The sequence below is a fragment of the Taurulus bubalis genome (genome assembly GCF_910589615.1).
Source record: "Taurulus bubalis genome assembly, chromosome: 5".
Classification (NCBI taxonomy): Eukaryota; Metazoa; Chordata; class Actinopteri; order Perciformes; family Cottidae; genus Taurulus; species Taurulus bubalis.
The window spans coordinates 21,415,469-21,537,364 of NC_136593.1; the positions used below are offsets into that span (position 1 = coordinate 21,415,469).

Here is a 121,896-nt window from a genome sequence, read left to right on the forward strand (position 1 = left end):
GGGCTCTGGTCATGCTGACTCAATGACTGTGACACACAAATTAGAATGGGCCCAAAATTAATTAGATTTACAACCATATGATGATGCCTTGTCTATGTTGAGTTTACAGCTTGTTCTGCTGCCCTCAAGTGGCCAAAAAAGTATTAGAAATGACACATGCATGGAACAAATTGCAGTGAAGGATATTCTGATGTCTAATGTTAGTCAGTAAAATATAATAAATCTGTATTTCCAATGTGGAAATATAATACATTGACAGTCATTTTCATTTTTTAAACATTTGTCAATGTCTTAATCAAAATTACAAGCCCTTTCAATTTAATACAGTACTTTACTGTCTATGGAATCTTCTTCAGCGCAGGACCTGAAATAAGTATCAACCATTCTTTCTTTAAAAAAAAAATCTAACAGGCATGGCTATGCTAATGAAGATAGTAAAGCTGTTTACTTTTGTTTAAAACAAAAAAAAATTGTCCTTTGCTCCAGACAATCTTTCCTTTGTGTACTTCAGGTCTCTGTCTTTTTGTGCAGGTAGTAACACTTGTTTATCATACGTTGTTTTATATTTTGGGAGGGTTAGAGCAGTGTGACTCAATTTTCCTGACAAATCCAACAATAATGCTAAAAGAGGTTATAATGCATAAGCAATTTTGAGTAGGTTTGCCACAATCATTTGATTGATATCATCGTATATTTATAAATGTGGTTATATCAATATGAAATCACACATTCAAATTGATTAATCTGTTTTAATTACAATTGTATAAAATGTCTTTATTTCCACTTTCACAAACAACATCTGGTGCAGCATTGAGTCAAACAGTGAGACTGGTCAACTCTCCCCTAAAATGCTCTGGCAGAGTGGAGGTCTTCTACAATGACACTTGGGGGACGGTGTGCGACGATGACTTTGATATGAAAGAGGCTCGGGTGATTTGTCAACAGCTGGGCTGTGGCAGGGCTTTGGCAGCACAACAAAATGCAGTTTTTGGACCAGGCAGTGGAATAATCTGGATAGATGACATCGAGTGTTCAGGAAATGAGGCATCACTACTAGACTGTCCACAAAAAGAAATAGGGACGGCCAACTGTGATCATGATGAGGATGCCAGTGTCGCCTGTGAAGGTATTTGTGTACATTTGCACGTTTCATTTTTTCTTCTGAAATAAAACTGTAGAATTGAAAGACACTGTTTAATAATTACATTCAATTTCACAAACAATACAGTGACATAGCTATAATTCAGCGCTGCAAGAATTAATCCTGAAATCAAGATCCAATTCACAATTTTTGTTTCATACATTTTACATCTTTACCTCTTATTACTTTCACAACTTATTTACATCCATTGTGACAATATTGGGTATGAAAGAACCCCACATTTTACAGATCATTTATTTGATTCATCTTCACTCTCTACATGATTTTGATATCTTGATATTGTGTAAATGTTCATCACAGTAATAAAGGAGCTCAAGGACTAAGTGATCAAGTGCAATTACATTGAAGAGATGGAGCTTTGGCTCAACACTGCTGTAATTTCAACCTGTAGTTGTCATGTGGGTTCACTGAGATTTTGCTTTCACTTCAACCAGAATTGACGCCAGTGAGACTGGTCAACTCTCACAGCAACTGCTCTGGCAGAGTGGAGATCTTCCACAATAACGCTTGGGGGACGGTGTGTGACGACGACTGGGATTTGAAAGAGGCTCAGGTGGTTTGTCAACAGCTGGGCTGCGGCAAGGCTGTGTCAGCACAAAGAAATTCAGTTTTTGGAGAGGGGAGTGGACAAATCGTTTTAGGTAATCTTCAGTGTTCAGGAAATGAGTCATTACTAATAGACTGTGGACACGACGGATTAGGATCCACCACCTGTAGCCATTCTAATGAGGCCGGTGTCATCTGTGAAGGTATTTGTCACATCTACACATTTCTTTTTTTTTCTCAAATTTTAACTGGAGAATTGAAATAAAATGGTTATGAATGTATTCAATTTCACTAGCAACACTGTGATATAGCTCCAATAGAGTGATGCAACAATTAGTCCTTAAACCCAGCAGTGAGTTGTCTTGTTTTGCACCTCTTGAAGTGCGGCTGTAGCTCAGGGGGATGAGTGGTCGTCCCGCATCCACAAGGTAGCCGGCTCGATCCCCAGTCCCCATAGCTCACACGTCGAAGTGTCCCTGAGCAAGGCACCCAACCCTCAGCTTCTCCCAAGGTGCCACATAGGGCGCCCACTGCTCCCCAACCAGGGATGGGTCAAATGCAGAGAAGAATTTCCCCAAGGGGATTAATAAAGGATAATTTCTTTCATTGGGATTGTTCTTGGGAAGATGCCTGAAATAAGGTCTGTGGTATTACAATCTTAAGAGATTTTAACATTTTATTAAATGACAAAATACAGAAGTAAATATCCCCATTGTTGATGTTGAAACTTCAACATGTCAACTTTAAAAATCACAAGTGTTGTTCCTTCTTGCAGATGGTTTTGCTGAACAAAACGTGTTAGTATTATAAACCATGTTTGCCACAGACTTTATTTTCTGCAATAATCGAAACCCTAAGGAAAAACACCATTGTTTTTTTCTTAACCCTAGAGCACTAACGTTGGGTGATTTTCACCCGAGCGATTGTCGTTACGTTATTTTCATTGTGTTGCTTTTGTCTGAGTTGCGTGGGTCCTTCTGTAGCTTCATGCTGCTCACTGACGTTAGTGAAGGTGGGCGTGTCTTACTGCTCCGATCACAGTTTTTTCTGCAGGCACCTGTTCGGGTGATTTTCACCCGACTTTAGTGATAGTATGACTATTTTTTCCGGATGGGTTTTAACATTGACTTTTAACATTAGTTAACTTTTCCTTCACATAACAAGACTTACATATCCTAGGAACATGTGGCCCAAATAACAAGTTCATTGCTCCTTTATTTATATTTTGAATCATGTTTTATTGACGATTCCCTAATTTTTCACTGGATTTTTAGCCTTTTTTTAGGGTCCCCCCATGATACCTGTTTATCGTTTTATGATAAGTTATATAGGGTAAAATAAAAGAAGAATACTTCAACTTGCCTTGTATTGTTGTATTTTAATATATTTCGATGAGAAGTATATTTTATCAGGTACATTATATCGGGTGAAATTCACCAGATGTTTGTGATAGTGTGATAGTGAACTATAATTTAGCCTTTATCTTAACTGTGGTGATGGGAAGTCATGTGACCGTGGTGTTGTTTGTTTGTAGTTTAACATTAGCTCTTTACTGCTGGTGAATGCATCTATGATTCAAGAATCATCAATGTGTTTTTCATTTGAGAAGATGATCTTAGCGAACAAAATAGTATGATACTGTAAGTAAGAGTCTATAATAGTGAAGAAGAAGCTCAATAATTAAGTGATCAAGTACAGTTACATTATGTTCTTTGAAGTAGAATATGATATCCGATCATTCATTACAGAAAAAAAGGAGCTCAAGTGATCAAAAACAGATACATTGAAGAAATGGGGCTTTTGCTCAATACTGCTGTAATTTCCACCTGCAGTTGTCATGTAGGTTTACATAGATTTTGCTTTCTCATTAACCAGTAATAGGCCCAGTGAGACTGGTCAACTCTAACAGCAGCTGCTCTGGCAGAGTGGAGATCTTCAGCCACGACCAATGGGGGATGGTGTGTGAAGAAGGCTGGGATTTGAATGACGGTCAGGTGGTTTGTCAGCAGCTGGGCTGTGGCAGGGCTTTGTCAGCACCAGGAAATGCACATTTTGGACAAGGCATTGGAATTATATGGCTAGATGACCTTGAGTGTTCAGGAAATGAGTCATCACTAACACACTGTGGACGCCGTCGCTTAGGGGACAGCAACTGTGATCATTATCAAGATGCTAGTGTCATCTGTGAAGGTAATTGTATTCATCAACACATTTCATTTTATTCTGTTTGAACATAACTCTTGAATATAAACAGTTAAATTGAGTTGATTCAATTCATACCATGTTTTTTTCTTGATTTGTACCGTGTGACCTGATATAAAAGGGTCCCTATATTAGGGGAACCTAGGGCTCAAAGAGTTTTTTAAGTGATCTAGTACAGATAAATTGAAGAAATTGTTTTTTTCTTCAATACTGCTATAATTGAAACCTGGAGTCGCCATGTGGGTTGACAGAGAATTTCTTTTCACTTCCAACAGAAATTACCCCAGTGAGACTGGTCGACTCTCACAGGCGTTGCTCTGGCAGAGTGGAGATCCTCCATGATGGCATTTGGGGGACGGTGGCGGACAACAACTGGGATTTGAATGACGCTAACGTGGTTTGTCAGCAGATGGGCTGTGGCAGGGCTGTGACAATACAAGGAAGTTCAATTTTTGGAAGGGGCAGTGGACAAATCTGGTTAGACAACGTTCAGTGTTCAGGGAACGAGTCATTACTGACGAACTGTTTACACGACGGGTTGGAGTCCCACAACTGTAGTGATTGTCAGGATGCTGCTGTAATCTGTGAAGGTAACTATATACATACACATCAAAACAAATTCTGCTCAAACATAACCTGAGAATTGAGAAACAATTGTTATTAAAATCATTCAATTTTAAAAACAATACAGTTACATAGTTACAATGGAGGCAACAGGATTGAGCCTTAATACCCAGATATGAGTCAGCATTTTTGCACTTTGCGTAACACCACCTTGAAGTGAATGTGTTATGGTAGGACGCCTGAAATTAGATATATTTAATGGATATTTATGTTTTCTACGACAAGCTTTTACATGTCTTAAACAAGGAGGATGCTCACAAGTGTCTAAATGAGACTACTTAACATCACCAGGTTGAACTATAGTCCGTCTTTAGCTTAGTGTTGGTGATGGGAAGTCCTGCGACCATGTTGAATGAATATATACTTTTTTAATCCCCAAGGGGAAATTTTGTGTCGCGTAGCAGCCGTTTACACAGAAAATAAGATAAGATATAAAAACAACAGGTATGAAAGATATATGCAATAATAATACTAATAGAATAAAGATGAAAATAATAATAATAACAATAACAACAACAATAAAATAGCTGGATGAAAGAAAGAATAACAGAGTATTAATTTAGGAATTAAATTAAATTAACTTAAACAGTAGAAGTGCAAGAGTGCAAGTATGTATGTGCATATTAAGGTGTAAATAAGAATAACAACAACAACAACAACAAACAATAGGAGAGTGCAAATAATGCAAATAATGTAGTTGGTTTGTAGCGTAATGTTACTTCATTACTTCTGTTGATTGTATTTACTTTTCAAAAATCCTAAAAGTGGTATCAAGCTCTCAAGAATATCTTGCTGAACAAAACGTGGGAGTATCATGAACTGTGTTTCCCACAGAGTTTATTTTCTGCAATGATCCAAAATCGAATGGAAACATCCCATTAGCTTTTTGTAATGGGAACCAGTCCAATGCTAACTTCTGGGTTGCCTGACACACATATGTTATTCCTGCAGCCATACATAGTTATCTCCAACGTCCTGATCCTGACCAATAACCTGTGTATCCTCTCCCCAAGTCCAGCTCCATCTGTAATTTCTTAGACATAGTTGCATTTCATAGTTTGTATTCCTTATCTCTCTTTTTTAGCATACACCCCCAATTTACATCCACTGTGGGAATATTGTGTATCACAGAAGCCCATACTTTCCTGATCATTTCCTATTTTCCTCTTCATTATACATGTCGTTCTCTGAGATAGAGTATGATCTGTAAGCATTCATTTCCAGTAAAAGATTAGCTCAAAGATTAAGAGATCATGTACAGTTATATTGAAGAAATGTGACATTTCCTCTATATCGTTGTGATTACAACCTGCGTTTGCCATGTTGATTAATTCAGATTATTTTCCTTCAACCAGATGTATCTCAAGTGAGACTGGTCAACTCTACCAGCAGCTGCTCTGGCAGAGTGGAGATCTTCCGCCACGATCATTGGGGGACGGTGTGTGACGACAGCTGGGATGTGAATGAAGCTGAGGTGGTTTGTCAGCAACTGGATTGTGGCAGGGCTGTGTCAGCACCAGATGGTACACATTTTGGACCAGGCAGTGGAGTAATCTGGTTAGATGACTTTGAGTGTTATGGGAATGAGTCATCACTAACACACTGTGGACACGATGGATTAGGGTCGCACAACTGTGGACATTCTGAGGATGCTAGTGTCGTCTGTGAAGGTAACTGTGCATATCTACACATTTCATTTTTATTCTGCTCAAATGTTACTTGAGAATTGAAAATATCTTGATTAATTTCATTCAATTAAAAAAAATTTCATCAACATAGTTGTAACATTCAATAGAGTGCTGCATGCATGAGTCCTAGTAAGATATGAGTCAGCATTTTTGCACTTTGGGTACCATCATCGCAAAGTAAATGGGTTTTTGATCAGATGCGTGAAATAAAGTCTGTGGTGAACACAAGCTGAAGAGATTTTAAAGTATATTCTATGACAGAGTATACGTCAGTAAATACCCCTCTTGTGAATTTTGACGATTTTACGTGTCAAGTGGCTAAATGAGACAACTAACGTTAAATGGACCCTTACTTGTATAGCGCTTCTCTAGTCTTCCGACCACTCAAAGCACTTTAACACTACATGACATCATTCACCCATTCACACACTGATGATAGGAGCTACCATGCAAGGAGCCACATCAGGATTATCAACCATTCACACACCGTAGGCGCAGCTACGGGAGACATTTAGGGTTAAGTGTCTTGCTCAAGGACACATCGACATGGGCTAGCGGAGCCGGGAAACGAACCGCCGATCCTCTGTTTGAAGGACGACCCTGCTTCGTTAGACGTCTTCTGGCTGAACTATAGTCAGCCTTTAGCCAAGTAGTGGCAACTTGAAGTCATGCAACAGTGGTGTAGTTTGTTTATTGCTCATGAATCCTGCCGACTGCATCTTCACTTTGAAACTCATAAAAACTGTGTTAATTTATGAGGATTATCTTGCTGACAAAACGTGCATACTTTCTGTAATAATCCAAAATCCAATTGGTTTTTTGTAGAAGGAACCAGTGTGATGCTAACTTCCATGTTTAAGCTTCAAAATGACTTCATCCCTGCAGCACGCTATCATTATCTCCTTCATCCTGATCCTGACCAATAACCTGTGTACCAACTCCCATCTATCCAGCTCCATCTGTCAGAAAGTACACTTAGTTTTGTTCCATTCCCTTTTTCTCATCATCTTTTATTACTTTCACCCCTACTTTACAGTCATTGCAGTAATTTTGCATATTACAGAGCCCCACATTTTCAAGATAATTTCTTATCTTCCCCTTCACTATACATTATGTTCTATGAAGTAGAATATGATATCTGACTGTTCATTCCAGAAGAAAAGGAGCTCAAGTGATCAAAAACAGATACAATTGAAGAAATGGGGCTTTTGCTCAATATTGCTGTAACTCCAACCTACAGTTAACAGGTGCATTGAGAGAGATTTTGCTTTCTCTTCAAACAGAAAAGACCACAGTGAGACTGGTCAACTCTACCAGCAGCTGCTCTGGCAGAGTGGAGATCTTCCGCCACGGCCATTGGGGGACGGTGTGTGACGACAGCTGGGATTTGAAAGACGCTCAGGTGGTTTGTCAGCAGCTGGGCTGTGGCAGGGCTGTGGCAGCACCAGGAAGTGCATATTTTGGACCAGGCAATGGACTAATCTGGTTAGATGACCTTCAGTGTTCAGGGAATGAGTCATTACTAAAAGTCTGTGGACACCGACAATTAGGGACCCACAACTGTCATCATTCTGATGATGCTGGTGTCGTCTGTGAAGGTAAATGTGTCACTTTCATGTTTCTGTAGAAATGAAAGACACTGTTTAATAATTTAATTTCACAAGCAATACAGTGACATAGCTATAATTCAGCGCTGCAAGAATTAATCCTGAAATCAAGATCCAATTCACAATATTCAAACTTCCGGTTACCTCATCTCAATGTCAATGGGATTCAGGTTAAATGCCTGACGTAAGGTCTGTGGTTAACACAAGCTTATGAGATTTTAACGTTTTGTTCTGCAAGAAAAAGAACATTATTAAACATCCCAGTATGGAATTTTTTTATCTTTTATGTTTCTTATAAAAGAGATGGTTGCTAACAAGTGCACAAATAGAGTATTTAACGTCATCCCACTGAACTATAGTTTAGCTTTTATCTTGACTGTGGTGATTTGAAGTCATGTGACCGTGGTGTTGTTTGTTTGTAGCTTAACATTAGCTCTTTACTGCTGGTGAATGCATTCATGTTTCAAAAAAGATAAAAGTGGTCTTCATTTGTGAAGATTATCTTGCTGAAGAAAACGGACCACAGAGTTTATTTCTGGAATAATCCAAAATCCAATGGAAAAATCCCATTGTCTTTTTGTTGAGGGAACCAGTGCGATGCTAACTCACAGCATGGCCTACAATGGTATTTCCGCTGCAAGAATCTAGTTATCTCACTCATCCTCATCCCGACCAATAACCTGTGTATCCACTCCCTCATGTACCCAGCTCCATTTGGAACAGTTTATACTTAGTTTTCTTTCATACATTTTACATCTTTACCTCTTATTACTTTCACAACTAATTTACATCTGTTGAGGCAATATTTGGGTATCAAAGAACCCCACATTTTACAGATCATTTATTTTATTCATCTTCACTCTCTACATGATTTTGATATCTTGATATTGTGTAAATGTTCATCACAGTAATAAAGGAGCTCAAGGATTAAGTGAACAAGTGCAATTACATTGAAGAGATGGAGCTTTTGCTCAACACTGCTGTAATTTCAACCTGTAGTTGTCATGTGGGTTAACTGAGATTTTGCTTTCACTTCAACTAGAAATGACACCATTGAGACTGGTCAACTCTCACAGCAACTGCTCTGGCAGAGTGGAGATCTTCCACAATAACACTTGGGGGACGGTGTGTGACAACGACTGGGATTTGAAAGAGGCTCAGGTGGTTTGTCAACAGCTGGGCTGCGGCAAGGCTGTGTCAGCACAAAGAAATTCAGTTTTTGGAGAGGGGAGTGGACAAATCGTTTTAGGTAACCTTCAGTGTTCAGGAAATGAGTCATTACTATTAAACTGTGGACACGGGGGATTAGGATCCACCAACTGTAGCCATTCTGATGAGGCCGGTGTCGTCTGTGAAGGTATTTGTCACATCTACACATTTCATTTTTGCTTCTCAAATATAACTGGAGAATTGAAAGAAAATGGTTGTGAATGTATGCAATTTCACTAACAACATCGTGATATAGCTCCAATAGAGTGATGCAACAATTAGTCCTTAAACCCAGCAGTGAGTTGTCTTGTTTTGCTCCTCTTGAAGTCAAAGGGATTGTTAAATGGGTTCTTGGGAAGATGCCTGAAATAATGTCTGTGGTATTAATCAAGGTTCAAGGTTCAAGGTTTTTATTTGGCCATTTAAGCATAGACCAACAGTCCAGACTCATTGGAATTTTTTCAACAGTTTTGGAAGAAATACAAATAATAATAATAATAAGAAGAAGAAGAAGAAGAAGAAATAAGAAAACACACTATACAGGAAAGAGACAAAATTTAAAATATGATAACACTATACAAAATATGAAATATGAAAATATGAAAAACACTGTACATGTGCAAATATGAAATATGACAACACTGTACATGTGCAAATATGAAATATGACAACACTGTACATGTGCAAATATGAACACACTGTACATGTGGAATTGTGGTCGTATATACATATATATATATATATATATATATTCATTACAGTGATAAATAACTAAATAGGTTAGTCCTGAGTGCTGTTCCTATTCACAGTTTTGTTTTGCCATCAGTCTGACTGTGGCAGGGAAGAAGCTATTGTAGAAACGTGTTCTGTGGGTGATGATACTGTCCTTTCTGTTGTGTCTCAGGTTGTACCTGCAGTGTTTGTGTCTGAGCAGAGAGTGAGCTGGGAATAAGCTGGGAATTAATAAGGAAGGTAGCGCCGTAGTAGCACTTTAGTAGCACTTAGATGGAACTTAGTAGCACTTAGATGGAACTTAGTAGCACTTAGATGGAACTTACTGATAGATGGAACTTACTGATAGCACTTTGTAATCTAACTTCATTGAAATTGTACTTTCTTGATTCTTGTTGTTCTGAGTTTGTACTCATGGTGAAATTGCACTTATTGTAAGTCGCTTTGGATAAAAGCGTCAGCTAAATTAAATGTAATGTAATACAATCTTAAGAGATTTTAACATTTCATTCAATGACAAAATACAGAAGTAAATATCCCCCTTGTTGGTGTTGAAACTTCAACATGTTATAAAAGTGACAAAATCTAATTCTAAATGTCATCATGTCAACTTTAAAAATCACAAGTGTTGTTCATTCTTGCAGATGTTTTTGCTCAACAAAACGTGTTATTATAAACCATGTTTGCCACAGACTTTATTTTCTGCAATAATCCAATTGTTTTTTTCTTAAGAGATCCAGTGCAATGCTAACTTCTGGGTTGGTTTACAAAAATAAGTAATATCTGCAGCACATTCTACTTATCTCTATCATCCTGATCTGGATCAAAACCCTGTGTATCCACCACCCTGTACCCAAAGAAATGTGCCTATCACAGAAGCCCACACTTTCCAGACCATTTCTCATTTTCCTCCTCACTCTTGAAATAATGTGAGAGTTCATGATATATGATTCAATGAGCTCATGGATTAAATGATCAGGTACATTGAAAAAATGGGGCTTTTGCTCAATACTGCTGTAATTTCATCCTGCAGTTATCATGTAGATTTACAGAGATTTTGCTCTCTCTTCAAACAGAAAAGACCACAGTCAGACTGGTCAGCTCTAGCAGCAACTGCTCTGGCAGAGTGGAGATCTTCCACGACGGCCATTGGGGGACGGTGTGTGACAATGACTGGGATTTGAATGAAGCTGAGGTGGTTTGTCAGCAGCTGGGCTGTGGCAAGGCTGTGTCAGCACCAGGAAGTGCACATTTTGGACCAGGCAGTGGAAAAATCTGGTTAGATGACCTTCAGTGTTCAGGAAATGAGTCATCATTAACACACTGTGGACACCAGGGATTTGGGTCTCACAAATGTAGTCATTCTCAGGATGCTAGTGTCGTCTGTGAAGGTAATTTTGTCCATCGATACATTTCATTTTATTCTGGAATAGACTCTGGAATAGAAACAGTTCAATGAAGTTGATTCAATTTAAAAAACAATGCATTGATAATGTTACACTAGAGTGTTGCAGGAATGATTCCTAAAAGCCAGAAATTAGTCAGAATTTTGTTTTATATTTCCTGTTCCCTAGTCTCAAAGCTTAGCTTTTTTGATTGGTGGTTTGGTTAGATGCCTGGAATAAGGTCTATGATTAACTCAAGATGATTGCATTTACACTTCAAAATCAGAAAGGTGGTGTTCATTCATGAAGATTATCTTGCTGAACAAAACTTATAAGTATAGGAATTGTGTTCACCACAGTTTTTTTCCGCAATAATCTAAAATTGAATGAAAAGAAACACATTAGCTTTTTGTCGAGGTATCCAGTGCAATGCTAACTTCCATGTTGGCAGCAACAATATGTTATTCCCACAGCCCTCTATAAAAGACATCCATTGTCCTGATCCTGTCAGGTTTCGGTATGAAGGAGAGGACCTAAATGCCATTGCAACAGTTTAAAGTAGATTTATTGTCCAAAACAAAACTCAGGTCAGGCTTAAAAAAACTCAACACAGAGAGGTTGACAGACTTACTCACACAGGACCGGCCCGAGGACACGCGGTAAGGGAACTACCTCCTAATGTCACTCGGTTAACATTGAAATTGCCTACAAATGTCAAAACTTCACCACGGTGGCATTGCAGTGACATTTGGAATACCCTCGCGTTGACAGTGGGGTGATTTCAATGACAGTCGGGACAAAAACTGAGATGACATTAAAAATCCCCCAGATGGCGATCTTGCCTCATTTTTCATTTTCTGCTTCAAAAAGGTTGTTTGTCTTCCATTTTTTATGTGAACATAATGACAAAAGGGCCATTATTTGATTCCAAAGTCACATTTTCATGAAAAAGGTAGTTTTTAAGGTGACGAAAGGGGCATTATTTGACTACATAGTTACTTCATGAAAAAGGTAGTTTTTTAAGGTGACAAAAGGGCAATTTTTTGACTCCAAAGTTACATTTTCATGAAAAAGGTAGTTTTTAACGTGAACATCTTCAGAGGTCAGTCAGAGTGAGTGTGACGACCAACTGTGGTCCGTCAATTGTCACCCATGTCCTCCCTTTGTCAATAGCTTGTACTGGGTAGACCAGTACTATGTGGACCCCCCAGGACCAAGCCCAGTGCAGGGTCTGTCAATTGTCACCCATGTCCTCCCAATTGTCAATAGCTTGTACTGGGTAGACCAGTGCTATGTGGACACCCCCCCCCCCCCCCCCCCCCCCCCCCCAGGACCAAGCCCAGTGCAGGGTCCGTCAATTGTCACCCATGTCCTCCCAATTGTCAATAGCTTTTCCTGGGTAGACCAGTACTATGTGGACCCTCCAGGACCAGGACGAGTGCAGGGACCTTCAATTGTCACCCATGTCCTCCCAATTGTCAATAGCTTGTACTGGGTAGACCAGTACTAAGTGGACCCCCCCAGGACCAGGACCAGGCCTGGTACCCAGACCTCGAGACCCTTTTCCTGGGTAGACCAGTACAATGTGGACCCCCCCAGGACCAGGCCTTGTACTCAGACCTCAAGAACCTTTTCCTGGGTAGACCAGTACTATATGGACCCCTCAGGACCAGGCCTGGTACCCAGACCTTGAGACCCTTTTCCTGGGTAGACCAGTACTATGTGGACCCCTCAGGACCAGGACCAGGCCTGGTACCAGACCTTGAGACCCTTTTCCTGGGTAGACCAGTACTATGTGGACCCCTCAGGACCAGGACCAGGCCTGGTACCCAGACCTTGAGACCCTTTTCCTGGGTACACCAGTACTATATGGACCCCACAGGATCAGGAATAGTGCATGGTCTGTCAATTGTCACCCATTTCCCAATTGTCAATAGCTTGTACTGGGTAGACCAGTACTATGTGGACCCCTCAGGACCAGGACCAGGCCTGGTACCCAGACCTTGAGACCCTTTTCCTGGGTACACCAGTACTATATGGACCCCACAGGACCAGGAATAGTGCATGGTCCGTCAAGTGTCACCCATTTCCCAATTGTCAATAGCTTGTACTGGGTAGATCAGTACTATGTGAAACCCCTCAGGACCAGGACCAGGCCTGGTACCCAGACCTTGAGACCCTTTTCCTGGGTACACCAGTACTAAGTGGACCCCACAGGACCAGGAATAGTGCATGATCTGTCAATTGTCACCCATTTCCCAATTGTCAATAGCTTGTACTGGGTAGACCAGTACTATGTGGACCCCCATGGACCAGGACCAGGCCTGGTACCCAGACCTCAAGACCCTTTTCCTGGGTAGACCAGTACTAAGTGGACCCCACCAGGACCAGGCCTGGTACCCAGACCCAAAGACAGTTTTCCTTGGTAGACCAGTACTATGTGGACCCTCAGGGACCAGGACCAGGCCTGGTACCCAGACATTGAAACCCTTTTCCTGGGTAGACCAGTACTATGTGGACCCCCATGGACCAGGACCAGGCCTGGTACCCAGACCTCGAGACCCTTTTCCTGGGTAGACCAGTACTATGTGGACCCCCCCCAGGACCAGGACTAGAGCAGGGTCCGTCAATTGTCACCCAGGTCCTCCCTTTGTCAATAGCTTGTACCCAGACCTCGAGACCCTTTTCCTGGGTAGACCAGTACAATGTGGACCCCAGGGACCAGGCCCGGAACCCAGACCTCGAGACCCTTTCCCTGGGTAGACCAGTACAATGTGGACCCCCCAGGACCAAGACCAGGGCTGGTACCCAGACAAGTTGACATTGAGAGCACAAAATGACATTTGAAGGATCCGTTGACATTGAGGACACAATTGACATTTGAAGGACCCGTTGACATTGAGAGCACCAATTGACTCTAAGGACACGTTGACATTGAGGACACCAATTGACATTTGAGAGACCCGTTGACATTGAGAGCACCAATTAACTCTAAGGACACGTTGACATTGAGGACACCAATTGACATTTGAGAGACCTGTTGACATTGAGAGCACCAATTGACTCGAAGGACACGTTGACATTGAGGAGAACAATTGACATTTCGGGTACCTCCGTGCGCACTCTGGTGTCCAAACATGGTACTGCAGAAAATCATGACTTGGTAAAACATTTATTACTCGGCAACCGGAAGTCCAAACTGCTCCATCTTTTGGCTCAGTCTGCATGACAAGTTCGGCCATCGTGCCATGTCCTTTCCGGATTCTTTGGGGCCCTCTTTGTATTTTTCAGGGGCCCCTGAAAACGGCCCCGAACTTGAATGGGAAAAAAGCAAAAAGTCGCCCATTTGTCAATTTATTCCCTAAGGCCGGTAACACACAGTACAATCCGACAAGGGAACAGGAGACAAACAGGGTTCAAATACAAGAGGAAGGTAATGAGGCACAGGTGGACACACAAGACAAGGACTTCACAATAAAACAGGACACAAAACAAACCAACATCATGACAGATCGTGACCAATAACCTGTGTATTCACTCCCCATTTACCCAGTTCAACCAGTTTCATTCGGTGTGGCGATGCGCGGCAAGTTTCATAGAGACTTGCAGCAGCAAGCCAGACTGCATGTACTCCAGCAGGCGATAATTTATTTTCTTCCTCTTCTCTTTATAGTTTTCTCTGAGGTAGAGTATAATATTTGATGGTCTACTACAGTATAACAAAACTAAAGGATTAAGTGATCAAGTACAGATATATTGGAGAAATTAGAATTTTCCTCAATACTGCTGTAATTGCAATCTGGAGTTGCCATGTGGGTTGACAGAGAATTTGTTTTCAGTTCCAACAGAAATTACCCCAGTGAGACTGGTCGACTCTCACAGGCGTTGCTCTGGCAGAGTGGAGATCCTCCATGACGGCATTTGGGGGACGGTGGCGGACAACAACTGGGATTTGAATGATGCTAACGTGGTTTGTCAGCAGATGGGCTGTGGCAGGGCTGTGACAATACAAGGAAGTTCAATTTTTGGAAGGGGCAGTGGACAAATCTGGTTAGACAACGTTCAGTGTTCAGGGAACGAGTCATTACTGATGAACTGTGTACACAACGGGTTGGAGTCCCACAACTGTAGTGATTGTCAGGATGCTGCTGTAATCTGTGAAGGTAACTATATACACATCAAAACAAATTTTGCTCAAACATAACCTGAGAATTGAGAAACAATTGTTATTAAAACCATTCAATTTTAGAAACAATACAGTTACATAGTTACAATGGAGGCAGCAGGATTGAGCCCTAATACCTAGATATGAGTCAGCATTTTTGCACTTTGCGTAACACCGCCTTGAAGTGAATGTGTTATGGTAGGACGCCTGAAATTAGATATATTTAATGAATATTTATGTTTTGTTCTACGACAAGCGTTTACATGTCTTAAACAAGGAGGATGCTCAGAAGTGTCTAAATGAGACTACTGAACATCACCAGGTTGAACTATAGTCCGTCTTTAGGTTAGTGGTGGTGATGGGAAGTCCTGCGACCGTGTTGTATTTGGTTTATAGCGTAATGTTACTTCATTACTTCTGCTGATTGTATTTACTTTTCAAAAATCCTAAAAGTGGTATTAAGTTCTGAAAATTGTCTTGCTGAACAAAACGTGGAAGTATCATGAACTGTGTTTGCCACAGAGTTTATTTTCTGCAATGATCCAAAATTTAATGGAAACATCCCATTAGCTTTTTGTAACGGGAACCAGGCCAATGCTAACTTCTTGGTTGGCCGACACACATGTTATCCTGCAGCCATATATAGTTATCTCCATCGTCCTGATTCCGACCTATAACCTGTGTATCCTCTCCCCAAGTCCAGCTCCATCTGTAACTTCTTAGAGTTAGTTGCATTTCATTTTTTTAATTCATTATCGCTCTTTCCATACACCCCCAATTTACATCCACTGTGGGCATATTGTGTATCACAGAAGCCCATACTTTCCTGATCATTTCCTATTTTCCTCTTCATTAAGTGTGGCTCAGCTGCAAGGGGTCATAGACCCCTGCAGCAAGCGCACTTCATGTTCTCCTGTGGGCCCATTATAGCCTATATTTCTTCTTATTCCGCAAAACTTTGGACCATATCTCCTCCCGCGGCGTTACCCACACATGCGTCAAAATACATCAAAACATGTGGCCTGATCGGGAATCGCCTGGAATTACTTTTTTAAGAGATTCGACCGGACATTTTCCCGAAAAGTGCGAAAAACAGCGAGAAATTGTCCCATTCACTTGACTGGGGTTTCGAACTGAAGAGAGCAAAAAACATTCATCTTTGTGCCCACAGTGACTCGCCATAATTTATCGTAGAGAAATTTTTCAAAGTTTAAAACGTTGACAAAAGTCTGGAGTTTATTTGCCCAATTGGGCATTTTTTTGATAGCTAGCACAGTTTTCATGTAATTATTGTTCAAGTTTAGGAAAATGTGGGAACCATTTCAGAGTTTACAATGGGTGTGTATGGCACAGGTTAGAGTGGTGATGTCATCGCTAGAGCAGGAGGAGCTTTGTACTAACCCCCTTATTTGTATTTGTATTTTGCCATTCACTCCACAATATTTACTTTTGAGGCATAATTTATATATGAAAACATTGAAAATATTGTGCTTGTGGTACACATGCGTCGTGGAATCCATCAAACTAATACTTTTTTGTCAGCAAGCCTGAAAGCGACATGAAGTCCGGCCAACTGCTCCATCAACCTCCACGTTAAATCGGACCACAATTTTCTCTCATGACGGAAACGTGAGCACTTAATAAACTGAAGTGACGCTATCATTTCTAAATCCTTACAAATATTTAAGTAGACGGAAACGTTCTCAGAAGTCTTGTGCTTCTCATGATTACATTATTTTCGCGATGGGATTCACGGTTGTCTGTCAAATACAATAGTTTGAAAGGTTGTTTTCTCATTAAATCCACAGTCCAGTCTCCCTATGTGACAGTGACACAGCTGTTTCAAGTTAGCCAATCAGGACTGCCACCATGGCAACCAGTGACACGTGTGCACAAGCAGGAGGAACTGTCAGTTGGTCAGCTGACATCCTGACTGTGTGTGTGTCTATGTGCGACAAAGAGTGAATTTGTTTGCTAGCATGAAGTTAGCTTTGTGTTAGACAAAGTTAACTGACTGTTTCTATGTGCGCGTGAACGGCCGCGCGGGTGCACGTGAACGGCCGCATGAACGGTCGCACGTGCGCGTGAACGGCTGCGTGAGTACATGTGAACGGCCACGCGCTCGTGTTAATGGAACGTGCACGTTCGCGTGTGTGTGCGCGGGCGTTCTTGTCACTTTGAATCAGGACTAACAGCTCCACTGACGCTCACGTTCACATTATTAAGTCCAGAAAAATATTCAAGCATATCAATGCAATCGGCTGCTTGTTTCCTCTCTACTGAATGTACTATATTAGAGATTTGAGCATGTTTTTTTGGGGGGTTTAACTAATGGTTTGGTAGAAAATCTGCACACACATGACATGAGATATTCAGTCAAAGGCATTGTAACACCTCCTGTCTGTCTACCTGTCTGTCTTTCTGTCTTCCCTTTCCTGTATCTTAACATAAAGCTCAAATGAAGATTACTGTATTAAATAGAAAATAAATACACAATTGTACACAATATTTGTTTATGTAATCACGTGATATGTTGCAGCAAAGTGCTGTCCCATTCATATTTACACCATCAAGCCCTCACAGCTAATGTTGGCATATATATATATATATATATATATATATATATATACATATATATATATATATATATATATATATATATACATATATACATATATATACCTCAATAACCATATATGTACCTCAATAACCTCAATAACACATCTCACTACCGGTAATGTATATATATTGCGACGTCTGGCAGTAGTAGCCACACTTTCAACATTTCTTGTGAAATTTTCTAGTTATACATGTCGTTCTCTGAGATATAGTATGATCTGTAAGCATTCATTTCCAGTAAAAGATTAGCTCAAAAAAGGGATCATTTACAGTTATATTGAAGAAATGGGACATTTCCTCTATATCGTTGTGATTACAACTTGCGTTTGCCATGTCGATTGATTCAGATTCTTTCCCTTTGACCAGACATGGCCCCAGTGAGACTGGTCAACTCAACCAGCAGCTGCTCTGGCAGAGTGGAGATCTTCCGCCACGATCATTGGGGGACGGTGTGTGATGACAGCTGGGATTTGAATGAAGCTCAGGTGGTTTGTCAGCAGCTGGGCTGTGACAGGGCTCTGTCAGCACCAGGAAGTGCACATTTTGGAGAGCACAGTGGAGTAATCTGGTTAGATGACCTTCAGTGTTATGGGAATGAGTCATCACTAACACACTGTGTACACGATGGATTAGGGTCCCACGACTGTCGTCATTCTCAGGATGCTGGTGTCGTTTGTGAAGGTAACTGTGTATATCTACACATTTCATTTGTTATGCTGCTCAAATGTAATTTGACAATTGAAAATAAATTGATTCACTTCATTACATTAATTTAAAAAACATTTCATCAACATAGTCACAATAGAGTGCTGCAGGAATGAGTGCTAATACACAGATACGAGTTAGCATTTTTGCACTTCGGTTACCATCATCACAAAGTAAATTAGTTTTTGATCAGATGCGTGAAATAAAGCCTGTACATGCCCGCGGGCACCTAGTCGCCCGCAGGGACCACGTGAGTCGCCCGTGAGGCATGTTCTAAAAATAGAACAAGTTTTGAGCTTCGTCAAAAAATAATAATACATTTTTAAATCAAAAACGCTTCCATTAAAAATTTTAAAATGACAATATTTAATATAACATTTTAAAAACAAAAGAAAATTCTGTGAGCATTCTCTGACCATTTCTGAAGTCAATGTTCAATATTGTGCGCATGTGCACATCTTCAGTGTTTCCCAGGTGTATATCAGGGGGCGCCCTCTGCCCTGCAATTTAAGGTTCTTCTACCTATAGAACAGGTCTACAGTTCTGTTACTAAACAAATTAAACGGCCGTATGTTATTGATTGTGTCTACACAACAGCATGTCTTTTATGGCTCTATAGTCGCGTCTACTTCTCTGTAGACGCGAAAAGTGAGACACAGCGGAGAGAGAGACAGAGAGAGAGAGAGAGAGAGAGAGAGAGAGCAGCGAAAAATATGTTGCATGCTTTTCACATTGGGATTTTAAGCTATCAGCTATCACTTTTAAAGCCCAACAGTTCATGTATTTGCAGGTCAAGACAAACATTCAACAGGCTGCAGCCTGGAGCTCCATCAATGACGTTTCTGACTTCTCATATCGAGGCTCTGGAAATATTCTTCAAAAAGCCTGAAAAACACACTGCAGTGACAAAGCCTGCTCACTTTGTGGTCGTCATTAAAATAAATGAACACCATGTTTCCTTTAAGTCAGTATTTATCAAACTGGGGCGGTATTTATTACAGGTGGGGCGCAAGAGGAAATGCTGGTTTTAAAAGTTCACCGTATGCCGTTAATAGGTCGCGCTTGCGCATGCGTGACTCGCCAAGTCTTGGCATTTCGGCAAAAGCCGATTTATGAAATCTCCGTTTAGTCGCTTTTTCTGCTGTTGTGTCTCTCATCATTGAGCATGAATTGAGAGCGGCCGTATCAAATCTACAACCTCGTTTTAAAAATATTTGTAGAGGAAAGCAGCTCCCTGCAGCCACTAATACTGATACAACCTGATGGCTCACATATCTGCACTCATTCTGTTTTGTTTTGCAAAAAAATTGCTTATTGTTTTCCACAATAAGCTATTTTGTAGTAGCTAAATATTAGTTATTTTTTGAACGGATATAACTTTATTTTCATTTTTCTAACAAAGTGATAACATTTTTTTTCCTACCATCATTGTCGTGGAAATTATTGTTAATAAATATTGTGAGGAATAATTAACATTGATATGTGATCAGACAGTCACTTTACATACATTATTATTATTAAAAGAGGATCTGTGCAACTTTGTTGTTCAGGAAGTTTGTATCAAACAAGTAGCCCTTCGTATTATTTTGTACCCTTGAAGTAGCTCTCGGTTTCAAAAAGGTTGGTGACCCTTGTTTTAAAGTACATTCTTTGACAGAGTATATGTCAGTAAATACCACTCATGAATTTTGAAGAATTTACGTGTCAAGTGGCGAAATGAGACAACTAATGTTAGACGTCTTCTGGCTGAACTATAGTCAGCCTTTAGCCAAGTAGTGGTGACTTGAAGTCATGAAATCGTGATGTAGTTTGTTTATTGCGCATGAATCCTGCCGACTGCATCTTCACTTTGAAACTCATAAAAACTGTGTTAATTTAAAAAGATTATCTTGCTGACAAAACGTGCATATTTTCTGCAATAATCCAAAATCCAATTGGTTTTTCGTTTTTCTCCCATCTATCCAGCTCCATCTGTCACAAATTACACTTAGTTTTGTTCCATTCCTTTTTTCTCATCAAATTTTATTACTTTCACCCCTACTTTACATTCAGTAATATTGCATATTACAGAGCCCCACATTTTCAAGATAATTTCTTATCTTCCCCTTCACTATACATTATGTTCTATGAAGTAGAATATGATATCTGACCGTTCATTCCAGAAGAAAAGGAGCTCAAGTGATCAAAAGCAGATACAATTGAAGAAATGGGTCATTTGCTCAATATTGCTGTAATTACAACCTACAGTTAACAGGTGCATTGAGAGAGATTTTGCTTTCTCTTCAAACAGAAAAGACCACAGTGAGACTGGTCAACTCTACCAGCAGCTGCTCTGGCAGAGTGGAGATCTTCCGCCACGGCCATTGGGGGACGGTGTGTGACGACAGCTGGGATTTGAAAGACGCTCAGGTGGTTTGTCAGCAGCTGGGCTGTGGCAGGGCTGTGGCAGCACCAGGATATGCATATTTTGGACCAGGCAGTGGACTAATCTGGTTAGATGACCTTGAGTGTTATGGGAATGAGTCATCACTAACACACTGTGGACACCGACGATTAGGGTCCAATGACTGTCAACATTCTGAGGATGCTGGTGTCGTCTGTGAAGGTAAATGCGTCACATACATGTTTCGGTAACACTTTATAATAACTCCACGCTATTAAGCAATTATTAAAGTATGATTAAACACTTCATTTATCATTTATAAAGCATTGTTCCAACATTAACACTCATTAGTATGCAATTCATAAACACAGTTATAAATGTTTAATTCTTGATTAATAAGCTTGACTATTATGCATTTCATGATTGGGTTTTCATACTTTATAAATGATGGGTTCCCCGTGTATAAATTAAGTAATATATATTACAAACCAATTATAATGGACTTATAGATGATTAATGAGTTAATTTAAAAAGTGTTAGTAAATGATAAAACAAATATGTACATGTATTTATTCACGATGATTTATTTATGCACTAATGTGTCAGGTACTATGTTAACATGTGCTTTAGCGTGTTTTAATACTGCAATTCATGATTAATTAAGGTAGTGATTAGTCATTAGTTAAGTATTAGTTAAATAATTTGTGTGACCCCCATCTAAAGTGAGCACTATCTATGCTTTACAACGCATTAATAAATGACATTGAAAGGCCATCAGTGCCTCAAAGCTAACAACATTGCTGTAATTGCAACCTGCAGTTAACACTTGCATTGAGAGAGATTTTGTTTTCTCTTCAAACAGAAATGGCCACAGTGAGACTGGTCAACTCTGACAGCAGCTGCTCTGGCAGAGTGGAGATCTACCACGCCGGCCAATGGGGGACGGTGTGTGACGACATTTGGGATTTGAAAGATGCTCAGGTGGTTTGTCAGCAGCTGGGCTGTGGCAGGGCTGTGTCAGCACCAGGAAATGCACATTTTGGACCAGGCAGTGGAAGAATCTGGTTAGATAACCTTCAGTGTTCAGGAGATGAGTTATCACTTATCCACTGTGCACACCCTAGCTTAGGATCCCACAACTGTCGACATTCTGAGGATGCTGGTGTCGTCTGTGAAGGTAACTTTGTACATCTACACGTTTCCTTTTATTCTGGTCAAATAAAACTGCAGAGAAAAAAAAGGTTATTCATTTCATTCAATTTCACAAACAATAAAGTAAGTTGCAATCGAGTGCTGCGGGAACGACTCCTAGAACCCAGATATCAGCATATTTGCATTTATGGTTCCCTTCTCTCAAAGTTAATAGGATTTTTGAATAGGTTCTTGATTATATGCCTGAAATAAGGTCTGTGGTTAACACAAGATATTAATAACAACAGTAAAATGAAGGTCATTAAATATCTCACTTGTGAATGTTGAAGCTCCTACATGTCTTATAATTGGCGGTTTCTAACAAGTGGCTAAATGAGACTACTGGACGTCATCACACTGAACTCTTGTCTGTCTTTAGTTCAGTGGTGGTGATGTTAAGTCATGCGACCATGCTGTAGTTTGTTCATAGTCAGATTTGTACTTTTGGTTATTTCATTCTTTGCTTCTGAAACTATACATAGTTTTTCATTTGTGAACATTATCTTGTTGAACGAAATGTGTTTGTACGATAAACTGGGTTTGCAACAGAGTACATTTTCCACAATAATCCAAAATCCAATGGAAACATTAGCTTTTTTTAAGTGAACCATTGTGATGCTAATATGTCATTCCACCAGCAATCTATAGTCATCTCTCCATTATCCAGATCCAGATCCTGACCAATAACCTATATATCCACTCCCAGTGTACCCATCTCCATCTGTCACAGCTTGTACTTTGTTTCATTTCATAGTTTTTGTATCTTTATCTCTTATTATGTTCAACCCTAATTTACATCCATTGTATGAAATATTGCGTATGACAGAACCCCATATTTTCAAGATAATTTCTAATCTTTCCCTTCAGTCGACATGCAAGAGCTCTTAATATTATTAAAAGAAGCTCAAGGATTAAATGATCAAGTAAAGTTACATTAGAGAAATGTGGCTTTTGCTCAATAATGCTGTAATTGCAACCTGCAGTTTACACGTCCATTGACAGAGATTTTACTTTCTCTTTAACCAGAAAAGACCACAGTCAATGTCAGACTGGTCAACTCTGACAGCAGCTGCTCTGGCAGAGTGGAGATCTTCCGCCACGGCCATTGGGGGACGGTGTGTGACGACAGCTGGAATTTGAAAGACGCTCAGGTGGTTTGTCAGCAGCTGGGCTGTGGCATGGCTCTGTCAGCACCAGGAAGTGCATATTTTGGAGAGGGCAGTGGAATAATCTGGTTAGATGACCTTCAGTGTACAGGAGATGAGTCATCACTAACACACTGTGGACACCGTCGATTAGGGTCCAGCGACTGTCGTCATTCTGAGGATGCTGGTGTCATCTGTGAAGGTAAATGCATCACACACGTTTCATGTCTTTCAACTCAAATATAACTGTAGATTTGAAATACACTGTTTAATATTTTCATTCAATTTCACAAACAATACAGTGACATAGCTATAATTCAGTGCTGCAATAATTAATTCTGAAATCAAGATCCAATTCACAATTTTAGAACTTCTGGTCACCTCATCTTTAAGTCAATGGGATTCAGGTTAAATGCCTGATGTAAGGTCTGTGGTTAACACAACTTTATGAGATTTTAATGTTTTGTTCTGCAAGAAAAAGAACATTATTAAACATCCCAGTATGGAATTTTGAAGCTTTTACGTTTCTTAAAAAAGAGATGGTTGTTACAAGTGCATAAATGAGCGTATTTAACGTCATCCCACTGAACTATAATTTAGCCTTTATCTTAACTGTGGTGATGGGAAGTCATGTGACCGTGGTGTTGTTTGTTTGTAGTTTAACATTAGCTCTTTACTGCTGGTGAATGCATCTATGATTCAAGAATCATCAATGTGTTTTTCATTTGAGAAGATGATCTTAGCGAACAAAATAGTATGATACTGTAAGTAAGAGTCTATAATAGTGAAGAAGAAGCTCAATAATTAAGTGATCAAGTACAGTTACATTATGTTCTTTGAAGTAGAATATGATATCCGATCATTCATTACAGAAAAAAAGGAGCTCAAGTGATCAAAAACAGATACATTGAAGAAATGGGTCTTTTGCTCAATACTGCTGTAATTGCAACCTGCAGTTGTCATGTGGGTTTACAGAGATTTTGCTTTCTCTTCAAACAGAAAGGACCACAGTCAGACTGGTCAACTCTAGCAACAGCTGCTCTGGCAGAGTGGAGATCTTCCATGACGGCCAATGGGGGACGGTGTGTGACGACATTTGGGATTTGAAAGATGCTCAGGTGGTTTGTCAGCAGCTGGGCTGTGGCAGGGCTGTGTCAGCACCAGGAAGTGCACATTTTGGACCAGGCAGTGGAAGAATGTGGTTAGATAACCTTCAGTGTTCAGGAGACGAGTCATCACTAACACACTGTGAACACCCTGGATTAGGGTCCCACGACTGTGATCATTCTGAGGATGCTGGTGTCGTCTGTGAAGGTAACTTTGTACATCTACATGTTTCATTTTATTCTGCTCAAATAAAACTGCAGAATAAAAAAATGGTTATTCACTTTCACAAATAATAAAGTAATACAATAGAGTGCTGCGGGAATGACTCCTAAAACCCATATATCAGCATATTTGTACCTATGGTTCCCTTCTCTCAAAGTTAATAGGGTTTTAGATTAGGTTATTGATTATATGCCTGAAATAAGGTCTGTGGTTAACACAAGCTTAAAAGATATAAATAACAACATGAAAATAAAGATAATTAAGTAATCAAAAATCCAATGGAAACATTAGCTTTTTTCAATTGATCCATTGTGATGCTAATATGTCATTCCACCAGCAATTTATAGTCATCTCCATCATCCAGATCCTGACCAATAACATATGTATCCACTCCCAGTGTACCCAGCTCCATCTGTCACAGCTTGTACTTTGTTTCATTTCATAGTTTTTGTATCTTTATCTCTTATTATTTTCAACCCTAATTTACATCCATTGTATGACATATTTCATATGAAAGAACCCCACATTTTCCAGATAATTTCTAATCTTTCCCTTTTCTGTGAGGTAGATTATGATGTGCAAGAGCTCTTAATATTAAAAAATAAGCTCAAGTATTAAATGATAAGGTAAAGTTACATTAAGGAGATGGGGCTTTTGCTCAATACTGCTGTAATTGCATTCTGCAGTTAACACGTGCATTGACAGAGATTGTGCTTTCAATACAAACAGAAAATGGAAAGGCCACAGTGAGACTGGTCAACTCTGACAGCAGCTGCTCTGGCAGAGTGGAGATCTACCATGCCGGTCAATGGGGGACGGTGTGTGACGACATTTGGGATTTGAATGAAGCTCAGGTGGTTTGTCAGCAGCTGGGCTGTGGCAGGGCTGTGTCAGCACCAGGAAATGCACATTTTGGACCAGGCAATGGACTAATTTGGTTAGATAACCTTCAGTGTTCAGGAGGTGAATCATCACTAAAAAACTGTGTACACTCTGGATTCGGGTCCCACGACTGTCAGCCTTCTGAGGATGCTGGTGTCGTCTGTGAAGGTAACTGTGTACATCTACACATTTCATTTGTTCATTTTGCACGCTCAAATATAACTGCAGAGTTAAGTTTGTATTCAACACAGTAACAAAGTTACAATAGAGTGCTAAAAGGAATAAGCCAGAAACCCAGAAATTGGTCAAAAGTCAAAATATTTTTCTTTTCTTTGTTGTTTCAGACCTACAACCTCGACTCAACTTGAGACCCTCTCAGCTTGTTTGTTCCCCTAATCAGCTTGAAGTCGCTGTGCAATTGGAAAGCCTGCTGTCCACTGGTTTGAACGCATTCTCTGGCCACCTAGCATCCTCTGACTGTTCCAGCTTCACAGTGCGTGAAAATACTCTGTGGTACCAAGTTGCACGTCAGACTGGTATCTGTGGAACTGTAATGACGGTGAGATTGAACAATTCCTACTTAATTACGCAGTCAATCGGAAAAATACCAGTGGCTCCCATTTGGAAGCTATGTAGAGTGGTTGCACACTTCCAAATATCGATTGTAGGCATTTGTTGGAACCTAAACAAGAAAACCATGAAAATATAAATAAAGGATAGGTGGATCCCTCATTAGAGCATAAACAAGTGGTGTTTTGAGCTAATGCTCTTCTTCAGACTTTGTAATATCAACAGAAACAACTTATTTTTAAATACATATACTCTGGTCACAAGATAGTCATATTGTATAACCTGTATATTAGGAAAGGCACATATACATCTAAAATACAAAAAATATATACAAATTAAAGCTGCGAGCAGCTTTTGTTTTGTGCGCGAGCGTTACCCAGCTTGCAATTGGGCGCTGTCATTTTTATTTAAATCCGATGCTGTTTGGCTGACTTCCTTTGGCCAGTAGGTGGCGCTACGACAATGTGAACATATACTGTGCATCATGTTTCTGTACGTGAAGAGGTACATTTAGTTTGGCCAGTAGGTGGTGCTAGTAGGTTACTATGAATATATTGTGATTTACTAATCAGGCCGGTTTATAGCAGGGCGGAGGATAAATGGCACTCAGCCACCAGTACACCCCATGACTCACTTTCAACCAATGAGAATGGTAGATTTCATCTACCCGTATTATAAATATATGAAATAAATATTTATTTATTCAACTTAATCACTTGATATCACTTTAAAATAGAATTTAAGTCGATTGTATGAAATTTGTAGGAGGAGTAGTATTTGGCGTAAATGCAAATATATGCTAAAATTAGCATAAATGGGCCGAAAATGGCAAATTGGCCGAAGTACTGTAGCGCCCCCTATTGTTCAAATCGGACGCCTGATTTATTGCAAGTTAGGGCATGCGATGTGCACATAAACCCCAAGTTTGGAATCGTTTGACCAAATAGTTTTAATGTTATGAGTGTTTAAAAACAAGACACGCCCCTAAGAGGTTGATTGGTCGATATCTCCTCAACGCAATGAGATATCAAAGAAATTCCAATGCAGTATTGATGATCCAGTGACATTGATGAGAAATACCAAGTTTGGTATGAAACGGACCAAGCGTTTAGGAATAAACTACAATAATGTGTTTTCACAAAATCCAAGATGGCGGAAAATATTCATAGGGGGACTTTATGGGTCTGAGAGGCTTTTTTGTAGAGCAGGTGGAGACGGACATGTGTGAATTTTTTCAAGTAAAAAAAAAATTCTGGGCGAGGGGCGTCGCCGGTCCAACTTGTAGGGGGTGCTAGAGAGTCATTTTTTGGAACTTTTTCCCCCGGCTTTGATAGATGTCTATTTTCACCAGACCTGACAAACATTCCAAATTTGGTGAGTTTTTGAATATGACAAGTCCCCCAAAAAGCAGTCCAATGTTCAAAAATAAGGATCAGAATAATAAAGAAGAATCCCAGCAATTTCAATAGGGTCCTCTCGGACTGACTACGTCAGTCGCTCGGACCCTAATAATAAAGAATAATCCCAGCAATTTCAATAGGGTCCTCTCGGGACTGACTTCGTCAGTCGCTCGGACCCTAATAATCCCAGCAATTTCAATAGGGTCCTACTCGGACTGACTACGTCAGTCGCTCGGACCCTAATAAAATAAAGTTATACAAACAAATATTAAGATAAGAACCTCACAGGTCATAACAATTACATCAGGCCAGTAGCAGTCATACCTTCTATATGTTTAGAATTAAATCGAGGCTCCTCAATATGTAAACTCATCGCAGAAATGGTCCTCACTCAGACCTTTTTGTCAAAGGAACTAGTGCGTTGATAATTTCCTGGTTGGCTTCCAACAATATGTTATCCCTGAAACCTTCTCCTCTCCGTGAAAGATGGTTTCTTTAACCTCTGTGTCACATGCTGGTTTGTATATTAACTGAAGGTGATTAATTATATAGCCGACTGGTGATTCATTCATGTCTTTTCTTGCAGACCAACGCCACCCATGTCATCTACTCCAACTCTTTGTTTTTCTACCATCAAAGTAAAAATTCCTCCGTTCTACCTGTGATTGTTCCTTTCTTCTGTGCCTATCCCTTGGAAACCAAAACAAGCCTGAATGTTGGAATCAAACCACAGCTGTAAGTCCTTTATTTCATTCCTTCACTAAAACAACACACTTAATGGATGTACATGACTGGATAGCCAAATTATATTGCAGGGGTGAAATACATCTCTAACTGTCTGTCTTTCTTTAACAGCCATGAGGGGGTCTTCAATGGGTCAGGTGCCAAAGCCAAAGCCGACATGAATCTTTTCCGTGACTCCAGCTATTCATCCAGCTACCCAGCGGGCCGGGTTACCCTGCCAGTTGGTTCTACCCTGCATGTGCAAGTGTTTGTGCCTGAGAGTAATCCAAGCTTCGTTGTAGTTCTGGAAGATTGCTTCATCACCGACTCCTCAAACTGGGATGACCCCCTGCGGTACTTTGTCATTCTTTCTAGGTATGTGACTCCTAATCTAGATGGACTGGAGTGGAAAAGGTGAACTCTATGGTGATGTGCAATAGTCCTAATGACTCGGTCTGACATTTTTGCTAGGTGTCCTACTGACACGCGTCGTGTGTCAGTGGCTGAGAACGGCAAATCCCTCCGAGCTCGTTTTTCGGTCCTGCTCTTCCCTTTCCAGAGTGGCAACCTGGAGACCTTCTTACACTGCAGACTAAGCATGTGTGACAAAAGGAGCCAAAACTGTGTCCCAGTGAGTTAGACTCTCATTCTCTCACCCAATCAAAATACTCAACGGTAAAGCAATGCTTTAAATCAAAACACTATGTCTAGGTGTCATATCGTTCTACCTCCTCTCACCTCTCAGGTTTGCAGAAGAAGGACATATTTATCTCTTAACGAAGATCAGCTCACGTTTGTCAGCATTGGACCAATAGCCTGTGAGTACAAAATATAACCTAATAAAGTCTCAGAGCTGATGTCTCAGCACAGTGAACTGTTCCAAGTGATAACCATGTTTCCTTTCATCCTGATCTTTAGGGGAGAACTGACACATTAATGGAGTGACCTGGTTAACGCTGCAATATGATATGATGTTATTCTTTCAGATATTTTATGATTTATTAATGAAATTGAAAGATTTTTGTGTAATCTTTAAATTGCTTTGACGGCAATATCAATATTTTCATGAATGCAGATTATGATCAAATACATATGAGTGGGTAAGTAAAAGTATGCCTGTTATAAATTAATCTATTTTTATTCAGTCAGGGGTGTTAAAAAATATGAATACATTTGGGATTTGTGAGAAACATATATTATCATGATATACTCATAGCAAGAGTTTTTACATTTGTGTTTCCTTTTAGCATTGGGTGTAGGTATATATATATATATATATATATATATATATATATATATATATATATATATATATATATATATGTATGGGTGAATTGCATGCTTTGATATGATTCTTTGAATGTAAATGTTGTTCCTAAGTCTGTGTTTTTGTTTGATTGATCAGGCTGTACTTCATTTTATGATTTGTATTGTAATGCTTTTGCCTGGACCCCAGGAAGAATAGTCTCCACTTTGGTGTAGACTAATGGGGATCCTTAAAAAATAAAATAAAAATACAGGGTAAGGTAAACTGGGGAGTTATATGCGTATATAATCCTGTTTGATTAAATGTTCCCATAGCCTCTGGTCCTTTGTAATTAAAAACTCTTTATTTATCAGGTTTCTCTTCATGTTAAAGATTGTTTGAATATTACTGTCGGAGGCTCACAAAAGAGACTCAAAATTAGACTCAAAATGTTGACATTGCATTGTGAAGGTTGCATAAAGGTTTTTATTCAGATTTCACCAAAAAACTGTTTTATCTTATCTATGTTTAGTTTTTCATTATTATATAATTAACATTATTATTGCGAGTGCTTACCTTTATTTAAAGCTGTATTATTAGTGTTTTGACCACTTGGAAGCCGGATAACTGCTCAAGAAGCTAGCAGACACACAGCCTGCCATATTGCGTAACAAAGTTGGCATGGCTAAGGTTGGCAAACATCTGCTTACTTACACATAGAAAACACAGAGACAAATCTTTTTTAAAGTATTTTCTTTTTGCATTTTTGCCTTTATTGGACAGATGAAAGAGTGAGGCAAACTGGAAACATCCATGGCCGTGTTACTACCCCCGACATGTACAGAGGTGCGAGGGCCCGTTCATCACTGCTTGCAGCTTTAATTAGGCCTTTTGTATATATATTTAGGGTCCGAGCGACTGACGTAGTCAGTCCCGAGAGGACCCTATTGAAATACACAGGATTATTTTTCATTATTCTGATCCTTATTTTTCCACTTTGGACTGCTTTTTGGGGGACTTGTCATATTCAAAAACTCACCAAATTTGGAACACTTGTCAGGTCTGGTGAAAATAGAGATCTATTAAAGCCGGGGAAAAAAGTTCCAAAAAATGACTCTCTAGCGCCCCCTACAAGTTGGACTGGCGACGCCCCTCGCCCAGAATGTTTTTTTGACTTGAAAAAATTCACACATGTCCATCTCCACCTGCTCTACAAAAAAGCCTCTCAGACCCATAAAGTCCGCCTATGAATATTTTCCACCATCTTGGATTTTGTGAAAAACACATTATTGTAGTTTATTCCTAAACGCTTGGTCCTTTTCAAACCACACTTGGTAGTTATCATCAATGGCACTGGATCATCAATACTGCATTGGAATTTCTTTGATATCTCATTGCGTTGAGGAGATATCGACCAATCAACCTCTTAGGGGCGTGTCTTGTTTTTAAACACTCATAACATTAAAACTATTTGGTCAAACGACTCCAAACTCGGGGTATATGTGCACATCGCATCCCCTAACTTGCAATAAATCAGGCGTCTGATTTGAACAATAGGGGACGCTACAGTACTTCGGCCAATTTGCCATTTTCGGTCCATTTATGCTAATTTTAGCATATATTTGCATTTACGCCAAATACTACTCCTCCTACAAATTTCATACAATCAACTTAAATTCTATTTTAAAGTGATATCAAGACCCTCAGGAGTATGGCTTGTGCTCTTTGCGCGTTTTCACTTTTGGGAATTGACGTTTACGGGGACGCAAAGACGCACCTACTTTGAGCTAACTGCTATATGAGAGAAAGCTGTTGTAACTCCTCCATCCATGATGCTATTACCCCAATACTCCTCATGCATGATACTGGTCGATGCCTGAGGACATGTACATGACAAATGTTCAGATTGTCATAGCGCCACCTACTGGCAAAAGTAAATCAGCCAATCTGCATCCCATTTACAGGCAATTTAAATGACCTTGTATCCACTTCACATAGAGATGCATGTGTATGTTCACATTGGCAAACTCAAGGCCTGCATACATCATTGCTTCACTAAAGACAAGTGATTAAGTTGAATAAATAAATATTTATTTCATATATTTATAATACGGGTAGATGAAATCTACCATTCTCACTGGTTGAAAGTGAGTCATGGGGTGTACTGGTGGCTGAGTGCCATTTATCCTCCGCCCTGCTATAAACCGGCCTGATTAGTAAATCACAATATATTCATAGTAACCTACTAGCACCACCTACTGGCCAAACTAAATGTACCTCTTCACGTACAGAAACATGATGCACAGTATATGTTCACATTGTCGTAGCGCCACCTACTGGCCAAAGGAAATCAGCCAAACAGCATCGGATTTAAATAAAAATGACAGCGCCCAATTGCAAGCTGGGTAACGCTCGCGCACAAAACAAAACAGGAAGAGACAGACCGGAAGACACGCCACACAAACAGCTGTTCGCCGCCCAACGCTGAGACAGTCTTTCCCAGCATGCCTTTCGTCCGTGTAATTTGGAACCATGACGGATGCCAGTGACGCTGAAAGCTAAGTAGCTCTACTGCGCTGCCAGGAATGAACTGTAACAATGTATTGCTGGTCCCTGCTCTTGTTGAGACCATGCATGGGTTAGGCCGGTTTCCTTCCGAGGTCAGTCGGTAGGACCCGTTCACAGCTGCTCGCAGCTTTAATTTGAATCTGTGTCTTTGTGCATTAATTGTGCAAGCTTGAAGTTTTACCAAATCTCGAACAGTAGAAACACGAGTTTATAAATAATATGTGTAGTTACGGCCATAATAACCAACTCTGTTTACAATCCTTTTTATTTCCTGCCTTAAACATTGGATGTTGATTGTTCTGCCAATTCCAAGTTCTCTTAACAAAAGCACAGACCACCAGCCTGTTTGTCTCGCCACCAGGACTTGTGTTCTCTGAGAGAACATTTATTAATATTACGTGAAGATTTATTAATATTACGTGAATGAAGGCGTAATTTAATAGGAATTAAGTAAGACTGTCAAGCATGTGTCTGTCTGCTGTACCTGCTGCTTTGTCTCAAGATTTATTTTTCTACCCTCCAAGTAACGGTTCCTTCGTTCTACCTGTGATTGTTCCTTTCTGTCACTGCCTGTCTTTCATTTAACAGCCATGTGGGGGGCCTCACTGGGTCAGCTGTTTAAATGTAATCAGCCTTTGGATATCATCCCTGCCACATCATTTTAGGCTGATCAATGAGTCTCTTTTTAAATCTAAATGAGTTCATCATTTCTGTGACAGTTAAACAAACTGTCACAGAAATGATGAACTCATTTAGATATGCAAGAATACGAATTTTAAAAAAGGTTATACTAATCTGCTTAATCTAAATAAAGCAATGTAGAAAACTACTCTTTTTTCATATGATTCATATGACCAGCTGTTTGAAGCGATTATGTTCACATTCAATCCAAAATTGTTTCTTTGTCACTGAATTCCATTAATACAATGTAATCAAAGTGTTTATATAATTATAATACTATTTCAATAAATATCTAAATATTATTCATCCAAACCCCCACCACGGATACATACTAAAGCATCATCAAAACATGAGAGAGACTGCCCCCATGTGGATTGACAGGTGTACTACATGCTTTCAATCTATCTCTGGGTTTAATCCCCATTCTCCATATTGCTCCCTGTAGTTAAGTTTATGTGTGAACAAAGTTGTTGCCATCCACTGTTTCTCACCAAAGCCGCTTCTGTCTATCCCTGAGCCCTTATAACCACACTGAATGTGTTTCCTTCTTAAGAAAACATGTGCAAAGCAAGCAGCTAACATAGCTGTGCATCTTTTGTACAAACGTAAGTGGGAGAGTTTCATGCCCATCCACGCTTTTGGAAGTGCTCCAACTGTCAACCACATAAACATGATCAGTGCATGACTTGTTTAAAAAAAATTAAGTCTGTTGGTAGGATTTTGTTAAGTGCATAGAAAAATAATATTTTCCTCTTTTTTATATTTTAATGATGCAGATGTGTGCAATGGATGTTGCAAGCTTATATTTTATTATCAACAGGTGGCATCTGCGGAATTACTTGTAAAAACGGTCTGAAATAAGCTGCAACATACTTTTGAGCAAGTGCAGTTTGTCTTGTAAGTGATCTGCTTCACAAAGACTGAACGCGAAGTGGCTGCTGTGTGAGTGTGAGCTCAATAATTGGTGGTGGAATTGGCCGCAATGCATAAGGGCCACCAGATAAAATCATGCCTATCAGGAGACAAATAAATCAGAGCTCTACAGACTGCAGTCTTTTGCTAAAAGACAGACAAAATTAATGATTTACATTACTCAAGTTGTCATCCACACAGCCTGAAAAAAAAGAATGACCTATCGTCAGCTGTGATAGAAAAAAAAGAACGTGTCGCTCTGATGAAGAATGTGAGAGAGTGAGAGACGGGCTCAAATTCGGAAAATGTTGGCATACTCTTTCCAGTGACTGCCGTTTTTGCAGAGAGACCTCATGTCCGATCTTCTCTGCTCGGCTATCGAGTAATCTGAGAGGCAGACTCAATAAGACGCAGCTTATGGAGTCCTCTTCCCTACAGAGAGACATTGGTTACCGATTCCCATTAGAAATACCACAATATGTTTCTACTACTGACGATGTCAGCATATGTTATGTTTTGTCTGGTCCTGGGATCTTACCAACATGATGAGCCTTGATGCTCTGCAAGGACACCTGGGCCTCAAGATCAGCCTGGGTGGAGGTTTCCTGCAACACAAAATAAACAGACAATAGCACCATGTTTCTTAGGAGAGACATGAAAGTAACCCTTACTTTGATGTTCCCGGTCAAATAAAAGTGTATTTAGGGGGAAAGTGAGAAGATAAGCATTGTTTAGTCTGGAAGGTGTGGTTCACGTGGGGAGATTGTCACGTGAAGCAGAATAGAGATGGTTCCCATAACAAACACCTGCTTTTTGTGTGTGTGTGTGTGTGTGTGTGTGTGTGTGTGTGTGTGTGTGTGTGTGTGTGTGTGTGTGTGCGTGCGTACGCGCAAGGGGGGGTTGGGGAATGTGATCAGCAATTTTATATGTTTAAATGCCTAGTGTGGAGGATATCATAAGGTCTTGAGGCAATCTCCAATGTAAAACACAATATTTATGATTGATTAAAGTTGTAAATCGGTCAGATTAGACCCGAACACGACAGGAGGGTTAAGCTAGCAATAATGTATCCAACTTTATAACAGCTGTTGCAGTCTGCCCTGCCATGTAGCGTTAGCTCAGAAAACACACGCCATGTTGTGCTGTGTAAAAGTTGTTGCGTTCTGGTTCACTCACAACGTTCTGGTTCACCTTCAGTGGTGCTCGGTAATGTTACCCACGTCACGTGGTGCCACACGCAAGAGAAAAAAAGAGTCAAAAGTTCTCCATGGAGCTAGCCTTAGCTAACAAGCAGCAACATACACACACACACACATACACAACAACGGCGTCACACTTAAAATATTCCAATTAATTTACAAGTTACACTAAACGCATGGCATTTATCAACTATATGAAGCCAAAGGATTTATATCACAACTTAAAGTGCAAATACTAAATTTGACTATATTTTGGTAATATTAGTAACACTAACGTTAGCTTACTAGTGCAGGAAAGTGTCCCTACTTCCCTTTTAAAGTCACGTAGCGTTACACGGTAACTTTATCTGAGAACACTGTGCTGTCTGTAATTAATGTAAATTTGCAAAATGGCTGGCAAAAAGGAAATATGAAGGAATAATAATGAGCTTCGTTACCTTGCTGTTGATGAAGTTGAAGTGAGACTGGTCAGAAAAGTTGTAGCTCTTGCTCCACAATTGTGTCGAGAGAAACAAGTGTCCATCGGCACACAACGTTATAGTTACTGTCATCTTTGTGTAACGCAACAGAGGTATACAATGTCGTTTCCCCCTCTGTCTGCGCGAAAGCTAAACCTAACTGTGTTGAAAATAATGCTAAAACGGATTATGGTGTGTTACTGAAAAAAGAGAAACCGCTCAAAATTACTGTATTGTGATTCACAGCAACAGTTATTCACAGTAAGATTCACCTGGGAATGCATTTTGACCATGATGCATTGCAGATCTACAGAAACATGCTGTATAGGAGTTGTACAGTAAGAATATGGCTAGTATACAGTAATATTACTGTGAAAACTACATAAACTTGTTACAGACTTAAAACTAGAGATTGAGACATAAACTCATGTTTCAATCTTTACTGAGGGAATACATCAAGAGAGAAGTAGAGCCATTTTTTAAAGACTTTGCAGTTGTCTTAGATGTTATGATTGATGTGAATCTGCAGTTTAAATGTAACCCTGTATTAGATGGTATATGCATGGTGCATATCATCTAAGGAGACTTTGCCAGGGGTCCACCACAACTCCTCCTGCCAAGCTTTATTGGAATTCCAGATTTGAAAATATTAAATGGAAGTCCGTTAGGAATTTTTACGAGAAATATTGTGGCACCAACGAACCAAATAAGTCAATAACTTGACTCATCCAGTAAACCATGCAGGTGCTTTCAGGATTTAGAGATGGTATTGAAAGGGAAATTATTGTATTTTATGTATGCACTTATTTTGGTTAGAAATTGAATATACTGATAGGTTTTTTTTTCTTGTATTGATTTAAAGCCTCTTTATTTTAGATGGAAAATACTATCTTCACAAAAATGTAAATTACCTAAAAAAGAAGAAACAACACAGCAATAATTCCCAAATAAATATTTGGCTATAGTGGCTGAAATGCCCAGCCCCCTGCTGGTCATTTCAGCCCCTTCCGCATTGGCTTCAGAAAACCTGATCCAACCAATCTCCACCCTTACGGACTCACAGACTTTGAGGCGCGCTCCCGCGAAGTCCGTGAGGGTTTAGGACTGTCCCACTGTCACATCGCCGAGTGTTTGAGGGCCCTCTGGCAGACATTTTGAGCCCTTTATGAACCCTTTCCGTAAGTCGGCATTACTGTGCCTAAGGGAATTACCCACAATTCATTGCAATGTGACGTTAAACACGCAGCTACAAATGGAAGAATGGAGACATAAAAAAAAATTCAACAAAGTGGAGGGCATGTGGGCGTTTAGCCGGATAAAATACCTTTACACCACAAGGAATGCAAGCAGCAATTATATATATTAGGGCTGGGCAATGTTGAAAAAATGTAACTGATTAATCGCATTATGCGCCAAATTCAATAATGAAGTAAAAACTAGTGTATTGCGCGCTTTTATTTTTTATCAGAACAATATAGCCGGCACTCGGGAGCAACAGCAAGTTAACCACAGTATATAAATAAAAAATGTATGGCAGAGAAGAAAAAAAAGATGTATTTTATTTTTTTAATGCTTCTATATCACTGGTCATTCAATTAAATGTTGTATTTATTTTCAGATGTTATAGACTATTTTATTCTAATGTAAAACAATTTAATATCATGCTGAAGAAGAAACATGTGTCTTTTATGAGGGAACAACATAAACAGTCTGTTCAGTAGTAAGGGTCCCTGTAAGGGACAAGCCACTCCTTCTTTTGTCATGTTCAGTGTGTTGCTTACCTTAAAGATGTATGTTAAAGACCAGCAATTTATTAACTTTATACAAAAGCAATAAGTGCTTTTGATCTTGTTCAGTTCAGTTCTTCTTACTCAGTGAGAAAAGTCCAGTCTGTGTTGGCTTGAACAAGTGCACTGAAGTCTGGTTGAATGAGGTGGAGATGTGAAGGACAGCTAACAGGTATCTCAGCCGCGGCTTTGCACATGCGCGATTAATGTTCAATCTGGATTAATGTTCACCACTGGATTTGGACACTGCAGCGCAAAACTCCTGTGAGCGCTCTGTGAGGACAGAAACTACAGAACAATATGTGCGTCAGTCTGTTGGCAACAAGCCGGTCAGTGAGGCTGCGTAAGCGCGCGCGCGCATAAGTAAATCGCCTTAAAAGTCAAACCAGTGCTGTTGTATTGCATTTATGGCGTGCATCTTATTTATTTATTTTTCTTTTTTGATTGACCGGACTGGGAGAGCCGTAAGATGCCCAGGTCTGAACTGTGCCGTTGGGGAGAGATTTAAAGTGCAGCACCTGTGTGCTGCAGCATTAAGCCCCTCCCAATGCAAAAAAAAAAAAAAAGAGTTAACGCATGATCAAATAATTAACGCAGTTAATAGTTTGCTGCGTTAAAGCCCTATATATATTTATTTATTTTTGTGTACATACACAGTTTGAACAAAAACGAGTAAATAGATCATTTAAAATGACTTCTCATCTCGTGAGAAAAGAGCCTGGAAGATGTTCAAATCAGTAAATGAAAAGTATAAAATAAATACACAATTGTACACACTATTTTGTTATGTAGTCACGTGATATGTTGCAGCACAGTGCTTTCCCATTAGTATTTACACCTTTCAAGCCCTCAGCCTCTCACACTCAACCACTTAGCAGGTGACGTAAGTAAGTCCCTGAGGGTTCAGGGCTTGAGGGTTTAGGGGGACATTGGAATTGGACACAGAACCGAGTGTGCAAGAGAAGCCAGCAACGGGGCGTACACCGAGCCTCGTTGCTTTAGTGCCACTTTAATACGGTCAAAGCTACCGTTGCCCCGGTACGGCAACCCGGCAGGGACATACAGAGGCAAGTTCTACCAAAGTTCATCGCACAGACGCTGTCAGTAATTGAGTAACGACAGGGTGCTTTAACTAGGCTAACATCCGTTCAGCCACTGTGGTTGTTGTTCATTTACGACCCTATGAATGTTTACATAATTGATGACCGCCCGGCACGATATACATTTATTCAATGGGGAAAATGCCATTTAAACGTTTTTACCTCATTTTCTACCAAGCCCAGGCGGACGTGAATCCAACGCTGCCTTCAAGGGCTGTAGAAAATGTCACTATCGAAACGCAATAATTGCCCCTAAAACTGTGCGAGCCTTGCTCGCGCCCAGAAACACGAGCAATGCAATGAGTCCAGTGAACAACAGATTACTTTAGCCCTTAAATAAATAAATGTTGCATATGTGTAGGTATTGAGTCAGCCATTGTGGGGGTGTAACTTTCTGTGGACGGAGCACTTTTGGTTTTATTTCTGGATTCAGGCTCATTGTTCCTGACAAATCATATCGTAGATTCCCTGTTACCCTATATCTGTCGCCCTGGCGGCATCACTGTAGTTGGTTTAGATTAGTAAGTGGTGTGTGCGAATAACAACAACCGAGGCAATTTCAGTTTTTTTTCTTCTTCTTTTTTCTTTGTAAACCAAAATAACAGTCAAGTCGATCTCGGTATTTGGAGTTTACGAGCAGCACTTGAAGGAGGCGTGATGCGGCGCGCGTAATGGATTTCCCCAGCACTGCTGCGCGTCGGGGACCAGGAGCTGCAGCTGCAGCCGCAGTCCGGCCACGTTAAGAAAAATCTGCTCCACCACTTGATGCCGGTGACCTTGGCCAGCAGCGGAGATCACGCCCCTCGCTCCTGTGTATACATATATATTTGTTGCTTTTCTAATACCCATGGCATCGCCGGACGGGCTGGGCGAGGATCGGGTGTTGCAGCGGGGGAGATCTCAGAGTGACCCGAGCAGCATCACCGAGGTCCGCATGGGTGAAGCGCACAGAGCAGGTAAGAAGGAGAGGGAGGGGTGGTCATCTGCTCATTAGTATTGTGGCAGGTGACGGGGAAACGCATCACACGATGCGGCTCTGAATTCGTATGCAACAACCGTAGGATGTGTGTTGTAAACGTGCGTCATTTACCGTCCCCTAATGATACATATTGGCTACTCGCTGAGCTGTCAGGCCGGATGTGTACTAATAATGTCAACGGACCTAAGGGGATTTGTGTCACGCAGCATCATGACATCGCATCCAACTGGTGTCACACCAGTCCACGTTCATTTTACGTCATAAATAAGATGGATACATTTTCAGATTTTTGGTCTTCTGCGAACTGGCTACATAACCCTGATGTCACCCACTGCCAAGTTCATTCCCCTCTATGTCGTTGAGCTGCGAGTGACAGCCCCAATCAAACGCAATTGATGTAAAATGAAAACCTGCGCATCAGTAAATGGCCTCCTCCTATGTTTTATGATCCAGTTTTTTTTTTAGGATTCTGTCTCTTTTTGCAGCAGCAGCAGCATGGAAAGATGGGATGTACCACTGCCATCACGCATTGGGCCGCAGTACGTTTGAGTTGAAGCTGATGAGAGTGCTGGCTGTGTGTTCGGTTGTTTCCATGGCGATTTCAAATGGCAGAAGGCAGCACTTGGCTCTCCAACTGCTCTGTGAGCCGACATGGCCGACATGGTGTTTGTCCGCTCCGCTCACTGATCTTTTCTCATTTCCCCCCTCTCTGATGTACAGCAGCCGGCCAGTCAATGCGAAATGCCACTTTTACTGTGCATCGTGTCTCAAGCCCCCTCGCACCCATCCATTGGGAATCGCTGGGGCCTGGGGCACAGCTACCGAGAAGCACAGGCGGGAGATTTACTGTTTTTAGAAATGTATTGAACGGTGGATCGATACAAATACATATATACATATACATATATATATATATATATATATATATATATATATATATATATATATATATATATGTATATATGTATGTGTGTGTATGTATGTATATATATATATATATATATATATATATATATATATATATATATATATATATATATATATATATATATATACACACCAAAGCGCGATGAATCACTCATCTTAACTTGCAGGAGTCATCATCACTCACTGCCACTGGTTTCAGACAAGTTGATAGTGTAGCTGCTGTACCTACAAAATGAGGGGCTCGGTTACTGAGTCATGGTCTGACGTGTGTGTGGGTGTGTGTGTGCGAGAGAGAGAGAGAGAGACACACACAGGAGTCCTGGCTTCACATTGTAGCAACACTCTCACACAATCACTTCCACTTGTGTGTGATGTTACAGTCTGTTTGACAAGGGGCCGGCTATCTTTAGATGCGAGAGGGCCACAGGATCTTCCAGTTCTCTTGCCGCCGGCGGTTGTTGTTGCCTCGGTTTTTAGCATCCAGCGCTTGTCACGTTGCCGCGGTTGTTATGGTTACGTAACAGCATTGGTGTGTGTGTGTGTGTGTGTGTGTGTGTGTGTGTGTGTGTGCAACATCCTTTGCAAGTTTGCAGCTCCCTCAAAGCGCCGTTGCAGATTTCCCCCAAAGCTGACACAGCAGTGACCCTCCCCCACTCCCCCAAGCAGGTCTTGTAGTTTGTTTATGTCACGTGGCCAACAGCCGGAGCGGGACCAAAAATCATTTGTCGTCTGTGCTGAGGCCCAAGCGCTCGCTCAATGCTTTCGCGTCAGATTCTCATGGCGCTCATTTGCTGTGCCATAAAAAGCACACAGAGCTCCGAGGACGCAGACTCAACCTGGGTACGCGTTTCCCCTGAACTCACCTGGCATGAGACGGCAGACTGACGAGACAACAATGTGCAATGAGTTTCATTGGAAGCGAGTGACAAGCAGCCGCCTTGTTCAGCACACACAGGTTACATCACTTGCTCTGTAGGAGATGATGCAGAACAGCAAGTGCAGCCAACACTGTTTTGCCCAAAAGGTGAAACTTGGGCTGCATTCAAATGTTGGCGTGTTCGCAAAAAAACAGATATTTCATTTCTCTCACCAGAGGGACGGCAGGAGACACTTTAAACAGAACTTGGCAGAGCAACTCCAACTTTGTCCAACTTCCTCATTCTGCTGGCAGTGAGGACCAGTGTGTGCGTTTTTTTTCTTTCTGGGAATGAAGCCCAAACTGGTGTAATCCACATTGATTGATCAGGCAATATGAAATAATAACCGTACAATACATTCCCAAGTAATGGGGTTGGCTTTCGGAGAACTCGCATTTGTAATCAATGTCTTGCATGCAAAGTATCATCTTGAACCACGCTTTGAACTGAAGTAAAAAGCTGCTCTAATCAATATATTTATTTCTGCTTGTAATGCGAAGCTCGGAGTGACGCGCACACACATAGACCCAACTCAGCAGTCCCCCGGAGCTCAGCGGAGGATTTTTCCACACAACTTGAAAGCAAAGCGTCTGCTTTGTTTTCGACCACAACAATCGGCTCTTTTTGGTTAAAAACCTCAGTACGCTATCTGCCAATTAGTCGGCAGACAAAGTTAGCGACTAGATAGTGGACTGTTTGAGCAGTGCAGTAAAATTAGGCTAGGCCAGAAGAGAATACTGACATCGGTAGACGCCATTTTCCGTCCAAAGTTAAGATGTGTTCTTTAATTAATGTATATATATATATATATATATATATATATATATATATATATATATATATATATATATATATATATATATATATATATATATATATATATATATATATATATATATATATATGGTGTTGTCAGTCTGCTGTCCGCCTGCTTCCATGTGAATGCAACAGTAGCCATAGACTCGCAGGCTAATTGATGGCTAATATCCAGGAGTGATTAGACCCCCTTGTAAACCATAAGCTCATTTGGTATAGAAAAACAAAGTTTCCATCGTCCCCCAAACTTGCAGTTTTCAACTTGCACCAATGGGCTGCAACAGTGGTCCGGATGCAGTGAGAAATGATTGGTTCAGTTGCACTCACTTTCAGTTTTACATGCAAACAAAGTGGTGCAGATGGACGAGTACGACGTTATCGTGCTTCAAAGAAACGACGGCCAAGACAACAAAAAGCCACGCTCAAGGGTTGTAATTAACCGTGATTTTCCTTTTCGATTAAATACAAATATTCAAAGTGAAAAGCACGGATGATGGATTCGTTTTTATTGTCCTGATTAAATGCATATATTTTGACGGTTTAAATTGTGGCGTTGACTGTCATCCGGGCGATGCTGTGGGTATCTTTCACATTGCCCCCCCCTTTCCCAAATTGAGCTGGGCCAGTGGTACTAATCTGACATGCTGCTCTAACATGAAAGGCTTTCTCCCTCCACTGTCTTCCAACCACTTCACCCCAGCGCCACTACCACACCTCTCAGCTACTGATAGGCCTCCGTTTAGTCCTTTCATTCAGTCAGAGGAGGCAGAGTGGGGGCCTGATGGGGAGATTAGAATTTCTTTCATTTGAATCGGGGCGCCTCATGTTTTATTAATCAGGAAGCCTGCATACATGAGTCGCGTTTGTCTCATTCCGAGTTCGGAGCCGTGATCAAACAGAGAGAATGGCAAACCCGGCACCTGGCGGCTCACTCCTCCTACTTGCATGCCCAGCTCAGCATGGAGCTGTGCGGGGGAAAAAAAATCCCTTCACAGATAAACATGAGCCCTTTCACAGCAACTGCAGTTTGAGATGAGATGGTCTGAGAGGTGTGCATGGCTGGTAATAATAATAATAATAATGATGTCACTTCCATTGCATATGGTGGGCTCTATATGGAAAAGTCAGTATGTAAATCTGTAATTTTTCGTGTCTTAAAGTTCATCCGCAGCATAGAATGAGCTCAAAGAAAATGTATTCTTGTGTTCTCTACACTCATTTTTTAGTAGTAGATCACAGTGTCTGTGAAAGCACTGTGACAGAATCGGTTTCAGATTTGTAACCTGGGATATCACCTATTTATGCTGAGAAGGGTCAGATTTTCTTTCTGCCTCATATACATATATATATACATACATATATATAAACATATATGTATGTATACATATATATATATACATACATACATACATACATACATACATACATACATACATACATATATGATGTCTATGGACCTCAGTTGGACCAGTTGGACCCTCTTGAAAAGAGCAAGCACAGGAGCGACAGGAGAATTGTTGACGGGCATCCTAATCGCATGGTCGAGCAGGAGAGGTCTAAAAATGCTCCTAATTGGGATCAAGAGCGGTTGAAAGTGAAACAGTCTGTGAAATTGCCATAAGAGGGCTCTGCTTGGCAGATAGATAAATGTTGCATAAATGAGGTAAGCTGTCACACAACAAGTCCAGCACCGCAGTCAACGGACCTCCCGCGCAGAATAGGGACAAAAACGGTCCGTCCAAGGGTGTGCTAACTACAGAGCGAGAATGGACAGACACTGGCTCAGCATTTTGTAGCAAGGTTTAAGATGAGTTGGAATTAGACCTCAGTGAGATGTGCTTTTAATGAATAGTAACTTTTAAATTCAATTGTGGGGGTTGTTAAAATGTAAAAACTCCACATAGAAAACCAAACTTTGTTCAACTTCATGCTACCTCTGTGGGTATTTTTAGAGCTGATGCAACTCCTCAAGAGTTTTTTTTTTCTTTTTTTTAATCTCATGTCATCTCAATTCAAAAGTGGACCATCTAAAAGCAGTGATGAAGGATTTAGCACAGACGGCACGGGGATGATTATTGCGGAGCATTGCAGAAGTGAAAGTGACTAATCGAGGACCGTAGATTAGATAGGACTTTGCAGAGACGGTAATAGGCTGTTCCATCAGTGTGTTTTACCCTTGAGTCTTTGGTGCAGCATTGATTCTTTTTTTATTAGCTGGCCCAGACGCAGTGGTACAGTGGCTAATTCAAAAGCACCTCTCTTGTTTTGTGCCAACTCATCTGTCATGCCATTATGCACTCTGCTGAGATGTCCCCGGGTAGCACTGACTACAGAGCCCCAGGGTGCAGCACAGAGGCAGCACAAAACATGACATCACCCTCCACCAATGTGATGAAAGGACGTATGCAGATGCAGGGCAGTGGCAAGAATGTCTAAAATACTGAGGTCAACGAGCCCAGTTAAGCGCCCTGCTTCTCTGTCGCATTAAAATGCAGTACCCTCACTATCCATGCGTCTTCTTCTCTGCTTCGATCGCCAACAGCTGATTTGCTCTGAGTCATAGACTGTACATAAGAAGTGGACAGAGTCGTTGGGACGCACCTACTGGTCGGCATTTTGGCCATCGCCATCTTGTTTTTATTGCAACCAGTAAAAAGAAGTGACCATATTTGGAATGCGGAGGAGTGAAAAAGTCGCTGAGTCTCTGGTTCTGGTAACAGCAACGACTTGCAGCCCAAAATCATACCGCGCATTATGGTCTATTTGACTATTTGAAAAATAATAATACAAAATAATAATAAATAATAATAATTTACTAAATGAACATCATGCGGTATTAAAGAAGGCTTAAAACTAGAGATTGACACCATAAACTCATGTTTACAATGTTTACTGAGGGAATAAATCAAGTGGGAAGTAATCTTTTCTCATAGACTTCTATACAATCTGACTTATTTTTGCAACCAGAGTCGCGCCCTGCTGGCTGCTGCCTGGTTTGAGTGCACAAACTGTTGGTATAAGATGGTATAAGTTGGCATTCTCTCTCTCTGGCGCTCAACCGCACACTCACTATGCTCACATTATGCTGCTCTTATACCAACAGTATAATAGGTGGATTGCACTTAATAATATTAGCCATGCTTGTTTAAAGTGACAGGCATAAACATGTCTTTCTGCTGTAAAGTTAGGTATTTTAACATGATCGAGGGATTGACTCGCTTTTGGAGCCAGCCTCAAGTGGCCATTCGAAGAGCTGCAGGTTTTGGGGCTCGTTGGCTTCATTTTTATATTAAGTACCGTCACGTTAAGTTCATTTTTTTTTCAACAAAAGTTGCTGCTTGGCAAGTCCCAAAACGTCTGCAAAATGAGTTGCTGTCATCATTTTTTTATGGTTTTGCTTTGGAAGAATTTAGCCATCTGCAAATCAAGAGTAAGTTGTCTGAAATTATTGGGATGTAATTAGTATCATAGGAATAAAATGTGATTTTTGCCCTTTCAGAAAAAAAGATTAATATAGATAGCCTTTGTCTTCCATGTAGAGACTTGATTAAACGACAGCACTAACAGAAATGGGGAACTGTGCTACCCCCCCTCCCCCGCTACACACAAACAAACAAACACCCCCGCCTTCCCCTCCCCCAACAACCAAACAATCTGGGATCTCTAAACAAAAAGCCTGTACAGTAGGACTTTAAAAAAGAGAGTGGCGGTGAAGCCTTGGCCAAACAGATAAATGGCGTGTGGCTTGTGTTTACAGCTCTGCATGTAATCCACGGGCAATTTACTGTATATTATTATATATATATATATATATATATATATATATATATATATATATATTATACATATAATGTACTACTTCACTCTCCAAACAGACCTTTTAGGCCCCATTGTGCTCTGTACGTCCATGACTTGTACTTGAGCAACACCGCCTTTACGGATTTAAATGGGGGTCGCTGTGCGTGCCACATGTTTGTTGTAACTCCTCAGGGTGTAGCTGAGGCAGAGATCTACCCAGCGACTGCATGGACTCGGCATGTTTGGGAGGAGGGGGGGTAGCTACTTGACTTAAGCTGTCAGCCATTTACACATAATGTATCTTTTATGAATGTTTCATGTGCTGACCTAATTCCTTTCAGAGACGAGTAAAAAGCAATATGCTGCACACGAGAACACCAGAGCATCCAGCTGATCTTTTGGACATCCTCATCCCACACAGCAAGGGGTTAGGCAGGGCCAGGCAAATAGAAACAGAGATGTGATATTATCAGTTGGATGCCTCGGAAAAGCAAGAATAAAAGGATCTAAACCACCTCAGCTGAGTTATTTTCAGTCATTTGTTTTTCAATCTCCACTGCATCCCACGTAGATGGGGAATAGAAACAGCCTAGTGAGAGCTTTAGTACAAAAGGAGATATTTTGCTCTCCTAAGCCCAGAGTAGGAACGGAGAGCCTGATCGCTGACAGACTTAAAATGTCTCAGTCAGCAGTGTAAAAGAAAGGAAGAGGAGGAGGGGTTGGGGGCAGCAGCTGCGGAACCCGCTGGAGCCGGTTGCTCGATGTGAAGCCCTAAAAAGTACAAATGGAAGCTGCTAATAAGCATCGAGCTGCTGTTCTGATGTGCCAACCCACGGACTACATGCAATTATTAACATTATAGCAGCTTAAGGTCAGTATGGTCATTAAGGATGTCTCGGATAACCACCGAGAATGTTCTTCCGATCTGCCTTTTTTATAGAGACCACCAATCAAACTATCCAGAGCGGATATCAACTGATGATGATCGTGGGGGAAATCGGTCAGAGCACCTTTTAAGACCTGATCGGGAATGCGGCATTGAACATCCTCAAAAAACACAGAAAATATTAAATAAAAGACATTTACGGCACAAAACATGGAAATATCAGCACCTCTGAATGGACGTTGCTTCAAAAATGCGTCGCCAAAGTGAATTTTCTTCAAAGGTTACCGGTTAATGAGTGTCAGGCTATCGCAAAGCAAAGTGAAACCAGACTGTCCAAAGTGGGTTCTAAGTCCAAAGTGGGTTCTAAGTCAAAAGTGGGTTCTAAGTCCAAAGGGGCTAACTAACCACCCTACCTCGGTCCTACTGAATGTCTGAGTTCCGGAATGTCCGGGTTCTGGAATCCCCGTGTTCTAGAATCTCCGTGTTCCGGGATCCAGAATGCCTGGGTTCCGGAATTTCCGAGTTCCAGAATGTCCAGGTTCTGTGTTCTGTAAAGTTGGCATTAGTTAATGATTTTTTTATTAAGTGATCACAATTTGTGTGCATGCTCATCCACCCTCGGCTGTATTAGTGGAAGGCTTGTAAATATTGAATGAGATTCAGTGAGTATAGCCTACACCACTGTTTACATTCTTTGCTTACTGCTCGCGTGTCCCTGAGGAGAAATCCAGCCCGTTGACTTCCATCCTCTCTGATGTAGTGCAGCCCTTCCTGATGTGCGTATAAGTGACCCTCTAGAAAATCGACCTGCAACCACAACGGCTATGTTTTACACACCATGTGAATAATTAACAGTAAGTCTCCCGCGCCAACAGAGTGAACGCAACTAAATTCAAAATGTTTCAAAAAATTAAAAGCAGTATTCCTGTGTTAGTGGTTATTTGTGCCACATGGGATTGTGGTGAGTCTTATGTTATTACCTGTGGTATTTTTGTGTTATCATTTTCTGATCTGATATTCTTTTTATGTTAACTTGCTGAGATGTTTTCAGCCAATTTAGCAGAGTGGCTTTATGGATACAAATATCGATCCGTCCGTCGGTCCTCTACTTAATAACGGAATAACGTTGAATCACTTAGGAGAGAATTATTACTGGGATGTGTACCGAGTGGAAAGTTTGAGAGTAAAATAAACTTGTAAATAACTTGTATGCTTTCTGCTGGACAAACGTTGTAACATATGCTGCTGCAGCTATATTTGCAATACGCTTATAATGACCACAACAACGTTTCTGTTGGTCATACTTATTTACAAACCCCATATTTACCCTTGCAAAAGCTTCAGTTTCCAGAAGGCTTGAGGTATCGTGAGCAAGTGCCTAAAGAGGACATAAAAGCTACATGGTCAAATTGTTCTTCTTTTCCACATATCAGACATAATTTATTCATTATCTAGAACCCAGTAGATTGTCCCATACTGGAAAGAATCCATTCACATGTGCTCATATAGAACTACGCGAATGGTAACTGGAGGACGTTTATGCTCTATGGGCTGTGTGCTGCATTATTCTCCGAAACGACGGAGGGCGTACAGAGAAAGTGACGCCTAGGCGGTGAATGCAGTCGCAGTGCAAAGCGTGCCGTCAACGAGGACAATGCTCTCCAACTACTTCCACTATGTCTGCTCCCCTGTTTTGATGACCGGGTTGAGTTAAATTGGTTGGCGGGTACGGATCGGGGATCCTTTCAGAGATTCTGCAGATGCCATAGTGATATACTCAATGCTCCATACATGCCAGTTTAGTGGTGCACTGATGTTGCCATTCTTTATACAGTTCAGACAGTTTTGATTGCCAACTGATGATGTATATTTTGTCCAGAGCAATTGTTTTTAACACTAAGATTAAAAATGGAATGTTTGCAGTAGTCACCCAGTCAATTAGATCGTGTGTTCCAGACGTGGGGCTGTGCTGGTAAAAAAAACATACGCCTACCCAGGTGCATCCTGGTCCTGTACCTGCCTACTCCATTAAGTACACCAGGTGCCCCAGGTGTCCACAGCATCACCCAATTAACAAACTAAAACCTACGTAAACGACTATAAATAAACAATACTAACTGTGAAGAAAAATAACTTAGTAAATAGCTCCTACATGTAATGTAATTCAGCGGCTCCAACAACCGTATAAAAAAAGAAGCTTCAGAAATAACTCGCATTTTTTAATTAGATTTAAGCCGTCTTTTGATTCATTGCATTTGCCGTTAATCCTTTGTCTGTATTTGCGAATTGTAACCCTACTGTAGGCTACTGTAACAGTATTGTTTTGGGCAGTAAGGGTGGGGGTTGGGGGCTGATGGGGGTGTGCCAGTCTATTTGCCCTCCTCCTCCCGCCCTCAGAGGGGCGGGGTCCACATGGCACATCCACACGAGCGGCTCGCCTCAGATGCAACGCCGGTGGCTCACACTTGGTTTCCGCTCACTCGGACCGCTCCCGTCGCCCGTTAAACTAGTATTATACACCTTTTTAATTCATTTATTTTATATAAAGTACCGTCACGTTAAGTTCTTTTTTTTTCTCCGAAAGCGTCCGAGCCTCCGGTCGGTCTGAGCCCGGCGGCTGTTTCGCGGGGACACTATGATGTGAATACGGAGAGCTGGAGGATCACCGGGAAGCTGCGAGTCATATGATATGTATGTATGTATGTGTTACTTACTATAATATATAATATTACACTCATTTAGAGTCCATTTGCGGCGAAGCGTCCCACGTATTCACCCGAAACGTAGCAACGGTATGCGTAATGTGCCTGTTGGGAATTGTAGTTTTTGTTATTTTGTGACCGCAACATAGCGGCGCTGCTTTGACGTCCATCTGTGGTATCAGCCTAATATTCCCTCTCAGCGAGTTTGGAGTGAAAAATACTTTTTTTAAAGCGTCGGCATCACTGTGATAACTTGTATCACGGATACATTGTGTGCTTTCCTTAAAACGATATAAAGTGTTTTATTCCCCAAACACCCGGGAGCATCAAAGGTTGTACGAAATGTGAGTGATGAGGACGCTGTGACGTTCTCCACGCGCTCAGGGGAAAGGTGATTTATTTATTTATTTTTTTCCTGCGTTTGCAGCAAAGACACACCAACGTTCGCTCAACCTCCCCCCCAAAAAACCTGAATAAATATTTCAACATAACTTGCAAAAAACAAAAATCCAGTGGCTCCCCCTGACTTACATTATGCATGCTGTGTGTGTGTGTGTGTGTGTGTGTGTGTGTGTCTCTCTCTCTCTCTCTCTCTCTCTCTCTCTCTCTCTCTCTATCAGGCAACAGCCTTTCCCCATCCACCCAGCAACTCCCTATTCCTCATGCTGTGGTGATTCTCTGCATCCTAAGGGAGGGGGGGGCTTTCTCTGCAGCATCCGCCATGGTTACCGTGGCAACGGCAGCCTGACCCTGGGGTTGTGCTGCCGCAGCTACTATAGGCTTGACCTGGATTCAGCATCCGAGTCGGGCAAACGCGACTTGGGGTGGCTGACCTGCTTCTTCTTCCTCATTGTCGATGGTCGAGCGGCGCCAACGGGCTGCTGGTCCTGGATCAGCAATGACTGGCCTTGTGTTCCCCTCATGCATCCGTCTAATGCTGCGTTCACACCAAAAGCTTTTTCGCCTGAGTTTACTTGCTCGACTTTATGTGGTAAATTCGAGTCATTCACCTTTTTGCTTTTTCGAGGCGGAAAGGAGGCGCGGCTTTTCCGTGGCTTATCTCCAAGAAAACAGTTACCATTTCCGCCATCCACCATTGAAATAACCGTCTGTGCATTGACTTTGCACGTAATCTACACGCGTGAATAATTCACAACGCTTTTGGTGTGAATGCAGCATAAATCAGAGGTCTCTTTTGTTGCACTTCTAAACGCAGTGATGATGATGATGATGGTGGTGGTGATGGTGATTAGTGAGAAATAAACTGCAACTTCTGGAGCTCGATGTCACAGATGAAACTTTACTGGTTTCCATGAACAGCAAAGTATGAAATAAATCAGTTGTTAACTTCTCCAGTGTGAGGATTAGCTGCTTTTCTTTGTCTTTAGATCGTTGGTCTGACCCAAAAAAAAAAATCCTCACTTTCGGCTTCAGGAAGTTATTAAGGCTATTGTATTGGTTAAACATAGAATCAGGTAATTTGGGCAAACAGTTGGCAGATTAATTAATATAGAAAATAATCGTGAGTTGCGGCCCCTCCCCCATTTCTTGGGACCATGACTTGCATGATGGCCTGTGTGTAGGCTGGAAGCGCCTACGTTTGCATCCCAGCAGCTGCTCCCTGCATGGCCTCGGGGAACCAGAGAATGTTTCTCTTGATGTTTTTGGACCTTGCTTTTTCATATTCACACTACGAAGGTGTTATGCTTTTCCATGATGGCTTGGCCGCCTTCCACCAAACAAATTCCACGGCCAAATATCGCATCCCGCACCTGTGTGACATCTCGGTTGTGAATCACAGAGTGTGTGTGTGTGTGTGTGTGTGTGTGTGTGTGTGTGTGTGTGTGTGTGTGTGTGTGTGTGTGTGTGTGTGTGTGTGTGTGTGTGATTTGTTTCTGAAGGGATATTAATGAGCAGATGTTGTGGATTTAGACGCAGGAAAATGTTGGCGTTGGTGGAGCCCACGGCTCGGCTGTAGGCTCCTCGAGGTGTCAGCTTGTTGTCGGAGCCAGTCTGTGTGAGAGTGCCTATTTCTGTCCTTTCTTTAAGGAACCTCTCTCTCTCCACCTCTGTGCTTCTCTATCTGTCCATCAGTGTGATCCTTCCTCTACAGCTCAGGCCGCAGACCTGAGAGTGCTTGGAGAACCTCCAAAGTACAAGCTAAGAGGCGCAGCCACCGGTTATCAGTCTTTGTCTGTGAAAAGAAACCCAAAGCCTCTGTGCGAAAAAAAAATAATAGAGCCGACACTAAGCTGATCGACGTTGATCAATCGGTTTTAGCCAAACATTCCCGGATTCCAGCTTAACTGATTTATATTTGAGTTTTGAGACATAATAAGATGTTTGATTATGGCCGCCTTCAGCTCTGGGAAACTACCACGCATCACTATTAATTTTACTGCAATATGCAACCTCTACCTTTTTTAGATGGCGTCAAATCACGCACACTGGCCCTGTTTAACTACAACGTGCATGCGTGCCATGAAGAATAGGCCTTTTTTAAAACACTGGAATAAGTTCTTGCCAGAAAAAAAACACAGTGCAAGAAAGACACTTCCCGCCTGCTCCGCTAAGATCAGGATGCAGCCAGGAATACTGTAACAGTCAGCGAGGGCTGCAGACGTCTGCATTGACCTTTTTAGAAAAGGCAGTTGTGCAGAAGCTGAGTATTCATTCCCTGCGTGTCTCTTTTTTAAAAGCCTCCTATTGTCTGTGCGTGCTTCGGCGGGGCAGGGAAGGTCTGGTTGCCCCGAAACCATGTGAGTCACTCGCGAACAATGCAATTCTCTGTCTTCCTCCCCGTCGCTCGCTGCCCCTCAGAAATTTGTGCGGACTCAATAAGGTGTTTACAGCCAACTACTGCTCTACACATGACGACGATTGTGTTCCTTCCGTCCTCACCGTGATGCGTCGACGTCCCCCCCCACCAGGACGGAGTTGGTTGCCTGACCCATGATTCTAATTAGGGCTGCAATTTACGATTATTTTCATAACCGTTTAATCTGTCGATTATCAGATTAATCAGATAAAAAAACAAAAAAGCAGTATTTTAAAAGGAAAAAACGTGGTTTCAAGTCGTTATCTAACCAGCTCAAACACAGGGAATGAATGGCTAGCCAGCGAGCTAAAGACAACGGTTAGCCTAGCTGCTAAGTTATTGTAGCGAGCAACTCGACCATGCAGTGACATACAAGAGGATACAATGGACTGCACCATAACCTTCTGGACCTTCTGTCCACTGTTTTTTATTTTTTTGCTCCGTTCTGCTCTGCGCTCAACTCTTTTTGTAATACTCAAACATCTCCACGACTAATTGAGTGGCACAATTAGTCTCTTTTAATAATCACATTTTATCGATTCGTTGTTGCAGCCCTAATTCTAATGCGGTTTACTTTACTACTTTGCAGATGTGATGGACCAGCAGAGGGCGCTACACTCGGGTTGCTTGGTCTCGGGGGTCCGAACGCCTCCCGTCCGCCGCAACAGCAAGCTGGCCAGCCTGGGGCGCATCTTCAAGCCCTGGAAATGGCGAAAAAAAAAAAACGAGAAGCTGAAGCCCCCTGCGAGTGAGTTAGCGAGCAGGACGCGCAGTAATGCTCGTGCACGTGTCATGGGTTATTTTTTGCATCAGTTCCATTAAAATGTTTGTGTTGTTTAGCCGCGGAGAAGAAGGCAGCTGCGCGACAGAAGAGAGATGACCTCGTCAGGAGGAACCCCGGGGAGATGGAGACAGGTGCACAATAAGACACACACACACACACACGCACACGCACACACACGCACGCACGCAATGTGACTCCGGGCTGATTACAGTTAATTTGTTCGGCCACATGATGCCCAACTGCGCAGGCTTATTCCTGTCCTCTCCCGCTGTGCACTGTACGCAGAGTCGGCTCTGGCCTGCGGAGGCAACTGCGAGGATCCGGACACACCGACTCAGTCCGATGCCGAGGACAGAGACGACGAGCCCGCGGCGCCTCTGGCCAGCGCCAGCGAGGACCTGGGCAGCGATTTCGAGGCGTCAACAGGTAGAGTACGGGCGCTGTGGTGTGTGAGAGGGGACACGTTCAGAATGTACAAGTATTTATGACGCACAGCACTCCTTGAAGCTTTGTTCAATTAATAGTACCTTTACACAGAACGCACATATTACGCGACAAAAGTGACTTTTTTCTTTCCCTCCGAAACAAGGTTCATTTTCGGAGCTTTTGCTCGGTGAGCAAAGGAATCAACTGTACAGGGCAGACCAGAACCACTCTTTTCATTCTTGCCTTTCACAATAAAAGTCTGAGACGTATAAAATGATTATGCAACTATTTAGAATTTTCTTGTCATTTGTTTGTCACACCCCCGCTGATTTAAAGGCCTTGAAGATTAAAGCTGCATTAGGCAGTTCCACATACTTACAAATAAGTAGAAAAGTGGGACTTAAAGCTGCTCTAATCAATATTTATATACACTATAACAATGGATAACAGACTCTGTTCCCCTCCGCCCTATGACGTATTTGGACATCTTTCATTGTTTTGTTTTTTACGGTGCACAGCGTTATTGTTTTGTTTCATTCTCACAGCTCGCACATCTCAACAGCCAGTTTCCAGGTCAGTTTGTATCTAAAAAAAATAAACCTACTGTACACTAAATGCCCAGCACCGTTAAAGGGCCTGTTTAGTTTGTATCCCAGTCACAATTTGAAAGAAAAAAATGTTTTTAAGTGCTCCATCTCAAGATTTGTTTATTTTTGTTCTGTGCTTGTGCCATCGGAGTTTAATGAGAGGGGGGAAGAAGTTTAACTCATACAAAGTCCAGTCAATTTCCTGTCAGTGATCATATCTAGTTTTATAATTTTTACAACTTTACTGATTTTTTTTTTGTATATTTACGCTGTATGCTATGGTATGGTTTTACCTACGAAAACGCAATCAATGGTACTGCTTTAAAAACAAAACAAAAGGAAAATGATTCAAATAATAATCTTAAATCAAGCAACAAAAGTTGGTTTGTGCAAAAAAAAGACAGATATCGGAGGTGCACTAGTTACTAAGTTACTTTAATCGATACTTCATATTTTAGAAGACATATTGTTCTCGTCAGGGAATCGTCCATGCTTTTATTTCTCAGGCGATCCACTAGTAAACCCTTGGATTTCCCCTTTAAACATACAACGTTTTCAGTTTTTCTTCTTAAGTTTTGATTGTTGTAGATCAGGAAAGGATATTCTCCTTTATTTTGGCACCTGCTCGTGATTTAAGCTGATAAAATGATTGATTCAATTTAACTGGTGGTTTGGATGAAACGCCATGTGTCCTCACTGTCCACTAGGTGGAGACAGAGACCTCCCGAACAAGCCAAACCTTTGCATCACCATTGCTGATGGTCTCGTTTCAGTGCAAGATGTGACTGAGGATTCAAAGTCGCCAGGAGGTCCCGGTCAGAGTGAAGACGGAGAAGACGAGAGCGTCTCGCTGAGCGACCACGGCGACGAGCGGCCGACGGGGAAGGCGGAGGTCGCTGAAGGGAAGCAGGAGGCGGTGGCGGCAGCCGTGGTAGTGCCGGTGGTGGCGGTGGCGGCCCTGCCCGGACGGGCCGGCGCTTCTCCTTCGCCCAAACTGCCGGTCAAACTGCCGGTCAAACTGCCGGTCAATCTACCGGTCAATCTGCCGGTCAAACTGCTCCCCAGACTCGGAAGCCTAGACTGTGAGTTTCCCGCAAGGACTGCGACGCAAAAGCCACGCTGGTTTGGCAGCAGTGCTCTCACGCTGATGGCTTTCCTTCCCAGGTGCTCGGTCGGTGCCAGTTAAGAAGTCCCCAGCCACTTTACCCAGGAACTTCACTCTTCCCAAAGACACCCACGGCTCCCTGTTGAGAGGCAGGATGCTCACACCCACCGGGTCCCCCCACCTCGGGACGCTGCGCTCGCAGCTGCCCCCCAGCTGCATCATTGAGGAACTGCACCGCGCCCTGGCCACCAAACACAGACAGGACAGGTCGGACTCGCTCACACACGCACTGGAAATATTGAGTTGCCTTTTGTTCGTATAGTTTCTATTCCGTAGGTGTGAGATCTACAATATATGATACTTTTTTAATCATAAAAATAAATCAATAAATGATATATTTCCCCTGTGAGAATGTAAATGCCCTGTTTGAAGAAAACTATTACACAACCTGTAGTCTTCACCTCCTGGCCAATCACCGTTGACATAAGTCTGTGCTATGATGAAGTTTTAACTGACTTGTCTCGTGTGATGTTGTGAGCTCAGTTTCCAGACGAAGGAGTCGCGCTCCTCTCTGAAGCGCCGGATGGACGGCCGTCTGTCTCGCACGTCCAGCACGGAGAGGGAGCCCGGCGGGGAGTCGGAGAGCAAGAAGGAGTCCGACGAGAACAAGGAGAACTGGCGCCTGGACGAGTACCTGAACGACCAGGACAGCTGGAACGACTCCGTCATCTCCGGTGGGTCAGCTGGGCAGCAGGCGGTAACGCGCTCTGCCGCCGTCTGCCGCCGTCTGCCGCTTTCGATGTGCGTCGGGTAGCGCTGGAACTAAATGTTGTAAAAAATATCAGTGGAGATTACGCCGTCTCGCTTACCCGGTGTTGCGCCTTGCTACCCGGTGTTGCGTTTCAGTGGGCCTTCAACATCTGCTCCCGTGGCTTAATTCACGAGCCATCCATGTGGGTCAGTGGTGCACAGCCGCCTGCGGTTTAACTTGTCTGTGACCCTTGGAGGGAATGAAAATATGGGCATGGCAGAGAAGTGGAGTTATGATGGAGGCGTCAGAAGTGCATACCACTGAGGAGCGCGATGCAAAAATCTGATGGATGCAGGGACAGGAATGCAAATGTGTGACGAAAAAATTATATTATATATATATATATATATATATATATCACAAAATTAATGAATGTATTATGAATTGACAGGATTTAAGATCAGATACAAAAAGTATACTCCTTATGTATCAGTTACCGTTATGTATAACGGTATTAATTCATAATCGAAGTGATACAGAAATGTGTGTGTATGTATATGTATGTGTATATATATATATATATATATATAATTTATTAATTAGTATGTGTGTAATATTGACAACTTTGTATCACACCGATAACACGATGTGCAAACTCTTCTTGAAACAAGTATGCATGTATTTCATTAAAAGGTGTTAAGTCTTATGAGAAAAAGCACACCATGTGGCGACTGGCATCAGCTCAGCGGGGGTTTAGCCGGAGAACCACTGCGGCGCCACTGACCTTAATCTCGTGCTCCACCGCGACAGGAACCCTCCCGCGCAGGATGCGAAAGGAGCTGCTGACCGTGAAGCTTCGGAACCGGCCCAGCAAGCAGGAGCTGGAGGACCGCAACATCTTCCCCATGCGCAGCGACCAGGAGCGGCAGGAAATCCGGCAGCAGATAGAGACGAAGCTGGCCAAGTGAGTCGCTCTGTGTGGACCCAGATCGGCCATCAGCTCCCACCCCTTCACCCTCCCAACCTCCTCCACCAATGTATGTCCCTTTCATCACTCGGCATCCCTGTTGTCTCCACTTTTCACATTTCACCATCCATTATCTAGCAAACAAACAGTCATTCCTTAAACGCATCACAAAGGATTTCACTGTCGACGCTCGCTGCAGAGCTGAAAGAAGTTTTGGAATATTAATTTACTGAAGTATGTTTTGATGTGCAGAAATGCCTGAGGAGTGTAAACCCAGCTAAACTCAGTTTACTGACCATTTTATTCAGAGTTTAGCAGCAAACACAGATACAAGGTTTAACTTATTTCTTTTCTATACTCGGCGCACAATGGTCCCAAAAACAATTCTCTCACTTTGGTTGGTCCTTACCTCGTCTCATACTTCTTTTTGCAACCAGAGGAGGCGACCCCTGCTGGTTAGTAGAGGGAAAGACACTTTTAAGACTCGTCCGCATCAGCTTCACACTGCAGAAGCAGAGGTTGCCGCCTGGTATTAGCACACCTAATTACAGTATAGTACAGTACAGTAAGGCATCACAATGATGGTAAGTAACATGAGAATAAGAAATGGGGAACAAATCAAAGCATTGTGTCCATTATATCAGCCTCTGTCTCTCACAATCATCGTGCCATCTTTTAGATCATTAATGACCTCTTCAATTGCGATGCATGTTATCTAAAATGCAATCCCGACAACTACAGCCAAGAGTAATACGTAGTAAATTGCAGAAAATGTTACCTTGAATCCGTTGTAATAGACACAACAAAGGTTCCTCTCTGCAGCTTTTTTCTGGGTCAAGTGGTCTTGTTTTTGGAGTGTGGAACAGGATTTTCTGAAAGGCAGAGCGGGAATGCAACAGAACATAGTCGTATTTGTTGTGTTACGTAAAAGGCCATTGGCTGGTATTATGGTGACTTAAATAGGATTAACGGTCAAATCAGGTTTGTTTTTAGGGAATAATACAGTAGCAGGGTGTGCTGGTGGGCCAAAGCAATGCTTGACTCACTTTTGGTCCCAGTACTTTTCTCTATTTAATTTTCCACCGCGGATAGTACCTCCTCGCAACCTCAACCAAAGTGTTATTAAAGAAAGTACCAGGTGACGGGTACTATTGACAACTTTTTAACCCCCAAAAAGAGCAAGCTGAGTTAGTAGAGCCTTTGCATAATCTTGCAGTGGAAATGTGGATGTAGTGACTACAGTAGAACAGCAGCTCTTTTCAATCAATCACTCAATCAATCAATCAATTTATAAAGCACCTTTCATACAGGTTCATGCAGTTCAAAGAGCTTCACAGCTGACTGTCGAGCCAAAAGATGAGACGGTACAAGTGTGGGCCATGAAAAACAACAGAAAAGACGAAAGCGATTCCGCAATTTAAGAGACAATAAGAGTAACTGTAGTAAAACGGCATTAAATAGAAACTAGATTAATACAATATCATTAAATGATAGAACTTAAATAAAACAAAATGAGGGAGAAATACAATAACAATAAAATGCAATAAACATTTTCAACTTAAATATAATTAAATTAGTAAATAAAATTGTATTAATAATACAATTATAAGAAGCCTATATTGTTCTGAACAGGCAAGTTTTTACGTGAACATTCAAAGACTTCCAGCAGCGCTCAGATCCTTTTGACAGATTGTTCCAGCTACTCTGATCAAAACAGCTAAAAGCCGATTGGCTAAATGTTTTAGTCCTGCACTTTGGAACATCGAACAGACTCAAGCCAGAGGACCTCAGAGGTTCATATACCGTAACCACGTGAGACATTTGTGCCAAGACCATGAGTGCTTTAAAAACAAGTAAAAGATTACAAAAATCAATACGGAGGCTGACATCTTGTCATGGAATTGACTATTTGGACCCACGGAGTGTGCTTTTGTAGCTGTCTGCACTTTCTCCTCTGTAGACGATAAACACATTTAGTAGTTTTTCAACCCTTTTGTTGAACTAGGCAGCTGTGATCGTAGCCTGTTAACACTTCACTGTGTGCCGAACGCTGCTGAGTGCTTTGATCTGAGGTTGACTCTCAAAGTAGCTGGTAGGCCTTTTGAATTCAGCTTGTTGGAAAATATTGTGGACTAATTTACAACATGGGAACATACAACTGCATCGGAAATAGTGAGCCACAAATCCAACCCTTTTTGACATATGCATTTATATACAGTGGCTTGCAAAAGTATTCATACCCCTTGAACGTTTCCACATAAATATATTTTATTGGAATTTTATGTGAAAGACCAACACAAAGTGTCCCACAATTGTGAAGTACAAAGAAAAAAATTTCACAAATAAAAAAACTGAAAAGTGCAGTGTGCTAAATTATTCATCCCCCTTTTCTCTGAGTGCAACCAATTGCCTTCAGAAGTTGCCTGATGACTGCTGAATGATTGAATGTTGACCGAATGACTAAATATAGTCCACCTGTGTGTAATCTAATCTCAGTACAAATACAGCTGTTCTGTGACGGCCTCAGAGGTTTGTTAAGAGAATATTGGGGAGCAAACAGGACCATGAAGTCCAAGGAACACACCAGACAGGGCAGAGATAACGTTGTGGAGAAGTTTAAAGCAGGGTTAGGCTATAAAAAGATTTCCCAAGCTTTGAACATGTCACGGAGCACTGTTCAATCCATTATCCGGAAATGGAAAGAGTATGGCACAACTGCAAACCTACCAAGACACGGCCGTCCACCTAAACTTACAGGCCGAACAAGGAGAGCACTGACAAGAGATGCAGCCAAGAGGCCCATGGTGACTCTGGACAAGCTGCAGAGATCCACAGCTCAGGTGGGGGAATCTGTCCACAGGACAACTATTGGGCGTGCACTCCACAAATCTGGCCTTTATGGAAGAGTGGCAAGAAGAAAGCCATTGTTAAAAGAAAACCATAAGAAGTCCCGTTTGCAGTTTGCCAGAAACCATGTGGGGGACACAGCAAACATGTGGAAGAAGGTGCTCTGGTCAGATGAGACCAAAATTTAACTTTTTGGTCTAAATGCAAAACGTTATGTGTGGCGGAAACCTAACACTACACATGACCCTGAACACACCATCCCTACTGTCAACCATGGTGGTGGTAGCATGATGCTCTGGGGGAGCAGGGACAGGGAAGTTGGTCAGAGTTGATGGGACGATGGATGGAGCCAAATACAGGGTAATCTTGGAAGAAAACCTGTTGGAGTCTGCAAAAGACTTGAGACTGGGGAGGAGATTCACCTTCCAGCAGGACAATGACCCTAAACATAAAGCCAGGGCTACAATGGAATGGTTTAAAACAAAACATATTCATGTGTTAGAATGGCCCAGTCAAAGTCCAGACCTAAATCCCATCGAGAATCTGTGGCAAGATCTGAAAACCGCCATTCACAAACGCTCTCCATCTAATCTGACTGACCTTGAGCTGTTTTGCAAAGAAAAATGGGCAAAAATCTCAGTCTCTAGATGTGCAAAGCTGGTAGAGACATACCCCAAAAGACTTGCAGCTGTAATTGCAGCAAAAGGCGGTTCCACAAAGTATTGACTCAGGGGGGCTGAATCATTTTGCACAATGCACTTTTCAGTTTTTTATTTGTGAAAATAATTTTAAAACATGTATAATTTTCTTTGTACTTCACAATTGTGTGACACTTTGTGTTGGTCTTTCACATAAAATTCCAATAAAATATATTTATGTTTGTGGCGTGTAATGTGACAAAATGTGGAAACGTTCAAGGGAATACTTTTGCAAGCCACTGTATCCATAAACTAATTAAGGCTGCTAAATAAGATACAGGTGTGGGTGGAGCTAAAAAATTTTACGTCAAATTACAGCATGTTTTGACACTTCTTGGGATGTATGTTGTACACAGGATTGCTACTATTTTACTGTTGACACCGTTGCAAAAATAAGTCTGATTCTATAGACGTCTGAGAAATAGTTCATAGACGTCGCAAATTCCACATTGACAGCCACGTACTTTGTTATGGGAGGTTCTGTAGTTACCATTCACACCAATTCAACGCTGTCATCACTTCCAATGATTGTAATATTCAAATTATTGATGCAGGTGGTTTAAGCTGCTCTGATTATTTGTCAAATCACTATATGTGATGTCAAGGGGACGAAGACACGGCAAATTAGTGTAATTCGCCAGTTAGCAATCGCTCAGGAGCGTTTTTGTTTTTTTGCGTGAATCGGCCAGTTGGCAACCTCTGGTTCTACCGAGTGAAAGTGTCTTAAAACTTGCATTCTCTCTACTGACCATCAGGGGGCGACTCCAATTGCAAAAAGAAGTCTGATTGTACAGACGTTTATGAGAAAATTAGTCTAGTTCTCTCTTGATTTTTTCCCTCAATAAACATGAGTTTATGGTCTTAATCTCTAGTTTCAAGTCTTCTTCAATACAGCATAATGTTTATTTAGTTAATTATGGTCCATTTTAGGGTAAAATGGACCATAAAGCAGGTTAGGCTTTAGGGCGGGGCTTATTGTCGCTGCCAGAGCCGTATACAGTGTCTTTACGTCACTCCATCAGCATTCCAGATAAGGCAACTTCTGTTCATTGGTTGCGATGGCAAACTCGAAGGCGCACAGACAGACTTAGTGGTGAATGTGGAGCAATTAGCTGTGAAAGCCGACTGTTTCTCTCAGTAGTTGGTAGAGACCAAAACAGAGCAATAAGGAGAGTACATATTGGACTTAGGTTGGCCATATGACCTGACACTAAAAGTCCAAAATGAATGAAATGTTTGCTCTGTGTCTGCTGGCTGTGTAGCCAATGTATGCAAATGTGAATAATAACAGCTTGCTGCACCGCCCAAAGTGGCCACACCTGATGGAGGAACATCAGGTGCCTTCATGTTAGCTTCAGGTTGTTGTCTTCCCTTGAGTTGGAGAGGAAACTATGAAATGCTCAGATAAGAGATGTATAAAAAGGGCGGGTAATAACCTCTCTTGTGTCTTTCTTGTTTTAGTTTTTTTTTTTTTTTTTTTCCAGCACGAGTGTGTTTATGTACTGTTCATTTACGGTGCTGCATGCTTCCATTGACGAGGAATAAGAGACCTTGTAGTGGATACCCATGTGATTTTATTTTTTCCCTGCCAGAGTTTGTGCTGGAGAGGTGTCAGTCGTCGCTGAGAAATCAAAGTAATTTAATTATATCACAAGTGATGGTCAGTTTGTCTTTCTCCAGCCATGGAGCAGCTCCAGAAAGTGACATAACATTGCAGATGGTTTCCTTTCAGCGGCTCGCTCATGCTCGCATGTATTTATTCTACTTTCGAGCTAAATTAAGATTGTGTGTAGAGAGTTGTTTGAGTAGAAGGTACAGTGCAAGTAACTCAAAACTGTACTTAAGCACAGTACTGCAGTACAGGTCAGTGTTTCCCCTACCGTTATATTAGGGGGGCGGGGGCCCCTTGTAATTTTCTCGATAGCGCCAGATCACAAGTCGTCATTTAATGTTCTCTTTCCTAGAGAACAGGTCTACACCTTGTTCTCTTATTAAACAAACTAAGCGGCCGTATTTTATTGATCTTATCCACACGACAGCTTGTCAGCTCTCTGTATCGCGCACGGCAGAGTCCCGCCCCGATGCGCACAGACACCTGTGTGAGGAGCACCGGCGCATCTCTATGAACCCGGAGCAGCTCTCTGAACCCGGAGCAGTTCTCCTGCTCCAGGTGAAACGAGACAAAGTGCTCGTGTCTTCTACCCAACAATGAGCTGCTGGCTTCACATATTACAAAAGTACAAAGTACACGGAGATAAAGCAAAGTCATTAATAAATGGTTACGGTACGCCGTTAACAGGTTACGCTTACGTTTTTTGGCATTTTGCCAGAAGTCTCCCTGAGATCGTCTTTTCTGCTGCTGCGTCTCAAAACAGATCAATCTGATTTACTTAAAAGTGATTGCAATTTTTTTTATTCTGTTATAAAAGCACAGATGGAGTTACAAAAGGATGTTATTTAAAAAAAAAGTTTGAGAACCACCGCTTTAAGTGTTTGTGTCGGTGTCCCCCCCCTCCACCCACCTGGAGCTGTAAACCTAGGGGAAACACTGCAGGTGATGTAGTATCTTTAAGATATGAGCCTCTAAAGTTGATTTATAAACTGTTTAATGATTGCTCCGTTATGCCACAAAAAAGTTCCTTTAATGTATAAGAATGGAATTAATAATTGGCAAATTTACAATGAATTTGACTGCATCATTGAAATGCAAAATGTATGGATGTAAACGGAATATAGTTTTTGAACTACAATCTGATAAGTATGTGCTTGCTTGCAAAAGTAGCCGCCGCTTCATTGATATCAGAAATAATTATTCCATAATTGTGGAATCATTGTGCAGCATGAAGGTCATCGTCGAAGTCAATGAACTCCAGCGAGACCGGAGCCCCCCGTGTGTCCTGGGTGTGGTTTCATCACAGACCCGGTGCTATCACGGGTCAAAGTGGCTAATTAGAGGGATGAAGACTTTGAACTGCGACGGGAAAGGGAGCTTGTTTCCGATTCCTGTCCTACCACACGGAGAGCGGGGGAAACCGGGCGGCGAGTGTTTGATGCAGGGCCTAATTAATTTCCAAGCCGAGCCGTTTGCAACCTAACTGTGAGTGATGAGTAAGGCAGGGTGACATTCAGGCAGGCATAAATAAACCTTCCCGTGAGCTTTATTTTCGGAGCCTGGCATCGCGCCTCCATGTGCTCCGTTTTCCTCCGCCCTCACCCAAAGCCTTTAACAGCTGCTTGTCAATCTGGATAGCTGGAGTCGCTACACGGGCGCCCCGTGTATGTGGCGTCGTCACACAACCAAAAAGACACGCCTCGGCCCATGTGAGCTTCTCCGTGTGCACGTTGGATGAATTCCAGCGTGGGGGTCGCGGAATAACAAAAGGCATTATGCAGCATGAACTTAATTACTGGACCTGTACATACCAGAGGGGAGGCTGCAGGCACTATAGTCTGGGACAAAGCTACATCCCAAACACTACATACTGCTTATGTAAACTGATTACCCTTATATAATGAAAATGGGATGGGATCAATTATGTGTCATAAGAGGGAAGGGGGGGGCTGGTGACAGTGGAACGCGGGTTCGGGACCGTATGCACAACCCCGTGCAGTTTAGAGAGAGGTCAGAGCAGCGCGCCTGTTGTTGTGAGCTTAAAAAAAAGAACGGATGCAATAAAACGGCAGTCAAAAACTAAAAAACGGAACACAAATTGACAACTTTTAATGAGCATTGTTAATCAAAAAGAAATAAGATAGAATAGCAGTAGCCTTGGAATCTCTTCCTCTTTGAAGGAAATTATCTTCCTAGTCCCTTTTTTACCAGCAGTTGTTTTTAGATGTCAAAGCAAAACCACAGCTGTTACCAATAACATTAACGATGCGTCTGTTCTATGTGTCCCAGTCGGCCCTTTACCCAGCAGCCACTGTGACAGGTCACAGCAGCGTAAACACAGGCGGAATCAATACAACTGATTATAATACGGGTAGATCAAATCAAGCATTCTGATTGGTTGAGAGTGAGTCACGGGGTGTACTTTATTCAGCCATAAAGTACTGTACAGCCTGTTTACATTTAGAGCGTTCCATATCAGTGCGCACTTAAAATAACAGGTAGATTTAAATTGCGCGACCGTTAGTTGTCATTTCAAGCTTGACAGTTACCAAACATGTTTCATTTAAACTTTGATATTTTGGGGGAATGACTTTTGATGAGAGTGTCAGCGGTGAATAATGTATTTGTGGTCCCTGTTCCTGCTGTACAGTCAAACATTGATACGGCTCACAATCAGGAGAGCAGAGCAGATAACGCTCTGAGAGCAGACTAGTTAGCGGGAAGCGAGTGCATAAAACCGGAAACTAAGATGAGGAATGAAAAGGGTTTGATCACAAAATCGTGATAATTTCTAGTGAGAGATAATTACGTCGGTAATTTCCCGACACGAGGCAAGTTCTCTAAACATCATGGAGGAGAAAAATGATGGAGAAAAGACTGACAGAAGCAGCGAGAGCACTTCTTTACATCGGTGGCTGCGTGTCATCCTCCACCCTGCTTTCAACCGACCTGGTCAGTAAAACGCAGATTTACTGACCGGGCAGTCCGTTTTATAGGGGCAACCGCCATTCACATACGGGACGCACATACGGGACTTTAGAAATATTACTATTTACAAAGTCGCAGGTAATCGTATTATTAAAGCAATAACGTACTCAAGGCAGTACTGTGTCTACAATAATGTACAGTTCAAGGGTTTGCCGGCCCTCCGCTGCGCGTTGGGCCTAACAGCACCCTTGAACAGTACATTATTGACAATACAGTACTGCCTCTCGTACCTTATTGTTTAATTACAGGCCCGTTCTATTCAGTTTGTCAAAGTCAATCCAGTGAGCCAGCATGCACAATATCAGGGGAACCCTGGACCCAGACTAAATGGGACCGAGCCACAATGAATCTTATTAATCACGCTTGTGTTTAAGCAGCAATAGCACATGTCAAAAAGGGCTCCTGTGAAAAGAGGCCTCGGGCTACATCCACACTAAAGCAATTTTGGGGTTTTAAAAATGATCTCCGTCCAAGGCGACCTTTGGAAACGCACATCACATGACCATTCACATACACTGTGCATGCGCGTGACGGTGTAAATAGGAAGCTGTTGTGGAGAATTGAACTGCGCAACAGCTGCCAGTACAGACAACAAAGCAAGTAACGCTTTAAATCCGTCGTCCATGTTGAAACGAATCACTGGTAAACCAGGCTGTGTTCTTTCCAGAAAAGGGTCATCAGGGAAGGAGACGTCGGGACCGTTAAGACCTCAATCAAGCAGCGAACGTGGTCATCATTTTTCAAACTTCTCCATTTATGCCCGTCCACACCGGGACATAACCACCAGAGTTTTTGAACGTCTTCGTCCGCAGTGGAAACGTAGTAAAAGATATGTGTTGTTTTTTTTTAAATTGGAAACGTAGTAGTAGTGTGGACGTGGCCTAAAAGCAGCATCGACCGAATTAGTCACGCTGAATGAAACAGAACCTGTGGAGGTGGCCGGACCGCCGTGTCCTCTTCTGAAGCAGTGTTTGAGCGCTGCGACGGGCCTCGGGCAAGCGCAGCTGTTTGTGCGACATCAGGGACAGAGAACAGTCGGTCTTTCTCACCTTGACTCCTGTGCAGCCATCGTGCCAGGCAACATGATGCCGAGGCATTTATAGGAATTACCTCTTTTGCAGAGTCGACATCGAAGGGGAAATTAATGATATTATGAGGCAGAAACTCTTGGCTTTTACTTTCTATTTGTTGCTGACGCAGCTGACGACGGCACAGAACAGAAAAGGGGCGTCGGTTGAAACTGGTCTGCATTTGTCTGTTGCAGGCCAGATTTTGGTTGTGACTCAAAAACCTTTATCGAAAGAAAAGTTTGGTCTCACCTTATTCAGCATCTGTAGATTTATTCCATACCTAATATGTTGTATTCAGACGCCATCCGTTGTGTTGAAGTCTATGAGAAAATGACCCTGCTTCTCACTTACCTCAGTGAACATGAGTTCATAATCTCAATCTCTAGTTTCAACTCTTCTTCAATATAAAAATGTCAGCATTCGGTTGTGCTAAGCTCCGCCCTCTCGTGTCACTTCTGGTTCCAAAAAAACAAAACAAGACGGTGCCGGACAAAAATGCCAAACTTGGGGCTTCAAAACTGTAGTCCACAAACAAACCAAAGAGTATTGTCTGGTGACCATGTACTCTTCTCATCCACACATGAAACATTTGCTACATGCACTGAGCTTCCTACTCTCTTTTGTCTTGTCATCTAAAACATTTAGATTTAGGAGTTTGCCTATTTTAAGTACCGTTGTCATGATTTGCAGAAGCTCTTCCACAGAGGCTCACTTATTGAGCACATTTCCGCTTTGCTGCACTGCAGTGACGTTCTTGGGATGATGTAGAGTATCCACACTGTCTTCCTAAATTACATTCAACACAATGAGACAGGGATTTTGACCTTGTGACATAATCCTGTTAATCATCACATCCAAATTCCACATTTACATAACTTTTATTTTCCAGTTTTTTAATAAAGAATAAACAATGTTACAAAATTGTGTGTCAAAGGGCATCAAAAGACCCCAAACTGAACAAAGGTCTGTGTTCATACAGCCTTACATGTGACCATCATTGCTGTGCTCTGTTTGTTTGTGCTCTGATGCAACACGTCCACGGGTCTGCGTGGCATGTTGCATTGATTTGCATTGATTGGCGTTACTTAATCGCGACACTCTGCAGCAGCAGAATGCAGAGCAGCGGGCCGGCTTTGGATAGCAGAAGGGAACCCTCTGTTTCTAAATATAGCTTGCATTGGCAAAATGCTGCTGCAGCAGCAGCCATAATCAATGGGCTGTGTACGTCACAGGCCAGATTGCCTTTTTTCCTCCGCCCCGGTCCCCCGCCGATGGAGAGATTACATTATCTCCCCCGCTCCCCTCTGATTGGACCCTCCCCACTCCCCTGCGGCGCTCTTCTGGAGAGCTGGACACTGCGATGAGCCACATATCTTCATCGCTGTTGCATGCTTTTATGCAGGCACCCTTCAGCTCGAAACCCCTCAGCTGAGGACATTGTTACATAAAAATGACAGTGTGAAGCCCTTTCCTTTATGACACTGCTGAGATTTCTGGGCAGCTGTGAGAGGGTAGCTATCATGCTCCTGATGACTTGGTTGAAATCCCTGAAGCATCATTTCCCTGAATTCTCAGCAGAACAATGCATCTGCTCTTTTTAGAAGGGCAACACCATTTCCTATTACTTTTTATCATGTGATGTGTGCCAGTAAATCAAAGGAGGATGAGCAGATAATTTGAATGTATTGAAAGCTTGGATCAGTAACATTGGAGAGTACGCTAGATTTATAAAACCAAAACAAAGATTGAACCACAAAAAAAAAGCCCAGTGTTGCGAAGTCTTTTCCAAAGAATGTAGCTATTAGCAGCAGTTGCATTGAGTTAGAGCATTTGATTTATTAACATCAACAACTATAACAAAAGTGTTTTCTAAAATACATGACCCACTCCAAGCTGTAATGGCATGGCTGCGTAGATTGTAACATGTTCTCACGACAGATCAGTTAATAATAACACTTAATACAACCACGCTAATAATAATTAGACTAGTATTCTCATAGAGACACAATTACATCCCACCTACACAGCAGAAGTCATCGCTTACCATTGACATATTGCGTGAAGGCGCCTCCTTGTCACGACTGCCAGCGAGCAAACAGCAGCGTGGGATCCTTTTTGTGTGCAACAAGCATTTTGTCCAAATGTCCTTTTGAGGCTACTGTATTTGTATTTCTTCCTTAGCGAACTACAGCGGCTGTTTTTAGTTACATCAACGTGTGAGCGAACAGGAGTTTCAACTGCTGCTCCGAGACTATTCTCGCAGGGCTAGCTGGTGAACCGCTGTCGCTGGTGGGTTAACCTGCTAGGCAGCCGGGTCAGTGCTAGCAAGACTCAATAGCAGACTTTGATGTCTGTAATCGGTGGAGCAGTAAGATTAAGCCAACAATGTCACCTATTCCATGTCTGATAAACGTTTATGAGACGATTAGGTGTCGTCCTCCACTTGAGGTCTTCAAACATGATGACCACTTATAGAACAACAAAATCGGACATGATCTTGTGGTCCAGCTCGAAGGATAAAGATTGCAACTGACACCACAACTCCCAAGTGTGTGAAGCATGACAGAGCGACTAACCACAGCTGCCGTCCAGGGCCGCTATAAATACCTCGCCGCACAGCAGCTGACTGCAAGACCGCAACATTAGCTTTTAAAGCGAAATTCCGCATGCCACGCTAGCGTACAGATTTGGCCAAAACGTAGCATGTCGTGTGCAAAGAAAAGCAAAATACCCAGTGTGCCAAAGAAAAATGCACCCAGATTTGGAAAGTATGCCTCGCACCAGTCTACCTCGCCTACTGTCTCTCACGAGGCAAACCGCTGCAATGGCACAGCCTACGGTCACAAATACAGTGGTCAAGAAGGACACGTTTTATACAACTTCCGTGTGGGAATGGCTTCCCACTGTTTTGTTTGCTGTACATGAAATAGTTTACGGTCTCCCATCATCGATTTCAAAAAGTTCACCGTGACTTGTAAGTATGAATCGTTAAAGGGCCGGTGGACCTTAACCATGCTGGTCTTGAGCAAAGGAGAATGTCAAAGCTCAATAAGTTGTATTTTCTTTAGCAAACGCAGTACGTACTGTACTGTATACTGCATATTGCGTTTCTAGTCTGTCGTAGACGGCAGTGAGTACAGCCTCAGTCTTTAAGTCTGGCTTATTGCCGGTGAATTATCCGTCTGGAGTCACTCCTAACTCTGATTGATTAGATGCTGCGGTAAAGAAGTGTCCTGAGTCAGTTTTTCTCCAAGAGAGAAACCACAAGTGGTCAAAGCTCCAGGAGCCGCATTGATTATTTCATGAATGAATCCCCTCCCCACATGTCGATGAGGATCTTTAATCCCTTCTGAAAACACTTTCAGAACACTTCCTTTTTAAAATGACATTTCTATGAGCAGTACACAACACTGGTCGTTTCCAGGGGAACCAAGGCCGTCAGATGGCGGCTTCTTCCTTGTTGAACTGCAGGGAATATTTTCTGTGTCATAATCCTTTCACCTGGGATGAAATATTAATGCATGCGCTGCACGTGTTTCCCTCCCTCACTGAACTCAGCAAGGCCAGTGATCGCTTTGATAAAATCCAGAAAGGTCCGAGTGCTCAGCTTTCGCAACAGTGAAGAGCAGTCATGTCGGATGCAACAAAGACTGCTTCGACCATAAATTGAATTAATTAAAGCGTGACCGATGCAGAAACCAGGCCAAGTGGTGCCGGCTATTTCAGACTATCAGTTCAAACTGTGCCACCGATGGGCAAGAAAAGTAACTTCTCAAGGAAATCTCTCGCTGCTGCCATTTTATTTTGACAGCTTATATATATACTGTGTGTGTGTGTGTGTGTGTGTGTGTGTGTGTGTGACCCGCAAAAGGTAAGGGTTTCAGTAACCAACGCATAGTTTCTGCTGAAGAGTGCAGAGTCGTCGAGTGCCCTTTAAATTACAGAAGCAACATTCTGCCTCTGATAACAAAATAAAATGCTTAGTTTATTTTTTTATAATTTAAAACGGTTCTTGTTAAAACCCAGAAAATGTTCCTTATATAAGTTATTTTTATTCTTTTACTAATGTACAAAATTATAATTTTCCTCTGACAACAAATTACTTAATCGTGTCCTAACACAACAGTAATCAATGCATGTTGTTAAAACTCAAAATGTTGTAATCTTAATAGATCTCTTTAAAGAGACACTGACACTAATGAGTAGAATATGTCATGATCAATATGAGGATAATATGCAGGAATGTTGATTATTGCAATAGTGATATTTCTTGCGATAAGTAAAAAGATATTAGAATTCGCTGAGTTCTGTTGCTTTCAGTATGCAGCTAAATAACTGTTGAATAAAAAGAAAATAAATTATTTACAACATTAATTTATTGATTATTTATTGGACATCGTTACATTTTAAAGCGTTGTTTTCAACTTATATTCTCTATTTAACGAACAAAAAAATCCCTGGGTGCAATATAAGTCTTTTACATTGTGACATAATTATACATTGTGCAGCCCTAATAAACATCCTATTATAACAAAATGAAATCTAGTCTATATTTGAAGCTAGTCACCTGCTTAATGTCGTTAAGCCAAAAGTAACTCCAAAAATAATGGGGAGACCTAAAAAAAGTAGAGAGAGGCTCACGACGAGCCATGAAGACAATGAACATTATGTGCAACGTTTTGAGTTCCTGGTCTCAAGTCAGGCTGAATGAGCAAAACCCCATAATGACGACACCGGCGCAAAATGGTAGTCTGCAAGTTTAAACTGCTATTTCTATTTCTTACCTTTTCTTATATGTACTTATGTGGTTGTGATTGATAGTTGTGGAACTGGTCCCAACAGCTCCCAGAGAACGTTGAATCGGTCTGTTTGAGTGAGTCAAAAGTGTGTGTGTGTGTGTGTGTGTGTGTGTGTGTGTGTGTGTGTGTGTGTGTGTGTGTGCAAAGAGTGTTTTACACGCCTACGTTTTTCACAGTAGGGGTGCTGTTTTCTTTTCTTTTTTCTCCCGTTCTTTCTCATTTTTAAAACAAAGACAAGAGACTTGTTGAAAACCCTCCGACTCCCCCAAGTCCACCCACTGGGTGTGCCGACAGTCAGCCAGGTGGGTTAAAATAAGGGTGGCAGCGTGTTGTTGTTTTTTTTGTCTCTGCACTTTCACACGAGGAACGTTTCTCCCAGGAATTGCCGCTCCGGTTTTCTATTTATGGTCTTTTTTTATAGTGAGCAACATCACGGGCGGGCATCAATCCAATTACAAGACTGCAGTTGGCAGATATAATAAAGCAGTCGGAGAGACGTAAGCACTGGATGACACAGCCTGCACATACTGTATATGGCATGAAGTGAAATCCTCAAATTACATGTTGTCACCGCTATAGACCATCCCTGTCCCACATGCAGTAATTAACGTTATGCAATGAGTTTTTTTTTTCCCTGCTGAGGGATCAAGCTGCAAGAACCCTCTAATTGAAATGTCAAAAGTCTCAAAGCCTCAGCACCCACTCTATGAAAAGTGGTTGTTTTTACCCTCCTTTCTAACCCCATGCCGAGTTAGGGTTAGATCCTCACGGTTTTAGGAGACGTGACACGTGTGGCGAGATTAGTTTGCTTGTCACCCACTGCTACGTTTCTCAGGCTGTAAATAAACCGGTACAGAAAGGTGTAAATGTTTTCTCCCTCGTCCAGCACGGACTCTGGCCTCCCAGCTGACTGGAAGAAGATTCACTACGCAAACAGAATCAGTCATTGTTTTTTTTAAATAGGTTACATCATCCGTGTTGGTGTACTTTGAGCGCCATCATGGCGTCCACGATTGTTTGCGTGAATTCGGGCGTCCACCTGAGGATACGTTTGAATCTCGTTCGGTGATTCCCTGTGAACATTTATTTTGGTCCACCTGTCTAGTTTACTAACCTCAACTACACTTTGTGACACATTCTCACACCAATGCGGTTCATGGCACTAAGCTTCAGACTATGGCGCTCTAGGTAACCCTCCGGCGTCCGCTTTGCACGTGTCAGTGACGGCGTGTCAATACGCGCTCATTGCATGCAAAAGGTCTTCGCGTAATAAACTTCCGGTTTAGGTTTAGCAACAAAACAACTTAGTTAGGTTAACTTTATCTCTATTAACAGATCTGGAGGCAACGAGAAAAGATTCTTTTCACGGGTCACGAGTCGTGACTAAATGAGCGTTGGCGCCAGACGCCAAAGGAGAACTGACCAAGCTGCGTCGGGAGTGAGAACAATAATTTTACCAATTAGCTTAGCATTTAAGACTGCTAAAATGCTAAGCTAAGACGGTAGAGATTTGTGAAGATAACTTACCTTAACGCCTGAGCATCTCACGCAGCCAGCGACATTATTTTAGAAAAGGAACACATGTGTTTTTCTTTAAAATTGTTACATTGTGGCGACGAGGTGCCTGAGTGCCGCCTCACAGGCAGGCATTAATTTAAAGCTCTGCTCGCGGAGGAGCCACTTGAGGATTCTCCGCGGTGAAAGTTCACGGCGCGTGTGCCGCAACCCCTACAGCGAGGTCATGCTATTTGAAGTCGCCTCCTCCGCGCCGGGCTCCCGGCGGGACGCTCGAGAGCCAGACACGGTCAGCCGCTTGATCTGTGAAAAACCTGCACCCCGAGGGCGACGCCTCGGAGACAGACGACTGAAGAATTGATTCTTGGTTTCATGTCTGAGTCTTTGAATGTGTCCCTCATTCATCTGTCATCAATAGCACAGCCAGCCTTTGAACACAGGTTTTTCTTTTTTTAAAGGGCAGTCGGAAAGGCTCTCGGGGTGATTTACTGTGCCTGAGTTCATAACTTGAAATTTAGCACTGTGGAGCGTTAGCGAGAAATATATATCCAAGCAGCATTTCCCAGCAAAGCCGCGTTCTTTCATGTTCATGTGAGCGAGTGAACAGCGGGAGGCATTTAGGTCAACGCTTAAACGCAACCAAGTCCTCAACCAAGTTACATAAACGTTGAGCTTCTTGTAGGCTACCACTAAAGAGGGTTCCTTTAATTATTCCTGGCAACTACCCCCCGTAACCCTCCTAAACTCCACATCCGAGCGCTGCTCTCATGTCCTCGGGCTCTGCCACCGAGGGGAAGGAGGCGGGATATTAGGGCACACCTCGGTAGGCAGGCTGCCCTCCCGGCCCGTGGCGCCTGACTCATCCCATTCTCCTCCACTTTCCACGAGCTGACATTCCCATCGGCACCTGCTCTTACGGGCAGCTCATTGCTTTGACATGCCGGGGAGCTCTCCGACAAACAAGGAACTTTTCTCTCTGACAAAGCGGAGTGGGCGAGCGCTTGTGTAGCGCAGAATCGCCGCAGGAGGCAGTGACTAAAGGGCCGGTAGGATTGTTTGGCCAAATAGGAACAGGCTGACTCACTCTAGCTTTTAAGGTATTCGGATTTAGTTGTGGGTTGTTGTTTTTTGTTGCACTTTATCCACAGCAACTAAATTGTCTGTTGTAAAACACATCTGATGCCTCTTTTGTGACTGTAAGAGTGTGGCCCATGTGATTCGCTTTTTGAACTGAGGCAATTGCTATTGACCTGAAATGTTTTCCGCTGCAGACCACACATCCGACTGCGGCTCTGCTCCATTTAGCACGCTCGTGTCTGTGGTGCCCCCCCACTCAGCCCACCCAGTGGTCCCAGTTACAGCTGAAGCTACACAGGAATGGAGGCTTATTATAGATTATCTACAGGGCCGTGGACAAAATGTCACGGCTTCTAAAATGTTTTCCATTATTCTGGACATCGTCGTTGAATGCCTGCTGACGCCGAGTCTGATGGGGTGCTCATATTTACCTGGAAGACACGGCCGCCCAGTGCACACTCAAACTACAACCCGACACCTTAGATATGACGCGAATGGAAGCTGAACTGGGAGAATGGGGAGACACCGCGCAGATGTGTCACAGAGCCGAGCTTCCTCCCCTGCAAATGATCTTTGGACACTTAGACCTGGTAGCAGACCCATAACAATGTTACCTGGACCACAACCAAGTGTTAACCTTAACCGCATCTTAACATTGGCATTGGACATAAATAATTATAATAAAAAGTCACTAGACACAATCTGTGGTTTTGGCAAATAGTCCAATATTTTAGTCAAGCAATAGTGTTGACGCATTAAATGGACCAGAATAAAAATAAATAAAAAAAATGCTGTGTTTTGGCCTAAGTGTTTTTGTGGCTTATAAGATTCCCCTTAATTATTCGGTCCACGGAAAAGTCATTCTAAAGCGTAGATGACGAAGTCACATTTATTCTTACTACATTTGGGAAGAGCAATAACTCCAGGTACAATTTTTAGACAATTTAAAGATGATGCTATAGTTTGCCCCGCTGTGAACCCCCACTCAAAAGCTGTCCGTCCACTTCAATAATGTGGAGGATGGAGAGGGGCCGGGGGGGTGGGGGGGTGTCCTGCTCCGAAAAAAAAGACACCGCGTTCCCAGCTAATGTCCCTTTCTCTGTCAGCACTTTCAGCTCCTGAGCTGGTCAGAACAACATCTGATCTCATTTTCTCTGCTGGTGTGAATCACATTTCCACCAACTCCCAACGGTTAGGAGTGTGAACACGTCGCGGTCCGACCCCTTTTCCCCCTCCGGTCGATTAGAAAAGTGGATTCTATTACAGCGATCGTGCCATCTTCTCAAGCGAGTCGTGACTTTATCTTTATTCAACCTCTGATTATTCAGGGAGCGGTTGTTTTGCTTCCATTAACACTTTGCAATCACGGCAGTGCTCCTCAACGCGTTACATCTGGATGGAGGGCAAAGATACTTTTTGTTTTAGACAGCTTGTGATTAAGTCTGGCAAATCGTGTTAGTTGAAAAAAAAAAAAAAACAGTTTCAAGTTGACTGTCAAACTGCACACAGATGGAACGTTTGTCATGCCTCCAATTTCATTCAGACATCATGAGAGAATCTGCGATATCCCCACCCCCAAAAAATGTGTTTCACTCTCATCCATTTTAATTAAATAGTTGTAGAAAAACATACCTTTGACTTAAATTGTGAATTCATTATATCTCTGTTTCGCTACTGAGAGCAGCTAAGCTAGTTAGCTTGAGCAGCTCCGCTGTTTTTCTCCTTCACTGCACAAGCAGCGTTGTTGATTTGTGCAGAATACCGTCATGTGTTACCAGGAGGTCAGTTCATCAAAACTATATATTACTATTTTTTTCATTTTCAGATGGCAACCGTGGAAAGAGCAGTGGTTTTAGTTTCAGCTAGGCTAGCTTACCAGCTAGCTTTACCTCGATATGGCTCTGTTGTTGTAGCATGGAGTCCAGTTACTGCGCTTTGGCGATACGTTTTTAAGCTAGTTGATGATGAAGCTACAAAAAGTCTGACTCAGGTCTATTTTGATACCACAGTTTAGAGATATAAACATTCTAAATCATCACTATCAGTTTTGTCCTTGTAACCCCAGATTTATCTTGGAAGGTCATGTGAGGAGTCCTGAAGTCCAAGTGGTGACCACCAAACAAACCCACCCTATCGAGTGGAACACGTGGGCAGCCCACACAGATACACAGCGCTGGCGTCAGCAGCCTCGTCTCCGTTTGTTTTCGTTTCACTCGTGACCACAATGGCGCGTCACGATTGATAGATAGATAGATAGATAGATGGATAGATAGATATACACTAATTTGTTTGTAGCAGCAAGCAGTTAGTGCTGCAATGACGATTTGGAGCTTTTTAAACGTGAATATATTTTGGTTTTTTTGCTCTTCTCTATGTTATGTCTTCAAATATATGACTGGTTTGGACACAGAAAAGGCGTTTTAAAAAACTGAAATTGAATTTTTTGTCTGACATTAAGGCTACAGACAAAGATAATAACCACCAGACAGGTGATGAAAATGATCAATTTAGGGTGGAGCCATTGAATGTTCAGGTTATCATTCTTCTTATGTTAGTTTTCTCTGAAACCACCTTTAATTAAATCACCTCCAGCACTGCACGTGCATGATACAGATTGATACCTAGGGGGGAAAGTGAGTTTAAATGGGTTTTCCTTCTCCTCAATCCTGCAAATACTTTTTATCATAAAGCTGTCCTACCACAATACTGCACAACTCCCCTTTGCTGCGGTTTGTGTGTGCGTGCTCGTGCGCGCAGGGAATCTCCTTCTCAGTCCCTCCCCTTCACATGAGTACTGTGCATGTGGTAAAAAAAAAAAGAGAAAAGAAAAAAAGAGGAGGAGGAGTAGGCAGGCTGTGCTGCCTGCAGTAGTCGCTCCGCTCAGCGCTCAGCATCATCCACATCGCCGCCGGGACTACAACCGCCTGAACCGAGCCGGTCCTTATTTATTTATTTTTTTAGGGAAAGTTTCTCCCCTTATTTTTTTGTTCTGGCTCTGTCGCGTGACACTAAGTGCGCAGCCTGGGCCCCTTCATTTCCCCCATGTGGAGTCTAAAATGTTACAATAGAACAAGCCGTGTTTTGGACCCAAGGTGGCACGCAGTATTTGCGTTCTGGATGTCGGCGCTCGGCGCACCGGCTCAAGCATCCACAGAGCCAGCAGTAGTGGAGGAGGAGGTGCTGGTGGAGAAGAGATCGCAAAAGACTTTGGTGCCAAGCAAGCAACCCCAAAGGGGGCAAAGATGGTCCAGAACGTAATCCTGGTGTTTTTCCGCAGGAGGCTGAGCCAGAGGCCGGCGGTGGAGGAGCTGGAGAGTCGGAACATCTTGAAGCGTAAGTTGAAGTCGTCATGATTGTGTCTCTCTCTCTCTCTCTCTCTCTCTCTCTCTCTCTCTCTCTCTCTCTCTCTCTCTCTCTCTCTTTCTCTCTCTTGTGGTGTGGCGTTCGTCCACTTTCATGTGGAGAAAAAAAAAGTTGGTCCCGAAGTTGATTTGAGGTCAGGTGGACCTCCCTGGTTTTTAGGCTTTCATGTTAAAAAAAAAATCTATAGTTGAGCTTTAATACCTCTATTAGACTCATTGTGATGTGACTGAAGGGGCATTTCAAAATAAGACGTTCACACCACGTGTTATTACTGTTTTAAAATTATGATTAGTAAATGATGATTATGTAAATAAATAAATATGATTAAGTAAATAAATAATAATTAGCTAACTATTATGTTTGTTTTTTTTACTTATTCAATTGTTGGATGACAGAAGCTTCTCAAATGTGATAGTTGATCTGCTTTGTTCTGTGTGTGGGACGAAACAAGTCAAATTTAATTTTGGCTTTGGAAAACAGTTTTTTTTAGGGGGGGGGGCACTATGAATAAATTAAGAAAATAAACAGCAGATTATTGTAATCAAACGGTAATCTCTTTTAAACTAAAACTGCATATTTGCTAGTATAATTTTTAAATATCGACTATTATCATGAAGACATTTTTGTCCCAGCAAATATATTTGTAAACCATGAATCCCGGCAAAGTGAATGTGATCCAGAGAGACGAGGAAGCTAGATGAACGCTGAAGTCTGAGTCGCGTGCTCATGCATCCTCCCCCCTCGGCTGATTTGAACTCACATTTGGACCTTTGAAATACCTCGAGCCCCTCGGTGAAGCGACGTGTGCGTGTGTGTGTGCGTGTGTGTGTGCGTGTGTGTGTGTGTGTGTGTGTGTGTGTGCAGATCGCAGCAAACTGTGAAACCCGTGCGTACAGACTTGATTGCGAAGCGGTGAGGAATGCAGTCCCGCAGTCTCCCCGGTTGAGACGGGCCACCTGTGCGCTCGGAGCAGCTGTCGTCCTCGTCGCTGACCACCCGTCTCGCCCCCCGCGGGAACGTGTGTTCAAGCGCAACACATTTGCTCGACCCGGTCTCCGAAACCGCACACGAAAATCCTTACAGTCAAAATGCACTTATTAAATGTTCCTGTTGTGCCCAAAGAGTAAAAAAGAGAAGAAAGAGAGAGTCAAAATAAATGAAGTGACATCTAGTGTATCTGATGAAGATGAATCCTACTTAGGGGACTCTAATCCGCCCGCCGTCTCGCTCTCTAACTCACTTTCGGCACTGATCCGCAGTGGAAGTGAGCCCGCGTCCTCTGAGCAGTATTGATCCCGCGCATTAGGCTCCATTAGACTTCATCACCTGTCAGAGGCCTGGTAGTCACTTATCATTTGCAACCATGACTGAGCATCGCCCCAAAACAAAAAAGAACTAAATATTTAGTGGAATTATAGTTCATGTAAATGAATGCTTTTGATCTGCTTTTTAGATTTTTTTTCTTTTCTTTTGTGTCAACAGAAAGAAATGACCAGACGGAGCAAGAGGAGAGGAGGGAAATCAAACAGCGGCTGAACAGAAAGGTAGGCGGCTGCAGTGACCTGACAGTTTGCTTAAATAAAAATAAAAATCCCACATTTGGGCGATTTGAACGCGCCGATTAACCCGGCGAGGGCTGACACGTTCTCCTCCTTCTCCAGCTGAACCAGCGGCCGACGGTGGACGAGCTGCGGGACAGAAAGATCCTCATCCGCTTCAGCGACTACGTGGAAGTGGCCAAAGCTCAGGACTATGACAGGCGGGCGGACAAGCCCTGGACCCGGCTGTCAGCCGCTGACAAGGTAATTAAAACAAGCGGGACAGCAGCGCTGGCCTCTCGGAGGATGGAAGAGGTGCAACGTTTGTGTTCAGCGCCTCTCCAGGGTTTCCGCCGGTCTTGAAAAGTCTTAAAATGTTCAGAGGTTCCTTGTAGAGGCATTAGAAAGTATTAAAGACACAGAAATGTAGTTTTCAGAAATGTTTTTTTAAGGAGGCAACTAGAGTACAGTCGCTAGGAAGTGTCACTGAAGCACCTGAATGACGTTCCACTAATCTGGGTTCAGGTCGAATTCATTTAGTTTAGTTGATTGATAGGAATTATTGTTTCATCCTGCCTAGAAGTACTGCAGAAAAAAAGGTGGTATTATTCTATTAATAAACAATTTTAGGCCATTTCATCACACGTCATGAAATAGGAAGTAAGCTGCACTCTTTGTGCAGAAACCCCGTCCCTCACGATTCATATTTCTAATATAACCCTCCTGGTTACTTTGACGTTTGCAGTACTTGACATCATCATCATCATCATCATTTTCTTTGACACAGTGAAGCTTGCATGATCTGCACCATCTGCAGATGTTTTCTCTGTTTAAAAAACAACACGCCTGAGCGACCGCGTGGAGGAGGGACACACCTGGGCCCACGCTTCGTGTTTACGTTTTGTTTTTGTTTTTTTGTTCCCCGCAGGCGGCGATACGAAAGGAGCTGAACGAGTTCAAGAGCAACGAGATGGAAGTTCACACTTCGAGCAAGCACCTGACGAGGTCAGTTTGAGCCGACATTTCTGCAAAGATCAAGCGATTTGATTTTCGTCGGTCACATAAGTGTCTAATAGAATCAGTCATTTTGGACAATCTCTGCAGGCCGCTTTATCGAGCGGATGATGTTCCGGCAGAGTCAGTGTGACATTGTGCAAAGACCCAAAAGTGCATTATCCGCCAGTGAGCGCACGCCCCGCAGTGCACGGGGCTTACATTTAGCTGAAAAAGCAGGCCCCTGGAGATGAGAGTTTCACCCTTTTGTACCACCTCTCCACGATAATGAATGTTCGTATATATTTTTAGCTTACGTTTTGCTTGTGTCAAGATTCTCTATTAATAAAAAAAGAAAAATCCTGATTTGGAGGAGAAGCCATTGGCTGCTTTTAAACGCACTGACCGCCGGACTATTTATAGGCCTTTTGATTGATGAAATCTCGGTGTGTGAATATTTTAGCCCGCGCTCACACTTTCCCTCTCCCCTTTTCCCCTTTTGCAGGTTCCACCGGCCGTAGCAAGGTTTTCTTCTGTGAAGAGTTGCCGATATATATCTGGTCCTGTCAGCGAAGGCCTTTTTGCACGGAGTCTTCCGGCGCCCCGGCCCACAGTCAGTGGGCGCTCTGGTACTTGTGTCCAGCGAAACCTTGGAGGCTATGTCTCTGGAAAAAGGGGAGTCGACGGGTAGACGCATGCAGCGAGCTCCACTTCTGCTCGGAGGAGCCTCTCCTCCACCAGCCTCACACCTCGTCAGAGGACCAGGGCGGAGGAGTCAAGGTCACGTGTTCGCCATCGACGAGACTTTTATTTTGTAAAAAAGACTCTTTTGAAAGACTTTTTTTCTTTTTCTTCGATGCCACGGGAGGAGGACGTGGGGGGGTGCATGTGACCGAGTCGACCAATCCCCGCTCCAGAATCAGAACCACCCCCCCACCCTGTGTCTGAGTCTCACCAATTCAGTTGATGCGTTTCATATCGACGGTGTAAACAGAAACCTTGTCTGTGTAAAAGACAGTATTCCCTTTGTAAGCACTATTTATTGTCTGCACAATACAGGTTTTCAATTTGTAACAAACTTTGTCTCGCCTTTGGTGTTTTTTTCCTTTAGCACATGTCGACACCACGGCAGAAGTGTGCGCTATTCTGTAATCACAAAAGGTCAGATTTAGGGGCGATAACCGCTGACTAAGCATCCTACGTGGGCTGTAATCCGCTCAGATTTATCCCAGCGTTTTAGTGCCTTAGTAAGCGTATAATGGCATTGTAGTGAGGGTCACCTCCGATCAAGCGGCAATTAGTTTACAAGGGAAAGGCTGGTGACCCGTTTCTTCTCTGAGGAATGAGGACGGGCATCATTTGTGTGGGGCATCGAGCAGGCGGGCGAGGTAAAATCCCCTTAGGAAAACAAGTCCACCTGGCTGACTTTCTCCCAATTGGAAGCCAGATGTTGATCCGTTTGCACGGCTGCATGTTACCGGCAGAGGAACCGGAATGAAAGAAACGAGTCATTAGTTCTGTACTGCGGGTGCATTTGAGGCCGTTGAAAAGCCTCTTTCAGACGGTAGAAACCTCTTAACTGATATTAAATGTGTGTGTGTGGAAGGGGGCGTGTTCAGATTGGCAGTGTAGGTTTTTGCTTCTTTTCGTACGTCAACATGCAACACTAAGTGAGTCACAGCTTCCGTCCCGGCATGGTGGAGGAACAGATGGCGGCTGCAGTTGCCGCTCGCCGTCAACGAAAACCAGCATCTACTGGCCCCAGAACAGCCCCGGTTACCTGTGGGGCTGCGTGGGAGGAACGAGGGAATGCTCTCACGGGAGGGGGGAAGATATCCTGACTTCCGGGTGTCCCTCAGATAAGTGGGGGGCCCAACGGTAAACACATACACACACTGAACATATGTTCTGCTGTTTTTTTGCCAACTGGAAGCGAGATGAGCTTGTGGTTCATAACCAGGCTTTGGAGTATAAATCACGTCACGTATTGGACAGCTTTTTACGTTTATTTAACAACACACAACGTCACTGTCAATGTGTTCCTAATGACTTCAGAGCGTTGTGTTCTGCTTTAATAAATGCTTAAACCCCTTTTTTACTTTTAAATACCAACGTCTTGTGGTTCTGGAGCATCAAATTCTACCCAAGTATCTTATTATAAGATGAAGCTATTTTTCTATTTGATTGTTTTCCAGGTGTTACACACTACCAGGGGGTTGAGGGCCAGGAGAGGGGCGCAACATCTATTATTATTCTTTCTTCAGATCACAATTACATAACTAACAATGTTCTGAGAAGAGATAAGTTAACATTTTGTCATGTCAGTTGTTGCTCACAGTGGGCAGTAGGCATATTCATGTTAAATATAACTATGTTAAATATGTCACTGTGATGATGTTTAACAATATGCTGCTCCTGCAAATGTAATATTCACATGATGAAATCAGTCGTGCACTCGAGACTAACTGCACAAATAGTTATTCTATTCCAAAATGACTCAGGCCATAATGGTGTTTTAAAGATAGTAACTCATAATCATAACAATGATGCATCAGTTTTTTCACATTTCTATCCCGGCCAGACCCTCGGAGAAAAACGTCACAATAGAGCGACACGATGCCTCCTAATAGGGTGGCCTCTTGCATAACAGCAAGCACAAGACGAGCCTGCCCCGAATAAAGGTGTTTGTCTGTTGTTTGATTTTTAAACTGAAAACAAAAACACATTCAAGTTGCATGCAGCTCATATAGCGAGAGGTGTAGAGACAAACGGCGGGGAAATGTCACTTGACCTTACTTACTCAACCACATCCAGAGTTGATGTGAAAAACGTTTGCTGTAGATTTTGAATGCAGGTATTTCACTCGTAGTGGAGTATATTTGATTTCTTTGCACGGCTGCTGTTACTTGAGTATATGAAGTGGAATTTAATGTTAACACATCTTGACGTTCACTGTATTTATAGAACAATTTAAGCAATGGGGCCATCTAGTGTCTCATGACTGCTGGTGCTGCTGCAGAGGAGCATTTAAATCACCAGTGTTCTCTTACATTTTTAACAAATCATGGGAACTTGTGGTAAAATGTATTTTTAAGGAGTTGGACATAAAAATGTAAATCTTCTTTTTTTTTTTTTAAAAATTGAAGAAATTTTTTTTTTAAATACTGTCAGGGCCTGTCTTACTATTATTACAGAGGGAAACAAATCAGTAATTTAATAATAATAATAATAGTACATAAGTTTAGTTGTATTTAAAGAGCTGTCTACCAGTTTAAGTATTTTTTTATCCTTTATTTACATTTCTTTCTTTTTATTGTTTTTATTTGCATTTATTTTACTGCAGGTATTTTAATGACAAGTGATCTGTTTTGTCACTTGCATCATTCATCCTGCCATATATATATATATATATATATATATATGTATATATATATATATATATATATATATATCTCATTGTATATATTATTAATGTATTTATTATTAATCATATACTTATGATCATTTAAGCGTGGCTCATCAAAAGGCATTCCTCCGTCTGCATTAGTCTCCATGCAGCTGCGCAGTGCCAGAGACCTGCATGGAATCCGGCCTCTGGGATCAGTGGAAACTTTTTGGTGAAAGGTCAGCGCTGTCGGGTCACGAGGCAGCATGGCGAGCACGGCTCCCTGTAATCCTCCAAAAACAAAACAAGCTCCAGAAGAATGGGGTCAAGCCCCGCTGGTCACCGCAGAGAGGACACGGTTACAAATAACCAGCCGGCGAGGTTGCCAGCAGCCCATTAGGCGTCTCCACTTGTGCCACATCGGCAGAGAATGGTGCAAATTCTGCGTTGAGACACAACAATGGCGGTCGTGTAACTCACGCTGTCCATCATTAAATTGGGTCACCAGACTCACAGTGAGCCGGTTCAGTCCGAACAGAAGCCCGGCAGGAGTCCCTTTTTATTATGCGACTCCAAAGTCTAATCAGAGAGCTGGAATTATAAACTACAGGTGCTGCTGCAGCAGCTGGTGTGCTTTTCAGCTGCATTGTGGGAAATGTAGTATCCAGTGATTTTGGAGCTGGACCTATAATAGGGGACAAAAAGCCTGCATAGCTCGTCCTCTGCAGTGGATTTTGACCCTCCTTTTTTATGTATGTGCCTCTTGTGAGTCCCCCAACGTTGTGGACCTGCGTTCCTAAATGGATGGCATACCTATTTAAGGATGAACTACAAATCTGTGGGGAAGCCAACTCATCTCGAATGTCACAATGTCCCTTCACGACTCTTGTCACTGCAGGTAAATTATCTACCTGTTCACTTTATTTACCCCCTTAAACTTCATTATTTCCCTTCTCCAGTGTTTCACAAATCTTTGAGCATGGTAGTTGTAGGATTGCTCTAGAGCTGTGTGTGTATTACAGATAGCAGCTTCCACTTTGAGGAGGAGGATGTATTCAGATTCTTTATTTTAGTAAAGGTAGTAAAACCGCACTGTAATACTTAATTGGTAAGTAAAACCCCTGCATTCAAAATGTGATTTAAGTAAAAGTAAGTATTATCAGCTACATTTATTGGAGGTATAAAAACGTCAAGTGTTCCTTACTGTCCAGGTCGGAAAGGAATATTATACATTTAGTTATTTGACTGGTGCATTAACATGTAAGCAGCACTACTTTGTACAATGCTGTTTTTTTTGGAAAAAATACTTCATAATACACTTTACAAACTGAGCATAATTTATTAGCTGTCAGAAATTGAAGTTGAGGGGCCATATCTATGTCTGAAATGTAGATCGGTAAAAAAACACTATAACGTGGAAAGGTATCTCAAAATTGTACAAAGTTGAGTACCTGAGTGAATGTATAAAGTTACATTCCACCCTCTGTTTGTAATGAGTGGAGGGAAACGTAGCAGGCATCAGTAACCACAAAGGTGTGTGTGTGTGTGTGTGTGTGTGTGTGTGTGTGTGTGTGTGTGTGTGTGTGTGTGTGTGTGTGTGTGTGTGTGTGTGTGTGCAGGTGTCACGACTCCCCCGTGTGGACGCTCAGGTGAAGTGCAGCATGCTGTCCTCGCACTCCCTCGGCACAGTCACCTTGTAGCTGTGGCACGCCAGTTTGTAATTGCGTCCGCTGTTGTTGTCCCAGTGGTGGCCTCCTTGCACATGGTAGCGGATGGCAAATTCCAAGATGGCCCCTGGCTGCAGAAGGAAGGGCGGGACGGGCAGACGGAATCTGAAGACATCCGTCTCCGGAGCGCCGGACGCCGCGCGGTGGCCACTCGACGCCCAGGGCGCTGCGGTCTCCGTGTGTGTTCTCCAGTTGGTGAAAGAGTAGTGCACTGCCACTTCTTTCTCGTAGGCTAAGTTGAGTACTCGTATAGTGCCCGTTATCCCCTGCTCTGAACACAGGACCTGCTCCAGACACACACTCTGATTGCGGAGACGCTCCAGGAAGTCCGGCTGGTCCCCGACATTCTCGGGGAAACAAGGTTTGAAGTAAGGCAGAGACAGCTCCAAAGACTTGCCGAAAGCCAGCTCCGAGCTCATCAGGAGCCGGAACATAACGTGTTGGGGTATCAAGGGTTGCTCCTGAACTTTGAAGACCTTCACGTCCTCCAACTCGAGGCCCAGCGAGTCCACGAAGCGCACCTGCAGGCTCCGAAGCTCTTTCGTTCTCTCCGCCGACGAAGGCAGGGACTGAGCTCGTCTCCTCATGATCGTCTTGGTTGGAGGGTCACTGGGCGAGCCGCGCCTTAGGTTGAGCTCCTTCATCGAGGGGGCCCTCGGGCCCGGGGGTCGGATCCGGACCGGGGCTTTGGGAGGATGAGGCTTGGGGTCATAAATGTCCCGAAGGCGAATGGTCGTGGTCCTCGTGGCGCACGCGGCGTCACCGGGGCCACTGAAGAAGCGAGGCGGGGTCCCGCTCTTTTCACCAGAACCGGCCATGTTCATCACATTAGAAACGCCCTGAGACACAAACCAGTATATAATGTATCACTCATCTTTTCATTTTACAAAGCTGGACAACAATCACCGGTTTTCGAGACAAAACAGCAATTACTTCAGTCAAATGTTTAGAAACTAGAGCAATATGTTGCTGCACGCTTAAAGAAAGACCAAACCTTCACAGCAGAGACTCCTCGTGTTCTTCTTGTGGGCATTGACCTCGTTTGCTGCCTGCTGGCGAAGTTGCTTTGAACCCAACTGCTGCCAGATGACAGATGAGAGCTCGCGTCTGCCAGCAAATACCATTAATATTCAACAGGTGCAAAAACCAAAGCAAAAAAAATTAAAATAAAGGATATATATATAATATTGCAAGCCACGGACAGCAGACGATCTAATAAGTGAACTGGATGAGAAAACAAAACCCTCAGTGACCAGGATCTGAAGACCAGACTGTAATCTATGGTTTCAAAGCCCTTTGAGCTCAGCCCTGACATTAACATGAGACCTTAGTTGGGGACGGGAGGTGGGGGGTGAATATTTATAGCAGGTAGTGTGGCTGTGTATCTGTCCTCGGAAGATGCCTTTCATGCTTCTTTTATAGTCCACTGACACTCCAAACCTTCTGTCAGTCTGCAAACTATTTGTGATTTACAAGTGACCTTGCCCCATGCTCGTAAACTCTTTCACATAAAAATAACAGTACATTTAATTATTGGTGAAACAAGTGTCTCCATATGGCGACTACAGAAATGTGGAGCCGCATTGGCAAAATATGTAGTTGTGAATTTAAGCAGGTGGTTTACTTTAAGTTAAACTCTGTCCGTGTTCAATATGAAAAAAAGACATTATGAAATAAATATATCATGTGAATAAACTTAAAAAATACATGAATGAAAAAACAGTTCATGAAAAAAACACTATTTGAACTCCACTGTAAAATAGTCATTCTGATTATCAAATGTTTTACTTATGAACAAAGCTAAAATTACTGTGAATCTACCCAGCTAGAGGGACTTAAAATGAATGTATCACAAGCTGCAGGACGTAAAGTAGAGCTTGATGCATTTGAGAAATTGTAGCTGATGTGGAGCAGAAAGGCAGCTCTGACCTTTTGACCTTTTTCCACCAGCAGCACAGGGGTTAAGCACAAGGGTGTGGCTGGAGCTGAGGACTTAAACAGTCCATCCACCATTAAGCCTCTTCACTCAACACAATCCTACTTTTTATTCTTATTTTGTGGACATATATTGTCTGTAACTCAGCAGGTACAGGTCCCAGCTGGTCGTGGCTTTATCGTTCCCTTTATTCATTCGTGTGGCTCATCAAGCTCTCCAACCAGAAGATGGAATGGAAATAATTGATACAATTGTTGATGCAGCAAGGAGCTATTTAGGGATCATAATACAATATGTGGAATGCTCAACAGACTGAGTGAACTATGACGATGCCTTTATAAAGGAGTGACCTGCATCATATTGGTAATTCATATTCTTCAGTGGAGCGCTAGAAGCTTAAACAAACAAACATAATTAGAAAAGTATTGATCAAAACTAAACACAGCACACCAAGATTACAGCTTTCCCTGATGATTTTGCTTCTATGCTTTGTTTATATCTCTATTATGTTAGCGCAGTATTTACGTTATGCATAAACTCAGTAAACCGTGAACATACTCTCTGCTTGATGTTTGTCTTGACAGGTACATGTGTGGCAACTGATTGAAAGAGCCCAGAGAAGAGGACGTGTATGATATGAGATGATCAGAAATTACTGATCTCATATAAACGTGAGATGATTTTAATTGTCAGACAGCTCTGAAATGTTTCAAAGCTACAAATTTTTCCTGAAACTATTTCACAATACTGTGGAGAATATTGTATAATTTATATTGTAATTTGTCTACTAAAATAAAGTTTGAATCAAACAGATAAATGTGTGTGTTGCTCATTTTTATTGTCAGGATGTTAAATGGACCAGTTTTTTTTTACCCTTCTGCGGCATGAAATCAAGTTTTTCATATCACCTGTTTAAACAAAGTAATAACATAGATGTTTTGTGTAAATCTAGACACTCAACAGAGCAGCAACGCTCACGCAGACCGATGTGGATCACGGAGCAGATATTATGTAGGCTAGGTACATAATGTTAGATTGTTACCGTAACAACCTTTTCTTTGTGATATAAAGAGAGAGAACCTCTCTCCATCTCTCATCTTCTGTTTGTGGATCGCTGCAGTGTTGTCCATTGTTCCAAAACAACCGATAAGCAATAATTGCATGTACAGTATCTCTCATGTATCTAATTATATCTATATCTATATCTAATCATATGTCAACTTTTACAGAGATGCAACAGAAAACGTCCTGACTGGAAACATTACAATGGGATGTGTTATGACACAGGAGGTTAGTGAGGTGATTAAAACCGCCCACAACATCATTTGTACCATCTACTGAGCATCTGTGATATTGGTGACAAGAAGAACCTGCAAAGGGAGTAACAGACAAAACACACCGTAGCCTGCTCCCTCTGCTGCCGTCTGGCAAGAGATACAGAAGTATCAGCTGTAAGACTCCTTAATTATGTAGTGTTTAGTTGTGGTTTGTTTTCTCTTCTATGTCGCAAATTGGGTCTAAAATTTAAGTTGTGTTGTACAATGACAAATACAAGCCGTGAAACCTTTTAACCTTGAATGATTAAAAAATAAAAACATGATTTGATGATCAGTTGACGATATGCAAGACGATGTAAATTCTTAGTCAGAGCCCCCCCCCCCCCCCCCCACGCACACAGTCACCATAAACGGTCTTAATGTTGTTTTTTAAGATTGTTCAGTTACCCAAAAAGTCAGTGAATGCAACTTTGAAATGATCCTTCTTCAATGTAACACCGCCCCATTGTAGCGTAAAATACTTTGTTACTGTCGTTTCTTTGAATATCGGTACTTTACTTTACTATTTATATTTCTGTTGACTTGTTGACTGATACTTTGACTCTGATACATTTCTCCTGAAAGCTTTGTTACTCACTACAAAATAAAATGTATGTTTAGAGAAAAAATGAATCATGAGTCGCAGACACAGAATTCCCAGTGATGCCCAGGATGCTAGCTAGCGAGCGACTACATGAGTCCACTCTACGATGACTGATTTCATGATGGAAGCAGAAATGGAAGCACCTGCTACTCTCGCAACAAATGACAATGGTGACGAAGACAACACCCGTGGCCCATATGGACAGGAGCCGCGAGAGCGCAGCATTACGATTTGAACCGCGTCGGAGTTGGAGATGCACGCAAGTGTGTGTAGCAAGTGGGGCTAGCTAAAGTTGTTATGCTTACAAAATGTCTTTCTCTCACTGTTTCAGAGAAAGGTCCTGGATGGATCACAGCCAACCCAACTCCTGGTCCTTGGTCATGGTGGCCACAGCGCTTAAAAGAATAACCTTCATCATTCTCAAAATTCTGACCCTTTGCTTTTTTATTAACAGCATTTGCTTGTACTTTCACTTTCAATACTTAACCCTCTCGTCGCCCTCGGCGTCAAAATGACCCGCGTACGAGTGTATATGTATGTGTGAATATCCCTGCCGTTGTCTTGGAGTCAAAATGACCCGCGTACGAGTGTATATGTATGTGTGAATATCCCTGCCGTTGTCTTGGAGTCAAAATGACCCGCGTACGAGTGTATATGTACAGTCATATCGGAGAATAACCAAAATGGCAAAGGCTCAGCCAATGATCACCTCCAGGAGGATCAAAGAAGATCTAAGATTGCCTGTGAGTACTGTAGCAATCAGACGACGTCTATTTGAAGCCAAGCTACCAGCAAGAAGCCCCCGCAAAGTCCCATTGTTAAAAAAAAGGACACGTGCTGAAGCGGTTACAATATGCCGAAGAACACATTGACTGGCCTAAAAAGAAATGGCGTAATATTTTGTGGACTGATGAGAGTAAGATTGTTCTTTTTGGGTCTAAGGGACACAGACAGTTTGTCAGACGTCCTGCAAACACTGAATTCAAGCCACAGTACACAGTGAAGACGGTGAAGCATGGTGGTGGAAGCATCATGATATGCGGATGTTTCTCGTACTACGGAGTTGGTCCTATTCATCGCATACCAGGGATCATGGATCAGTTTGAGTACATCAGAATACTGGAAAAAGTCATGTTGCCGTATGCTGAAGAGGAAATGCCCTTGAAATGTGTGTTTCAACAAGACAATGACCCCAAACACACCAGCAAGCATGTCAACACTGCTATTTTTTGAACATTATATTTCTTGACTTTCTTTAAAATATTATCAAATTCAATTACTTTTTCCAATGTTCTTGCTTTGAAATAGAATGTTTCTTTCTGCTGTCCTGATGTCAATGGGGAGCTCATTCCACCATTGAGGAGCCAGGACAGCAAACAGTCGTGACTTTGTTGAGTGTTTAGCTCGCAGTGACGGAGCTACAAGCCGATTGGCAGAAGCCGAGCGGAGCGAACGAGCTGAGGTGTACGGTTTTACCATGTCCTGGATGAAGATTGGACCCGATCTGTTCGTAGCACGGTACGCAAGTACCAATGTTTTGAAGCGGATGCGGGCGACCACCGGTAACCACCGTAGGTCGCGGAGGAGTGGAGTCGTGTGGGTGAATTTCGGGAGGATAAAGACCAGTCGAGCTGCTGCATTCTGGATGAGCTGCAGAAGTCGAATGGCACTAGCAGGTAGACCTGCCAGGAGGGAGTTACAGTAGTCAAGGCACGAGATGATCAGAGCCTGGATAAGAACCTGTGCCGCCTTCTGGGTGAGAAGGGGACGTATTCTCCTGATGTTGTACAGCATGAACCTACAGGAACGTGTTGTAGCGGTGATGTTGGCAGTCAGGGAGAGTTGACTGTCGAGTGTCACACCGAGATTCCTGGCAGTCGGGGCCAACACTGAGTTGTTGAAGGTAATAGTGAGGTTGTGGGCGGGAGAGCCTTTTTTTCTGGAAGGAAAAGTAGTTCCGTTTTGTAAGGGTTCATTTTCAGGTAGTGTGCGGACATCCAGTGAGAGATGTCAGTCAGACAGGCAGAGATTCATGCTGCTACCCATGTTTCCGACTGGGGAAACGAGAGGATCAGTTGGGTGTCATAAGCATAGCTATGGTAGGAGAAGCCATGCGAGCGGATGACAGAGCCGAGAGAGTTGGTGTACAGAGAGAAGAGGAGAGGACCCAGTATGGAGCCCTGAGGGACCCCAGTAATGAGAGGACAAGGTTCAGACACAGATCCTCTCCAAGTTACCCGGTAGGTGGTCGTTGAGGTAGGATGAGAAGAGGGACAGCGCAGTGCCTGTGATACCAATGTCCTGGAGGGAGGAGATAAGGATCTGGTGATTCACTGTGTCAAAGGCAGCAGAAAGGTCTAGAAGGTTAAGGACAGAGGAGAGATAGGCTGCTCCAGCAGTGTGAAGCTGCTCAGAGACAGCAAGGAGGACAGTCTCTGTTGAGTGGCCTGCCTTGAATCCAGACTGGTGAGGGTCAAGAAGGTTGTTCTGGTGGAGAAACGAGGAGACTTGGTTAAAGATAGCTCGCTCCAGAGTTTTGGGAAGAAAGGGAAGGAGAGAGACGGGTCTGTAGTTGTTGACTTCAGACAGGTTGAGAGTGGGTTTCTTCAGGAGAGGGCTGATGTGGAATATTCTGTCTGTCTGTCTGTCTGTCTGTCTATCTTTACGTCTGTCTGTCTGTCCGTCTGTCTATCTTTACGTCCGTCCGTCTGTTTGTCTGTCTTTCTGTCTTTACGTCTGTCTGTCTGTCTGTCTGTCTTTGCGTCCGTCTGTCTGTGTATACAATATAGCGTTTTGTCTCTGTGACTGTGATGCAGTTGTATTACACTGTTGTTATTATTTTAATTCAATGATACAACGTTAATGCTATTTCAATTAATTGTTACAATGTTAATGCTATTTTAAATAAATGTTAATGCTATTTGAATTCAATGTAACAATGTTGATGATATTTTAATTCTGTTTCATTGTTAATGCTATTTTAATTTTGTTTCAATGTTAATTGAAGTGTCCTAATTAGTCAAAGCTTTTACGGGTCACCTCACTAACTGAGTTCACATTCTGCCAGCATGTCGCCCATTCACCCCGTTTCCTCAAAATATGGCAAGAGGTGCTCTGGAAGAAGAATTGTTCGCACTGAGCGATTTGACACAGAAACCCATAAACCTCCAGTCAAGCTCAATCCTCAGCAGCTGTTGCTTCACATTTCAAATTACAGCGAGGAGTCAGAAGGGGGCGCTGCAGCGAGCGGAGACGCCGCTCCGAGTCATGTCTCAAGGACACTTTTCAGCTGAGTCACTGTACTGTGTGTGTGTGTGTGTGTGTGTGTGTGTGTGTGTGTGTGTGTGTGTGTGTGTGTGTGTGTGTGTGTGTGTGTGTGTGTGTGTGTGAGAGGACATGGTATTAAGTATTCTGCACAGGCCTATGTGTGACATCATATCATGAGAACAAATGAGTAAGGCGAGGCCCAACCATTTTTTGGAACGTATTATATTTCTGTCTATTGTTTACACCAATAGCAGATTAGGTGTATTCAGAGGTTATTGACTTCCATTCCTGTGGCTGACCTTGGCAAATAGGAAAGACAAAACCGAGTGAGTGACGTACTGAACTCGGACAGACTAAAGAAGTCCGTCGGCCGACAGTTAGTGGCAGAGAGAGCGTGTCCTCCAATCAGGGGGTGATAAACTGTCCTTCCAGGCAGCAGCAGCAGCAGCCGCACCACGTGTCGGTGACAGGTGCAGCACCTGCTGCTGCTCAGTGCGTCACCCACAGTGAGGACATCACGAGCGGGGAAAGGAGGAGCTATCAAAGAGGCGAACAGTACAACCGCATTCTCCTCTAAACTGATCCCAAGAAGAAGAAACAGGGAGAAAGAGGGGGAAACTGAAGAAAGAAGAGTCCTGATACAGTTTGGTCAGCGTCTCTCCAGCATCATCTCACACACTCGGCCACTGTCCTCCATCTTGTCCTCCGTCTTGTCCTCCATCTTGTCCCCCTCCACCACAGAGCACCGTCACGACTCGTCTATCCGTCTGGAATCAGAGGGAAGCCCCTGGCAACCTTGACGACAGTCGCCTTTTTACGTCCCACTCCGTCCACTACGCAGAGCTCGCCCCCAGACGGTCAAAATGAGGAGAGGGCTCCAGAGTGGTCAAGCTCAGGAGGGGCTTCAGCCCGGCGGCGAGGAGGGAGAGAAAGAGGTGTGGAGGGAGAGGGAGAGGGAGGAGAAGGAGCGGCAGCACAGGAGGGCCGAGAAGAAGCTGCTGGCCTTCTGGATGTCCTTGTCCCACAGGACCTGGACACTCTTCTGGCCCCGTGAGAGACCGGGCTTCCAGCGCTCCGCCTCGGCCGCCCGGCTGCTGAAGAGTGAGGCATGAGGAGGGAAAGTGTGTGTGGCCGTAGTGTGTGTGTGTGTGCGTGTAGGTGTGTGCGTATGTGTGTGTGCAGAGGTAGCTGTGTCAGAAGAGGCCTCACAGACCTGCTGTCAAGTGGACCCGTGTGTGTGTGTATGTGTGTGTGTGTGTGTGTCTTAATATGTGTGTGTGATCCATTCAAGTGGATGAAAGCAGCTCCCTCCACCTAGTCCACCATTTATGTTGCTGCCCTGTCAGAGCTGGAGTCACAGGTGAAGGGCCAAAGAAGGTTGTCGTCGCAAAACTTCTTTATGGAAACCGGTTTTCAGCAAAAAACCATCAGCTGTGACTTTTTGAAGATCACAAAGATGGGTTAACAGGGCATCGGCCATGGTGGTGACCCATCTCGCCCTGGAGCTGCATTTCCAAGGGAAGAAGCTGAGCGGCTTCACGTGCAAACCGACCCACTCGGCCCACGGCTTACCGCCAGTGAGCTTGTGGATCATCACAGCCCAGATCCTGCTGCCGTACCTGGTACCGTACCTGGGCATGGTGGCGGCCAAATAGTCATGGATGTAGTGCAAGTATGTGGGACATTATTTATTTTGTTGAGTCTTTTGTTGTTAAATGCAAGACATCCATCCATTCATCCATTTCCATCCGCTTATCCTCTGGGGTCGGGTCGCGGTGGCAGCAGGTCCAGCAGGCTGACCCAGGCTTCCCACTCACCCGCAACATTTTCCATCTCATTCTGGAGGATCCCGAGGCGTTCCCAGGCAAGCTGGGAGATATAATCCCTCCAGCATGTCCTGGGTCTTCCCTGGAGTCTCCTACCAGTTGGACGTGCCTGGAAAACCTCTAATGGGAGGCGTCCAGGAGGCATCCAAATTAGATGCCAGAACCACCTCAGCTGACTCCTTTTGACACAAAGGAATCAGCAAGACTATTTAATACTAAAAATAAATATAATAGGTCCTGTTTTATGATCCCCCACTCCCCATAGGTGCAGTCTTTCATTTACCCTTCAGGCGGAGGCAGCCGAAGGTCAAATGTGATGCTTATGTGATGTGAAAGAAGTCGGATCATATCCGGCTGAGACAACAGAGCCTACAGCACGCAGCAGTATCAGAAAGCGAGTCGGACAGATCAGATAGATCAGAGCCACCTCATTGCTCTCTCCCCGTTTAACCTCTTTGTGAATACCTCACCCGCTCGACGTGACTGACGCCCGGCTGAATTATGCAGAAGGTCAGCAAGCCGCTAGCATCGGGAGCTGTCAGATCGAGTTCCATATATGAGGGAAATACGGGGTCTTATCAAATCAGTGAGTCCAATAGCTTTCTCTTTGACCTTGTTCCACATTGTTCGTTATATATATATATACATATACGTAATGTGTGTGTTCCCAGACACACACACATTACCCAATGTGTGTGTCTGGGAATGCAAGGTGCATTAAGAGACCGCTGTGTGTTTTTCAGCACTGGGAGGTGTTCAAGGAGATCTCAGAGGTGATTATCTTGGTGCCAGCCTTGGTGGGGCTGAATGGGAATCTTCAGATGACCTCAGCATCCAGAATGTCGACAGCAGTGAGTGGAAACTCACGCACACATGTACAGAACACACACTCACACGCACAAGCACGTAGAATACTATATTGACTATTGAACTGAGTCACTGAGTGAATGTTTACTAAAGTGGTAGCCGCCACAATCCCCTTTTTTCATTTTTTTTGCCAAATTCCACATCACAGTAAATTATGTGAATATATTCTTTCTCAAAGAAATCTGTAAACAAGTGTCATTTAAAATATGTGCTCAGATTTAGTCTGAGATTAGATTTTTTTTATTTAAGTTATAATTATCTTTGCCAGGTGTGCGAGCAAAATTGTGTCTTTTACGTGTGGGTTTTGCTCTTAAAATAACATGCATACATTGTTTGCAGACACTTGCAGACAGTATCTGTTCAGTCCCAACCAACTCCACTTGCAATTTGTGACTCGTCCTTAAAAAATGCAATGTCACCATTCTGTTTCCTACATGCTTCCTAACATGAGGACATTTTAAAGCCAGTTCCACGCGAAACCCGGAGAACCGTAAAGCTTAACGGAGCGAGACATGCAACTTCAGCATCCATCGATAATGATTCATTATCAGCAACCCCCAGGCTGCAGCCTGAGAGATAATTGCTCATTAGCTGTGCACCCTGTCGACCGATCGGGGCATTTTTCAGGGTTACCCTGACGTGCTGCTGACAAGCGGTGGGGAATACATTTGCACATGGACACTTGAACACAGCTCCCACGTGATTGGGAAATGTGATTAAGCCAACCTGTTTCCATCCACAGGCCAACACAGGCCAGATGGATGAGGCTCAGCTGCAGTGGAGGATGGTGTTCTGTAATCTGGCCCTCATTCAGGTGACACACTCTCCATCCTGCTAATAACACTCTCAATCACGGCTTCAAGACAATTCAATTAAATCCAAAGGAGCTTTGCTGGCGTGATAAGATCATCCTCTCACTTCATTAATGCATCTCAGCCTATTAAACGTACCAGATGACGGAGGTGGTGTCCAAATGATAGCTATGATAAGTTAGTGGAGCACAAAGAAAAAACATAATTGGGCTGATTCTTCCATTGCCAGCTAACATTTCTTTTTTTTTTTAGTTAACTACTATGCAGCAAGGTACATATTTCCTGTGTTTTGTTTTTAAGACATTTCACCAATATTCTGAGAGTTGTAAAATAAGTACGCTATTATTTGTCCATATTTTTGGGGTTCTGTAGTTGTAGTTGTTGATATAAAAATGTCAACAATGAAATCAACAGAGAGAGAGAGAGAGACAGAGAGAGAGAGAGCAATGCACCATACTGTGAAAAACACGCCCACCAGAGGGGAAAACACTATGCCAACCAAGAGCTAAAATGCTAACGCTAAATGCCTGAAGCTAGCTATCCGGTAATTAGCTAAAACATTAGCGTTCATCATGTTAAAGGATTAGTTTGTCATTAGCACCATGCTTGCCAATGATGACGGGCTAGGACAAGTTATCTGAGGGCAAGCTAATGTTAGCTATGTGTTAGCCAGTTACTAGACGTTAGGCATATTTACGTTTTCCCATTCCTCCTGCTGATTATTGCCTGTAGCCTCAGGTTTCATGGGTTCAGCAGCTTGTAAAAATGTAGTCCTGGTTTTCTTTACCCTGTTAGTTGTGCATCCCACCACACAGCAGCTTTTAGGCATTTGTGCTGTTGTCTGCTATAGCAAAAAGAAAGTGACAAGTAAGCACCTTGATGCAAGACAAAGCCAATGGAGAGCGATTATTACTTGGGCAGGGCTTAATTGCGCTCTGTCTGTATGATATCCAGGTCAGTTAGAGGACAGTGAGCTTGGTGTGTTGTTTCTTTGTCAGGTCTGGTGATGGTGGCAGTGTTTATTGGATCCAGAAAAGTGGGCATCAACCCAGACAATGTGGCCACTCCGATCGTTGCCAGCCTCGGAGACCTCATCACTCTGTCTCTGCTCGCTGGTGTCAGCCGCCTCTTCTTCTGTTACAGAGGTCAGAGATCACAGTTTACATCAAGAGAGCAACCAAATCAAATCAGAGTATGTGATGCAAAAGGGTCTTTTAAGCAGAGAAAGAGCAAATATGATCCAAATGTTTGCAACTGCATAGCAACAGCAACGTTGTGATTGAGGAGTATTTTCTGCCAGATGAGGGCAGCATAGTCCACTTTTGATTCTTACAAAAGTCTGCCAACAGACTGCAGCAGTACAACACTTTCATCATCTCTGTCATGGAATCTGTTGTCCACTGTCTGCCATCGAAAAATGTAATTTCCGTTCAAACATAACTTTCTATATCATTTGAAGGGTGTAATCAAAGATTTATATATTTATGTATTCTGTGCTACGTTGCTCTCCAGACACGTGGTACCTGCCTCCTGCGTTGTTTTGATTCTTCCTGCTCCTTATCCCAGCGTGGGTCATTATTGCCCGTCGCTCTCCACCTACTGGAGAGGTCCTGAAGTCCATGTCCATCAGCAGGTGACACTACCCCAAGGGAATCCAGCGATTTCAGAACACTTCTTCCTCTGATCACAAGTGTTCTGAAATATTGAAGTATGTGTGCATTTCATTTAAATACATTTATATTATTATTATTATATGTTTTTCTTCTTCCCAGTATTGGTGGACTGATTCTGGATTAGACAGTGAGCAATCCAAACTTCGAAGGTATGGCAGTGTTCACTCAGTCATCAATGGTGAGTGGAAGACGAAATCCCTTGAACACTTAAAGCTATAGCACAAGGAGGTCTTAACTGGTTATCAAATAGCTTCAATATATTACTGATGCCTCTCTATGACCGAAATAAGCAAATGAGACCATCAGCGAGAAGATTGGCTATTTCTATATGACACCTTAATGCCTGTCCCCCGGCCAGATTCCCTGCAAAATAAACAAGTGATTTATGGTTTACATTTGTGTGGGAAAACCTAAGTAATATTTTAGGGTTAGGGTGGCTGAGCTAAGTTTCCTCTTTCTTTCAGTCACTTCCAAAATAAATGCCAGATCAATACTTTTACGCTACAAAAGCGGTGGTGCTCATGAGAAATGCGGTCTTCGTTCCCGTAAAAACACTAATGCTTTTATCCGCAAGGGGTCGACCAAAATCAACACAAAATGAAACCTTCAGCATAATCAGTTATTTTACTTTGGATAATTGAAGTATCTTTTTCTGATTATACTTTTTTATTCTTACTTGGATGCTATTTTGAATGCATCTAAATTGTGCTTAAGTACTTTTAGAGGCCTCAAGTGATGAAATTAACTCAGATTAATTTTGCCTCAAGTAAACATTATTGTGGACACAATCCCCTTAATTGAAGGGGAAACAATTTGTGAAATTTCTTCTGAATGCTTTGTGCAAATAAATGAACCCTGACATGTTTTCCTGAAGGAGTAAGGAGAGCTGGGATTTGAGGTTATGGTTTCAACAGCAGCCTTAATCTTTTGAAGAATGACATTCAAGCTTCATAATTAGCTTCATTATTATCAGTAATGTCAACTAGAAATTGTCGGAGCATGGGGACGCCCAGCAGCTAATCCCATTAGTATTTAAAAGGGCCTCAATTTGAGCTATTAATCAATCATAAGGTATTAAAGTGCTGCTGAAGTTGAGCAGCACTCCCCCTCAAAGGAAGCTCAGAGAGGCGTGTAGGGCCAGATCTTCACTGACAGAAGTTAGGTGCCCACAAAGCAGAATACTAAGTAGAGAGCAATAACAATGGTCTTTACATAAACCACAAGCCTGATCCGAATGCCAACTATGCATTCACTGGGTCCCGTTGCATCTCTGCCAGCCGCAGTGCTACCAAAGACTCCTGCATGCATTGCCCCCCCAGTACAGGAAATGCATTTGCATTCCAATTCAGCACTCTTCCCTCTTGGCCTGTTGACCAGAAACCACCAGTGGAAGAAGAATTCAGATCCTTTGCCTCAGTAAAAGTAGAAGAAACATAGTCTAAAAATAGTATAGCAATACATTTTTACTTTATTTACGCAGGATGTCCTCTTTTAGATACATACTTGTTATACTACTGGGTAGATTGTAGTATGGCATATGTAAGTGCATCATGTGTTTTTCTTTCTGTAAAATGTGAATCAGTGAAGTGACTAGTAGGTCCAGCTGCCAGATGTACTACAGTAAAAAGTTAACTATTTCCTTCTGAAATGTAGTGGTGTAGGTGTATAAAGTAGCCTACAATGGAAATACTAAAGTAAATTACTTTGATTGTACATATACATTCCTGTACTGGGAGAAGCACTCCTGTTTTTTTGTTTAAATGATCTATGTGCTTCAAAGCTCTGCGAGCCAAGCGGTTTTGTTCTGCTCCTAATGAAACCAGCCTGAGGGGCGAGCAGTGTCACAATGAATAGCACAACATCCAGACTGCCTTTTCCAAGCCTTCTGAGAAAAATAAAATACAAGTCTCCTGGGACACTGTGATTATGGATATCTTCTGAATAGATAGCCAGCTAAATTGCTGTTTGGATACTGAACCATTTTTCCAAGAATGTTTACTCTTGTCTTGGACAACCAGGCAACTCCACCCTCCACACTGCCATGTTCAGCTCAATCTTCCCAGTTCTATCAAATGTTTTTTATGGAGTTGATCAGCGCTCCACTTTTCCATGTCTGTCCAGGTGTAGGGGGAAATTGGATGTCCACCTACCTCCACTCCGGGAGAGTTCCTGGAACTCTTCTAATTAAAATGAGTGAGAACTGTCCTAGACCATGTGCTGCCCTTTGCTCCTTAGGTAAGACAAACAAACACAAATACACTAAAGGGGCAGTGTACAGGTGTAGCCCTTCCTGAGAGATTTGCAATAAAGACATGATCTCCAAATCAAGCATGTGAGAGTATTATTAAAGCCACATGAATCAGTATTATTTTGATATTGATGAATCAAACGAGAGCTGCAACAATGTCTGCAGCCCTCCTGGGCTTTTTAGGGAATTTTAGCTAATCGTTTCATGTCCAGCATCAAACTTTAACAAACTAGTTACATAAAAAAACACCTACTATACACTACATGTCCAGTACCAGACAACAGCAGCTAGATAAAGCTAGCAGCTAGCTGGTGAATAATGTAGTGTAACATTTAGCAGCTAACAGTATTTCACCCATGGAGTTGGTTGAGATTAAACCAGAGCTAAATAGCTAAATGTAATGTAATGTAAATAGGGGATGAAGGTTAATCTGGAGGCCAGAGTGGCCATAAAAAAGAATATTTAAAGCCTACTGCTTTCATGGAAAGTACAGACAACTGTCACGAAAACTAGCAGCCATTTTTGACCTGTGCGTTTGACCAGCTCGTTACTTCTCTTTCTATGTTTATCCAGATGTGAACTCCAAATCGGCCAGAGTCCTGATCCTTCTTGTGGTCCTGGGTCACCTCCTCTTCCTGTGCACCATCCACCTCCTGCAGGGAGGCCATACTGCCATGACGCCCACCTTCATCATCTGCTACCTGGCCACAGCTCTGCTTCAATAAAGATGAACCGTTAAAAGTTGTGTTGCTCATTCAGCCAGAAGAAAAAAGTCCATGTTTTACGCAAATCTCCAATCCTCTCATTGGAAGCATACCCATCCTTTGTCTTTGTCCAGGTGGGGATTTTGCTTTACATGGTCAGCCTGATGGTGCGATGGCTGTGGCGAAGGGGACTGGATCCAGACAACTTCTCCATCCCCTACCTCACAGCTCTGGGTGACCTGCTGGGGACTGGTTTCTTGACACCGAGTTTCAGACTGATTCTGGCAGTCGGTTCTACAGGGACTGGAGTTTGGCACCGACGTGTGGTGCTGCCCACCCTGACTGTACTGTTCCCTACATGCAAGTAGCTGAAACAAACTTGCAAATCTCATTGGATATAAGAAGCAAAGTGAGGAATAATGAACACATCTATGGCGTTTTATTTGTCTCTCAACACTGAGCGTCCAAATGGGACAGAAGCACATACATTTTATTCTGTTGACGGATTATTGCACAAAGAATCATTTATTTTGAGGAAACAAAGATTTATTCTGCGCTCAATAAATGCATTTGTCTGTTTATTATCACTGTAAGAGCACAGAATAGCCTCTCTCAGTTTTACTAGTTTGCTGTTTAATTCCCCGCTCTGCATCCTCTCAAACCCCTTGGACACCGGCTGTGTCTCTTCCAACGTCTCTGCTCAAGTTTGCCTCAACCGGACACAGCGTTACTGTGTGTCTCAACAGCAAGTAAAAGCAAAGCTAGCTAGCTCACAGCAAAAGTACAGTTTGGACATAGTGCTGCAGGGACAACGTGTTGTTGTGGGCCAACCCGGAAGTTAGCATCGTCCTGGTTCCCTTCAACAAAAAGCTCTTTCCATTCCCGATACTGACACGTTTTGTTCAGCAAGATAATCTGCACGAATGAACACCACTTTTATGAAAGAAAAGAGCTAACGTTAGGCTATAAACAAGCTACGCAGTTGCATGAATTCAGCTCACCGCCACTAAGCTCAAGGCGGAGCAGTGTTCGGCGTGATGACGTTTCGTTTTTAAGCCACGTTACCACTTGGCTTTTTTAAAGAATGTACAAACTTTAAAATTTACAACTGCAATATTTACTATTCTATCTCGTAAAATGTTAAAATATCTTAAGCTTGCGTTAACCACCGACCATTTGCAAAAATGCTAATTCATTTCCAGGTTTTAGGACTCCTGCAGCACTCTTTAACATTGGCTGGTCGGGGTGAATAAACACAAATGGTCCAGGGGTCAAATTTACTCTCTGAACCAGCAATAATTTCAGGTAAAAAAAGTTGGAGTAGGTAATGTGATTTTTGCTGTTCTGTCTTCAATACGATTGTTAGTATAGGAAGTAGCGGAAAACTGGGTAAATGGGAGGGACATCACAGCTGAATTAAAGCAGTTTAATTGTGTTGGTTACATAGCTTGTATGAACCAAAATCAGTTTGGGAGTCTCTACCTAGCTATCCTGATAGGTAAATACGCTAGCTGACAGATGGCAGATAAGCAGTGGCGAACTAAGCTAGCTGGCTAACTTCTTATTTGTCAGCTACTCAGCCAAGGCATGATTATTTTATTTATTTATTTTATTGCTCTTAAATGTTTTTACTGAGCAGCACAAGTGCATGTAAAAGATGTGAGATGTAAAAGCCTAGCGAGTTTAATAGCTAGCTGATATGCCAATTACTATTAACCAGCTGATAGCATGCCATAGAAATGAGATATAGCACACTGTCCGACAAAGTCATTTATTCTATTTTTGTATTATTTAGGAGGTACAAATTTATTTTGCAGAGGAAATTAGTCAAACAGGTGCACTTTGTTCTCAGATTTGATTTGTCTGGAAATAATTTCTCTGCTCTCTGCTCAAAATATCTTTCTGTGCTCAGGATTTAAACACAAATCTAACAGCGTACTGTAGATGAGGGAATGCAAAAAGAGAAGTGGAAACAATGTGGCTCAAATTAGAAAGAATCAGATGGACTTGTTGTTGCACTCACACAGCTCACTGTGGTCTATAGTTTCAGTCTATACTACTGATCCCAGGGGTTGCACTGGTCTCAATGCTACGCAGCTTGGCTCTGTAGAAACACCTCCCATCTAAAATGCATAAGTGGGAATACCGTAGAACCACTGAACCACTGTACTGTTAACTGTGGACACACCTGCACACCAATTGTCAGCTGTTACATGTTAGATGGCAGATGATTGTATTAGGCAATAATTATATATAACAGAGTGTAAATGTATCTTAAGATTTTGAACTTGTTTTTTTAAACGTAGGTTTGTGCCTTTAGACCGTGATAAGCCTTCAGTGTGCCGTTGCCAAATTTCTGTTGTTATTTTATTGTTTTTTACAGCACAGTGTCACTGAAAATAGCCTGTTGTACTTAACTGTCTCCTTGTTAGCATATGTTACAGGTATTGACAATACAGATATTTCTTTGTGCTATTTTTGTGAACAAATTAATTAGTATGCATCTCTCTGTATAGGGCATTTTCAGATGTTTGATATGCACTTTTAGAAAAATTCTTGTCTTTTCTGATCAGAAAATAGCATCCAAAGATGGTAATAATTCTATTTTCGCAGCAACATCAAGCTTAACCGGAGTTGGCTTTCACATTTGTAAGAACTTCTAGATGACAGCTTTGCAGCTATGATTTGTAAATTAAATAAAAGACTGACATGCAAGTCGTGATTGCTGTATTCTGAAGGATATCTGTATAGTGTATAAGTGTCAGGAATGCTGTCTCCAAACGGATCCCAAAATCCAATATTCAAACCAGTAAATGAACTCTCGCTGAAATGCATTTATTTGTAAATTGTGAGAGAAACTATAGATCTATTTTGGTTTGTCTGACTTTGCGAAGTCAGCAATAACACAATAAATAAAGACAATGTCATTGTTACACAAAAATCTTTTCCTACAGCACAAAAAAAAGTCACAGTTTACAAAAGTTGTCGAAAATAAGGCCCACGATCAGAGGCACGTACGTTTGGACACATTCACTGTCTGAACACAATTTCAATACTGTCATTTAGCTACTGCAGATTACATTTGTCGTGTGAATTACACTTTTAAAAACGGCAGAAGGCAAAATTAAATTAAACCAAAAGTTGAACGTTATTTTACACTTTAAAAGACAGTGACCGACGTCCGCTGGATCCCCATTTATAGTAAAATATAATAGTGTCATGTGGTGATTACACTTCCTCTCCTGTTTGTATCTTCTGCGGAAGTTTTTTCAGTCTGTAAAAATTAATTTACTTTGGAAGATCCATCTTCAACAGTATTTGCAGTGTCCGTAATAAGGCCCACACAGAGAGAACCCACTCAAAAAATGTCCTTTCAAAAGTCCAGGCTCCACATGTTCAAGTCCAGTCCGTGGATGAGCGAATGTCCCAGCCTCATCTAAACTTAAGGTAGGCTGGTATTGAGTAGTTGAAGAGCAGGAAGTCCATGCGATAGAGGTTGTACAGCTTCTTCTGGTAGAAGGGGCTGATGTTGTGGAAGAACTGGGCCGCCATGTCTCCGGTAGTCCTGGTGCTCTTGGACGAGGTGGGGAAGCTGACCTGGTCCTCCACCCCAGCCAGCTGTAGCACGTAGCGGGAGTCCTGCTCCAGCGTCTCGTATTTACCCACCACGTTGTAGTGGATGAGGCAGGGGTGGCACAGCGAGTGCACCCGCTCCCAGTGCTCGTTGAAGGGCTCCTCGCGCTGGGTCGCCGGGTCCACGAGGTAATACACAAACTCCTCGAAGGAGACGTCGCTCCCTCTCTCCAGGGCTTCAGGCTGTGGGTCCTGCCTGTGCCGCTGCACAATCTTCGTGCCGTATCGTTTATGAAAGGCGGTGTTGTAGCTCCGTGTGAATTTGTTGCGGTATGCAGACACCAGCCGCTCGAAGGGCTCACGCACAAAGACGAACTTCAGGTAGGAGCGCAGGCGCTGGTTGATCTGTGAGGTGGAGTACTCCGACAGGGTGCGCAGGTTCCCTGGGATGTGTGCCTCGTTGGCGGGGATCGCCAGTGGGTCTCGGAGGGACCCGGCGACACCCGTCAGAACCATGAGCACCCGCTTCCAGTTGGTGCAGGCCACTTTGGGCACGTAGCAGTACAGCAAGCCGTGCTGGTCGTCCACCATGACGTGCTTCAGGTCCTCGGGGATGAGGACTCTGCGTTTGCGGGTGTAGGAGCGGCAAGCTTCTTCCAACACCTCCCGTCGGCCCTGATGGATCGCCTGCACTGCTGACTCCACCTACAGGGAAAAGGAAAATAAGTATTAAACAGGAAGTTCTAATTATCAGTAAGAAAACCTGAATCATTGGTCTATTTTTAAAAAGAAAAATTCCTCAAACTTGCATAATTCTAAATGCCCTCGGTTTACAAAAATAAGTCTTATTGCATAATATAAGACTATGAGAAGATGACCCTGCTTCTCCTTTATAAAAACACGTGGCATACATTAACCGCAATGCAACTGAACCGCTGACATCAATTGAGGCCATCTATCTGACTTCACACAGCTCCCTCCGGAGACACTAAGGGCTTTTAACAACTTTTATTTTGCATATGCAGTAGTACTCTGCAAGACGTGTAGACAGACTTTGATCAAACTCTGTGGAATTTAAGCATTTGCGACAAGAGAAAAGCTCATGTAATTTAAGTCAGCCTTTAAAAGTAGATCAGATACGCTGCACATTGCCAAGAACCTGAGTAATTATATTTACAGATACTTTTCCTATGGAGGTCTTAGTCGCGGTCCATCCCACTGCCTCGATAAAATCACGGGTCAGCCAGTTCAGCTCAGCCTCCTCATGGCACAAACGCCTTATTTACTTCTTTCATTTACCCAGCCTGGCTCACCACTGCAGCGGTCGGAGCCCCGAGTCTCTCGGTTTGACTCTGTGCCTGACACTATGTGTGGCACTGTGTTTACTGGCAGACTTTATCATCAAGGATACGCCGGGACTGGCCAAAGACCGTAGCGCCAACATTGACCCCTCTCGCAAGCAGCCGGTTGTGTACTCTGTGTTCTCTCTCTATAACCCTCTCTGACTTTAATCCCTTCATGTGAGCAATATGCAGGATTCAGTGCGTTTCTTTCCCCGAGGATATCGAAATAGCATCCAGGATGCACCGCAAGGCAAAAGAGAATGCCAAAGTCTTCTTGGGAATGTTGAGCACATGCACATGCGTCAAATGTAGCGAAAAGCTGAACCATAATTCACTCGGGGGAAGAAAAAAGCAGAGTAAAGAAGAAGAATAAAAAATAAGGTAGAATGTTTTATCCTATGATTTCTAATTAGATTAAAGAGCACTCAAAACATTAAAGTGTTTGGCTGTGAAAAGGTGGCAGTTTTATTGGATTGGTTTGGATTTGGTTCATTGTCCCCGTTCTCACCAACACTGTTTTTAGCTGCAGCAGCTGGCAGCTGTAATAAGTCCACTGTTCACTACCAGCACAGCACCAAACGGCACACACGAGCTAGTGAACATAGTGGAGCATTTAGCAGCTGAAGAGCCAAATACTATATTCTAAGGAGAAAAAGCTAAAAGAACAGCGGATGTTGGACTTAATTCCATCAGGTGGCCAGCAACATGACTCCAAATAATGAATGCTGATGCTGCTTCCTGTTGTTTGCTGACATAACCAATAGGATTATGCGGTGATAACATCAGTCAGGCTTGTTTGTTTACCTACAGCCTGTTCCACTGTCCCAAAGTAGCCCAAAATAAATAAATACAGCTTAAAATTCAGTGAAGCAACTGAGATGCGAGATTGGAATCTGAAGGGAAACATATTGAGTTTTCTTTCTTTTTCTTTAATGAAACACAATATGTTATATTTAGTTTGGGATCTTTTTATTATTCTTTTCATTAATTAAAAACCACTGATGTGACCCGTGGCCCACAGATTTAATCAATAACACAGCATTGGAGCTGAATTCATTTTGTTCACTAAATCATTTGCTGCACATCAGAGACATGCATTGCGCGTTTAAGTAGAAAGTAACAGAGAAAATAAAAAGTAAATGATGGCTGCTGGAGCGGGTTTGTGTTCTGGTGTGGAACACCCTCCTTCTCCTCCCCTCCTCCTCTTCTCCCTCCTCCCAAGGAGATTTAACCAGGAGCAGCTGTTGCCGAGCCCTGCAGCACTGCTGCGCTCCGTGGGCTTACAGATGATGGGATAAAGTGACTAGTTAGAGCCCCACCCAGGGGCGTTTGTCGGGGTGGGGGTGGGGGGAACATCTCTGAAACCTTTCATTTTCAAAAGCCAACAGTCTTTTTGTGCAGACAAGAAAGATAACTCAACACATTTGTTGACGTTAAGGAGTAACAAATGTGCGATTATCATCTGCTGTCCCGTTTTCCCGTTTTCTGCCAACTCATGGCAGATGTGCATGTACAGTATGAACACGATGGCGGATGATCGGACTTGTAAAGGGGTCATGGGACTTGTTTCAAGTCTTGCTCAACAGTAGTGGTGTATGAAATCTCTGCTTTTCTCAGAACTTTCACACCCAGTAAAAATGTCACCCTGTGCTGTACAAGAGGAGCAATTAGACCAATAAAGCCTCCTTTCAACATTCCTGCCTCTCCAGTCAGATTGCTTTTTCTCTACTTTAGTAATCTGCCAACACACCCAATGTACCATCTTTTTTTGGGAAAAACAACCCGATCCACTCCTTACAGATATTGGACGTACTACCGGGACATCCCTCTTGTAGCCGACACAAACTTACACAGCATGCCGTGCGCTACAATACTGAAGTACTGTGTCAAACAATTAAATATTCCCTAATAAATGTCAGCGGCGTAATTCAACAAAGATGGCTTTTTTTTCCTTCCGCCCGATGAATCAGTGCAACTATACTTGACGATTTTATATATCACAAAGATGAAGACATCACACAGATTAGGGACGGTTTGTGTATCCGACGCTTGGTTACCCACACTGGGTTCATAAGGGCTGGTGATTGGATTTAAGATGCTGATGGCTGAGAGTCTTCCACTTACATGTCGCTGTTTACTCCTACTCGGGTTCATGCACGGAGGCTGAGCTCATCCCACACACAGTGACCCGGGCTGACATGTTTAGCTTAATTAAAAGAGAAGACTAGAAAGTCGTTTTGCTGGCATAATAAAACACAAGGCGGACCTGCATTGCCATGCTGTTACCCGACAAGAGAATCTTTGCAGTATACTGCATCTTTTTTATTTATTTAAACGAGTGCTAACGTTAGCTTAACACAAACCATGAACAGTACGCTGACAAATATTGAAAACAACTTACCCCAAAAAGTCTTTTATAAATTGGGGGGGTGGGGGGCACCAGAGTCATTAACATATATCTATGGGAACCGCAATTTTGTGCCAATCCATCGAGTACATGTTGAGATATTTCACTTAGATACGTGTATATATATATATATATATATATATATATATATATATATATATATATATATATATATATATATATATATATGAAACTTTGAATCAAAGTTTATTCATATGGCCCCAGCTTCCTTCAGCAGTAGCATGTTACACCTGCACACAATATCACACATTTTTGCAACACAGTTACTGTTTGTCTCAGGCAGATCTTAAAATGAGATCCGCACTACGCCGTAGTTTTAGAGCACAGAAAACGTAGGAGTTTGGAAACGTTCCCGAGGTTACGTCCAGGTGTGGACGGGCGTAAACGGAGAAGTTTAGAAAACGTCCCCACCGTAAGTTGTTGAATATTTACTGGGGATGTAAATACAGAATTTAAAATGGTGAAATTGCCAATGCAATTAATTGAATCGCAGCAATTGGTTGATTTGCTTGAGGGAACGTAGAGCTATGTGCAAAGTAGAATTTTCTTCTCAATAGGGATGCCGCTGTGAGGAAATATTCCCACCGGTTATGTTTTATGGTGTATTTGACTATAACTCATGCTGTATTGAAGAAGACTCTAAACTAAAGGTTGAGACCATAAACTCATGTTTACAATGTTTACTGAGGGAATATATTTTCTCATAGACTTCTATACAATCTGACTTCTTTTTGCAACCAGAGGAGTCGCCCCCTGCTGGTCAGTAGAGACGCCCGAGTTCACTACTTGATTGGGGTCTTAGCAGTCACGATGTGTCCTTCCCAGATTCTTCAGGGAATGCCCCCCCTATCATGTGACCATGAAGAAAACAAACAGCCAGCTGACCACCTTACACTCATGTGCTACTCTGAGCAACAGTTCGACCTCGTCGTCGGCCCAAGCAAAAAAAATCTTTTTAGAAAAGCTGCTTCCTGTTGACATTGCCATGCGCATTTCCCAGTGTACGTAAACGGTCATGTGATGTGCTTTCTTAAAGGTTGCCGTGTGGACGGAGATCATTTGGAAAGGCTTGCTGGTGGTTACCGCTGTCTGCCAGTTATTGTTTGGGCCTTTCCAGGCTCTGTCCTAACGTACAACGCACACCAGAAATCAGGATAATACATTTTCCATCCATCATTACCTTTGGCAACAGTGCCCGTCTGAATTGATCCATCAGAGCTCGATTTGAGTTTATCCTTCTAAAATATGCATGAGTGAGCCATGAGAAAATGCGTTTGAATACAACTTTACAGAATGGCTTCAGTCCCATGCTTAGTGAGGAGTTGTTCTGCAGACTGTGTGTGGTGAGAGAGGACTGACCTGGTCGCCATCATAGAGCGTCTGAAGAGGGCTCCTCCGCGACTTCTGCCCACTGCTTCTTTCGCCGACCGGCTCCGAGGCTGAGGAACCAGAACACATCGGTCATGAAATCGGACGGAAAGAGCTTCCAAAAAAAAGAATTCTCGCGTTAAGGCAACAATCACAATGAACATAGTGAAATGGCCCATAATAGTACGACAGGGAAATGAATAAAAATACAAATAAGCACTAACCAACTCCATTGACTATCAAACTAAATATTGTTCTTTTGGGATGAAAAGCAAATGAAGGAAAATACTTGAGTCTTGTTACAGTGATGCTTTACCTAAAGTCTATATAGAATATGTAACAGCCACTGTAGGTTTGACACATTAATAATGTGAAGAATTTGATATGATTCTTTCTTCTTCCACATTCAACGCAGGTCATATTTCTAATCAGAGTAAGACAAATCTGAAATTCAACCTCTGTTCTTTGTGAAGGATCACATCCACCTATTGAGTCTATTGGCAGCAGAGATTGCGTGGTGCACCACTTTGATATTAGAAAAGAGTCAATACAAAACAGTAGAAACACAAGAGAGCCATCTGCAGTAACACCGAGAATAAAACATTCATCGTGGGAACAATAACGAGAATATTATTGGTTTGTATTGGATGTAGTGGAGACAGAATGTGACATGACCTCTCCTAAAGGTTGGCATTGACCAACCGTTTTTTAGATTGCTTTCCATGTCCAATTCTCTGGATCGATTTTATATTGAAAAGAGTTAGAAGATCAATATGACTCATTTCTCATCTACATTAAATATGGAGGAGATAGTTAGCTTAGCTCAAAGCCTGAAAACATGGGTGAGCTCGCTGACCAAAGGAAACAAATTGCCTGCCAGCACCTCCAAAGCTCACTAGTTATCACAAACATGTATTTGACGTGTTTGGCTTCCAATAAGCTAAGTTAAGCATGAACCAGCTCACGGCTATGTGTTGCATCGTATATTGAGGGGTCAGACACAGGAGGGGTGGCAATCTTTTGATCTGGCTCTTGACAGGAAAGTGAAAACCCGCTTTCCCCCCAACAATGCAGAAGTAGTCTTCTTACAAATGCCTTGTTCAAAGTCAGCCCCTGCCAGTGGTTTCATAACTTCATTAAAACAATACTTTTCAAAATCATAAAGACACTTGTTCAGGAAATTGCCAAAATCTGTTGCTGCAATTTACGATACACTGCATATGACTAGTTTTTCTGGAGAAAAATAAAGCAGTACACCCCGAGCCGATCCCCAATCAGCACGCCTCTTGAACGGACAACATATTTGGTTCCGTGCCTGAGGCAAAATTCATAGACGGTAAACGCACACAAGTCCCAGAGCACGCCTTGCCAATAAATACACAGTACAATTGAAGAGACATCTGCAAGAAGCAGCCCTGAAGCAATGTTGAAAATATGCTGATTTCACAGATCTTGTGACGGTCATTCTGCAGTGTCATCATTCAGACTAATGTAAAAGTCCCATTAACATCAGAATGTTTTCAACGCTTTCAAGTAGCCTCATTAAATAATCCATATCCACGCTGCACTTTAATGCAGACAGTTCCAAAATTGCTGAGGCAGCAGTGACATTTGTCATCTGTATGCAACTGAATTTACAAGTACGTGGAACTTAATGCTAATCAGTGGCATTCATTCAGGGGCCCATTAACGGCACGAGAGTGATGTCACAATATTGAGCCTACAGCTGTGTGTGTGTGTGTGTGTCTGCCTGCCTCTTTCCACACTGAGGTGGGATCGGCCAGTCATGTGTGCCAAGCAGCTTATGAGCTGTAAACCCACTGACACACTCTCGCCGTAGACAGCCATTGAAACATGTGCAGTATTGAATGTGTAGTTCAAGACCAAATTACAGAGGAATATATGAGTATATGACGGATACAAAGTAGATCTTATGAGTGAAATTCCGCGCTGAGTTAGAGCCAACTGCTTTGTATCCATCACAGTGGACAACTTTGTGTAGCGTTATAGGAAACTCCAACAGCTAAATTAAACCGTGTTTCTTTAGTTCACTGAGTGTGGTGACGTCGTGTCTATATACCAGGCGGCAACTTCCGGTTCTGCAGAGGGAAGCCAATGAGGAAGTTACTTAAAACGTGAAGTATCTCTACTGACCAGCAGGGAGCGACTCCTCTGGTTGCAAAAAGAAGTCAGATTGTATAGAAGTCTATGAGAAAATATATTCCCTCAGTAAACATTGTAAACATGAGTTTATGTCTCAACCTTTAGTTTAGAGTCTTCTTCAATACAGCATGAGTTATAGTCAAATAGACCATAAAACATAACCGGTGGGAATATTTCCTCACAGCGGCATCCCTATTGAGAAGAAAGTTCTACTTTGCACATAGATCTACGTTCCCTGAAGCAAATCAACCAATTGCTGCGATTCAATTAATTGCATTGGCAATTTCACCATTTTAAATTCTGTATTTACATCCCCAGTAAATATTCAACAATTTATGGTGGGGATGTATTTCCTGCTCTACGAAGCACAATACATCCTGCGAAATAGAACTCAGACGGCCTGAAATCTCCTCTCGTTAACAATAGTTTTGCCCAAATAAAAAAACAGTAGCACACTGCTTCATTGGCACGTTCTTTCTGAACACATTACCACTTCCTCGAGGGAAACTACCATTGATTCAGGAAAGCCCTTCCAACAGGACCATCGCTTCTGCCCCTCTCAAATGAAACGCCAGTCAGCAGAGGGAGCGTCTGACATTACTTTGGAACTGACAAATACCTGGCAACAAGCCACAACAAGCTGAGATGGCATTTTGGCCGGGCTGAAAGAGTGCATTGTGTGTCGTCACTCCCCCTGCTCATGTGGCATTACTCTGCAAGAGAGGAAATGTTAAATCCCCAATTTTCTTATTAAGTAGATAATAATGATCCAGATGGATATCGGGTTGAAGCAGGGAACGGGACAGTGTGCATTGTGAAGAAGTTGGAGGGGAAAAAGGTGGGCCTGTATTTTTGGACGCTTGAAGAAGAAATTAAGTGCCTCCACAAGTGAAGGAAAATGCTTTTGTAGGCATCTTCCCAAGCCGCGAGCTCAAATCGTGTGATATTCCAACCAAACACTGTCTCAGCTGTTCGCTCGAATTCCTCCACTGAGGAGATTCACCTACATCACCTACGGCCTATTCAAAGGAAGGAGTAGTCCTGTTGGTTTAACCCCGTCTAGACCCAAAACCCTGCAGCATTCCTCCTGGTTCGCACAGAACCGAGGGCTTCGGAAATGCAAAATATAGAAAGACCGATGTGTGTTCCTCCTGTCCGGGCAATAAACGGAGCTCTGTGTTCAGGTCCCACTGGGGAAAACTCCCCCCCTCCTCCTTGGCCTCTCCTGCCAAAGAGCAGCTTTACTGAGAGACACACTGTACAAGAGGAAAGCCTGATCCTTTAAGGCCGCAAATGTGTGTGTAAGGGGTGTAAAGGCGTGTGGGTGGTGTTGTGTCCGTTTTTTTGACTCATAGATGAACGCAAGCAAGATGTGAGATGCAAGTCTTCCTGATGTTGTTCAGATCCAATGGGAATGTTAGTTGACCTATTTTCGTATTCAGTTGCACGTTCCGGCACACCTGCAAATCAAAAAGTTGCAAAAATCTCTCCGCAAACGAACACAGCTATGATGAAAAAAAGAAAAGCTGACATGTGCAGCTGTGCGATAACCAGAAGCGGTCTCCTCTGGATCCTTTCCCATGTTTAAATAATTAACTGGAAAGTTGAATGCATGCCAAACTCTGCTCCACTCTGTCAAGTGCCCGACGTGTGGCATGAATACCTGTCCGTCTTTGGAGGTTGCCATTTGTGTTCACTGAAAACCAGGGTTTTGCATAATCTGAATAAAAACAGAGGCCTCTTTACCGCTTGACAAAAAAAACAAAAACAAACATCTGGCTTTTGTCTTTAGTGAGAACGCTTACAACTGGCATTCATTGCCCGGCACAAATGACTCCGCAGTAGTCACGGGTATTTATCGGCTCCAGCTCTCATCAGCAGTGATGGGAACATGACACTTGGCTGGTCACACTTATTTATCGGCCCCTATTCTGCTGCAATGCTATGCGACCTGCACTGGGGATTTTAACAAACCCAGAGACCTCAAGTCTTTCCACTGTTCCAATAATCACCAAGTCCGGTTTGAGGGTTTGAAAGAGAGAATGGATAAATAATAGACATTAAAAGACATTCAAATGTTTACTGTTTACTGGCTCTGCTTCCGTTCCCACCCCGGACCAACCGTGACATAACAGGAAGAAGAAAAAAAAAGAAAAAACAGAAAGGCCACTGATGTGGGATTATATCTCTTAAATACTGTATGTTTTTCCTGTGTTTAAAAAACATTCATACACGCACGTATTTTGGTTACTCCAAGGAGGTCACCAAGGAGGTCAACCCATCACTGCTAACTTTGTAGTCACTCACATTTAAATTGCTGTCATTAGCTCGAGTTGCTGCATCACGTATTGGTGGCCTTTAGTGAACGAGTGAAACCACATGGAAGGGTGCATTGCTCTTTTTCAAATCTCATAATGTATCAGCACTGATTTTATCATAAAGTGTGAGATACTGGGGACTTCCAACTCTCCTAAATCAGAATTACCACAAGGAGGCTGATGTTAACTGTGGTTTTTAGAGAGAAGCCACAGCTGCCTTTGTACTAAAGGAATGCCATTAGTTTTGCAGGTATTTGGTCATAAACCAACTACTATGAATGAAGCCCATCATTGACTGGATAATTGAATACTCTGACCTCATGGTGGCAATCAGAAGAGTTAGAGGATCACCAAAGTCATTTGGATTCCTCCTCTGGGGAACTTGACTGGCTGTATCTATATTTCATGGCAATACATCCGATATTTGTCAAGACACACTTCAGTCTGGATCCGAGTGGTGGATCGACTGTCTGCTGTGAACCACGGAGCGGCCCACAAACTTCAGTAGAGTAGAGTTACTTATTGAGCAATGTCAACAGTGAAAGAACGAAAGGATTTTGGCTATGAAAGCAGATGGTGTCCGTTAAAAACAAAAAACATACACAAAAAAACCCTGCAGGGGTACTTGGTGAATTCATCCGTTCCCCACAGCTCTGTGTCATACATATGCAGCTGGCTGCAGGAGAATGGGTTGGATGGGCCATCCTGACACGTTAGATAACCGCCCGCCAGGATGGCTGAGGATCTGACAGCAGTTTGGACACTGGACGGGTTTCAACTGGCGACGACAGCATTCGAAAATTAGGTCACACGGTACCTTTGTGGACATTTCGTCTGTTTTTAATTGGAACAAAGTCCCGTCAACAAGTCTTCATGAGACTTCAGGGATAGGGGACTGATGCCATGCATCAAATTACTTCCTAAGAGGCCCTGGAGCTAATCTGGTTAGTGCACTGCAGGTGCTCCAACGAAGCTGGAGTGCTGATTTTTAAGACTCGTTTAAGGCTTCGAGTCAGGCCCAGACAAGTAAAGGTATGGGGTATGTGGGTACCTCTCCAGTACAGTAGCTCCAAGAACCAAGCGATTCTGCTTGTAATTATACAGCAAAGAACTAGCTGCCAGATAACCATCAACTCACATCTGTGTTTGTGAATGTTACTGGCAACATGTACAGTGGTTCCTGGTTTTTTTTATTCCCCAGGAACCACTGTACATGTTGCCAGTAACATTCACACAGGAGACGATCCTGACAATGCAGTAAAACCACCACATTCCAGACCCACGCTGCCTCCTCGGTCCTTGTGTCTGAGTAAACTTTATAGAGCTGCCCTCGTGGATAAGACCCACACACACACACACACACACACACACACACACACACACACACACAAAACACACACACACACACACACACACACACACACACACACACACACACACACACACACACATCTTGATGAGTCCAGTCTTCAGGGACAAACGATGAGTCAACAATCCTTGTAATTCTCAAAGAGCTACAAAAATATGTAAGGCGCATCCCTCTGTAAAAATCAAGATAATGACTGTATTGACAACAAGGGAAATTATGTGAGACCAACGGGACGATTTTACACTGGAGGGGTAAAAAAAAACACTGGTTAAAGAGGTGTTTTTTTTGCATTGTGGGAGGCACCGCATGTTCTGTAAAAGTTATATTTCCATTCTCGGGGTCCATGACAGTGCAGCATACACGACATGTACAGTAAACCCACTTTGCAACTATGCAATTATCCCAAATTTAGCTTTGCACTGCAAAAGCCTGTGTGCAAAAAGAGTACCAATTAAAAGAAAGAAAAAAAAAAGACTGCAAATCTACAACTGAAAATGGACCCTTTTATATGAGGGTGGACCAGTGTTACATTTTACCTCAGGGTTTAAACAATGAAGAAGGATTTTTGCAACAAGACTGTGAGAAAATACGAGGACTTGCAATTACTTTGCTCATCTGGAACTAATCCTGCTGTGATACAATGCCAACCTTTTGTAAGTCAGTTTCTTTCATTATTTGTATTTATTTTATTTCTATTAATGTATTTATTTCTATTATATATTATGTGTATATATATTTTCTATTCTATGTTTCTATTCTGTAGGAAAGGTATGGGTTTGCTGTACGCAGATGTATGTATCTCTGTATGTTTATATACATATATGTATATGTGCATGTACAGTATGTGTAGGTGTATGTTTAGATATGTACTCGCTACAAGCTAAACTATTATTAAAGCTAATATTGTTATCACGTGCCTTGTTTTTTTCAAGGTCTATTTTGTTAGAAATGTTTTTAAAAAAAGAAGACATGACAAATTGACAGTGTTACTCTGACCTGGCGGCGCATTCCTTGGTTATGTGGCGCTCGCTTGCAGCTTTATATAGTCGTCGAACAAACAATACGACCTTTAGCCCAGAAGAAGCGAGCGAGGGGAGGTGGAGGCATTCTAAATGCAAATATGGACAGAGCGGCTGCATATATCTGAAACTAATTTAAACTGATTTAAAGCTGACGGGCAGCTTTAATGGCTGAAACATGAGACACGTTCGAGCCGCCCAAATCCCAGGGTCAACCTCTTAAACGCTAAATAATCACCTTCAGATGTTTCATCAGTCACTTGTTTGGTGCCGATGTACCTGCTTTTATCTACGCATGCGTGTGCACACGACGGCGAACCCCCGTGTCCTCACAGCACAGCCCCTTGTCTCGTCTTTCCTTGGTAGAAAGAAAGTAAAATCCCAGTCCTGATGAGGGCCCGGACATCCAGGAATAGAACACGACTTGGAGGTCAGTTGACACATTAGCTGTGTCGCAGCATCATCCAATTTTTCTAAAAACGCTGCTCTGCTGGATCATAACCTGTGCCACAGTGATCGTAGTGATTCTTGAATTAACTGTCTGATTTATTGGCCACATGGGGGCGACACAAGCCAAAACGCAACATATGACATTACCTTTTCAGCGGGTTATGGAAAATGGCTGGGTTTCGGGCCAACTGGTAAATGTGATGGATCGTCTACACAGAAGGCGTTTCCATTTCCACGTTCCACGCACTTACGATGGAACAGATACACTTTTTTATGAGAATCAATTCCAGCTGTCTGCCCAGGCCTGCGTAACGGCTCGTACTCGGCACTATATGCATGTAAATGCAACCCGGTAACTGCAGTGGTTGTGTGTTGGACTCGGAGCGCTGCCAAAAGCAGGAGACCTACTCTAAATACTGTGAATGGATCCCGTGTGGACGCAGACGGAGGACTACCTTTATTGATCTGTTCCGCTAAAGTGCCGCCTGCACTACACCGTCTGTGTCTGTGTCCAATACTCAGTCTGCTTTTTAGCTCCGTCTTGGTCTCCAGTCACTCCTGCAGGAAATACAGGGCTCGACAGTAAGGGATGCCAGATTGCCATTGGCTACCATTTTTTTTTTTTAAATTGGCAACCAATTCTTGGCCTTTGGTTGCCATCAGTGGCAACCAAAGACGTTTTCATTATTAAGCTGAATTACTCAAGGGTGACTAAAAATGGAAACCATAATTTCAGTTTCAGTTACAAAAATGCTGGTGCCTGATTGCCAGCCTATCAAACCACTTTTAAAAGTTAGTGTTGAAGCCCAAAAATCCAGCTCTTTAGCTGCTGAATGCTAAATTCACCAGTTAGTTTTGCTATAAACAATGCCATGCCAGCAGTGAGAACTGTAGAGAGTACTGACCAGCAGGGGGCGACTCCTCTGGCTGCAAAAAGAAGTATATGAGAAAATGACCCTACTTCTCTCTTGATTTATTCCCTCAGTAAGTCAATGGCCACAACTTGTGAACTCGGATATTGCAGGAAATGTTCACTTACGAGGTTGTTAATACCACAAGAGGTTCATCGACTCTGTCGGTGAACGTGACACTATTCTAAAGGCTCCACTTGACTCGTCTTAGCCGGAGAAGCACAGGTGCGACTAATGACGTTAACGATGGGCTCTGTTGAAATGTCTATTTAAACGCAATTTAACTGCATCTGTGTGTTTTTCCCGCTATTACATGTAAATATTCCCTTTAAAAAAGGTATTTTCTTATGGACAACAATGAATGGCCAAAATAAAAACAGCCCAGGTACAACAGAGTTTAAATAAAGGAATGTTAAATTGTGAATCAGAGAGACAGTGGTGTGTTTAAGGACCATTAAAAACAGAGGAGGACAATAAAAAAAAGGGAGGCACATCGAATCAGTGAAGCATCAGCACAAAAAACAAAACCTGGAATGCATCGAGCACGATGGACTGAGGAACAGTGCCCGACCATATTTAACGTTGAACGCTTTCCACATCCCCCAAACTTTACTTCTGTGGCGTAACAGCACATTTCAAGCAATGATGGGATGGAATCTGCCTCCACGTGAGGCTGGTCTTTCATAGATTCATAATAGCTCGAAACAGTCCTCACCCCTGCTCGTACATCACACGTAAATATCCAGCACTGACTGATCTCTCTTTAAAAAAAAAGAAAAATCTGCTCAACACAGTATGGGGCTATATGAGCTTTTTTCTTTTTTGGCCCATGATATAGCTTGGCATGTCTGAATGAGGCCATTGTGTGTGGCAGAGAGAGGGACCCTGGAAGAGGTTGGAAACAGATCCCAGCGAGGGCCGACCCGGCTCCCGCTGCCAGCCAGCTGCGACCTCTCCAAGCCTTTCTCCACATAGCACAGGAAACACTTCACTAATCGCTTTGCTGATGAAACGGTTCCCCCACTGAGATCTGTGGATCTCCAGCGCACCCGGGTGAGAGGGTGGGAAGTAGGGAACGCGATTGGAGGGGAGGGAGGACATACTGTACTGGGACTCAACAGAGACTCAGAGACACAGGGATCCCTTGATTGATGGTGTGAATGGCTTCAAATGAAGCAGTTCTCACACTTCCTCCATTCAAGCCCATTGGGGTCTGATTATTGACGAACGGTGCATGGCACAAATACAAATATGATATATATAAAATGGAATGACACTTATTTCTAATGGCCAATGCAATGCAATACATCTTTTTGATCAAATATTTGTATACGTTTAGATTGGCTGGGATATGTCTAATGTCCATTTTTTCATGCATATGTTTCTACATCCTGAAATAGATCTCAGCAATTAGAGTTCAGCTGCGAGTGGATGTGAAAACTTAGACCTCAGGACTTATTGGAGGAGGTGGTGATACAATAACTGTACTGTTTGACATTCTTGACTGTATTTCTGGTGGAGGTCTTTCCTTCTCCATGCCTCCCGCTGTTGGCATGTTGTGTTGTTTCATGTCAGAAGAAGAAAGACAGTTGCTACAGCGTAAGGTCCGTTACATGAATAGAAGAAAGTCCACTGCTCACCTGGCTTCAGGCTGCTGTTAAAGTAGAGGAGGACCATAATGAAACACCCCAGACACAAGGCGAAACCCACCCGGGTGACTTTGGGTTTCCTCATCTTGACTCTGGGGGAACGACCGACGAGCAGAGCCAAATCCTGCCAGGGTTCATGCGAGAAATAAGCAGGTTTTGCGTGAGTGCTCTGGCTCTGGCGGCGGCGTCGTCTACTTTATCACCGATAAGAGCATCGATCCGGCTCGCTGACCATTCCCGCTCCGTATCCCCCTGTACATCCTCGGTTGTCCAGCCTGGAAGTCTCAGCGAAGGGGAGAAAATAAGCGAGCCACGCTGCAGGACTCCGCCGGTCTGCCGTTTTTGTATATATATATATATATATATTTTTTTTTTTCATATATATATATTTTTACAACGTGTGCCGGTGCGGAGAAGCTGGAACAGGCTGCATATGCTGTCAGTGTAGTCTGAGCAGAGGCCGCCGGTCTGTTTGTGTAGGGGGGGGGGGGGGGGGGGGGCTGATTTGTTAACCCCTTCCTCCCCAAACACTACTTACAGCCTTGCTGCAAAGAGTCACGATTCAACAAGAGAGAAATCCGGCTGGACCTTTCAAGGTAAAACTCGTATAGGGTTATACATTATCATCAACCTTGTATAAAAAACGTTTTTATATATATATTTTCGTTTTTATACAAGTATTATATGCTTATAGGTTTTTATATAAAGTGAATATATAATTTTGATGAGCAAAAAAATAAGCTTTAGTTTATATATATAATATATATATATATATATATATATATATATATATATATATATATATATATATATATATATATATATATAATTTTGACAAGGAAGAACACATCTTCACTTCAATCCTCCTTGTGGAGTGCATGTGTAATATATATATATATATATATATATATATATATATATATATGGGTATGCTATGCAGGTATGTATGTGGATGGTTGTGTATAAGCATGTGTTGGTGTAGATGTGCATGTATGTAAAGGTTAGCATTTATACTTGCTATAAGCTAAACTACTGATACTAGTATTACTGTTTTAATTATTTACTATTTATTATGTTTATTTAAATGTCAAGGATTGTTCTGTTGTGTTAAAAATGCAAAATAAAAAGTAAGTTAGTTGGGGGAATGTGTCTACTTTGTCAGTATTTTTATTTTTGCAAGTACACACAAATTCCTGTACATGTTTTGTCTTTTTTTTAGTAGAAACAAAGACAGTGGTAAATATTAAAAGAAAACAGGTAAATCAATGATTATAGTATGACGGGGAAACGGACTTAAAAAAGATGTGTATGCGATGTCCTGCTTTTATTTTGAAAGCTAAATCAAAGGATATCCGTTGCTATTCCGTTCGTCCCTGGTTATCTTTCCACAGATTCAGTGTTGCGAGCAACCACATGTGCTCGTCCAGCATGAGGCAGCCTCTGATGGATGGGGCCGTAGTGAGTCATCTGCTGTGGATTTCTCCTCTCACCTTCCTGACGTCACTTCATTCATCACTTTTAAAGCCAGCTGTTTCAAATTCTAGTCCTGCCCGGTTTAGAGACTGGATCTCCAGCAGACTGATAGCGCAGGGGCCCAGCAGACTGCACTCAAACACAAACAAAAGATAAAAGTCAGGTCACTGTGATCCCAATATAAAGCACCACAACAGAGCTACATGCGGATGGAAATACTGCAGGGATAATTAGAATTTTTAGTATTTTTATATATATTCAGACGTGTTGGGGATTTTTCAAGCCAATGAAGTCATAAATCTGATTACACTCCTACACTACTCCTGGTGTAGTTCAAAGCAACACTCTTTGCCAAGTTATCCGCATCACATTTCTTGCGTCTTGGGCTGAACGTGAAGCCACGGTGACCTGAACGAGTCAAACAAGGATCATACCGGAAATTCTAGTCTGATGGAACTAAATCCCAACCAAAAACCTTCTAATCTCCTGATCCACATTTTAATTTGCATCGTGTCTCAAGCATCAATAAATAAGAAACAAGGAATACTTTTTTTAAAGGAGAAGAGTGAGTCGTAGAAATGTGTTCGACCTCCACAGAGGAGAGCACATGACCGCGGCAAGGCCTCAAAGTTTGACTTTAATCTGACGTGTGATGCGACGGCTCCCCATCCAGGTTTAGCTTATCAGAGCAGAGAGGACTACCTGCAGCGCTGCTTTTGACCTCTGACCTTTCTTTTTTTCTTCCACATTCCTCATGTCCATCTTCCCATGCATCGCAGATCAGATCCCTGAGGGGAGGTGTGAGTCATGAGGTGTCAGCAGCCACGCGACTGATCAAACCCCTCGGCCCGCCGGCCCTGTCAGTGTGGGGTGGAATGATGGGTAACAGGGGTTAAGGCCGTCAGGAGTCAGCACACGCACTCTCTCAGTGGCTGACCAATCGGACAAGCGGTGTCGGGCAGAATCAACGCATCAGGGTCAAAGGTTTGGGCTTGCTGTGGAAAGTTTGAATCTGACCTGAGAGGAACATGATAAAAGAGAAAATGTGAGTCATGTGGTCTGGAAAAGGACAAGACAATTACAAAGCTTTAGAAAGCAGGGTGGCTATTGTTTAATTCTGGGATCCATTAAACCTTGAAACAAATAATGATGTGAAGCATTATTGACTAGATTAATAATTAAAATGTTTGTAAGACAGCCATCATGTCATATATTCCATTCCATCATCTAAACCGCTTATCTTATTTAACCGCGCTGGAGCCGATCCCAGCTGACATTGGGTTCACCTGGACAGGTCACCAGTTTATTACACGGCACATATAGAGACAGAGAACCATGCATTCACGCTCACATTCACACCTACGGGTAATTTAGAGTCCAATTAACCTGAGCTGCATGTCTTTGGACTGTGGGAGGAAGCCGGAGAACCCGGAGGGAACCCACACTGCCACGGCCACAACACCACCATGTAGCACCAAGTTACCATGTCCTCTTCGCCTCTTGCTTCTCTCCTCCTTCCATAAAACCTGCCCTAAAGAGTCCTTATAAACCCATTTTGTGCTGCATGGAGAGGAGGCGGAAAAAAAGAGATTCTAAAATAAGTGAGTGTTCGGAATAAATAGATTAAATTGTAGTTTTAAACTCATTTGATACCAAAGAAAACAGTTGGTGTGGTAACTGGAAAACCACAGAAAGCATTCTTCTGTGGCTGGATACTTCACATTTAGACGAGGTAATGAACTGGGGGAAATTATGGTGTAACGTTTATCATGCTGCAATAAAACCTACTGTTCAGCATGGAGGAAGAAGAAAAAAACAAGAAAAAAAAGAGTCCTCAGTGATTACAGGGCCAGAACAAACCTTTGTGAGACGGTGCTGCCCTCTAGAGGCCACGGGCTGTAACTGACATCAGAGTGTACAAAACGCTATCAGGACAAAGCATCACGTGAAGCAGATTACAGGGAGCTAAAGATTACTTAACATCGGCCACACGTGGAATATAAATCATGATACCTTCTGGGGGATTTGGCTTTTGTTAAATGAACCCAGTGTACAATCTTTACTTGTTCAAGCTTTCCATGTCTTTATACAAGGTCCAAACCTTGTTCCCAATGCCACACAGCGCGTCATAATAATAATAAAGTGTTTTAATTACTTCAGAGGACATAGAAAAAACATAGTTTTTGCTATATTTAAATTATTAATTTAAGCAACAATGTTTGAGGTAATTAAGCTTAATGGATCCCATAATTTCAGATTAAAAAAAGAGATAATCTTCTATTCATC

At 42.6% G+C, this 121,896-nt stretch overlaps 3 protein-coding genes and 1 pseudogene across 4 annotated transcripts; 2 read left to right on the forward strand and 2 right to left on the reverse strand.

Moving 5' to 3' along the window:
• Nucleotides 1-39,065: 39,065 nt before the first annotated feature.
• On the forward strand, nt 39,066-80,208 carry phactr3b (phosphatase and actin regulator 3b; the record flags this gene model as incomplete). Its single annotated transcript, XM_079217796.1, has 13 exons — nt 39,066-39,174; nt 52,651-52,809; nt 52,902-52,976; nt 53,131-53,271; nt 54,632-54,940; nt 55,023-55,230; nt 55,507-55,697; nt 56,525-56,678; nt 76,565-76,620; nt 78,133-78,194; nt 78,312-78,452; nt 79,117-79,193; nt 79,687-80,208. 13 exons carry the CDS (start codon nt 39,066-39,068, stop codon nt 79,700-79,702), a joined length of 1,698 nt encoding a protein of 565 aa, XP_079073922.1. The 3' UTR covers nt 79,703-80,208.
• A 4,003-nt stretch (nt 80,209-84,211) lies between these two features.
• Nucleotides 84,212-85,111, reverse strand: ppp1r3db (protein phosphatase 1, regulatory subunit 3Db; the record flags this gene model as incomplete). Its single annotated transcript, XM_079217764.1, has 1 exon — nt 84,212-85,111. One exon carries the CDS (start codon nt 85,109-85,111, stop codon nt 84,212-84,214), a length of 900 nt encoding a protein of 299 aa, XP_079073890.1.
• Nucleotides 85,112-92,894: 7,783 nt separating this feature from the next.
• Nucleotides 92,895-99,567, forward strand: LOC306737084 (solute carrier family 41 member 3-like; annotated as a pseudogene). Its single transcript has 6 exons — nt 92,895-93,088; nt 93,986-94,093; nt 94,852-94,923; nt 95,737-95,788; nt 95,920-96,066; nt 99,416-99,567. The product of its transcript is annotated as a solute carrier family 41 member 3-like (transcript).
• Nucleotides 99,568-102,978: 3,411 nt separating this feature from the next.
• LOC306737319 (carbohydrate sulfotransferase 11-like) lies at nt 102,979-118,222 on the reverse strand (the record flags this gene model as incomplete). The annotated part of the gene is made up of 3 exons (XM_079219038.1): nt 102,979-103,824; nt 108,250-108,329; nt 118,129-118,222. 3 exons carry the CDS (start codon nt 118,220-118,222, stop codon nt 102,979-102,981), a joined length of 1,020 nt encoding a protein of 339 aa, XP_079075164.1.
• Nucleotides 118,223-121,896: the final 3,674 nt, after the last annotated feature.